Source organism: Zalophus californianus, chromosome 2 (genome assembly GCF_009762305.2).
Source record: "Zalophus californianus isolate mZalCal1 chromosome 2, mZalCal1.pri.v2, whole genome shotgun sequence".
NCBI lineage: Eukaryota > Metazoa > Chordata > Mammalia > Carnivora > Otariidae > Zalophus > Zalophus californianus.
Genome location: NC_045596.1, coordinates 90,738,490 through 90,877,097, shown reverse-complemented (window position 1 = coordinate 90,877,097; position 138,608 = coordinate 90,738,490). Strand labels below are relative to the sequence as shown.

General features: G+C 37.7%; 1 protein-coding gene across 1 annotated transcript; it reads right to left on the bottom strand.

Annotated features, from left to right (window-relative positions):
- Positions 1 to 28,927: 28,927 nt before the first annotated feature.
- Positions 28,928 to 112,197, bottom strand: LOC113925148 (glutamyl aminopeptidase). The gene is made up of 20 exons (XM_027599716.2): positions 111,065 to 112,197; positions 99,101 to 99,242; positions 96,912 to 97,043; positions 82,939 to 83,059; positions 80,510 to 80,664; positions 79,983 to 80,096; positions 77,146 to 77,280; positions 75,194 to 75,259; positions 69,671 to 69,736; positions 69,394 to 69,545; positions 59,918 to 59,997; positions 50,231 to 50,367; positions 50,047 to 50,102; positions 42,803 to 42,953; positions 41,724 to 41,797; positions 41,509 to 41,613; positions 41,253 to 41,423; positions 39,295 to 39,435; positions 30,735 to 30,813; positions 28,928 to 29,719 (listed from the first exon to the last, which is right to left on the bottom strand). Exons 1-20 carry the CDS (start codon positions 111,679 to 111,681, stop codon positions 29,576 to 29,578), a joined length of 2,838 nt encoding a protein of 945 aa, XP_027455517.1. The 5' UTR covers positions 111,682 to 112,197; the 3' UTR covers positions 28,928 to 29,575.
- Between the last annotated feature and the right edge of the window lie 26,411 nt (positions 112,198 to 138,608).

The following is a 138,608-nucleotide window of genomic DNA, read 5'->3' as shown; positions in this document are numbered from 1 at the left end:
TTGGCCATGGGGAGCTCTTCCAGTGGCTCTTGTGTCCCTCTGACATTCCTCATGATTGTCAGGTTTTTTGTTCTGTTTTGTTTTTGAACATTTCCTTGCTTTATGGCACTGTAGGATGCTCCAGGCCAATCTTGTATATTTCTTGCCCTAGTCCTAAAATCAGCCATTTTCCCAAGGAGCCCTGGTTTCTTTAATTGGAGAATAGTATTAGAAACCAAGATATGGATGCTAATGTGCTCGGTGCTACTGGGGTGTCATTGCATCTAGTCTTTGGCAGCTGACAGATTAAGGAAAGAATGTGTGTATACTGACCTCTCTATATACACATCTATAAATATCTCTATCTGTAACCATCTGTATCTATATTAAGCTAAACATGAGTTCATACTGATGCTTCAAACTCTATTACCACATAGATCATTCCCTTGCTTGTCTGTAACTCCTATTCCAATAGTGCAAAACCTGGCCCCTACCATCTGCCATCCATTTGCTTGTTCATTTACACTGTATGTGTGTGTATAGTGGTATCAGGATTGTTAGCCAAAACTCCTATGGGAAACAACTTTATCAACAAAGCACAGTGCTTATATATAGTTTCTTCTCCCCTTAGTCTTACAGACTTCACTCATTTTCACAGTTACAGAGGTCAGCCCCTTTCCCTCTACTCCATTCAGTAAGGTTGTAAATAAATTTGTAATAAGTTAAAAGTTTTGGTCACATTCTGTACTTGATCTGGGATCCCTTGACCTCATAAATGATTTTTTTCTAATTTGCACACATTAATGCTTATTCTTTGTGCTTTTATGGAGATTAGACTTCAAATATAGATTTTGGAGACATCTTTATGTATATGACAATAAAAGCCAAGCAAACATGGAGCCCTGAGGGATTGCATGTGGAATAAAAGGCAGGAGGAAGGAGTACAGAATGCTGGGAAACACTAACATATAAGGGGCAGCTGGAGGATGAAAAACTAGAAAGAGAGAAAGAGTTGTCAGAGATGTATAAGCGAGAGCTCTGAGGAAGCCAAGGGAGGAAAATGACAAAAAGGAGGAGGTTAAGGGTTGATGTCCTAACCCCAAGGACCTCAGAATGTAACCATATTTGGAGGTAAGGTCTTTATAGAGGTAAACAAGTTAAAATGATATAATTAGGGTGGGCCCTAATCCGATATGACTAGTGCCCTTACAAAAAGGGGAAATTTTGACACAGAGACACAAATACAGGGTGAGTATCATGTGAACATGAAGATAGCCATCTTAGTCATGGAGAGAGGCTTGGAACAGAGCCTTCCTCCATTGCACTCAGAAGTAAACAACCCTGCAGACACCTTGATTTCAGATTTCTAGACTTCAGAACTGTGAGACAATAAATTACTGTTGTTTAAGCCACCCAATTTGAATGTCTGTTTTGACATGTTTTTGTTTGTTTTGTTATGATAGCTTTAGCAAACCAATATAGAAGGAGTAGTCAGTTATCTTGTTTGTTAGTGATTGCTCAGGTAAGATAAGAAATAAAAAAATGCCCATGGACTTAGAAATTGATACATTGATGGTACTTTTTAAAAATTTTTTTATTAACATATAATGTATTATTTGTTTCAGAGGTACAGGTCTGTGATTCATCAGTCTTACACAATTCACAGCATTCACCATAGCACATACCCTCCCCAGTGTCCATCACCCAGCCACCCCATCCCTCCCACCCCCCTCCACTCCAGCAACCCTCAGTTTGTTTCCTGAGATTAAGAGTCTCTTATGGTTTGGGTCCCTCTCTGGTTTTGTCTTGTTTCATTTTTCCCTCCCTTCCCCTATAATCCTCTGCCTTGTTTCTCAAAATCCTCATATCAGTGAGATCATATGATATTTATCTTTTCTCTGATTGACTTATTTTGCTTAGCATAATACCCTCTAGTTCCATCCATGTCGTGGCAAATGGCAAGATTTCATTTTTTGATGGCTGCATAATATTCCAGTGTGTGTGTGTGTGTGTGTGTGTGTGTGTGTGTGCCACATCTTCTTTATCCATTCATCTGTTGATGGACATCTAGGCTTTTTCCATAGTTTGGCTATTGTGGACTTTGCTGCTATAAACATTGGGGTGCACGTGCCCCTTCGGATCACTACATTTATATCTTTGGGGTAAATACCCAGTAGGGCAATTGCTGGGTTGTAGGGTAGCTCTATTTTCAACTTTTTGAGGAACCTCCATACTGTTTTCCAGAGTGGCTGCCCCAGCTTGCATTCCACCAACACTGTAGGAGGGTCCCCTTTCTCTGCATCCTCGCCAACATCTGTAGTTTCCTGACATGCTAATTTTAGCTATTCTGACTGGTGTGAGGTAGTATCTCATTGAGGTTTTGATTTGGATTTCTCTGATGCTGAGTGATGTTGAGCACTTTTTCATGTGTCTGTTGGCCATTTGGATGTCTTCTTTGCAGAAATGTCTGTTCATGTCTTCTGCCCATTTCTTGATTGGATCATTTGTTCTTTGGGTGTTGAGTTTGATAAGTTCTTTATAGATTTTGGATACCAGCCCTTTATCTGATATGTATTTGCAAATATCTTCTCCCATTCTGCCGGTTGTCTTTTGGATTTGTTGACTGTTTCCTTTGCTGTGCAAAAGCTTTTTATCTTGATGAAGTCCCAATAGTTCATTTTTGCCCTTGCTTCCCTTGCCTTTGGCGATGTTTCTGGGAAGAAGTTGCTGTGGCTGAGGTCAAAGAGGTTGCTGCCTGTGTTTGCCTCAAGGATTTTGATGGACTCCTGTCTCACATTTAGGTCTTTCAACCATTTGGAGTCTATTTTTGTGTGTGGTGTAAGGAAATGGTCCAGTTTCATTCTTCTGCATGTAGCTGTCCAATTTTGCCAACACCATTTGTTGAAGAGACTGTCTTTTCCATTGGACATTGTTTCCTGCTTTGTCGAAGATTAGTTGACCCTAGAGTTAAGGGTCCATTTCTGGGCTCTCTATTCTGTTCCATTGATCTTTGTGTCTGGTTTTGTGCCAGTACCATGCTGTCTTGATGATTACAGCTTTGTAATAGAGCTTGAAGTCCGGAATTGTGATGCCACCAGCTTTGCTTTTCTTTTTCAACATTCCTCTGGCTATTCGGGGTCTCTTCTGGTTCCATACAAATTTTAGGATTATTTGTTCCACTTCTTTGAAAAAAGTTGATGGTATTTTGATAGGGATTGCACTAAATGTGTAGATTGCTCTAGGTAGCATAGACATTTTCACAATATTTGTTCTTCCTGTCCATGAGCATGGAACATTTTTCCATTTCTTTGTGTCTTCCTCAATTTCTTTCATGAGTATTCTATAGTTTTCTGAGTACAGATTCTTTGCCTCTTTGGTTAGATTTATTCCTAGGTATTATATGGTTTCAGGTGCAATGGTAAATGGGATCGACTCCTTAATTTCTCTTTCTTTTGTCTTGTTGTTGGTGTATAGAAATGCCACTGATTTCTGTGCATTGATTTTATATCCTGTCACTTTACTGAATTCCTGTATGAGTTCTAGCAGTTTTGGGGTGGAGTCTTTTGGGTTTTCCACATGAAGTATCACATCAACATTGATGGTCCTTTAGCAAGAACCATTTTCAATGCAGAAATCATTGTGGTTGGTTGAGGGATGAATAGTAGGTGACCAAGGGAAGAGTAATCATAGCTTTTGCTTTCAATAAACTTGGTGATGCAGAGAAGGAAGAAAGTTTGTTGAGGTTCTAGCCATTTCAAACATCCTACTAAATTGTACTTGATTCTCTTGCTAATTCTATCCACCTTGTATTTAAAAAAATCAAATTAGAATTTCTAATTCTTTATTTTCAGGATACTTTTTCTCTAGTCAAAAGTATTTAGTGGTTCTGTTATGACTTGTTAAGTTAACCTCGTTAAGTGGAGTACAGGATGCTAGATGGTGAGTTGTGGCTCAAAAAAGCCCTGAGAAACATGCTTTCATTATGTCTGCGAGTGGAGAGCTTTTGGGTTCCTAGTGCTAAAGGCTAATTGGTTGATTTAAACAAAAAGACACCCATGGTAAGCTTCATGGGTGTCTTATCTAGGGAACACACAAGGGGGAGGGTTTGGGAGGAAGGGGGGACTTTTGATCACAAGGGCAGTTGGGGAAGTCATATCGGGAACTTATATTTGTGTGTGACTCTCTGAGCTGTTATCTAGGGCATGTGCTGCATGTCTCAGTTTAAGGTCACTGGAAGCCCCCTGGCCAAACAAAATGGATGCTGAGGCAGCAATACCATGGAGTAGCTTGACTTAACTTGACAGCTGCCAACTTCTGTTATTAAAATGTCAATTGAAAGCTAAGAATGTACTTTTATTTACCAATAAACATTTAAAGATGTAATTTCAGAGGCAAATAGTGGAAAATTGGGAGTATTTCTAAACAATACTAGTTAACTGATGTGGCTGAGCAAAGAGTTTTGTGAAGCTCTGGGAGGAAACTTGGTGTCAAGTTTCAGTGCATCAGTAAATTGTGTGCCTCCTTCCTCCTAGCTGAATTATCAGCTAACTGAGAGGTAAATAAGGAGTTATTACAGATAAAAACTTGATTGGGGGACATAGTTTAGGTGTGCAGTAATAGTAATGAACCCAAAGAATTAGGTATATCCACCACTGTGTCCAGCACCCTGAGTAATTTCATGTCCACTTGCCCTACCTCATAGGAAACCTTTATTGTTAAGTTTGTTTTATTGATCAGAATATATGCTTTCTGAACAAGTAGCCTCCTGGAAGAAGAAAGAAAGGGAGGATTGATCCATGTGTGTCCAGTTCCTGCTCCTAAATATAAGGGGAGAAGTCAGTAAGGGGCAGAGCAAGGCCAGTATTTTTGCTCTGTTGGAAGGTACCTCCACAGTGAAGGACACATTAGGAATTGGAAAGAAATTCACTCTTAACTTTTGAGAAGGAAGACAAGGAAGGATTTTTGCAAGAGAATCCTAGACACTTAGAGCACTTGCATCAATATTTTGGAAAACTTCAAGAAAGAGTGTTCCTCCTCTACCATCTCTGAAATAACCCCCAAATTACCCTAATTCTTGAGTTTACTATGTGGAGAGCTATACCCTTGACTTAGTATTCATAATTTCCTGTTATTGACAGTGTCTCTTTTGAAAGGGACTGGCAGTTAACAAAATAAGGCACAACTAAACCTATGGCCGTATCTGTGAGGTATCATGTGAAATCAAAGCATCCACATTGGACCTTGGATAGTTAAATCTTATTCCTTATTGCCTTGAAATAAAGACCTTCCCTTCCCCAATACCAACATGAAATATGAAAATAAAAATATCCATGTAAGAAAATCTAAGTATGGCAGGCAGAACCAGAATTTAAGGTAGATTCTGGGGCATAGTTACATGAAGCATGAATTTGGTGAATACAAGTAGAAGATCAGATACCAGTTGACCACTGAGACTCTTTTCAGTTTTGTAATCAAGACCAATTGCTCTAAATCTACATTTCATGTTCCTCTGTTCTACTCTCATTTTATGATTACACACTTGATTTAAAACTTTAAAATGTGATACTTTATGTACAACCATTGACTAATCCTACCTGGATCCAGAGTATAGTCTATCATTTTATATTTAAAAGAAAGGGGGGGGGGAAACACAGCTCTTTATTTACCCCCAATTAAGCATTTGTTAGTTCACCAGGCATTTTGTTCAATTTTTTTTATAGCTTTCTTCTTGATAAACTTTACATTTAGACTTTTCTGAAAACTCAGAGCATAGATTCTCTTCATTATTATGTTGTGGATAAATCTTTTAGGAAGAGCATACATTTATTTGAGCTTTTATTGCTCCTTAGACCTAGACCTTTAATTCCTTAGACAGGAATCAGTTACAATACTCACGGATAATCTTCATTATAATGTTGACATATATCCTTCCAATTATAATACATCTGCAATTTACCTTAAAGTGTTGATTGCAAAGATATATCAATTAAAATTATAGATTTTATGATACTTTATCAAGAGTTTTTTTTTTTTCTCCCTAAAAGGAGATGGCTGAGAAGGAAGCTTGCCAATATTTTCTTTAAATCTTTTACAGGCTTGAACAACTGGAGCTATATTCTATATCTTGTAGTTTGGGGACCTTAATAATCAGCCTATGTATACAGTAGATAGGTACAAAATCACTTATCTGGGAAAGTCTTACCTTTGCGCAGTGGTTCTACTTTTGGAGTAGACGTCAATACAGGCAGCTGCTTCTCAACTTTCATAAGAATATGTCAACATTTCCCTCGGTTCGTCTGACTATTAAAGTAGCAAAAGAGAAAAATCTGTACTCAGACTCACTACTATTTTGATAACACATCAAAACTCTGTTGAAAACACTGTTTCTTGAGATTATCTGAAGAATATGGTCCATTTCATTTGTCTAGAAATTCTAAAATTTCACTCCAGATTAAGCCAGTTATCAATTAGCTGTATACTTGGACTCTATTATTTCTGCTTTCTGTAGAATTGTTTTAATTGAGAATTGACTTTTGAATTTAGCAAGGTGACCTCAACAAGTGCAGTTTCCGTGGAATAGTGGGGATGAAGCACCACTGGAATGGGCTCAAGGGAGAAATTTTAAATGAGCCTAAATAACTCTTTCTTTTCTTTTATTTTTGTCTTTTATTCTCTGATAAGAGAAACTGTGCCAATTTTTAGCACAGTCCTTGGACATAATAAGTGTTTTATAATATTGGTTGAAAAAAATAAAAGATTATCTCTAGGTAAACATGTATAAGGATTTATCTAAAAGGGATCCTAATAGTAGAATTGCTAGCTCGAATGGCCTAGCCACTTAAAATCCAATAATTTCTGCTAAACTCTCTAAAATGGACATAGACAACTCTTTAAAGAAATTTTGCTGTAAATAGGAGGGATCTGGAAATAGAAATTGGGTCAATAGATATATATTTTAATTTTGGGGGAAATAATAGCATGTTTCTCTGCTAATGTAAAGAACCCATTAGAGAAGAAAACACTATTGATGTGAGAGAGAAAACAGAGGTTTATCAGTGCATTGCTTTGTGAAGTTGAATAAAGATGAAACCTAGTGCTTTGGTCTTAGCTAGGAGGTCACCCATAATAGGAGAGAAGATAGAACATATGGGTGGGTATGAATGCAGGTGTCTTATTCCAGTGTATGGAAACATAATTTATTTAACAAGTTTAGTGACTGGCATGTTTTTACTTTCAGGAGCTAAGCGGTGAAAATCTTTTCATCTTTGTATACTAAGAATGTCTTTGTGCAGGATCTATAGGATAAATCTCTAAAAATTGGATTGCTGGGTCAAAGGAAAAGCATATTTAAAATTGTAAAATGTGTGGACAAATTCCCATTCCAAAGACTCTTCTAATCCACACTGACACCAGCCATTTCTCCACCCCCTTACCAACAGTGAATTTTATCTATCTCTAATTTTGGTTGATCTGATAGGTAAAAAATGGCGTCTCTTTATTTTGATTTTGTGTGTTTAGGAATATTCTTTCTCTTTCCAATTCTTAGGTGATTATAAACATTTTATTTGGACATAATTCACATACCATAAAAATTCACCTATTTAAAGTGTACAATTCAATGATTTTTCAAGATATATGTTGTAGCATGTGTCAGAACTTCAATCCTGAGGGAGGAGTTAAGATAGCAGAGGATTAGGGGTACCCTAAGCTTGTCTCCTCCCTCAATTACAGCTAGATAGTTATCAAATCACTCTGAACACCCGAGAAATCAATTGGAGGTCTGAGAGAACAAAAACTGGAGGTCTACAAGTAGAAAAATGACCACCTTTTGGAAGGTAGGAGGTGTGGAGACTTGAATTTGGGGGAGATATAGCTGTGGATATGGTGGTGGGGAGGGAGCCTGCTTATAGGGGCTACTGCAAAGTATTGTAAGCCATGGAGCACAAAATCAGAACTTATAGAATTCTGCTACAGTGGAGGATGTGCCTGGCTTAAAGGAGCTCAAGTAGAGACGAAGAACAGAATCCCAGGTGTGACACCATGGTCTGAGGATACCCTGGGTTGCAAGAAGAACAGATGGTGCCTAAATGCTGCACTGTTCCCAGGCATAGACGTGTGGAAGCTGGCTGAGAACAGTGAGTCTAGGTGTTGACTTTCTGCTCTGTGTTACCATAAACTGCGAACCACTGCACAGTCATCTGACTGCCTTCCTGGGATGGGTCCAGCAAAGGGCAGAAGTGGGGTGAGACCCTCCCTGGGAGGAACAGCATGGATCCATGCTGCCAGAGTACATAAAATTTGGATTTTTGAAACTTAGTCATTTGCCTGTGATAAAAAAGCTCAGACACAGGTTTCTGACAGAAACAGGGGAGACAAAAGTAATTGACAGCTCTTCTGTGAGGGCTTATTGAAAAGTGGTGGGGGGCATGAATTTTCAGCTCTGGGGCTAGAGGGCTGGGCACAGCCATATTCATCCCATCCATCAGTGCTGAATGCCTTCAGGGAGTAAAATAGCACCACCTAATGGAGTCTGGAGCCACTTATACCAAGCCCTACCTCCCTCACCCTGGAGTCACACTTCCACTAGGGCAAGTCCACTTGAGAATCAGTGCTACAGGCCCGTCCCCCAAAAGACCAGCACATACAACTCTTTTACACAGTTTACTGATCATAGAATCTAGTTTCCTTTGTATTTTTATTTTTTATTGTTTTTTTATTTTCTCATTTTTTCAAATATTTTTTTTACTAATTTTTAAATTTCTATTTATATATATATATACTTTATTTATTTAATTATCTTTGTTTACTTTCATTGTTTTTTTTTTCTTTCTTATCTTGGGATCTAGATTCTTTTAACAAGCTAACCAAACACACCCAAGTCTGTTTTTTTTAATTGTTGTTATTGTTGGGTTTGTTTGTTTGTTTGTTTGTTTGTTTTTTGGTGTGTTTCTTCTTTTTCTTTCTTCTTCTTCTTCTTTTTTTCTTGGCAAAATAATGAGACAGAGAAATTCACCCCAAAGGAAAGAACAGGAGGTAGTACTCACAGCCCAGTGTTTAATTAATACAGATATAAGTAAGATGTCTGAAACAGAATTTAAAACAATGATTATAAGGATATCAGCTAGGCTTGAAAAAAGCATAGAACACCCTAGAGAATCCCTCACTGAAGAGATTAAAGAACTAAAATTTAGTCAGACCAAAATTAAAAATGCTATAACTGAGATGCAGTCCCAAGTGGAGACCATAAAAATGAGGATGGACAGAGCAGAGGAGTGAATCAGTGATATGGAAGATAAACCTATGGAAAATAATGAAGCTGAAAAGAGGGAAAGAAAGGTAATGTACTGCAACTTATTAAAACATAATAACATTTGTATCATAGAAGTCCCAGAAAATGAAGAGAAGAAAAAAAAAGGGGGGCAAAAGGCTTATTTGAACAAATTATAGCTGAAAACTTCCCTAATCTGGGGAAGGACACAGACATCAAAATCCGAGAAGCACAAAGAACTCCCATTAAAGTCAACAAAAGCCAACCATCACCTCGGCCTATCATAGTCAAATTCACAAAATACACAGAAAAGGAAAGAATCCTGAAAGCAGCAAGGGGGAAAAAAAGTCCTTAACGTACATGGGAAAACAGATCAGGTTCACAGCAGATCTGTCCACTGAAACCTGGCAGGCCAGAAAAGAGTGGAAAGAAATATTCAACATGCTGAATGGGAAAAATATGCAACCAAGAATTCTTTATCCAGCAAGGCTGTCATTTAGAATAGAAGGAGGAATAAAGAGTTTCCCACACAAACAAAAACTAAAGGAGTTCATGGCCTCTAAACTAGCCCTGCAAGAAATTTTAAGGGGGACTCTGACTGGAGGGAAAAAAAAAGACCAAAAGCAACAAAGACTAGAAAGGACCAGAGAACATCACGAGAAACACCAACTCTATAGGTAACATAACACAATGGGACTAAATTCATATCTTTCAATAATCATTCTGAACGTAAATGGACTAAATGCTCCAATCAAAAGACATAGGGTACCAGAGTGGATTAAAAAACAAGATCCATCTATATGTTGCCTGCAAGAGACTCATTTTACACCTAAAGACACTTCCAGATCGAAAGTGAGGGAGAACCATCTATCATAATGGATGTCAAAAGAAAGCTGGAGTAGCCATACTTATATCAGACAAACTAGATTTTAAAACAAAGACTGTAACAAGACATGAAGAAAGGCATTATATTAGGGGCACCTGGGTGGCTCAGTCATTAAGCATCTGCCTTCAGCTCAGGTCATGATCCAGGGGTCCTGGGATAGAGCCCCACATCAGGCTCCCTGCTCAGTGGGAAGCCTGCTTCTCCCACTCCTGCTTTCCCTGCTTGTGTTCCCCCCCACCCTTCTGTCAAATAAATAAATAAAATCTTTTTTTAAAAGGCACTATATTATAATTAAAGAGTCTATTCATCAAGAATATTTAGCAATTGTAAATATTTATGCCCCAAACTTGGAGCACCCAAATATATAAATCAACTAATAATAAACATAAAGAAACTCACTGATAATAATACAATAATAGTAGGTGACCTTAACAGCCCAATTCATAGCAATGGACAGATCATCTAAGCAGAAAATCAACAAAGAAACAATGGCTTTGAATCACACATTGGAGTAGTTGTACTTAATAGATATATTCAGGACATTTCATCCTAAAGCAGTGGAATACACATTCTTCTTGAGTGCACATGGAACATTCCCCAGAATAGATCACATACTGGATCACAAATCAACCCTCAACAATTACAAAAGATTGAGATCATACCATGCATATTTTCAGACCATAACACTGTGAAACTTGAAGTCAACCATAAGAAAAAATTGGAAAGACCACAAATACATCGAGCTTAAAAGACATCCTATTAAAGAATGAATGGGTTAACCAGGAAATTAAAGAAGAAAGGGAAAAAAAAAAACGTGAAAATGAAAACATGACAGACCAAAACCTTTGGAATGCAGCAAAGGCAGTCATAAGAGGGAAGTATAATGCAACACAGGTCCATCTCAAGAAGCAAGAAAAGTCTCAAACACACGACCTAACCTTACACCAAAAGGAACTAGAAAAGGAATAGCAAATACACCAATGAAGTAGCAGAAAGAAAAAAAAAGATCGAGGAATTGGTCCCATTTGCAACTGTATGAAAACCAATAAGATACTTAGGAATAAACCTCACTAAAGAGGTAAAAGATCTGTACTCTGAAAACTATAGACACTTGTGAAAGAAATTGAGGAGAACACAAAGAAATGGAAAAGCATTCCGTGCTTATGGATTATAACAAACATTGTTAAAATGCCTATACTACCCAAAGCAATCTACACATTTAATGCAATCCTATCAATATATCACCAGGATTTTTCACAGAGCTAGAACAAACAGTCTTAAAATTTTAATGGAACCACAAAAGACTCTGAGTAGCCAAATCAATTCTGAAAAAGAAAAATAAAACTGGAGGCATCATGATTCCAGATTTCAAGCTCTATTACAAAGCTGTAGTCATCAGGACAGTATGGTACTGGCACAAAAACAGACACATAGATCAATGGAACAGAATAGAGAACACAGAAATGGACCCACAAACTATATGGCCAACAAATCTTTGACAAAGCAGGAAAGAATACCCAATGGAAAAAAGACAGTCTTCAACAAATGGTGTTAGGAAAACTGGACAGCAACATGCAAAAGAATGAAGCTGGACCACTTTCTTACAACATGCACAAAAATAAATTCAAAATGGATGAAACACCGAATTGTGAGACAGGAAACTGTCAAAATCCTAGAGAAGAACACAGGTAGAAACTTCTTTGACCTCAGCTGTAGCAACTTCTTATTAGACACATTGCCGGAAGCAAGGGAAACAAAAGCAAAAATGAACTATTGGGACTTCATCAAGATAAAAAGCCTCTGCACCGCAAAAGAAACAATCCACAGGCAGTCTATGGAGTGGGAGAAAATATTTGCAAATGACATATCAGGTAAAGAACTAGTATTTAAAATCTATAAAGAGCTTACAAACTCAACACCCAAAAAACAAATAACCCAGTTAAGAAATGGTCAGAAGACATGAATAGACATTTTTCCAAAGAAGACATCCAGATGGCTAACAGACACATGAAAAGGTACTCAACATCACTCATCATCAGAGAAATACAAATCCAGGGAAATACAAAATGTGGATACCACCTCACACCTGTCAAAATGGCTAAAATTAACAACACAAGAAACAACATGTGCTGGCGAGGATGTAGAGAAAGGGGAACTGTCTTACACTGTTGGTGGGAATGAAAACTGGTGCAGCCACTCTGGAGAACAGTTTGGAGGTTCCTCAAAATGTTAAAAATACCCTATGATCCAACAGTTGCATTAATAGATACTTACCCAAAGAATACAAAAATATAGATTTGAAGGGACACATGCACCTGGACATTTATAGTAGCATTATCAACAATAGCTAACTATGGAGAAAGTCCAAATGTCCATCAACTTATGAATGGATAAAGAAGATGTTGTATATACATACAATGAAGTTCTACTCAGTCATCAAAAAGAATGATGAAATCTTGCCATTTGCAATGACATGGATGCAGCTAGAGTGTATTATGCTAAGTGACATAAGTCAGTCAGAGAAAGACAAATACCATATGATCTCACTCATATATGGAATTTAAGAAAGAAAACAGATGAACATATGTGAAGGGGGAAAAGGAAAAAAGGAGAGAGGGAAACAAGCCCTAAGTGGCTCTTAATGATAGAGGACAAACTGAGGGTTGATGGAGGGAGGTGGATGGCTAGATGGGTGATGGCTATTCCAGAGAGCACTTATTATGATGAGCACTGGGTGTCGTATGTAAGTGATGAATCACTGAATTCTACTCTAGAAACCAATATTGCACTGTATGTTAACGAACAAAATTTAAAGAAAGAAAGAAAGAGAAGGAAGAAGGAAAGGAAAGAAAGAGAAATAAAGAACCTCATTTCTTTTCAGTGATATTCCACTATACAGATATACTGTATTTATTTTCTTTGGCTTTTTTTTTAAGGTTTCATTTTAATTACAATTGTTAACATACAGTATTATATTAGTTTCAGGTGCACAACATAGTGATTCAACACTTCCATACCACACCTGGTGCTCATTTACAATAATTGCATTCCTTAATTCACCTACTTAACCCATGGATATACTATATTTTAAATCCATTCATCATTTGGGTTGTTTCCATTTTTCACTATTATGAATAATACTGCTATCAACATTTGTGTACAAGTTTTTGTGTGGACATTCGTTTTCATTTCTCTTGGATATATACCTAGGAGTAAAATTGCTGGGTCATATAATAACTCTATGTCTAATATTTTGAAGAACTGCCAAACTGCTTTCCAAAGCAGCTGCAACATTTTACATTCCCACTAGCAATGTATGAAGGTTCCAATTTCTCCATATGCTTGCCAACAGTTGTTATTGCCTGTCTTTTTTTATTATTGCCATCCTAGTGGGTGTGAAGTGGTATCTCATCGTGGTTTTAATTTGCATTTCACTAATGGCTTATGATGTTGAATTTCTTTTCATGTGCTTTTTGGATATTTTTATATCTTTAGAGAAACGTCTATTCAAATCTTTTGCCCATTTTTTATTGGGTTATTTTTATTTTTATTTTTGAGTTGTAAGAGTTGTTTATACTGTATGCCAATCCCTAATCAGATGTATAATTTGCAGATATTTTCTTCTATACTGTGGGTTGTCTTTTCACTTTCTTGATAGTATCATTCGCAGCAGGAAATTTTTGAATTTTGATGTATTCTAATTTATTTTTTCTTTTGTTGCTTGTGCTTTTAGTATCATATCTAAGAAACCATTGTTTAATCCCAAATCACAAAGATTTTACTCCTATGTGTTCTAGCCGTTCTGTAGTTTTAGTGCTTAGATTTGTGATGCTTTTTGAGTTCGTTTTTGTGTATGGTGGAAGAGGTCCAACCTTATTGTTTTTGCATATGTATATCCAGTTATCCCACTACCATTTGTTGAGAAGACTGTTGTTTTCCCCATTGAAGTGTCTTGACACCCTTCTCAAAAATCCAATGACTGTAAATGATTTATTTCTGGACTGTCAATTCTATTCTACTGACATATTTCTGTCCTTATGGAGGTACATTATATTGATACTCTAGCTGTATAGTAAGTTTTAAAATTGAGAAATGTGAGTTCTTCAACTTTGTTCTTATTTTTGAAAATTCCTTTGGCTATTTTGTGTCCTTCACATTTCCATATGAAATTTATGATCATGTTGTCAATTTCTACAAAAAAGTAAGCTCCAATTTCACTGAGATCATGTTGAATTTGTAGATCAATTTGGGGAGTATTGCCATTTTAACAAATAAGTCTTCCAATTTATGAGCCTGAGATGTCTTTCCATTTATTTAGATCTTTAATTTTTCAACAGTGTTTTATAGTTTTAGGTGTATGAGTCTTAGACTTCTGTTATTAAATTTATTCTTAAGTATTTTATCCTTTTAGATGGTCTTAGAATGAAGTTGATTTTAATTTCATTTTCAGATTTTTATTGCTAGTATATAAAAATACATATATATTGACCTATTCTGCAATCTTGCTGAACTCATTTAGTAGTACTTATGTGTGTGTGTGTGTGTGTGTGTGTGTGTGTGCGAGCATGTGAGTGTGTGTGGTGTGTGTGTTACAATTTTCTCTATATAAGAAATGTTGTGATAATGATGTGATATGATGTGATAATGGACATCATTTTATTTTTCCAATGTGGATGCTTTTTTTCCCCTTAATTATCCTTGCTAGAACCTCTACTGCAATGTTAAGTGTCAAGAGTGAACATTTTGGTCCTGTTACTGATCTTAGGGGGAAAGCATTCAGTCTTTTACCTGAGTGTGATGTTAGCTGTTGGTGTTTCATAGATGCCCTTTATCAGGTTGAGGAAGTTCCTTTTAATTACTGGCTTGTTGAATATCTTATCATGAAGGGGTACTGGATTTTGTTAAATGTTTCTTCTGCATCTATGGGAATGATCACGTGTATTTTGTCTCTTATGTCAACATGGTATATTATTGATTGATTTTCGTAAGTCAGAACAACCTTACTTTCCTGGATAAATTCCAGTTGGCACTGGTCCTGGTCTTTAATTTTTTTTTTATGTTGCTAGATTTTGTTCACTAGTAGTTTGTTGAGGATCTTTGTGTCTGGATTCAAAAGAGATACTGGTCTGTAGTTTTGGGGTTTCTTTTTGTGAGCTCTTTGCCTGGTTTTAATATCAGAGTAAAAATGACCTCATAGAATGACTTGAGAAGTACTCCCTCCTCTTCTATTTTTTGCAAGAGTTTGTGAAGGATTGATGCTAATCTTTCTTTAAACGTTTGGTAGAATTCACGAGGGAAGCCATCTTATCTTAGCCTTTTTTTTGTGGAAAGTGTTTTTTTTTTTCCTTAAATACAGATTCTCAGGTCACACTCTAGACCTATAGAATCAGAATCTGCATTTTTTTAAAGATTTATTTATCTATTTTAGAGAAAGCAAGGGTGGGGGGAGGGGCAAAAGGAGAGGGAGAGAGGATCTCAAGCAGATTCCACGCTGAGCGTGGAACCCTCGTGGGTCTTGATCTCATAGCCCTGAGATCATGACACCAGCTGAAACCAAGAGTCTGAGACTCAACTGACTCTGCCACGCAGATGCCCCTTTTGTGCAAAGTGCTTTATTACTAAATCAATCTCTTTACTTGTTATAGGTCTATTCAGATTATCTGTTTCTTCTTGAGACAGTTTCATAGTTTGTGTTTTTCTAGGAATTTGTTCATTTCACCTAATTTATCTAATATGTTGACATACAGTTGTGTATGGTCTTCTCTTTAATCCTTTTTATCTCTCTGAAGTTGGTAGTGATGGCTCCTCTTTCATTCCTGATTTTGGTAATATGAGTGTTCTCACTTTTTTTCTTGGTCGGTCTAGCCAAAGATTTGTCAATTTTGTTGTTCTTTTCAAAGGACCAATTCTTTGTTTCATTGATTTCTTCTATTATTTTCTATTCTTTGTTTGGTCAAAAGTTCAGAAATAGCTGAAGTAAAACCAGCGAATCACCAAAGTACTAATTGATTAAAATTTATTGTGCACCCACCAAAAGACAGTTTGCAAACTGAGAGCACTCAAACCAAAGCATGGAATGAGGTTCAGGGGTATATTGTTATAAAGCAGCTTATATAGTGAGAGAACAGTGGCTGTTTATTCTTCACAGTGATTGGTTATAATATTAGAATTTCTTCAAATGATGGGGAGCTGGTCAGTCATTACCTCATATCAACCTTGGGAAACAATTTAAATTTTGCTTATGATTTTCAGAGGCATAGGCAAGAACTGGCTCAGGTCAAGTTAGTCTTTTAAAATAAGCTAAATTATCATGGAACACTACATCAAAAACTAATGATGTAATGTATGGTGATTAACATAACAATAAAAAATTAAAGAAAAAATAAAATAAAATAAGCTAAATTAATCTTTGTACAACTTAACTGGTTTTGTCTGTTCAGGGAATATTCAAGGCTATTCTTGGTTTTTTATTTTAACAAATCTCCCATTTTGGTCATTCTATCAGCAAGCTGAGAGTATGACCAAGCAATACAATGTTATTCTCAGTTACCACTGCTGATGTGGTCAGGTTGAAGAATCACATGTCCACTGTTTTTATTAGTTGCATGGTTAGGCTGGAGAGCCATGTAGTTTTCATTTTGTGTGGTTGTTGTTGATTTCATCCAGTTGTCTGATCCTAATGGATACCATTTGGCAAGTGAGGGGCCACTGACACACTTTTAAAAACCTCAAGAACACACTAGAGAAGTTAAAATGATGAGTACACAGAGAATAATAGCCAAGGACTGAAAAATTTCCTGGAGCACAGATTCCCAGGACTCAAGATTTAACCAATTAAATAACTCGTGGGTAATAATTTTTTAAGTTGGCATATCTATGGAAACAAAAGAAAAACAAAGTTAATAGTATGAGCAAATTAAAAATTCAGTCTCTAAGTTTAGAGAGCGGTCAGTTGAGAAAATTTCTAGGTGTCAGTTTCTCTACGCATCTTCAGATGGGGTGAGGTGGCAATCTGACAGATTTTCCTGGTTTGCAGTTTGAATTGCCCTGGTGATCTTTCTGAGTGCTATTAGCAGCAGACATGAAGTTTGTCCACACATGGGCTATTGTGATGGTTTCTCTGAAGGTTGTATCAAGTTGTCCAGCATTAGCTTGCATGACTTTGAGAAAAGGACAGTTTTAGTTCCCCGGTGATTCCAAGTGGAAAGAGTGGGAGAAAATTGGAAATGTTAGTTTGGAGAGTACTAACTTAATATTGGAGAAAACCAGAAGAATTCAGGATCCAGTCCAGTTTTCCAGGTGGAAAACAAAACCTCAAAGATAGTTAGCAGGACTAGAATCTGATATCAACAAAGGTGTATGATGAAAGCATAATTTTTCTATAATCACTCCCATTTCTGTCAAAGATAACTGTAGTAAGACTGATTTGTTTGCAAATTAAGTCTGCTTTCAATAAACTTGGACTCATTATTTACATAAGTTCAGCAAGAAGAGTGATAAACTATATACCTCTTTTAAATCTGCATTGCTGGAATTTTCTTTTTCTTTTTTAAAGATTTTATTTATTTATTTATTTATTTATTTATTTATTTATTTATTTGACAGAAAAAGAGAGCACAAGCCAGGGGAGCAGTGGGCAGAGGGAGGGGGAGACCCTGACTCGACTCAAGGCTTGATCCCAAGACCCCAGGATCATGACCTGAGCCACCCATGCACCCCTGCATTGCTGGAATTTTTATAAGGAACTTCAGATTCAATTTTCAAAAGCTTCCTGAGGCTAGGAACTCAAGCCAAGGACTTGTCTAATTGTGTCCTGTTACAAGGAGAACAAATTCTTTTTTTTTAAGATTTTATTTATTTGACACAGAGAGAGAGGGAGAGAGTACAAGTAGGGGGAGCAGCAGGGAGCCCAATGTGGGTCTCCATCCCAGGACTCTGGGATCATGACGTGAACTGAAGGCAGGCGCTTAACCAACTGAGCCTTCCAGGCACCCCAGGAGAACAAATTCTTACTGAACTTACACAAATACATGTATTGTCATGAAAAATAAGAATATTTAATAAGAGTTTCTTAATACTGGAGGGATCAGGTAATGAGAAAAGGATAAATATTTCAACCTTCATTGCAAAGATCCACTTTACCAAATCGCTATAAATTATGCATAGCTTGAAAGAGAGGAGAAAAGGGAGTCCTTTAAATCTGAAAAAGAAAGCATTAAAGAATTAGTGATGTTTTAAATAAAGTCATAAAAATTATAATTATCTTTATCAGTTCATTTGGTGTTATTGTTTTGTTTGATCTTGGGTTAGCATCTTTATGAATCAATTGGTTTTCCATTAAAGTTTTAGAAATTCTTACCCAGGGGCGCCTGGGTGGTGCCTGGCCGGTTAAACGTCTGCCTTTGGCTCAGGTCCTGATCTGGGGGTCCTGGGATACAGCCCCACGGGGAGTTCCCTGGTCAGTGGGGAGTCTGCCTCTCCCTCTGCCCTTCCCCTCCCTCAATCTCCTGCTCATGCACTAGCTTGAGTGCTCTCTCTCTCTGTCTCTCAAGTGAATAAATAAAAATAGCTTAAAAAAAATTCTTACCCAGTTTCAGTGTACAATCTTTAAGTTATCAGAAACCTGCATTTTAGAGTACCTGTCAGTGTCTTTTCTGTGAATCTCTTTGAAGATAAGGCACTTTTGCAGGAACACTTTTGCATAAACATCAGTGTAAAACAATAATTGTCTGTAAATGACAAAAGACTTAAAAATGGCCACGGTTAAAGATCTGGTGAGAGTTCACATACATATACACACAAAAAATGATGCAATTGATAAGTAAATTTGGTTATTTTTGTGACATACAATATACTTTAAGATAATTATTAGAATTATGACTAACATACCAAGTGGGAAAGGAAGCTACTAGAAATAATAAAGGTGAAAGAAAGTAACCATATAAAGAAAGTGAGTATTAACTGTGAACTGGAAAATTTATAAATATATTTCATAATTTCTAAAAGTATATTCTTCCTCATAGTAAATTTTTCAGTGTGGTACAAAACATGTTTATTAATAGACCCAAATATCTTTTGTCTCCCTGAAAAAATTTAAAAGCCAGAAATAGATAAACTTATGTTTAGCCTTTAATGTTTATCTTATTTGAAATGATTTAAATATGCAATGAGTATCCATTATTTAGTTTGACTTAATATAAATTTTTTATCTTATTTACATTTATTTAAATTACTTGTTTTAACAATTATGCTTGGATTAGACATTAAACAGTTAACTTTTATCTTATTTTTCTTGTTGACAAACTTTGAAGGTATAGAAGTAGGATGAGCTTATTTGATTCCTAAACACAGGCAGAAAAGTTGCATGTTTGCATTACATTTTAATATTGACAACTCTGAACACATGCTTGTTTTTATTAAACCAACAAACTTAAACTAGCTTTTATTTATCAAAGATTATCCCAGATCATGTGAACTTGAAAAACGTTTGGGTTAGTTTCTATGTTTCTGAGAGTGTACATGATTTGTATAAATGCTTAATTTTCTTTAAGCCAATTAAATGGAGCTCTTTACAAATTAATTTTGGCAATACTATTCAGAAGTAGAAAAATATCACATATCTGTAACGTACATACATAGACATACATAAACATATAGATGGACACAGATATAACTTTTGTTTGAAAAATTTTAGCCATGTCTCACATACAAAACTCAACAGTTGGATCCAAATTGTGTTTCTGGAAGATGGACTAAATTAAGGTTATGCTCAGATGGCCAAGAGTTTTTACTAAAGATTTTTTATTTTCATGCTATAAGGATCCTTTTAGAGCTGTTTTTTGAAATTTGTCTTTTAGAAATTTCTGCATACTAATCAAAGAATGCATTCCATTGTCTCTGAGAGGTTTGGAATTCTCTCTTTTAAGGGTGCCCCTTAAGGTGGACTTCCCTAAGTTAAAGATTCCCCAAAGTGGCCCCTACAATTCCAAAAGTTCACCCTTTTTCCAAAAAGGCACAAGATCCTGGTCCGTAGACTAGGTGGAAGCCAACTTTGCCTTTGGATTCCCTAAGACCTTTTAACTAAGAGCAGCTCTGTTTTCTAACAACTGTTCTAAAACACATGGAATCACATGTTTTAAACACCTTTTTGAACAAATTGGACGTACCAAGAAGCTTCAATAAACAAAATATAGGTATGCACAATAAAGTTGGAGAGCTCAAAATGCCGAGAGAACAGAGCTCAGAACCAAGACAGATCCTCAAATTCCAGGGTTGGTGAGAAAGCAGTGAAAGCTCAGTGGCCTCTGTGAATACCAGCACCTGTTTGCTCACTGGCCTTGGAGTCATTCGGGATCTTCTTTGGATCCCACTTCTGATGCCATGAAATGTCCAAAATTCATAAACAACAGAAGTAAAACCAGTGAATTACCAAAGTAGTAATTAGTAAAATGTGCACACATCAAAAAGACAGTTTGCAAACCAGAAGCACTCAAACCAAAACATGGAGCAAGACTCAAGAGCATAGCAGCTTACATAGTGAGCCCACAGTGACTGTTGATTCTTCACCGTCATTGATTATATTAGAATTTTCTTAAGTGACAGGGAATTGGTCAGGGGTTACCTCATATCAACTTTGGGAGGCAATTGACATTTTGCTTTTCATGATTTTCAGAGGTATACATAAGAAATGACCCAGGTCAAGTTAGTCTGGCAAAATAAACTAAGCTAAGCTTTGTATGAGTAAACTGGTTTTGTCTGCTCAGGGAATTTTCAGGGCTGGTCTTCGTTTTTCTAATTTTTTTTTATTTTAACACTTTCATTTATTACTACTGTAATTTTTACTATTTCCTTTCCTCCAGTGGCTTTAATTTACTCCTCTTTTTCTAGTTTCTCAAAGTGGAAGCTTAGGTTATTGATTTGAAAGCTTTCTTGGCTTTAATATAAATGTTCACAGCTATGAATTTCTCTCTGAGACTGCTTTTGCTGCATCCCATAACTTTTAGTGTGTTGTGATCTTGCTTTCATTCATCTCAAGCTATTTTTTGATTTCTTTTGTGATTTCTCCTTTGATCCATTGGTTAGTTAGGAGTGTGTTGTTTAATTTCTGTGTACTTATGAATTTCCCAAATTTCCTTTTGTTTTTGACTTTCTGTTGGAGGCCACACTTTGTATGATTTCAATTCTCCTAAATTTATTGAAGCTTGTTTTCTGTCCTAACACATGGTCAGTCCTGGAGATTGTTGCGGGTGCACTTATCAAGAATGTGTACTAAATAGTTGTTGGGTGGAATGTTCTATGCATGTCTGTTAGGAGCATTCCCTTTTAGTAGTTATCATTTTTGATGTAGGAAAGTAAGTCTTAGACTGACAAAAATATAGACAGTAACTCTTTGGTTGAGAGGAACACTGACTATGTACATTAAATGTATAGAAAATTTAAATAAAAGCATTATGAGGTATTCTCCAAAAATATGTTGCCCTCATTTCCACTTCTGGACTTTATCCTTTCTTAGATTATAAGATCACATTCTTTTAACTAGACAAGTATGTATCATTACAGAAAAGGGCAAGGATTCAAAGACACAGAATGAAGCTTTGCAATTGACCGCCGTTTTCCTTCTCATAGAAAAGTAACATACTTAAAACTTAAAAAAATAAATTGATATCTATCATAAAAACTAAAATTCTCCGTAGGCATTTTAAAACACATAATACAATATGACACATGCTTGAATTAACAAACATGTATCTTATAGGTTATGTGTTTTATCCTGCTTCTTTAAACAAGTTTTTTTCTTCTTCATGTGGTTTAGCTTCTTTTCTCAGTATCTCTTCTCAGTTTATTTGCAGGGAGGAGAGGTGGTTCTTTTACTTGTTCTCCCCATGGCGTTGGATGTTTAATGATGGATTTCTTTTGTTTTCATGATAATGAATATAACATTGATCTCAGTTATTAGGGTTATTATTTTATTTTTCTATCTCAGTTTTCAAATGGAGGGGAAAATGCTATGGGAATATTAGAAAACAAATTAGAAGAGTTCTTCCATTTACATGCAGATATGTCATAGTAATTATGACCACTTTCTTACTTTTCCTTCCTTTCCGACTAAAGTGCTCCCTTCCTCTCTCTATCCTTCCCTTCTTCCTTTCTTTTCTCTCTCTCTCCCTTCCTTCCTTTCTTCCATCCAGTAAAAATTGTTGACCCTTTCTATTAGCCTTAACAATGTATCCTCCATAGCATTCTCCTCTAGCTATATAATTTTTCTGGGAGAATGTGAGGGAACATAGTATTGGGGTTCTTTTCATTGAAAGTGACAGAAACTCAATTTAAACTAGTTTAAATATAGGGAAAATTTATAGGTTCATTTTTTTCAAAGATCTAAGGGATGCCTACATACAGACAGATTCAGGGGCTCAAGTAATGTCATCAGGATTCTGTGTCTTTCCTCTCGTAGCTCTGCAATTTTCACTTGGCTTCTCTCCATGTGGTAGTAAGATGACCAAGAATGGCCCAGGAATCTTCTATCTCAGCAACCCCAGGAGAAAGAGGACTTCTCTAATATCCATATATCATAACCCCAGAATACATTAATTTGGTCTGCTTGGGTCAAGTGGTCACTCCTGAGCATCATGGCGATGGGGCACCATAGTGGGAAGGGTGGGAGATGTGGGAAATGAGGCACTGTGATTTTTAGTTCTGTCAAGATCACATGGAATCCTAATGATGAAAAATGCAATTTAAAAAAACAGCTTAATCTGTGAATAAAAATATAAGGGTCTTTTAGAATTAATAATGCAAATTCTTGAATCGGGAAGTAGAAACAATTTTAAAGAGACAAACTTCATAAGCACTTGGTGCTTATGCCACTAAATTTCCACTATCTATTGCAGAGAATATAAGGCTTTCTCATGAGCCAGTACTACTGTGTGACTTAGTTTAGTGAGACTCCAAAAAGGGAAGACAACTTTTTTTGTAACAGCTTTATTGAGATATAATTAATATACCATAAAATTCAACCTTTTAAAGTAGTATTACAATTCAGTGGTTTTCAGTATATTTAGACTTGTGCAACCATAACCCTTATCTTATTTTATTTTATTTTTTAATTTTAAGTAGGCCCCACCCCCAACATGGTTTTTTTTTTTTAACATGGGGTTTGAACTCACGACCCTGAAAGTAAGAGTTGCATATGCTCTACTGAGTGAGTCAGCCAGGTGCCTCACCATTATCTGATTTTAGAACATTCTCATCATCTGAAAAAGAAAGCATTAGCAATCACTTCCCATATGCTCTTCCTGAGCCCTTGGCAACCACTTAATCTACTTTCTGTCTCTACAGATTTGCCTATTTAGGACATTTCATAAAAATAGAAATATACTTATTGTGACTAGCTTCTCTCACTTAGCATAATGTTTTCAAATTTCACCCATGTTAAGGTATATATCATACTACTTCATTCCTCTTTAGAGTATGGCTATACCACCTTTTGTTTATCCATTCATCAGTTGATGGACATTTGGATTATTTCCACTTTTTGGTTATTATGAGTGATTCTTTGAATAGTCATGTATCAGTTTTTGTGTGGACTTACATTTTCAACTCTCTTGGGTATATTGTAAGTAGTGGAATTGCCACATCATTTGGTAACTCTATGTTTAACATTGGAGGAATTGGGGAAGTCAAATTTGATGGTTTATCAGTGATGCATTCTAGCGTTCCTATATATCCCAACGCAAAAGGGAAACATACCGCTCCAGATTTTTTCCCTTGATTACAGATATCAGTCTGTCTCAAATGCTGCCTATCATAATTTCTCCTATATTCTAAAACTCATTGAGACTGGAATGGACTCTCTGAGGGTCAATCCAGTCCATCAGTCTGTGCCAAGCAACGGACCCAGTGTGGAGCTTTTTATATGCTAAGGACAATGGCAGGAAAGGAGCACAGGGTAAAATGGAAACATAAACCCAAACAAAATCTGTAGTTACACTTTGTATCACTCAAGGGTCAGTTCAGAAAATACTGTATATATACCAAGCAGAAAAAGATCAAATACAAGGCAGTAGGCACTTATACATCATTAAAAGTGCAGGAGGAATAGAAGAAGAGGGTTAGTGCCAGGCTTCTGGTTTCAAGGTTGCATATCACCACCATTCTTCTCCAGAGATCAGACACTGCTAGTATCACCCAGAAGTGAGTAAACTATGAGTGTCTCATCAGAGCTTCCCTGCACCATAGAGATAGCAAATACACATGAGTTCAGAAGCTGTCAACTCACATCTACCCCAGAAACTGCTTTCCCCTGCACTCTCCTGAAGAGGAAGAACAGCCTCTTTTCTTTCAAGTCTCATAGAAGTGCTTATCATTGGCAGAACTTAAATCATGTGGAAGCCAGGGAAGTGTCATTTTTGGCATTCCAGCTTGGCAATACAGGAGGATGGGAATAGAGAACATGGGAGAAATGGAAGCGCAGTTATAATAGACAACGTCTAGTACTTTGTCAGATACAATTCAAATCAGACAACCTAAATTGCCATTAGGAAAGAAACATTTTATTCAGGTAAGTAGCAAAGTAGCAAAGGCTTTCCAGGGGAGTATCAGGTCAAGGTATTGTCATTTGCTGAAGTTAGTCAATGACGTCCACATTCTCCTTGCCCCATGTGTTTCACCCCACTCCATTAATCCCCTGACTCAATTTTTCTTCCAGTTGTCTTCTATTTTTTCTTTTTTTTAAAGTAGGCTCCATGCCCAGCATGGAACCCAACATGGAGCTTGATCTCACAACACTGAGAGCAAGACCAGAGCTGAGATCAAGAGTCAGAGGCTGAACTGACTGGGCCACCCAGTCTCCCCCCTTCCATCTATCTTCTAAGTCCATTCCTGAATCTAGGCCAACCGGTACCTAAAACAATATAATAGATATAATATAATAGATATTTTTTCTTTTTTTTTGAAAGGGAAAGAGAGAGAGAAAAAGGGAGAGGGAGAGAGAGAGAAAGAGAAAGAGAAAAAGAGGGAGAGGGAGAGGGTGGGGAGGGGCAGATGGAGAGGGAGAGAAAATCTTAAGCAGGCTCCATGCCCAGCACAAAGCCCCACATGGCGCTTGATCTCATGAACCTGAGATCATGACATGAGCCAAAATCAAGAGTTGGACATTTAACTGACTAAGCCACCCAGGCACCCCTATCATAGATATTTTTTAATATTAGTAGTTCCTTTCCCCAAACTTCTTTCTCCTTTCAAGAGTCTTCAAATTTCTACACCCTCCTCGCCTGTCATTTACTTTGGCTAAATAATGCCCACAACATTATTCACAAGTTTAAGGTTAGGCAGTGATCCTCAACGGAGGAGATTTGGCCTCCTACAGGACACTTGGCCATGTCTAGAGACATGTGGCGATGGGGGAAGACTACTGGCAAATAGAGGATAAAGGCCAGGGATGCTGCTAAACGTTCTAGCATGTATAGGACTGCCCCCCACAACAAAGGATTCACAGGCCCCACAAGTCAAAAGTGCCAATGTTGAGAAACTTTGGGTTGGAGTATGGAAGAAGGGGGGAAAAGGCAAAAGAATTGAATGCTAAAGGAGGGAAGAAGTAAAGATAATAAGATCCAGCAGGGTCAGCAAACTTTTTCTGGAAAGGACCCAGAAGGTAACTATTTTAGGCTTTGGGGACCATAAGCTCTCTGGTGGCAACCACACAGCACAGCCATAATTAATATGTAAATGAATGCCTGTACCCATGTTTCAATAAAACTTTATTTAAGGGCACTGACATTTAAATTTCATATAATTTAAAGTGAGAGAACTGGACAAAAATAACTATGGTAGAATACCACATTAGTTTGGTGTTCATACTAGACAGATTAGGCTAGATTATGCTGAGGGACAGACAACCTCAAAATCTCAGTGGTTTACAATAACAAAGGGCATTTCTCACTCACAGTGCAGGTGCACTGTGTGCTGGCTACATTCTGCTCCATGCTGTTTTCATTCTGGAATTCAGACGAATAGAGGCACCCTTATCTGGAACATTGCTGGATCTAATGGCAGAAGAAAAACGGAGGGCATGGCAAACATGTGCTGACTTTGGACATTTTTTACTCAAATCAGCATACATCACTTTTACTCATCTTTCACCAGCCACAGTAAGTCACATACCCATGCTAGACTTCAGTGGGGTGAGATAATGGGATCCTTCCCAGGGAAGGGCAGGAACGATTTGTGAACTATACCACAGTCAGACACACTGCCTCTCCTTAGTGCCTTCACTTGCTGAGGTTTGGTTATTCTTGAACCCAAGTTTACTGTGTTATCCAAACTAGTGTCATAAGTGGGGACTAGGAGCCATAATAATGACAATAAAAGCACCTACTGTGTATTCGGTAATTATTTCCCATACATTAAGGCTTTACCTGCATTCTTGCATTTCATTCTCACAGCAACCCATTAAGGTAGTTATTATTTTTATCCCCACTTTATAGATGAGGACACTGAGCAACAGAGAGATTAAGGTAGTTGACTACCAAGGAGTTGAGATTCAAATCCAGATCACTCCAATTTATTTTTTTTATTTTTTATTTTATTTATTTAAATTTAATTAATTAACATATAGTGTATTATTAGTTTCAGAGGTAGAGTTCAGTGATTCATCAGTTGTATAAAACACCCAGTACTCATTACATCAGGTGGCCTCCTTAATGCCCATCACCCAGTTACCCCATCAGATCACTCCAATTTTAAAGCACATGTTTCTATTCTAACACTGTGGTTAAGAACATAGATTCTGGTGATAAACTGCCTAGGTTCGAAATCCGGGCTGGTGCCAGACACTACTTTATGGCTCAAGCCATACAACTTCTCTGTCTCAGTTTCTCCGTCTGTAAAATAAGATATTAAAGTACCTACTTCATGGGGTTTTTGTAAATGTAAATATAGAAATTAAGGTATGTGGAGTGCTAGTGTTTAGAACAGTGCTTGGTTTAAAAAAAGTTTGCTATTATTATTATTTGCTAATGTTTTAGAAAGCTCCACTGGTAATTTTATTCCCCTACTTTCTGTTCCCTCCTTGTTCTCAATTTCCTTTTAAGAATTACTGTTCTAGATTTTTGTTCCCACCTTACATTTACCTATTTTGGGACTAACACTTTATCAACAGAGAGGATGAACTATAGGAATACTGTTGCCTTCAACCCAACTGTATGTGTCTGCTTCCCAGACCTTCCCGTCACTTTTATGTTCTTGGTTTATTATTTGAACTCCTAGTTTATATTTATGTGCATGGCAATGATCTGGAATACAGGAGTAGACTGCCTAGGTCCAAGGCAATAACACTGGCCCTGCTCCTTGCTACATGACCTTGCTGATCATTTCTTCCAGTTAATTTTTTAAAGTTGATGGCTTACTACAGTTGAATTTTGGAAACAATATACTAATTTTCCTCCCTTGTGGAAATCAGGACAAACCAAGCAAGCAGAGTAGTAAATTGTTTTTGGCATAGGTCTATCGGTCATCAGCCTTTTAAAAAGCAGATGCTGTTTGAGAAGGGCCTAATGGACTAGTGAAGTTATTATGACAGAGTGTGCACAGTTCTTTTGCGTGGTGCAAAGAGAACTAAACAATTCATTTTCCATGTTAGTGCTTAAAATGGAATGAAACAGAATGACTTGGAGGCAAGTTGGAATTGTTTTATTTACCATCCCCCTCAAACTTATATTTTTCTTTAAAAAATGTGTTTATTACATAAAGCAGGACAAACCCCTCTTATTTGTTGACTTGAAACAATACATAGACTTCAAGTGCTGGTTTTGATTGTGATTAATTTGAAGTTAGGGTGTTAAACCTCATGAGGATAGTAGGGCTTTCCTGATGCTTTATGGTGTCAATGTGTTTTTTCTTCTGAAGTCATTTAAAATAATATTTTTAAAAGTCCTGGTCTGGAAATTTCTTTTTTTTTTAATCCTCCCCCCTCCCGAGTCTGCTTTGAATTTGTCAGTTTAGCTGTGTAGATTAAGAAGCAATAATTAAAAAAATAGCAGTAGGAAAGTTTACAAAGAATGAGAACATTTAATTAAGGTACATTATTATGTAGATAAAGTCAAAGCTAAGATTTTGATTGTTTTCATGTGCTTCAATTATCATCAAATCAATCTTAAATTATTTTATACTTCTGTAAGTTCCAAATAAATTTAGATTTTCTAGATATAGCAGACTGAAATATAGTCATTTACCTTCTTTGCTGTCTAGTGGACTTAAATTGTGGATCTACTAGGCATCAAGTGCCATATTGAACATATTCTTGCCACTGGCTTCTACAAAACTGATGTCTTTAATCAAGTCACGAATATAAATTTGATCAGTGCTATTCTGTATGGATTAGGATCTAAGGGCTTATACATAAAAGTTATCTATAAGAAGATATATCCTCAGATATGCAGAGTCATGCTGGAGACATACATGGGATTCTTCATTTTCACACTTAGATTGCTAGGTTAGATCAAAGCTAAACTCTAATTCCATTTAGTTTTATAGAATAATCAGCCTTCTCTCTTTCCTGACCAGTCTCCAATTATTTAGCCTTTTTTCTCTAAAATCCACGGAGCAAAGTTAAGCACTATCTTCCCTCTAATGTCATAGCGTATTTGAAGGAGCTTTGTAGGGAATGAAACAGGGCGACAGAGTACCAAGCATGAAAAAGGCCAGGTTCTTGAACTGCATTTGCCTCATGCTCAATTATTTGGGGAATGCTGTAGTCATTATTATTTGAAAGTAAAGTGACACTGGAAAACAACATATTTTCTTCAGGTTAATCATTCAGATTTATTTTAAAAAGGAGAACAGAATCCTCTTGTTGATTTTATAGTGAAGGCAATAGCCATTTCTTTGGCTAATTCATGAGTAAATTTAAACCTGGGTTACTTTGGTAGCATTTAAAGGAGTAAGACACATGTGAATACAATGATATTAAATATGTGTAATTCTGAATAATAAAATAAAAATTAAGATAATAACTTTGGTCCCTCAAGTACTGGTATTTAAGCTTTAAAAATCAATCAAGAGAGAAGATTAAGGGGTGTTTCTTTGGTACTAAAAATGTAAAGCTAAGACCAAATTGTTCTATTTTCACAGATTTAAGATATAAAGAATGATAGTTAGAGACATGAAAATGGCTATTAAATTCTCTGTAGTTTGCAAAGAATCTCCTATGAAGTACACTTAGAAGAAATCCCTGAGTGCATTAACTACTCTATTAGTATCTTCCTTCATAAACAAAGAAGAACAATTTAAAAGCTTTGCAAGACACAGAAACACATTACTTTTCAAAAGCAGTATCTGCGTATAAGGTTCCCTCCACAGTGCTTATAAATTCGGCCACCAAAGATGTAATAGGAGAAACAATAGATTCACAAAATTAAAATGATATTTGGACACATCAACCATTCTTAACGTAAATCCAAAAACCACTGTCTTATGGTGTTTCTATTTTGTCTTAACCACTCAATATTGTTTTTCACTGTTTCCAGCACTTGCACCCTAGGTTTTTCTCCTGCTCCAGCATCTGGGTATTTTTTGAAAAAGCTCTCCATCTAGAAAAGAGAGGGCAATAATTAAGAAAGTCATCTTCAGCCCAATTAGTCTTCAAGGCTTTTATTTACAAGCTAGGTTGCTTTCCTTCTTCCCTGGAAATTCATGATCATCGCACAACACTGAGTTACATGTCCTGGTGCATCAGTTAGACTGAGCCCATCTCTCAGACTGGCAATCGTCGCCCGTGGCTTTTGGACTTTGGGCAGCACGTCAGGTCTAGAGAGGCTCTGCCCTCTTGGGGAAGGAGAGCGGCACACCAGCAGCTGCGTGCCCCTAGGTGTTTCTGCTGCTTCTCTATTTTCTGTGCCTTCCTCAGTATGCTCCCTGGAAAACCCAGTCTGTGGGATGCGGGCTTTGCTTAGGCTTTCACTCCAGGGGTTGGGAATATTTTAATATACTTTCAGCTCCTTTATTAAGGCCTCGTAATAACAGCTCTGTTAATCTTGGTTCTCTCTTTCGTCTTCCTTCCAAAACCTTCCCCCAAACTCAATCATAGTACTGTTTGCCACTTAACAAAAATAAGAATTATTTTGTTCAGAAGAAATGTTAACATTCCAATATGTAATATACAGACATTGAAAATTCACACAATCTCAATTTTCCAATATTAATAAACATTTTTCCCTCTGGGAACTGAGATATTTGAAACCAAAACGTCTTTAAATTCCAAAACTATGAATTTTGAAAGGAATCAAATCTTGACTATCTTATTCCAAGTTACAATTACGAGGGAAGGGGAAACATACTGTCCACGCTTTGGTAAGCCGGAAGGTCTCCAGTGGCCTTCTATGCCTCTCAAGGCCTCAGCTTTCTCAACTTTTACACTTTGTTTCTTGGTTATTTGAACTGTTTTCAGTTTAGAAAAAATAAGTCTACATTTAATTAGAGATAAAAATTATTACTTTCTCCTTGTCCTCTGAGATCTGAATAGAGAAAATGCCATTTCCATTTGAAAAAAAAAAAAAGTTTAATTCTGTTCTTCCTAGACAAGTTTAGAGGGATTTAACTTCATACCTGCCAGAGCTGTAATTCAGTGTTGAAAGGTTCTGCTATGGTGACAATCCTGCCAAGGTTTCTGTCATTGAGTGTATATCTGAAGAGAAATTTAAAGACGGAAGAGAGAATATAAGTGTCAAGAACTTTAAATCCTTTCTCTCGATGCAGACATTTCCTTTTGATTTTGTGGGTTTTTAAAAATGGTACTTTTCAAAGTAAGCAAACACCGTGAGTAAACACATTTAATCTAAAATTTCTATTCAGGAAAAATTCTTAGTACATCCTCCAGCCTTTTTGTAGACAGAGCCATAACACCACCCCAGATGTGTTAGACCACTGGTTGGATTCCCCCGATCTGTCTTTTTGTCCTGCACACAGGAGAACCCAGATGGAGATTACACTTCTCCGCCTCCCTCACAGCTTAGGTGTGGACGGGTGCCTCAGTTCTTGTCAGCGGAACAGGAGTTCAACCTCTGCCTCCTTGCTTAAGTCAAGGAAAATTGCTTGCCCTCGACTTCTTGTTTTTTTTCCCCCTTCTTCCAAGCTTCAGCCACACTGACAGGATAAGGCCCTAAGGCCTTGTGGGGCAGAACCCTTTAATGACTTGGAGTGCTCATTTCAGGAGACTAACATGAGTGAGAAATAATTATGTGTGTCCGTTGCAGCATTTCTGTGTTTCCCACACAGAAAATAGCTCTAGTCCCCTTTACCCTGACAAATCCTCCATGCATCTTCCCACAGGTACAGAAATTTGAATATAAGCTATTTATTCTTCTTTCAAAAAGCTTTATTAGCTACTCGCCTACTATATTAGTCTGTATCAGCCTATATGATCTATATTAGTCAGGCCAGGCAAAGACACTTGAAGCTAAATGTAAAGATAGGATTTTAGAGATGATACTCTATTCCTGTCCTTGTTGCTCTCATAAAGAGCAAGAATCAGAGATTTCCTTACAGAACATAATACAAATGATTGTGATACAGATAAAAATCTCATCACAGACAATCACAGTGTGAGAAAAACAACAAGAATTATGTACTAACTTTGAACCACTGGAATGCTGGGGAAAGATAAAAGAAAACATATCGCTATAGGAGAGGTAAACAAACAGGAGAAGAAATTTTACACTTTAAAATTATCACATAACAAAAGCAGAAGCCATGGAGATAAAAGCTAACAAAGTTTGTTGTACGTATTTTTTAAATTTTTATGCTAAAAAGCTCATAAAATTAAGTCAAAATTCATTTTTTTGTTGTTGTGGAAAGAGCAAATATTTTCACTGTACAAAAAACACTTACAAATTGGTAAAAGGGAGAAATACGCCAATGTGAAATTATCAAAAAATCAGTCAGCAGTTTGCAAAAGAAACATAAAGAGAAAATGTATCAATGGGAAAAAAGAGGAAATGTTCTAATAATTAATAATGATTTTCAGTGAACTAGGTCCAGGGCTCACTCTTATCACAAACATCATTGAATTGAAATCCACCATGTCTTTCATCTCTCATGTCTTAGCAGTCTAACATAAGCAATTTCCCTTTACTTAATGTCATCAGTCATTATCCCAAATAGAAGACTCTGAGGCATCTATTCTCAACACTGCCCCAATAATGTATATGCTGTACTTCCTCGCCCCTGACAGACTCTGCGATCTCCCAATCTCTCGATCCCTTCCACCTAGCCTTCTGGAACTATCCCTTTCCAGGGAATATTTCTTCTTATTTGGAGAATGTTTATTTTCCCCACATCCTTCACAGAAGCAGGTCAGAAATGGACTTGATGTGCTCATGCTCCCCCATTGTGGATTCCAGACCATTATTTCTCTACTCTTTTTAAAAACCTCTGTTCCTTCTAGTTATTCTCCTTCACCTAAATTGTGATACACTTTAGCACCTGACTCCTAGTCTTCCTCTCTATTCCAAGCTGTGATTTCAAGGTCCACATCGATGGTAAATATAACATCCCAGCTCCTTAGTTTCTTGACATTCTCATTCCCAGTGATATTTTCTTTACCTTGGCTGCCAATTCCCATGATCATCATACCTTGCAATCATCAATAAGTACACTATCTCTAAAATTGTTCATTCATGCACCCTCCATGATAAAATTTACCTTTCAGTTTTCACTATGACCATTCTCTGACTTCATCTGGATTTCTGGTCCATTGACCATCCCTAGCCCTACTTTCTCCTGGACCATCAGCTCTTCCTTTTCCTGCACTTGTTTCCTTACATAGTTTAGATTCCATGGTCTACCACTTTCAATAACATTTTTTTTTCCTAAGCCCTAAACTCCCTTACAGTTTAATAACTTGTTTCTAGCAAAACTCCAGCTTTGGATGAAATCAACTGCCCATTTCCTCTGTGTTTGTGCCAGGTGGCTAATCTGCCAAGGGAAGTCACCCAACTTTTTCCAAAATGTTTCACTATAAATTCATGAATATCAATCTTAAATGGACCCTCCACATTGAGAGTCCTCCTACATTACCCTGGTCAATTCATTCTCTTACTCCTTGAATTACTTTTTTGAAGTGTTTTCACTCTCTTCCAACCTCCAGACATTCTCCTCCTTCCCTCCTTCTCCAACAAAGATGACCTTGTCTTCTAATTCACAGAGAAAATACATCGTAACTCTTACATCTTTTAGTTTACAGACATACAAAGACACTTGTTTTTCTTCTATCATCTGTGCATTGGCTCCAACTTCTCCCCACTTTCTTAAAAATTTTATTTTTAAATGAATCTTTTCTGTCTTACATAGTAAGTCTCTCATTCTTCACTGGCTCTTTCTCATCAGCTTTAAAATATATTAAACATATTAAAACTATCTTCCACAAAGAGAAAGAGAAAAAATTCTCTTCCTTGATCTGGCATCTCTCTTAATATCCTTTCTCTCACCTCCCCATTCATAGTCAAACTTTGCAAGAGAGTTCTATACATTTCGTATCTTCAATTCCTCTCCATTGATTGATTAATTAATTGGCTTCAATTTAGGTTCTGCCACAATCACTCCCCTGAAAAATTCTTTCTAGAGTTACCAATAGCTTTTATGCCAGTAAATCTAATGGGCATTTTTCGGTCTGGGATTTACTCAATTCTTAAGTAGCATTTGACAAGGGACTATAACTTCCTTGAAACAATCTCCACTTCAACATCTCAAAAGAGACTCAAAGACATCATAAATAGCAAACTGAACTCATTGTTCTCCTTCTCCTTACCTTTTCTAGAAATCGAAGCATTATCCTTGTCACCTCACTTCTGTCCTATTTCTACTTCACCAAGCTCTAAATGTTGTTCTTATCTCTTCATCTTCATTGTCAGAGTCCAATCTACCACTACCTTGTGCTGGGACTCCTCCAATAGCTCTCTGACTGCTTTCCTCAAATTCACTCTGGCCCCCACCTAGGTCTGTGCTTTACCACCAGAGCTTTCTTTTCAAAGTAAAATCAAGCATTTCACTTTCTTACTTAAAACCCTTTAGTGATTTAGCACTGCTCTTACAACAACAGCCCAGATCTTACATCTGACCCAGCAAAGTGTGGCCCTTATCTTTTCTCTTTTCTGATAGAAGGTATTCAGCCAGGAATGCTTCACCTCCTGTTCACCTAAGTAACTCTTACTCTTCCTTTAGAATTCAGCTCAACCATCACTTCCTTAGGGAAACACTTAATGTCCAAATTCTCTTGATTTGGTCAGTTCCCCTTTTACACTCTTTCAGTGTGACCAGAACTTCTTTTTTTTGTAGTTATTACAGTCTTAATTGTACATGCATTTGTGTGATTCTTTAATTAATATTGGTCTCCATTACCAGATCCTAAGCTCCATGAGGACAGAGATCCAGGTCTGTTTCTACTATTGTATCTTCAATGCCAAGCGCAGTGCCTAGCTCACAGTAGATGTTATACAGTATTTACTGGATAAAAGGATTATAATTTAAAATGAGATATCAGTTTTTATATACTCAGCAAGGGTATTTCTTTTTTTCTTTAATTTAAATTCTAGCTATTTGACATACAGTTCAGTATTGGTTCAGGAGGAGAACTCACTGGTTCATCATTTGCACATAACACCCATTGCTCATCATAGCAAGTGCCCTCCTTAATATGCATCACTCATCTGTCCCATTGCCCTCCCATCTCCTTCCAGCAGCCCTCAGTTTGTTCTCTATAGTTAAGAGCTTCATAATTTGTTTCCCCCGGCTCTCTTTCTCCCCTCCTGAATGCTCATCCGTTTTGTTTCTTAAATTCCACATAGGAGTGAAATCCTATGGTTCTTGTCTTTCTCTGACTGACTTATTTTGCTTAGCATAATATACTCTAGCCCCACCCAAGTCATTGCAAACAGCAAGATTTCATTCTTTTTGATGGCTGAGTAGTATCCCATTGTATATATACACAGCCTCTTCTTTATCCATTCATCAGTTGATGGACATTTGGGCCCTCTCCATAGTTTGGTTATTGTTGATAATGCTGCTATAGACATTGAGGTGCATGTACTCCTTCAAATGTGTATTTTTGTATCCTTTGAGTAAATACCTAGTAGTGCAATTGCTGGATCATTGGGTAGTTCTATTTTTAGCTTTTTGAGGAACTGCCATACTATTCTCCAGAGTGGCTGCACCAGCTTGCATTCCCACCTACAGTACAAGAGGGTTCCCTTTTCTCTGCATCTTGCCAACATCTGTTGTTTCCTGTGTTGTTAATTTTAGCCATTCTGACAGGTGTGAGGTTGTATCTCATCATCGTTTTGATTCGTATTTCCCTGATGATGAGTGATGCTGATCACCTTTTCATGTGTCTGTTAGCCACCTGGATGTCTTCTTTGGAAAAATGTTTATTCATATTTTCTGCCTATTTCTTAACTGGATTATTTGTTTTTTGGGTGTTGAGTTTGATAAGTTATTTATGGATTTTGGATACTACCCCTTTATCAGACATTATTTGAAAATACCTTCTCCCATTCAGTAGGCTGCCTTTTAGTTTTGTTGATTGTTTCCTTCGCTGTGCAGAATATTTTTATCTTGATAAGTCCCAATAGTTCATTTTTGCTTTTGTTTCGCCTGCCCCTGGTGACGTCTAGTAAGAAATTGCTGTTGCCAAGGTCAAAGACCTTGCTGCCTGTGTTCTCCTCTAAGATTTTGATGGTTTCCTATCTCACATTTAGGTCTTTCATTAGCAAATATATTTCTAAAGACAGCCGTCAGTGTTAGCAAGGGTTGGAAAAATGGGCAAAGTTAATAGCAAATTTTTTTCTGGGTGGCCATTCTGCAACATTCATCAGAAAGTTTGGAACAGTTTTATTATCCAACAGACAAAGACTGGCTAAGTAAACTAAGATATATCTATACATTGAAATATGATTGAGCATCAAAAATAACATTGAGGAAGCATACTTAAAGACATGAAAAGACATCCACGATAGAGGATGATGCAGGGGGAGAAGCAGGTTATAAAACCATATGTATCATATGATTCCATTTCTGTAAATAAACTGCCATAGAAAAATGTCTCAAGGAAAACAGTAGTGTGACAAGGGTTATTTCTTTTTAAAGATTTTATTATTTATTTATTTATTTATTTATTTATTTATTTGACAGAGAGAGAGACAGCGAGAGAGGGAACACAAAGAGAGGGAGTGGAGGAGGGAGAAGCAGGCTTCCCGCTGAGCATGGAGCCTGATGTGGGGCTCGATCCCAGGACCGGAGCCTAAGGCCGATGCTTAACGACTGAGCCACTGAGGCGCTTCTGACAAGGGTTATTTCTAGGTGGTGGAATCACAGGTGATTTTCATATCCCTATATTTGCTTATCTGTATTTTGTGCAAAAAAATACCTACCCATTTTATAATAAGAAAATGGGGGATGTAAAAAAGGAAATCACACTAAGTTGCTATAATGATATTTTGTAGATTCAAAGAAAGTTTGTTAATTAGAGGTAAGAAAACAATTTTTCTCAGTGACCTTCTATAACTCTATAATATTCCTTTTCTGTTTTGTTCCTAGTAACCACAAATTAGAGGATATTTGGGGGAACTAGCAATGAATAGATTGAATAAAGACTGCAACTCCTTGTATAAATAATAAAAATGTAAGAACAAAATATGTTTGTCCCAATAAACCAATATCATATAGAGTGTAACATTTAAAGGGAAACATGCTGTATATTTATCATGTTAATTACTTTTAAAACTAAAATAAGGATTTATCTTAAATATTAAAAAATAATATTATGTAACAATCATCTTCTTGGACTTAATATTTACATAAGTATTATTATATTACCCGAAAGAAATTATTTCAATGCACATAAAACTTTTAATTAAATTCTTACTAAATTTTTTTGTCTCTGAGGGAGTCTTTAAATGGTTTCAGTCATGTCCCATTGACTTAATTTTCAACCATAGTCATAAATTAAAATCAAACCTTAGCACACCACGCTACTGACTTATTGAGTTCATTCAACTTCAGTTTCACCTAAGACCTTACTGGAATAAACAAAAGCAAAGAGTAATTGCAGAAGTATCTTTGGAACTTTCTGATTAAGTCTCAAACTAGAAAGGGCATTAGTGGTGTGGCCATCAGTTGTCATAAAAATTACATGACAAAACCCTTTGTAAAAAAGCAGCTTATTTATTTTAGGATGACAATAAATTGTTCAGGAACCTAGGCAGGAAAATCACTCATCCTGAATTCTGGAAAATATTTAAGAGTTTGGAAATATTTGTATAAAGCTTGCTCATTTTTGTTTAATTCATCCTATCCAATTTTAGCAGGGAAGTTCTATTTATTCAAACTAACCATAATTAATATTGGGCGTTATTTTTGTGTCCAACATGTGGTTGTAATATACTTTTATGTTTGAGGCAATGTGAAATAATACCTCATGAGAATTAGATCATTAGACTATGAAGAAATATTAAAAGCCTTGAGCAAGGGCTTTTGGAACTAGCACTGGGAATAGTATATCAATTTATTATTTTTTTTTAAATTCAGGATTAGGTTTAATAAATTTATTTTAGGGTCAGATGTTTATGACATTTATGACAAAATACCTGCTTTTTTCTAGTTATTAATTATTAAGAGGTATGACAATGAACTAATTTTTTCAAATGAAAAATATCTTATTTGAAATAAATCACACCAAAACTACCCAAATAGGCCTTGAAGATTACTTTATATTTAATAAACAACAAGGGAATCGCCATTTTATTATGCAAAATGGAACATTATTTACTTATCTTTTTACAATAATTCGAAAGTAAGCATTCTTCTTCATCTGCATAGGTTTCCTGCATCAGGTACCAAAAAAATGAAAGACTTATAGTCTTTCTGATTAAAACAAAATACTCAGTACATGTCAGTAGGCATATATTAAGCAAATGCAGTGTACTGGCTTGCATAACATGAAGGGTTACCTTCAGATAACATGTTCTCAATAGGAAGATTTATTAATTCTAAGTCATGCATTTCACTGAAACAGTTATAAACAGATGGACAAAGCATCATACACAGACACACACACACATACATGCCAGTTAATTTTTATAGAGATGGATGAGCAGTTACACTCCATCACTGCAAGAACAGAAAAGGCAAAACTTCATCACAAATAGGCACAAGCAATGTAGGGTATCCTAGCTGAAAGGTACAGATACAATCTGGATCTCAGAACGATGAGAAATGTGAATGAACCTAATGGCAGCCTGGTGAATTGTGGGGTAGAAAAGAGAACGGAAATAAAAGTTATCTTCATAGTCAGTATTTCTGATAAGGCAGTCATTATCAATGAGGCAGTGCTGATGGGAAAACAGGAGAGATTGGGAGAGGATAACACGACCTGTTTCCCAGTGTGGGGATTACAGACAGTAAAGGTCTTTTGGTCTATTTATTTGAGATATATAATCTAGATTCTATTTTATAGCCTGTAAAAATTTTTTTTAATAGGAATAACCACTAAATTTAGAGGATTAGGACCAAGAATAGCAACATTTCTTCTAAATGGGGCTGAAGAAATAAGCCATTTGGGAAAGCATCTCTTTAGTTCGATTTACTCCTCTCTTGTCCTTTGTACTTCCCATTTTAAAATTGCTATTGCCTGGGAAATATAGGTCCCTTTAATACCTAAAGTCTAATTATCTGGTCAAGGGAGATAAAAGTTATCATCCATATAAGCTCAGTAAGATATAAGGCTCCAATTTGAACCCAAGTCCAGAAACTCGCTTCATTTTCATTAAATCTTGAGAATTAAATATGTGCCTGGCATTATACTATGTGCTACACAACAGAGAGAGTTATATTAACTTGTTTTAACCAAACTAAAAATAATGCAATTTAGGCATCTCTCCAGATTTCAGAACTCTGTAGATCAGTTGGAAACAATAATTTCCAGAAAAGGAATTAGGCCTAAAATTAACTAGTTTATTGCTTCCCTAGAAGGAAAATACCATGATCCTTTACTTCTAATTATATGCCATTCCAGATATTGTATAGATGTCAGAGAAAGTACAACAAAGAAAAAAAGAAAGAACTTGTTGATGGTGTCAAACAAAGAGAACAACAAGCCATTATCTGATTATCCCACCTGTCGACAAGATATTCCCAGTTGAGCTGAATCCAATTCCAGGCCATGTTCTTCCCATAGCTGTTGTATGAGATATATCGGATGACTGTAAACACATCCTGAGTTTTAATAAGGTTTGGGTCCTTGAGCAAATCTAAATATCTAAGAAAACACAAATAGAAAAACAATTCAAAATGTTAACTATTAACTTTTAAAAAATTAATTGAATTTATTGTATATAAGCACTTCACCCAATTACCTATTATCTCCCTGAACTAAAAAAAAAAAAAAAAAAGGAGCCAGTAAATTAAGGGAAAGTATTTATTCTTTTATTTTCTAATGAATAAGTTACATCTTATTTGTTCTTCCCTAGATTGTAAGAAACAACTAAAGTAACCTCTATGGTTAGATTAATTAGCTATAAGTATAGTCTAATGCAAAGAAGTCCAAGATAAATTAAGTGACCAGATCAATAGATTTTTTCTTTTTTTTTATTATGTTATGTTAATCACCATACATGACATCATTAGTTTTCGATGTAGGGTTCCATGATTCATTGTTTGCGTATAACACCCAGTGCTCCATTCAGTACGTGCCCTCTTTAATACCCATCACCAGGCTAAACCATCCCCCCCCTCCCCTCTAGAACCCTCAGTTTGTTTCTCAGAGTCCATAGTCTCTCATGGTTTTATTAACTCTATGCCATAGCTGTACCTAGAGGGAATATCTTGACATACTCTAGACCATTGAACTTCCAGAAACTGCACTTTAGTGGTAGTCCTGAACTTTTGTGGAACTTACCACTCATCCTCTAATTCACAAGAGTCTTAGTAAGGCATGTAAGCACTTGCTAATTTTCTCATCAGATAATCAGCACAGTGCCATCAAAATAATGGATCAATATGATGTTTTATGGAATGGCAAAATGATCAAGTTCTTGATTGACTATTTTAGGGCCAAGAGCAGGAGAATTGATATCTACCCCAAAGCAAGATGATGATGGAGTATTGTTGGCTTTCCTTCCTGTTATTCTTACAAACTGTTTATTGCATCATAATTTCCTATCTATATTCTGCCTCTCTCATGAGCTATGTTTCTCAAGGATAGATATCATGTCTTATTCATTTGTATTCCCACAATTTGTATACCTACACATAGAAAGGACATCATAAGTGTTGGTTAAGTGAAGGCAATAAATAATTCAGAAACCTTAGCTAAGCAACAAATGAATTAAGGCAGATGCTAGTTGATTTGGGACATATGTGTAATGGCAGAAGATTCATAGATGCGCTTCAAGCAGCCTTTCTGAGTGGAATATAAATATATTTTGTGTGTATGTATGCATATTGTGGCACATACTTCTTCTCTGATGATAGAAACCAATTTTGTTCTGGGCTTGGATCAAAGTATCCTTGAGATGGTAGGGAAGTAGTTAGGCTCTTACCCAGCCTCAGAGTGTGGTGATGGCTCAAATCAGTCAAAGCAAGTTCATCCTAGGTGGCAAATGATCAAGTGCTAGACCTAAAGTATAGCCCAGAATGATCAAGTGTGATCCAGTTCTGGTTATGAGGGGAAGCAGAGATAACTCACCTTTAGCATAAAAGACAAAGCCTTGTGAGGAGGAACTCTTTTGTTCTTGTTCTTCTTTCACTGAACATATTTGTGTGAAGAAAAACATTTAGAGCTTTAGAGGTTATGAGACATCTAACATGTTGAGTATGGCAGAACAGAAAGAGAAATACCCCAGGTCCTGAATGAAAATGTTGAACCACTGCTCACAACTAGAAACTGCCTACTCCCAGAATGTTTTCATATGAGATCACATTTCTTTATTCCATTCTTACATGGATACTTTGTTTCTTGCCAGGAAAATAAGTTTTAATAGATGTTCTTGGAAATGTATCATACTTTAATTCGCATCTTAAAGTGACCGTGACACATAAACCATCAAATGCCACTCATATGAAAAAAAAATTTACCTTGACAAAAGAGTAACATTGTTCACCGATGCTAATCCATACAACAGTTTTTCTTTTTCCTGAGCTAACGAAGTTTTCTGGTATTGATCAAGAGTATAGTTCCATGAAGTCTCGTTACCAGAGTTCTGCATTCCATACCGATATACCAGAAGCCTGAGATTTGTAGGAAGCCTAGAAGAAGAAACAGTGTTTCAGGGATTTTAATTCTTCATTTTTAAGTTTGAAATCCTCTAGAAATGAACACATGAACAGTCACCTTACAGTCCCACTTAGCCACTGCTGAAATAATTGGGTAGCATTGTCCAAGGCTTCTTGATCTCTCATTTTGCACGCAAGCCCTAACACAGATGCACGGAGTAACCTTAAAAAACAAACACACACAAAGCTGGGGCTGTGAGCACTTTTTAACATGTTTTAACATACACAAACAGATGTTAAATGAAAATTAGTTTTAAAAATGTAAGAAATAACTTTTGAAGGTGGTCTCCGGCATCATTCCATTTTAGTAAATCTGCGATGGGCTTCACTCGACTTTGGAAGTATTTCTGAAATAAAAGCACCAGGTACAATGAGTAATAATTTACTATTTATCAACAGGTTCTCATTTATTATAATCTACAGCCCCCTGTTGTAATCTTCTTTCCTACTAGTTCAGAGGACTTTGGGCCTCTCCTTAGGAAAGGGATGTTTTTAGTTCTTACCACATGGCAAATTTGCTTCGATTCTGAAGATAAGAACATCCTGGAATCCTCTAAAGTTTCATAAAATTCGGGTAAGCCCCTTTTAACCTCTACTTTTCAGTTAACATTTCTAAGAAATGGAGTAACACTTGACATACTTACTGCACTAAGAAGATTAATAAAGTATTGATGAAATAAAAATGGTGATAACTGATATATGTATACTACCTTTGGCTCTACAAAGGATGTTTATTTTATATGATCTATACTATCCCATTGCCATAGGCAGGGAAGTGCCAACATTCCTATTGTACAAAGGAAATGAAGACTCACAAATATTAAATCGTTTGTCCAAGTTCTTTCATTTAGTAGGTAGAAGAGCTAGAGCTTTGAACCGGGAATTTCCTTAAAATTACAAGTGTCCTACCAAAGTGCTGCTGAAACCCCAAAGCAAAATATTTAGAATGACTATCCTATAATAAAATCTCAATGTGGAAATAACAGCAGCAAGAATAAGGAAACATAATGTTATATTTTAGTAAGAATAAATTCATTTTAACATAGATAAATCCATTGAAAATAGGATCTAGTTAGTATCTTGTCTATTGTAACTAAAATATTAATTCTTGTGTTCTTTCTAACACCAAAATATATATTTTAGTATACTGAACCAGAAATACTGATACATTTCAAGTTGAAAAAAAATAGAGATGGTATCTCTGGTTTGACTAGTCATGTCATTGTACTTTCCTTTAATTTCACTTGGCATGCGGATGTGCTTTTGTGTCTCAGAAGCTCTTTGTCTCAGAAATCTCCCTATTCTGCTAATTGCTGCACATTTACGGTCATAAGATATAGCATTAACATCACCTCAATCACAGGGTATATCTCTTTATCATCTTCAAACATGCTAATGATATAGGTTATGGCTGAAATTACTCTCTGCCATGGTAAAAAATCTTCTTCCCTTGTGAGATACTTGGTCAAGTTTAGAGCCATCTTATAATCTAGAAGTTGAGCTCTAAGGAAGAGAAAAAAACACATTAATTAAAAACCATAGACTAAAAACAAAACAAAAAAAATCCAACCATAGACTAGTACTCATTTGACTAAAAGTACTAATATGGAAATCATAGAATTCAATGTTAATGAGAACCCTTCTATTAAGCAATTAAGAAAATGTGTTTATTTTGGGGGACCCAATCACAGAAGTTTGTTCACAATGATGTCTTAGTGCTTTCTTATATTCAATAGTAAAGAGGAAGGCAGAACTTTAAAAAGTACATTTGAAAAATCACTGAGGCAAAATTCTGGATAAAACAAAAGCCATTTAGCTATGGTTAATATTGATGAATAGACACAAGCCGATTATAATATATAAATGTGGGGCGCCTGGGTGTCTCAGTTGGTTAGGTGAAAGACTCTTGATTTCAGCTCAGGTCATGATCTCAGGGTTGTAGGATCGAGCCCCACATTGGGCTCCATGCTGAGCAAGGTGTTTGTTTGAGATTTTCTCTCTTCCTCTCCTTCTGCATCCCCCCACTCTCTAAATATATAAATAAATAAATCTTTAAAAAAATACTTCATAAGAAAATAATATACAAATGCACCATGATAATTATATCTTACTGAAATTATTTACCTTTGATATGAAGACGAAACATAATACTCGTGAATTATGAATGTTTAAAACATTCCAACTGCACTTGTTTTTCCCATTAAAACATTTCCTTTTTCATACATTTTCAAACAATATTGATAAATAAAAATGGATTTTGTTCCTTCACAAAATTTGAAGTTTCTATTGACATTTCAAAGTTTAAAGAATTAAATTTTTTCTTCCTTAAAAGAGATTCTAGAATCTTTTGAAATACTGTTTTCAGAAATCTGTTATGTCTCAAATTTTAGCCTAGGTTTTAAAAAGAACCTTAGATGGTAATTCTGTCTTTTCAAATTACACTTTGAAAGTTTAAATTAAATAATAAATTTTGAATTATTGAATTAGTAATACTGATGCATTGAATGCTATTTACATTGGAAAGTATTTTGTGAATGAAGAATATAATTTTATCTTGACATCTCTCCAAGAGTTTGATTAGAGGATGAACTAGTAGTATTGGACAGGTAGGTAAGAATGAAAATCTTTGGCATCATTTGATTTGTACTAATGAGATATGAAACAGTTTGTTTTCAGTTCAGAGAGCTGATTTCTTCTATTTTCTCAGTTCCTGATCTTATTTAGAAAGAATTATATTTTGGAGCATGCAGCCTCCCTTAATAAAAGCACAAATAATACTGAGAAATGGAGTGATTTATTGAGAATGTCTGTCTGTTATAGAATTTTGTGTTGATATTTGAAACTTGAGAATTCTCTTAATTTTAATGATTCTCTATTTTCCCTGGTGGATAGAGCAAAACTATGTCCAGCGGGTGGTTTTCAAGGTGTTTATGAATAATAGTTGTTGCTCTGAGGATCAATTTAGCAAAGAGAATAATGAAAGTTTAGGAAGAATGACCATTTGGTCAGAAACCAAGTGGTCTGTATATTTTAGGTAAGTGAAAAGATTAGAAGGAATGGGTCTCAGTTACCAGGGCCAGATGAATAGGCTAATTAGGTAGCATAAGTAGAAGTAAGAAGGGAATCCAATTATCCAAAGGTTAGAGGTTCTGAGAAAATACTATGTATTCAAATGTTGAAAATCAATATCCTATCCTATTGCCTTATTTTTCCAACATGCTTGATAATTATGCAATAGTTCCATTTTGGTATCACTTATTTTCTTTAAGTTGGAGTCATATGGTCAGAACATTGGACTGGGAGTGAATTTTTGCTGGTTATTATAGGGATAACATTTTGAGAATATAGCTGATGTACTTTTCTTTTCCCACAAATTATGTTACTCTGTAGCTCCTACTGCTATTTGATTCTCAGAGGAAGAGCAGTATCATTTAGAATTATGATTCTCAAATTTGAGCAACTATTAACAACACCTGGAAAGTTCATATACTCTCGGACCGCCCCCTCCCCGCCCACCGAGTTTCTGATTTAGCAGGTTTGGAGTAAAGCCTAAGAATTTGCATTTCTCACAAGCTCCTAGGCAGCGTTGATACTGATGGGACCACATGTGAAGACCTGGTTTTGAGAACAAAGACATCTATAGTGCCCTTCTCAGATCCCCTTACAGTGCTCTATTGGCTCACAACTGCCACCTTCTTCAGAGAAGAGCCCTTGGCCAAATATATCCATCTTGCCTAAGAGGTAATGCAATCCCTCCACCCCAGGCCATTCATTTTCTGATTCAGGAAGGCAACAAGCCAGCCTGCTTCCCTCAAATTGGACCTACTCTACAACACAATTTATAGCTTTCTAGTGGATTCTGGCAAAGCTAGACTCCATCTGAGACCATATCATGGCTCAGCTTTTTATCCCTGCCCCATCCTGCTTTTCATACTTCCTATTTCATGAGAGTACTCTCTCAATAAACTACATGTACATAACCCTGCATTTCATACTCTGCTTCTAGGGAGCTCAACCCAAGACAGCATTCTTATGCAACTTTGAGTCTCAAACTCCATTTGTTAAATCCATAGGCATACAACAGTTCTGAGAGCCAGATATGGTTAAGAATTTTCTTTTCTTTTATTTTTTTTTAAGATTTTTTGGGCACCTGGGTGGCTCAGTTGGTTAAGCATCTGATTTTGGCTCAAGTCATGATCCCAGGATCCTGGGATGGAGTCCTGCGTCAGGCTCCCTGCTCAGTGGAGAGTCTGCTTCTCCTTTTCTTTCTACTCCTCTCCCTTGCTTGTGTTCTCTCCCTCACTCTCTCTCTCTCAAATAAATAAATAAAATCTTTTTAATTTTTTTTTATTTGAGAGAGTGAGTGAGAGAGAGAAAGAGAGCATGAGCAGAGGGGGAGAGGGAGAAGCAGACTCCCCACTGAGCAGGGAGCCTGATGTGGGGCTTGATCCCAGGACTTTGTGATCATGACCTGAGCTGAAATCAGACACTTAATGGACTAAGCCACCCAGGCGTTCCAATAATTTTCTTCATTTAAAAATCTTCCATCCATCTAGTAAAAGCCATGCCTGATGGACTTAAATCATAGAAGTTCCTATCATCTGGAGAAAATGGAGGCTATACTTAACAAAAGTTCCCACCAAACTCGATGGAAAAGAGGACGAATGGATCTAATGAGAGAATTCTTGCCTTCCTATCTTGGGCTGAGGCACCCAGGAAGTTTGGGGGATCCTATAACAAAAGGTTTCTTTTTGCTTCCCTGGGTGTGACCTGGAAGTATAGTACAATCCTCAGAGAAGCTGAGTTAAGCATAGTGTCTCATCAAATGTCGCTCTTCACTGGGACATTAGAAACGGTTCAGAGAGGTGCCTAGGTGGATGCAGCTGACCCAATGTGCTCATGTTCTTTCCCAGCAAAGCCTTTGGTGGTATGGAGAATTTCAAAATGTCCCCATTGTGCCTGATCTCTCAGTGTTCACTTGCCAATTAAATTCAGATTTCTGGCTTATAACAGTCTTTTTGCAAACAACTAGGTCCTTTTTGGAGTCTTTCTGATTACCCTACTTCTCCTTTCTTTAAAAGGCAGCCTGAGGGTGGGGGGTAGGAGGGTGAAGTGGCTTATCCAATTCTGTGTTGTGCTCTGGTTACCTCGACAAACACCTGTAAAATGGTAAAACCAGTGACCCTAGAGGTCTGTAACCTTGGTGTGGCTGATGTTCACTTGGTGGCCTTTATTTGCTAACTTGCTCCTCACCTTGGATATCATTGGGACCCCGCTGTGTGAAGCCAGGCTGAAATTCTGTTTGAATCATTAGCTTTGGTGACCTTTTAAGCCATTCTTTCTGCCATTCTTTCCTCACCTAGAGACTCCTGCTTCCACCCACTGGCTTGTTAGCTACTGCTCTCTTCTTTCCCTTATGTTATTCCTCACCCTCTTCCTGGCTTTAGCACACAGTGGGTTACAAAGCACAATGGAAGCTATTGAAAAGGAAAACCCTACTGTAACAGGGGGACAAAAAAGGATTCTTTCTCTCTCCGTTTTGGCAAGACCCCTTGCCTAACCCCCAAACCAGGCCGGTTGGCCTAAACCCCAAAGTAAGACGCAGGCCCACCAAATCATAACTAACACGGTCAGGAGAGATTTTTGTGACCCTTAGCTAATAACCCATCACCAGCCTATTAAGGGCATTGGAGAAGCTAGGGGCAGAATGAGACATTTTAACAGAGGGCTTCGGCGGGGAGAGCTGTCAGGGTACTATGAATGCTGTCCTCCCACAGGGGAGAGGGGGTTGCAGGAGGCTTTTCCCCTCACATAATGCCTAGGAAAAAGGGCTTTGATGAAACCACTTGAAGAGTTTTACTCCTTTATCTTGGAGTTTGGGGGCACAGTGGCCTGGTGTCTGACACCCTGAGAAATCTAAAGGATAAGAGACTATGGTTGACACCACTCTAACCTCAGAGTGAAGAGAGAAGACTGTGTGGGGTGGCCCATCCTCCCAGATTTTGTTGGGGGAAAAGTTGTGTGGATACTTCCTATGGGCCAGATGTGGTTCAGAGGTTTTCACTTACCTATCTCAAGGAACTGCAAGAGAAAGACTCTTAGCAATAAAAATGAGTATGGACGGCAAATACCCCATGAAAACAGCACACAATAAAATGAGTCAGTATTAAACATCTTCAAAGTCCAGAGAGGGCCAAACACAGACAGCATGTCAGGATCTTTTTCTCCCTTCACCTGCTCTCGCTCCAAGCTCTCCTTGCCTTAGCTCTGGAGGAATCAGAGGCAGCCTGGTGAGTGAGGAGTGGAAGTTCCAGGCAACAAAATGGTGAAGACATCAAGCACCTGGTTCCACTGCAGGTGGCTGGCCAGACACCAGCCTGAGTTGGGGGCAGGGAGGAACTTTAAATGCAGTTGGTAACTTTGATCGTTTTACTGAACTGGGCTCAAACTCAAAGTAAGCCTGTCTGGGGGACTTGAAGTGGTTGGGAGAATTTTTGTTCCTTGTCTTGAACAAATGAGCCCATCTGGGTATTCATCTGGGGCAGTAAGAGTACTAGCTCCTCAAATTTGGGGACAGGGGAATCAAGAATACATTTATATTTAGAGGCGCTTTTTTAGCCCTGCTTATGAAACATGATAGTTACATTTCTTTTTGAACACACAAGTAGAACTGTATAACTTCTCATCCTACCACAGGCACTTACTGTTTAACTACATGTTTCTCCTTTTTCTCCCTAAAGTTTCTGAGTGAACTCACTTAGCTGTAGCTAACACTGGTGGACGCCATTTCCCTGAGTCCTGTTTCCCCTCACGTGTTACAGAAGGAATTTGGGTGATAACTGAATAGCTCAGGTGATTGCTCAGGTATTTTCCAGACCCGTTGCTGTGTGATTCTACATATTTTTTTTGGTTTTCAAATGAGTTTCACGTTCCTCCTTCCCATACCTTTCCCAAAATTTTATGGGGCTATGGCCAAGGAGCTGAGCAAATGTGAGGAAAGTCTTTCAATTGTGTGAATTATTTGCTTTATACACAGTTCCCCACAGAGACATGTTCAAGAGGCTTTCACTTCTTAAAGCAAAAAGAACTGTCTGCATTGTGTTTTGATGGGAATTAAATTACAAAGATATTGTAGTTCTGTGTGATTGCTAAAAGCCAAGATGCCAAGCTTTGGAAAAGGTCATGATGTATTCCTAGGAGAGTTTTCCCCCAAAAGAATTCTTAAGGGTTCTATTGTATTTTATAATATTGATTATCTTCCCTTACCACTTAATTTCCCAGGCCTATGCAGTGTCTGGTATAGTCAAGTGGTACACTTTATTAAGCACTTGCTGTAGGCCAGACACTATTTGGGGTGCTTTATGTGCATTATTTCATTTATTTCTCACAAGAATCTTTTAAGGTCATCTCCATTTTTCTCATAAGGAAATCAAGTCAGAGAGTGGTTAAGAAATTTACTCAAGGTTTTACAGAACCAAGATCTTAACCGTTCCAGAGCCTGTTTTCTAACCCTATCCATTCCCTCCTTAAAAAATGTCAAGGTTTTCTGACTTCCAGTACCTCATCTAGGAAGTCTGTGGAAAATAGTTCTCCCAGGCCTTTAGAGTGCTGGTATACTATCTTTCAGACATGTGTTTGGCTCATATTTAATGAGCTTCTGCCTTGGGCCAGTCACAGTTAGAAGCCGGGAATAAAATAAACAGGAACATGATCTGGGTGCCTACCCTCACATAACTTACAGTTAGGTAGGTGAGATGGACTGTTAATAGGAAATGACAGTATAATATTGTGGCGAAACACAGGGGCCTGCGAAAGGGACACCCAACCTAGACAAAGGGGCCAGTGAAGGCTTTTTGAGGAAGTAGCATCTCATTCTCAGTACACTCAGTACACTGCTTATATCTAGGATGAGGCCACTAAAAGCCAGCCCTAGCTCCTACAGAAGTACCAGAAACTCAACAAACACTTGCTGAATTAGTAGTGTCGGACTCCTTGAAAACAAAACAAAACAGAAAATCTCAAAAATACTGTGGTGACTACTTCTTCATTTCCCTAATCTGTGTTGATTGTTTTTTTTTCTAAGTGTAGGTCACCTTCAAACCATGAAAACCAAAAAAGTCAAATTTCTTCAGCAGTACCTTAATTCTGATCAATCCTAGAGCACCATGTCTCATTCTTCTTTCCCTGATGACCTGAACAAGAGTTGACAACTCTAGCCATAAACTCATACAGTGGGCTTAGGCTCATAGAAGTAAGTTAATGAAATACATTGTCGTTTTATTAAATCAAATTATGAAGGTGTACTTTTGAGCATTTGCAAATGTTACTCCTAATTAGCTCAAGGGCTCTGATATAGATGAACCCTACTCAAAGTCAAAAGGGTAGGTGAGCTTTTGTGTGTCTGCTAAGAGCAAATTCAGTATTTTGGCGATGAGGCTTATGTGAGTTTTAAAAAAGAGAGTTAAGGAAAATAATAATGTTATAAATAGTGACTTTGGATATTTTAAGCTATAATTAATACTTAAACTTCATTGCAATTCATCAAGAAAAGAGATTTATGACAAAATCCACAGTCCAATCTCATTCCAACACTCACCTTGCCAAGGCAAAAGCATCATCAATAAGACTTGCACGGTCAGCAGAAGAAAAGTTCTGAAAAGAAGAAGAAAAAGAGGTAAGTAGCACAATTCCTAAAGCAAAGCATGTTGAAAAAATTAATATCATCAAGACACTGTTCTTAGAACAAAAATAAAACAATTCACAACCACTGCTACTCTTACCTTGTGGTTGGTGGAAAGATTGGTAGCTATATATTCCCAAGTTTCTACTTCATAATTTACACGGTAAAACCCAATATGATCTGGGTTTATTTTGAGAAAAACATTTCCAGCAGGATTAGAAGAGTTCAAAGTGATTCCTGTGGTAGTAAATAAACACTAATGAGAAACATATTTGCATATACTGTAAACACAGAGAAATTAGGCCCAGAGGGTCAGAAGAAAAGAAAAGAAATATCAGCTCAAGGAGTCAAGTTTGATTTGGATCCAAAGCCCCAAAGCTTAATTCTTATTTAGTTGCCTAATTTTAGAATGTCACTGTAGTGCGTGAGCTGAAAAAGAATAACCAATGTAAATAAGTGTCCTGTGACTTGTGACTTGTACTTCTTACTGGTAGAAGCTTGCCAAGTGAGTGAAATAATTCTGTGCTTGTCAATTCTCCAATAAAAGAAAACAATTCCAAAAGACAGAGAGGTCCCTGCTTTTGGGGGTAGTCCATATATTGCTAATCATGATGGATTAATTACACAAAGAATATTCATTGGGCAGCCTGGGGAGGGGATAAAAATGTAAACATCTAAAAGAATACTTTATTTATTAAAATCAACTTTCAAAATGATGGCAATGGTTATTGCCTAGCAAAATAATGATTTGAGAATCAGTAATGCTTTTAAAATGTCAAGAAGGCCTGCAATAGAACTGCAATTCAAATACAACATTCTTGATTTTGTAATCCGTGTCATGCTTGCTCTTCTAATTTTATTTATCTTTGTAAAGTCTTCTGTTTCCTTATTTCAATTAATTACATCAATGCTTTTCATCAATGGATTTGCCAAATTAATTCTCTTTCTAAAGTAGCCTCCAGTATTTACATACGGCTCTAGTATATAGATTTTAGAAGCTCAACATTGAAGGAATAGAGACTTACGTTTGAGGTAAAAAATATTCACTTAAAATAATAGCTGTGCTCCAACATGACCAGTATCCATTTGTTAGCATTGCTTCTATACTTTTTAATTCATACACTCTTTTGTTTGCAAGGACAATATACAATTTAAATAATAGTGTGGGAATACTTCATATATTCAAGAAATTTCAAATAGGTTAATGTAGTGACAATGTAAGGATGTGATACTGGAAAATGAAGATGAGGCTGAAAATAAAGTCTAGAGCTTTGGAGTGCAAGAGCCACATGCCATGTGAAGGAATCCATCTTCTGAGAGATGATTAGATAGAGAAGATTTTTAAGCAGGGAAATAACATGCTCAAGTCTGCTTTCTAGAAAGATAATTTTGATGGTGGTACGAGTGATATATTGGAAGGAGATTTTAGAGTCTCCTGTAATCATCGAAGGCAAAAGAGAATGAGGGCTTATTCCAATGTGGAGGTAATGAAAAAAGAAAAAAGGTGATGTTTTCAAGACAGACACGTCACGGGTAAAATCAACAGTCGGTTTTCTTACTTGATGTGGATGGTCAGAGGAGGGGGGAAATGGCTTGCATGGTCAGATAAATAATGATGCTGCCATTACAGAATAGAGGCAGATGAGTTAGTTTGGGAGGAAAGAAGATTTAAATTTTGGAAGTGTTCACAAGGTTTGGAAGATATCCAGGACACAGTAGTTTTTCATAATATATGAGTAAGCTCTCCAACAAGACAATACTTTTTTTTTAGGAATGTTCAGAGTAGGTACTTGACAAATTATAAACCTTTACCTCACTCATGTAGTATTTATCTTTCTTTGTCATTCTCCCATGGACAAGTTGTTGAAAGGAAGCTAATCTTTTGGCAACCATACACTTTGAATATTTGTATCTGGAGGAGGGCCTCTTGCTAAGCACAGAGCCATATGTTATAGGAAAAAGAGCATGAACTTTCGAGTCTGACAGATCTAGGATAAAACCCTTGTTCTGTGACTAACTAGCTGTGTGATCTTGGCCAAATCACTTGACCTCTCTGTGTCCCTGTTCACCATAAGGGAAATAGGGATAAAAATCCCTCACAGAGCTGTTGTGAAGATTAAATAAGATAACGTCGTAAAGTGTTGGTTACAGAGTTATTTGTCCAACAGATGGTAGCTATCCTCATTATTATGAAAGGGGATATGCCACAGTTCTATAAATAGCGAAGCAAATATAAATAACCTTGAGAAGTTCCTGGCAATCCATCTAAATACTGCAGTATTTCAGTGTGCTTTATATATACCTAGTTAAGTCTGGCTGGAGTTACTGTGATTTTTCTCACTTTATAGATGCGGAAGCTGAGATCCAGGAAGTCAGTAGTTATGGACTTTCCAAGTTCATGCTACTTTCCCAGCAGTTGTTAACAGCAACGTACTGTTGGTTTGTTTAGTTACATAGCGAAGTAAGTAGGGCTAGAATACTGGTGCCCACTCCCGGCGGCACATGGGAGTCAGCGCGTATTATGTTTCGTTTCTCCACTTACTATTCATTGTTTTTCTGATTGTAACAGGCTTATGTGTTCCTTACAGTTCCAAATATGTATTAGGAAAATACAAAAAAAAAAGTATAATGAAGAATATAAAAAATGATCCACCACTAGTTAACATATTGTTCTTGTCTTCTTCGTGCGTAAATGTGCATATACACACACCCAATACACAGAATAGGACTTTACTGTTTTTATGATTCACAATCCTTTTCATTTGAAAGTATATTGTAAACACCTTGCAATTTTGCTTTCTATTTGAAAGTAGAGCTTCCCTGTGAAACGCTTCTTAAGCTGAAGTAGCAGAAAGAGAGGAGTATCTCCCACTTTCTAAAAGTCTGGGTTAATTCCACTTTGTTTTTTACAGAAGACCTATATTAGTACCTGTTTTTGCTAACTGAAAGAAATCCAAAGAGCATTTTCATTTTTATGAAAAAAGTCATTACCATACTAATGTAGGTCTTTTGTAAAAATGAGGTGGCAGAACGTGAACATTCAGAAAACGGGGGATATGTGCATGTGAAAATGTAAACTGAACGGCCACATAACACCCTATCGTTCAATTAATAAATCATCTTGTTCTGTTTCTTGCTAGTTTTATACATAAACGAGATGAATGAATTCTTTCTGGGTGGCAGCTCTTTCTAGAAAATTCCTTTTTTTTTTCTTTTATTTGTCTAGATGGTGGAGAAGATAGGTAATTACTTTTTCAAAATTTCATCCAGGGGCTATTTAATTTCAACCTAGATAGATTTCAGTAACAGAACTCTCATAACAGTTCTTTACTACAGGCATACCTCACTTTATTGCAACTTGCTTTATTGCACTTTGTAGATACTGCAGTTTTTACAGATTGAAGGTTTGTGGCAACCCTGCATTGAGCAAGTCCATTGGCATCATTTTTTCAACAGCATTTGCTCACTTTGTGTCTCTGTGTCACGTTTTGCTAAATTCTTGCCAAAACATTTCAAACTTCTCATTATTATTATATTTGGTATGGTGATCTGTGCTCAGTGATCATGACTGAAAGCTTAGGTGATGGTTAGCATTTTTAGCAATAAAGTATTTTTGGATTAAGGTATGTCCGTTGTTTTTTAGACATCATGCTATTGCACACTTAACAGACTATAGTATAGTGTAAACATAACTTTTATGTTATGCACTGGGAAGCCAAAAACTTCATTTGACTTACTTTATTGCAATATTCACTCTATTGTGGTAGTCTAGAAGCAAACCCACAATACCTCTGAGGTATGCCTGTATACTATTTTATATAAATAATTATAACAAACTTTAGACAACTAGACAGCTCTTGTGATAGCTTGATAATTCTAGAGAAAGAAACATTTTTCTTTAGTGATGTAGATGCTTTGTTGCATTGATGCTTTAAGCAAATTATTTTTCAGTGTAAAATGACAGTTTATATCTTATTAAATTTTATCCATCACTTATTAGTACAACAGCTGAAAAATACAAGACTAGTACTTTTTTTTACTAATGACACACTATTTATACTTGAGGAACTAAAACTTTCTAGTAGGATGCACTATCGGAATTTAGGGTCAAGGAAGAAAATTTTAATTTCTGAAACTAAGAGTAACATGATCTATTGTAAAATGGATTGGTTATACATTTGTAGTAATATTTTCAACAAATCATTTAAGAAAGTATTTAAGAAAGTATTAATGATTATGTTAGTAATAATTACAGAGTCCCTCCTAAATCTCAGCAAGGTTTTATGAGAATCTCCCTAAAAAGAAAGGTGTAGTATTAATATGCAATATATAATAAGCAGGAATCTGGAAGAATGCAACCTGGCTACCATGATGAACAATTATGACTGGTGATGGTTTTGGTGATTGGGAAGAAATAATTGCAAAGAAGAGTTAGATAGTGAAGATCTGTCAGTGTGTCTCAGTCTGCCGAGGGAAGTAGGTGCACAGCTGAGCTGGTATGTGTATTCCAGATCATTTTTTTTTTAATTTAAAGATTTTATTTATTTATTTATTTACTTGACAGAGAGAGAGCAGGAGAGCACAGGCAGGGGAACGGCAGAGGGAGAGGGAGAAGCAGGCCCCCCGCTGAGCAGAGAGCCTGATGTGGGGCTCGATCCCAGGACCCTGGGATCATGACCTGAGCCGAAGGCAGTCACTTAACTGACTGAGCCACTCAGGCACCCCTGTATTCCAGATCTTTTAACAGATTTCCTCCTATAGAGAACAGTGTATATGGTAGAGATCTGTTATTTACCACACTATTCTCTCTTCCTCCCTGGGTATACAGCTAGACTATATTTATTAGCCTCCCTTGCAGTTAGGTAGCAACATGAGATTGACAGCTGGACACAGATTGTGGGCAGAAGTAATAGATGCACTTCTAGACCTGCTCCCTCCATTATCTTCCTCTGTCTTCTGGTCAGGTGCAAAGATCTAGCAGAGGAATCGAAGGTCTAGGAAGCAGTAGAGCCATAAAAAGGAGGACATTATTATTTAGGAGTGAACCACCCAGGAAAGATGGCAGGTCAGGAATACCTCCATTGGTCTGTTGCATGAATAAGAAACTTTCATTGCATCAAAATAGCCTCTAAATGCAATAATTAGACTCCCCCGGTTAATGCAATATATGAGGCTATCACAGCTTGATGAAATCTCTAAAATAATTGATCTACCTTAACTATCTCTTTACTCTTATTAAGTAAACTTTCTTCTTGGAAAGAGATTCCTAATTACCTGACATGAGTATTCTGGTTCACCTTGCCAGTATATTTTTATTTGTATAAATTAACAAATTAGCATTCTTATATGTTTGCTTTGTGTGAATAAATCTTCCAAGCCTTGGTTGACCAGGGCTGAATTGATGAAACTGAGCTTTTGAATCTGCAAAACTGAATTCATAATGATTCAATCAAAATTCAAACATTCCGTGAGGCTCAGCTTGAAAGAATGAAGAAAGTCTCTCTTTCTCTTTGTTGTTAAATTTAAAAATATATGCCCATAATTATTTTGACATGAAATATTTAAATATAACTACCATTAAATTCTAGTAATATTCTATTTATATGTAGTCAGAACTTGGTTATCTAAATCATCCAGAATGTATCCTCAAATCTGCAAGAGTTATGAAAATAGTCATCACAAAGTCTATATCATTTCCTACCTAGGCCCTCTCTTAGACACTATACACTTAGAAATACCTATTTTAAAATATTATGTTTTAGTAAGATTAGTTATCTGACATCATGTGATAACCTTCAAGTCTTCTAAATGTTAGAAAGCAGCAGATTAAAAAGCAAAAAGTTGATATACTACTAAATGTAGATGCACTGACAAAGTAGTAGCTGGTACTAAAGATAGAGGCATAACTAAAGGATCTGCAGGCATTCTCGAACAGCACAGCAGGCTGAGGGCAAACCAGCCTCCAGTAAGCAAGGACTTACTAAACTCTTAGTAAGTCTTAAGATATGCACAGAACCTCATTGGCAATAGGGTGGTATTCCTGACCTGCCATCAAGGAGTATGATGTAGAGGTTGTATCTTCAAGGAGTTTGTCATTTAGTTAAAAAAGAAAAGACAGAGCAAATGAAGATTAAATAACAATGATGATATTCAAAATATAAAGTAGTAATACTAGGAATAAGGAAGGACTGATTAAACCGATAGCATAAAATATACTATAAACAGCGAGAAGAGAGATTACACAAGGCAGGTTGGAATAGCCTGAGAAGGGTCTGTGATAGAGGTCCTCTTCTTTTGTTATAAATTACATGTTTAATTTTTTTAATGTTTAAAAGATCATGTACAACACAAATGTAAATAAAAGGCCTTGGGGGAAGTCCCAACATCGCCTGGGAAATTTCTGGCTGATGAATCATCAAAGAAACGAAGAAGAGGGAGGTAGGGCTGGTAACCTGAGCTGATTGCCCATTCAGTGCACTTGGGATGTGTTTGTCATCCGTGCTCTGAACTGAGAGCTGAAGATGTCCCCAAACAGGAAACAGGAACTTATTGCATAGCCTAAAAATGGAGCAGGCACTTTGAAGTAGGAAGAGACGTCTAGTTTGTTTCTGGCTAAGTGAGCAGTCATGATTCTGAAATTTCAGATAAAGACAGGTCTGTCATCAAAGCTCTGTGAACATTGGAGCCTCTTCATTCATTCTTTCACTCATTTATTCAATAAACAATTACTGGGTAACTGCTGAAGACATAGAACAACCACAACCAAAATAAATAAGCTCCATTTCCTCAAGAAATATCTATGGGGAGGGGAAAGACAGCTAAGTCAATAGTTAGAGCCAAAAAAAAAAAAAATGTGTTCAATGTAAAGACAGAGGGATGCAGTTGCTGGGAGAGCTTTCTCCCCTTTCCTACTAGCATTCTCTGTCCAGAGCGTAGTTCCTGTCTACACTTGGTCAATCCTATCATCCATTTAAACACTACCTTTACCCCCTAGCTCTCAGACTAGACATCCTTTTCTTTAGTAACCTTTCCTGAACCCCCAAATCTGGGCTGGTGCTTCTTCAGCGAGCCCCCTTGGCTATTACCACACCAGGTACTTCTGACACATATTTACCTGCTGACTCGTCTGAATCCTCACCAGACAGTAAGCGCCAAGAGGGTAAGGATTTTTTCCCTCAGCATTATCTCCATGCCTACCTCTGTGTCTGGCACATAAGTCAGCTCTCAATAAATACTTCCTTGAAAGAACCAATTGATTGATTAATAAGTATTAAATTTATTATTCAAATATTCTCTCCAATAAGTACATAATCCATATAAGAAAAATGTTTATTGTTAACTCTTAAACTTTATTTTATAAAACACTTGAGTAAGCTCTAGTTATCTAGAAAATGCACTTTTTGGAAACCTCATTCCATGAAAATGCTGTTAGCATAGACTAATTATTCATACTTTTAAATTTGTTAACAGGAAATCAAGCAGCTGCCAAGATTCCTCTAACTTTCAGTTAACCAATGGCAACCAATGGCGAAAAGATGTAGTAATATGTTAAACCAAATTCACTGAACTTCCAATGGAATGAATGGTAGCCTCATTATACACTTTATCATTGGTATTGCACATTTTTTTAGGGGAGTGGTAGGGCAGAGGGAGAGGGAGAGAGAATCTTAAGCAGGCTCCACCTTGACATGGGGCTCAATCTCACAATCCTGAGATCATGACCTGAGCCGAAATCAAGAATTAAGACACTTTAACTGACTGAGCCACCCAGGGGCCCCAGTGGTATTGCACATTTTAGAAAGTCTTTTTTTTTTTTTTTGTCTTCTACATTTTCCATTGGCAAACATGCTTATAAGTAAAAAAAAAAAAAAAAAGGTCATAAGGCAGATCACGAAAGATAGAGCTCAGTATTCAAAACTACAATCATATATAAAAGAGTAAGACAAAATGGCATTGATCTGGGAATTCTAGAAGAATTCAGGAGAAGCGTTGACCATAACAATCAAAGTAATTGTTAGTATAAATGATCAAGAGAAAGTTTTACCACAAAGCAACAGAACGAGTTCTTGCCTTGACAGTAGCAAAGCTGGTCAAGTTTATGGTAAAAATAAACACATACATACACACAAAAGAACTTATAATAAAAGTAAAAAACCCCAAAGGTGAAAAAAACCTTACTGGATTCACAGAAAAATTTGTACACAAATGTTTTTGCAGCATTAACAGTCAAAAAGTAGAAATAATCCAAATACTCATCAACTGATAAATAGATGAACGGGAGGTGGCATATCAATATGATATGAATATAATTTGTCAATAAAAAGGAATGAAGTACTGATACACGCTACGACATGGATGAACCTTGAAAACATTATTCTAAGTGAAAGAAGCCAGTCATAAAATACTACACATATCATTCTACTTATATGAAATGTCTCAAATAGGCAAATCTATGCAGACAGAAATTAGATTAGCAGCTGCTTAGGGCTGGGGGTAATGGGAGGAGAGAGGGATTGATAGCTAAAGGGTATGGAATTTCTTTTTGAGGTGATTAAAATGCTTCACATTTGACTATGGTGATGGTAACACATATCTGCAAATATAATAAATTTGGATTTATTATATTTGGATTCTACACTTTAAATGGGTGAATTGCAAAACCATGTGAATTTTATCTCAAAAAAGCGATTTAAAAATCAACCAATAGGATAAAAATTTACTTGCCAGGGAAAATCATACCTAATTAATATTTTAGAATATTTTGCAGGAGCAAATAGGCATATGTAAATAAAGGATAAATGATTTACTCTACTTTTATCCCTAAGAAGCCACAGGTGAAGAGTGCATGCCAAATGCTTTTCTGAAACCAACACTGCATGGGATGGGGTGAAGAGGAGGGTCATTTGTCTTAGAAAAGAAATGATTTGGAAACATAAAACAAACACAAGGGTAAACGTATAAAAAGGAGGAATCTTCTGGGATGGATGCTAAAACCTGCCCTATTTGTTATTTTTTTCAGCCATCTGGAGGAGAGAACATGTGATAAGTCCTCCTTGTTTTTATATAACTGAATTTTTCAACAAAGGAAAAGACAAACCAAGGGAGATAAAATACAGAAATATATTTCCAGTTGATTTAAGTAAGCAGTGCAGTCACAGCTGAATTTTAACACAGGCACGTGCCAAGTAATTCATTTAGGGAGATTGATGGATGGACAGACGGATGAATGGATGGATGGAAATATAGATAGTGCCTTAGCTACTGGTGACAATTTACAACTTAGAAAAGATAATTTGGAGTCATTAAGGATTCTAATGTCATACTGAATTGGAAAAATGATAGGTCTAATGTAATGACAGCATTTTAAGAAACCAGCATTGTCACATAAACTTTTAAGAAATTCCATGACTTACTTCTCTGATATAAAGAAAAAAAAAGCAAAGAAAGAAAGGAAGAAGGAAGGAAAGGAGGGAAGAAACGAGGAAGGGGGAAAGAAAAAAAGAAAACATATATTGATCATCCAGTGGTTGGGTGTGTGACCCTTCTTTGGATATGGGTATTTGTTATTCTGTCAGTCACGGTAAATCATCAAAAAAAAAAAATATCTCAAGGTAGTAGAAAATTTCTCATTATTGTAGATAAAGGCTTGAATTCATTGATAAATTACTTAAGAGGGCTCTTTTAGCTGTAATAAGTTCCAGCTTTATTGTTGTTTCTTTACACTTACATTAGTTTAATGTGGCACATTAATTTCAAAAGAAGAAATACATCAATTGATGACATTTACCTTCTGTTTCTGACCTGTTGTAGATTGTAATACTTGATACATTATCTTCAGTCCATTTAATTGGAATATTCCATGTGTAACTAAATTTTTTTAAAAAGAAAAATTTAATTTTTATTACTAAAAAATAAAAACATTTCCAAAATAAAAATACTTAAAAAGCAATAGACAAGCATGTTTTCCTCATAAATGATCATCCAGTGTATAGGATACAATTAATGCAGTTAATATAAAACACTCTTTGGTGATGAGGATAAGCCATATAACTGCTTTCAATTTCTATAAATCTCTAAGATTTGGAACTTTGTATCAACAAATTAGCTAATCATGAAGATTATTTCAATAAAATGCCTTGAGGATTTGAAATAATGATACTGCATAAATATAATACATTATATGATAACATTGAGCTTTCACACACATACTTGCACATATTCTAGTATGCTTAGTTTCTGTCAAGGAACACAAAGCATTTTTCAAATTCAAAAGTCAATCTTAAAACACCGTGTAGGGAATACCACATTTTAGAAATTAGGTTGACACTCTAATTACACCACCACCATCCAGCCCTTAAAGATTCTCATGTTCCTTCAATATCTCCTATTTTGCATCATGTGAGTCAGGTGTGCTGAAAAGGAAAAATCATCAGACAAGCATGTTTTGGGACGTTTTAGTGTTCTCAGTAGCTACTTAGTATTTTCTTGTGGAGCAAGGGGAGGAGGTTAGCTTTGTACTTTGGTATGATATATACTTAACATTTTAGTCTTGAAATCTCATAAAAGAGGTCTTAAATTGTTTTGTTTGTTCTCATGCCATGTACTATCAGAAAATACAAGAGACCTAGAAAGAAGGTGAATCTGTGTTTGAATTTGGGTTCCAACTCAAAGTTTGCCTTGTTTTTCTTCATCTGTGATCATTCAGGTCCCTGACAGAGAATGGAGAATGATTATTTCTCCTTTTCAAGATATAATAAAACTTATGTAATTCAGGGAGAATACATCTTTTAAGATTTATTTATTTATTTCAGAAAGAGAGCGTGCGTGAGTGGAGAGAGGCGCAGAGGGAGAGGGAGACAAGCAGACTCCCCGCTGAGCAGGAAGCCTGCAGCTGGCTCCATCCCAGGACCCTGAGATCAGGACCTGAGCCAAAATCAAGAATCGGAGGCTCAACAGACTGAGCCATCCAGGCGCCCCATGGGGAGAATACATTTTGCCATCTACACGAAAGAAGTAATTCTTTGTTTTATAACTGTTGAAACGTTTTATAGGATTGAGTTGTTAGTACTTTCTTTGAGGATTTTATTGCTGTGGAATGTTTTTAGCTCCAAGTTCCATAGGACCAATACATACATTGTTTCTTGGGTCATGTTGCAAGCATTGTCAGTGCTCTACCCTTATCCCCTTGAATCTCTTTGTCATTTTAGTACCCCCCCAGATCCCAAAGTGCTCTCCTTGCCAACAGCCAAGCGCCTGGGTCTCTCTGTCAGAGGACTGCCCTCTAGCGGACTGAGCAAGGAAAAGCCAGAAGTTCCTTGGAATTTAGTCTTGGCTGCCGTCCTCAGCCAGTGATGGATGGGCGTTGAGACTCTTCCTTGCCCCATCTGTCAGGACCACTCTACAGCACTATCCCCGCTGGATAGTTATCCTCCATAGCATCTGCTCGATATTGCACTCGGCTACTTGATTACCCACGACCCACTCCCCTTCCAGGCTTTCTTAGAAACACTTCCTGGTGAGTAGCTTTCACTTGAATCATCACCTCAGCATCCACTTTCAGGGAAGCCGACCTAAGAGCGATCCCTTGCAGCTTCTCAACAGATAGACAAACAAGCACCTTTTAAAGGTCACATCCTATCTACATATTTCACTCTTTCACTGTTCTTCCGTTTTGGTCCTGCCACATAAAAGAACATTTCTTCCCCTGTCTACATTTCCCCAATGCCGCCCTGACTGCAAGGATGGAGCACGCAAGCGTCTGGATGCCCAAGTGCACAGTCAGGATTTCATAACTTGACTCTTCCCCCGTAAAACATGGTCTCTGGGACTACACTGTGCCTAAAAGTAGACATGAGATATACTACTTAGTTATGAAAAAAAAAATTGCTCTGAAGTCTGAGGGGATCACAAGACTAAAAACATAGGGGGTTGAGGCTATATAATTTTCTAGTTTTAGAATCCCTTACAGGATCTAATCTAATTTGAGTAAAAAAAATAGATTTGGGTACAAAATATCAAGAAATGGAAATTATGTAAATGGAATGAGAGAGTCTTCTATATGTTGCCTACAATTTAGGAGGATCAGATTTCATTTTTAAAGGTATGAGTCACTTTTTTGTATCTAGCACTCTAACAAACTCTGGTAGTATTAAACACGGTCAACCTAATTTTCACTAAAGAAATTGACTTTGATTGTCCCCAAATAACATGCCTACTCCCCTTCTCCCCCTATTTACATTGAGTGGACTGCCGAAGACATGTTCCTGATAGAGAACTCCCCCTAATGGAGACAGGAAATATGTTTGTTTCTAAGAGATGGTTGAGACCATAGTGTTAAAACAATAACTTATACACCTGTGGGCCATTTGCATTGTACAAAGTTTCTGGTCAGTAAGAATTCCCTAATCTTGGAATATTTAAGCAGTGAGAAAAGGGAGGGGGCCATTGAGTTTAACCACGTTTCCCACCAGACAGAAATATATCTGGACAGACAGTAGGTGAACACTAGGGTTGGAGAAAGGCCAATTCCTTTCTGGTGTCATGAGGGCATATGTTATGATCTAGGTTTTTCAGTCAAGTAAAAAATCATGAAGGATCACTTTTGATGTAATGTTTTCTTTCTTATTTGTTCAGGAGCTGCTATAGATTTTTAACAAATGTTCTCAACAAGATAGCACATGTTTTCTGGGTTTATTTTCCTTTCCTTTATTATTTTTTTTACAAAAATTGAGCAAGTAGATTCACTTTCTGATAAGTGATCACTAAAAAATCATGTATCTATGAATCTAAATAAAATAAAAATAGTAACTGAAGGTAAAAACTAAAGAAAATATTAGAGAAAAGTATAAATGTTAATATAGTTCCATGTTCTGAATCTTAATGAATACAATTTAAAGATTTGTTATAACTGAAAAAGTGAAGACCTGATAATACACTTCATTTGCGGGGTAATAAATTTTTTTATTTGTGTGGAGAGGAATGCATAACCAAGGAGTAATTCAAACAATGCAATCCCACCAGTTTAAAAACAGTGTTCAGGGGTGACTGGGTGGCTCAGTCATTGGGTGTCTGCCTTCGGCTCAGGTCATGATCCCAGAGTCCAGGGTTCGAGCCCCACATCAGGCTCCCTCCTCAACGGGAAGCCTGCTTCTCCCTCCCCTATTCCCCACGCTTGTGTTCCTGCTCTCACTATCTCTCTGTCAAATAAATAAATAAATTAAAAAAAAATAAAATTAAAATAAAAACAGTGTTCGGTATGTCTTTGGCTTAACAAATCAGTGGATACATATGACAGAAGGGAACAATTACTACAAAGCTTTCCTAGTGGAAGTTTGTTTCTCAAGAGAGAAATCTTTTTAATTTTAATACCCAAAGGCTATTAAATAGCAGTATTAAATATGGCCAATCTAATTTGCTAGAACATAAAACAGTAACTATAAAATAAACAGTTTATAGTTAACAGTACAATAGCACAAATTATTATGTGGATTTTTATAACTGAATTATCACCTACGTCAGATCGACTCATTCATATATTACGAAGAGGAAAGAGTGGAAACAAAGCTCTTCTATCATAATCTTTCTTTTCCAAAATAAAGAGAAGATAAAGTAGTATAAATAGACACTCCCTGACTGATCTCATTTGGTCTAGGAACTCAAATTTCCTTTGTTTTGGTGTGAGCTATTAATTTTCAGAATTTGCATACAGCAAGATACCCAGTTCCTTTGAATGTCATTTACTGTGCTGGAGCTGAGTGTCTGATGTTTCCAGAAGAGGCTGATCACCGGCCTCAACAAGGTGAGCACCACTGGCTTTCTTGATGTTCTTCCAGTTCACATGCCAACTAGTATCTTGAAAGTAGCTAATTCAGTAATTCTGAGTGCTCTTCATTCTCTGATGCCTTGGACAGGAAGTCCAATTTGAATTTTGGCAATTTGGAATTGTTGGAAACACTCGAGTGTGCTATTAGCGTGATTTAATTTTCAAAGCCCTGAATCGGAAGCCAAGAAACAGGGTCTAGAGTACATATGATAAGTGGGTCTCTAAAGATCTTTCAGTTCTCTAGAAATTTGGCTATGACCACTATAGAACAAGATGAGAACAGTATTCTAAAATGAGATGGTTATCTGAAAATTCATCCAATGCAGTTCCCTGCATATCGTTTGTTCTCTAATGAGAAATTTGAGCTCAACCTCATCTTCAGCCTCAACCTCAACCTCATTACACCTGCCACACCCCTCCTCACAGCCACTCTCCTTGTGCAGACCCATCCTCTGGCTCATCTCTCATGTGAGTTACTCATTACAGTTACCATAGAAACTGACCTCCCTGCTCCCACTCTTGTCCCACTCTGACCTACTCTCTATAATGCAGCCAGAGGGGAACTTTGAAAAATGTAAAGGTGAGACTGCTAATTCTTTCTCTTTGAAGTCCTTGAGTTTGCACACTGTTGTTCAAAATCTTGAACAGGATGTGTGTGCCTGGCCCCTGCCTTCCTCCCTCACCGCTGTGCCCAGTGCCTCTCTGCTGTTCAGCTTCTTGGACCCAGACTGCCAGTGTTCAGCTCGAAGTGCCATCATTTACACTTTGGGTAACCCTGAATAAGTTATTTCATCATTTTCAGTTATTTCTCCCACCCGTTATAATAAAATGCTCTAAAGTGCTCAAAGTAGTGACAGCTACTTAGTACATGCTCAGTAAGTGTTGCATATTATATGGGTAATGCCACTTTTTAAACTCCAGAGCCTTCATACATGGAGTTTCTGTTTTGAACACCCCCCCCCACCCGCCATGGGCATCCCCTCATATGAACCTACACAGCTTAAATCTCACTTCTTCAAGGAAGAAAGTCTTCCATGGCCCTCCCTCCTCAAGCGCACCTCCTGACCCACCTGTTAATTCAGGCTCAGTGTATCAGTGGGCACATATGACTGGAGAGCGTAATCATTGTGCAACTCCCCCAAGGAAAGCTTGTTTCACAAGAGAGAAACATTTTTAAGTTTTAATATCTAAAGGCTCCAGCAGTATTAAATTTGGCCAATCTTAATTCGCTAAACCATAAAACAGTAACTACAAAAGAACCAGCTTATAGATATTCTGGGACGCCTTTGTCACACCCTATAATTCTCCTTCCTCGTGTTATCTTAATTGCTACCAGATCATTGATCTTGTGATGATTTATATATAAGTAACTATATAATAAGAGCAATGAGACTATTAAAAAGGAGATAAAGAGGGCAAAGGGCCTTTTCAGTGGAAAATGGGCAGTGGAGATTAGAGATCACCAGAAGTGGCAGTGGGTGCAAAAGTCTCTCTACCAAACTGAATATTCAGAAGTTGAAAGAAGAGACCATCAAAATTGTCATGCGTGATGGGTGTTAGTTGAACCTATGGTGGGAATTATTTCACGATATACCTAAATCAAACCATCATGTTTTACGCCTTAAACTATACATGACACAATTATTTCTCAATGAAACTGGAAAAAAAAAATTGGCAAGGGTGAAATTAGAACACTGTCCAGGCCACCAGGGCCGCACGTGCTATGTTGTTGCCATTTAGCCAGGATTCTGTCTAGGCGGGGGCTCATCTGGGTAATGGGTGGCTGAGATGATATCCCCAATTGTGATATACCCAGGTTTTTGTGGCCAGCCCCGTACCAGAGGTCCTGAGATCCTGATTTTTTTTCTCTTCTGTTGGCAGCAATTGGTACCCCAGAAGTGTATACAAAAATATCGAGTCATACAGAAATGGATATACTATTAAGACTTTCTGTACAAGCTATATTCACACAAGTGTGATCAGTGTGAAATCACGGGCTGTGTTGCACATGTTTTGTCAGCTTTTAAAATATTTGCAACACTTTCAAAAATCTGGGAAATTTATATGCAACTAATGAATCATTGAACCAAAAACTAATGATGTACTATATGTTGGCTAATTGAATTTAAATTTAAAAAAAGGAAAAAAAAATCTGGCAAATTAGAGGGAAATGACATTGTATTTATAATTTTAACTGAAATTGTTAGGACACCTTAACTCAGTAGTCCTGTTTAAATGTCTAGAAAAGTTTTGAGTTTGTGAAGTCAAAGGTTTGATTCTCAATATGCTGAAAATGCCCAAGAAATTTGATATACTCTATGAATTTTAATTTGTTAAATTCATAAAAACATATAGGAAGTTCTTTTAAATTCAGTTTATAAATCTGTGTCTTTAGCTGTTTGTATTTTGAAATTATAAATGGGATTTAATAAAATTTTATGTGGTGATGTTCAGAAGTTTCTTATAAATGATATTAGCAAAAGAATTTGAGTGATCAAGTTTATAATTGCTCTTTAATATTCAGGAGATTTTCATCTGTGCAATTTATAAATAGAAACATCCTCATCAAAAACTAGAAAGACTGCCATTGAAAAGCCAGTCTCCTTTTCCACCCTTCCCACAGGCTGGCCCCTCTCTCAGAAGTATCTTCTTTTAAAAAAGTACTTCTGGATTTAATTCTCCTGATGGCTAATTCTGTAACTCTAAATAGCTCTCTCTCTCTCTTTTTTTTGCCCCAGATAGTATTTGTTAACTCATCCATGAGACGGGGTGATTTAGTTTACTTATACTAATTTATCTTCCATTCCCCCATTAAGAGTCAAAATTTAAGAAAGTAAAATTATTATTAGATTTCTATAGGTTGTAATTGTTCCTTTCAATAATGTACTCAAGCTGTCATTTCCTGTCTCATAAATTTTAGTATTGCTACTCTCTCCTAACTGTAAAATAGGAGATTTTACCCCTACCTACCTTAGTGAAGAGAAACTGTAGGATATCCTATGAAGTGCTGGTAAATACTTAACAACTGGCTCTTGGGGGCGGAGGGGCGGGGAACTGAACACAGTATTTGCTGGTTTCCATTAACTCACCACATGATCTATTTCAAGCTACCAGCATGATGGCACTGAGTTGGGATTAACGTCAGCACCAGCACACCACTGAATTAGGACCCAACGCTTCCTTCCACCTCTCCTCCCTATTTTACCTCCTTCCTTCCGCCAGCTTTTTTCCTTGTTACAATGTTAAGACTGCTTATATTAACAATCTTCTCTGCCACTGTAACAAAATCGTTCCGTTATTCATCCCTGATTATAAAAGTTAAAAGCCAATAAGTAACATTTATGTAATCATACTATTGTAGACATGTTGTTGGCCAAGAAGTGTGTTAGAGTTACATTTCCTTCTCTATAGGCTGATTTCATGGCCCCCTGAGTCATTTAAATAAAAATTTACCTTAATACCCTAACATAAGGGTCAAATGGACTCCTTTTGCTTGTATTTATCAATGGCATAAAATTGTTCTACCTTGTTTATATTTTTGGATCACAATTTTTACATACAGCCTTGATTTGGTTTCTCTAGTTTTCTTCTTTATAGTTGACTTAACTGATGGGCCTTCACCAGCTCCTCAGGTTTTTTCATTCTCTCAACCATACTTGCTTTTTCCTGGTGCTCACCAACCTGAGCCCAGTCATCGGGTCTTATGCATGGCACCGTGAGCCCACTGGCTCACTAATGGCCGGCATTTCCTGTCATGGTTTTCCTTGGTTGGACGCATTGTTTCCTGGAACCACGTCTTCTTCTTCTTCTTCTTTTTTTTTAATTTATCCATATTTTTCCTCTTCTTCCTCCCCTAGTAACTTTCTAGGAAGGGCTGTGTGGAAAGCATTTTCTGGGGCTCCATATTTGAAAATGTCTTCACTGTGCTTTTGCATTTGGTTTAGTTTGGGTGGAGAACTGGAGGCTGAAAATATTTTTTGCTTCACCCATTTTAGATGATTGTTCCATTCATGCAGATATAGCTAGGTATATATATATATATTTTCCTTTTTTGTACTGTGTAGTCAATGGACTTTTTAATCAGAATCCCTGTGTCCTTTATTATTTCTTTGATATGATTTGCCTCTTAAGTTTCTCTGTTTTCTTTTTTGAGAGACATCTATTAGTTGGGTGCTGGACATTGCATATTTGTCTTCTCTTTCATATTTGTCAGTTCTGTGTGTGTGCCCTATAACTTGAGACAGTTCCCCAAATTTATTTCTACTTGCTTGATTAATTCTTTGACAACCAAAAATTTAATCTTCCAGAGCAATTCTGTATTCTAAGTTTGTTTTGTCAAAGACATTCTACTCTTAGTAAATGGGTGTTAATAGCTTCTTTGATCTCCGAATGTATTTCATAAATTTATTTTCTATTTCCTCAATTATGTTTCTTATAGAGACTATTTTTTGTTTGCTCAAGTGAGATTTTACCTTTTATGCTTTTAGGGTTTTTTTTTTATGTGTCGTGTGATCTTAATGGTTCACCCATATTTTAGAAAGAAGGACTAAATTAATTATTCTTGGCATCTTGCTTGTAATCCCTCTGCTGTTGAGAGGGGAGGTGTCTTTTGGAAACATGCTTTTCCTCTGAACAGGATGTCTGACTGGGAGCTCTGTGTATGTATAAGGGGAGCTGGCAGCTCTAGCCCATCCATCCCACAAATGCCATAGGAGGAAAGCTTTACTCTGGGCTTCCTAACCAAATGGAAATCCTTAGCTCTCCTCCACTGCTTTATTCAATTTACTTGGCGGGGGCGGGGGGGGGGCGGGTGAAGAGCCTTTGGATTTTTGCCTTGGGTCATTGCCAGGCTTCTGGCAGACTTCTGAGAGCTCTGAACAGAGAACAGAATGGTAGTAGATGCAGGGAAAATGGAATGGGGGTGTGTCTGACTGGCACAATTGTCCCGAGTCTAGACTTCAAATTAATTGCCCTATTTTCAGCCTCTCTTCTCACTCCTGCGCTCCACTTTTCATGCTGACAGTGAGCCCAGAGCCCACCTAGGGATAGGGAAGATATTTCTACCTCTACCTTTTTATCTGGCTGCATCTTCCTTAGCTTGTTTTCTACCAATATTTCTCCTTCTGGCTTGTCTTCTAGAATTCCATGATGTATATTGCCCCTCCTCTTTATTTTCTTTCCATTGTGAGTTTATTTCTTTTAGCACTTCTGTTCCTTTATTCAGTGATTTCTGGGAAGAACAGGACTTGGGTGCATGTGCTCAGTCCACCATTTTGAACCTGGAGACCACGGAGCTCTCTTTGAGTGCTTTTGTTTCCCTAAAGACACTGTGTTTTTATATTATCACCCATCAGTCATGTACTGAAGAGCAAATCCAAGCAAATGGCCAATATTTCCATCAAATTTCTGCTTTTCTCTTGAAATGCATTATAGATCCTTACCCAAGAGGTGAATGTGGCTCAGAAGGATTAGCTCTTGAATCCAACAGAAAGCGTTTCTGTGTGATGTTCCTCTTATCTTTCACATTAAGTACAGGATAACCCATCTGTTTGGTCCACGTATCCATTACTTCTTTCACTGGTAGATTACTTGCCTGATATTTAAAAAACATGAGGAATAATTAACAAATTAGATGAATAAAAAGAAGAGTCAGATAAAGAAATGATTGATAAATCATTTGTTAATCAGACAAAGAAATACTTGGGGATATACTCTTACCTCTTCAAGTGCTCCCCAAAAATCTTCAGTTTTTGCATTCTTAAATTTGTATTTTTCCAAGTAAGTCTGTATGTGAACAAGAACAAGTATTTTAGAAGTCAATGTATGGGGGCACCTGGGTGGTTCAGTCAGTTAAACGTCTGCTTTCAGCTCAGGTCATGATCCCAGGGTCCTGGGATCAAGCCCTGAGTCGGGCTCCTTGCTCAGTGGGGGGAGTGTGCTTGTCCCTCTCACTCTCCCTCTGTGTTCGCTCTCTCTCTCAAATAAATAAATTTTTTTAAAAAATTAAAAAAAGAAGTCAATGTATGCTATGCTTATACTTCTACAACATGAGCTGAACCCTTAGACATATCTCATTCTAATGTATAATATGGCGAGTGTATAATATGGCAACATAATCTTAATGTATATTATGGCAATAATATGGCCAGAATAAAATAAAATGATACATTGTATACAAAATATTTTGTAACCCATAAAAACATTGTACAAATAATTTATTTGTAAAGCACAATTGTTTTTCCTTAATGATACAGCTTGTTCTTTTTTATAGTCTAATGGAATTGTGGGCAGGAGAGGAAAAGCTTAATTTTTTCAGGAGAAGTATAAGATACTTAAGGGCAGCCAAGTGTTCAGCCAACAGTCAACAGTCCACAACATTTGTGATCCAATATGATGAGAGATCCTTAATTCTATGATCTTCACTTAGTGGTGCTAACCTGTCACTACCGGCTATATCCCCTACCGTCATTTGCAGGGGTGTTTTCTCATTTCAGACACTACATGACCCATTACCCATAAGTAATTGAGGCAACATGCAAAGATAAAACAGGTGAGCTTGGCTCTAAGCCAGGGCTCAGCAAACTTTTTCTGTAGAAAGCTACATCGTGAAGATTTTCAGTTTGGGGGGCTCTCTAGTGTCTGTCGCATCTACTCAACTCCATAGCACAAAAGCATCTGTAGATACTATGTAAATGAATGACCACGACTGTCTTCCAATAAAACATCATTTATGCACTCTGATATTTGAATTTCATACAATTTTCACATGTCATGGAAATAGTCTTCTTTCGAGTTTCAAGCATTCCAAATTGTAAAAGTGATTTTGTTTGCAGACCTTACAAAAATGGGTGGTGGGCCAGACTTGGCCCAGGTCCACAGTTAGTAGACCCCTGCTTTAAAGAAATGGATATATGATGTTTTGAATAATAAGAATGATGATCATGATCATGGGTAAATTGGGGAAATTATTCTCTTTAAGGAGTGTCTTCACTCTTCAATTATTTTTCAAATATGAATTTTTAAACTACAAGACTCTCCCCTTTGGCAATTCTGTTCACAAAGTCTCTGTATATGAGTTTTCAGATATAATGTGGTGTGTCCATAAAGAAAATTCCCAATTTTCTCCGACTCTCATAATTGTGGTTCTCCAGGAAACCGTCCACAGTTCCTGCCATATCATGACTTTGTTGCTGTCAAGAATTGTCCCTTAAAATATGGACATCTTTGATAGAAATAAACCTCCTTAAGTATTCCTTGAGCTTCAAAGAATATAACCAACGGTTGACTTTGCACTTGACATCTTCACTCTAAGTTGCTATAATTTTCAGGAGGCACTGTGCCTAAGTCACATTATCTTCTAAATTCCTTTCATTTCAGGCACAGAGAGATAAAACATTGTTAGCAGTACAGCTCCAAGAAGCCTGGGTGACAGTTGAGACCAGTTTGGAGTGCTCCCTTCATATTTGTTCTTTCGATGAGGTCACTGCTCAGCACTCCCACTGAGGGCAGGCAGAGGAAGGGAGAAGACATGAAAGGCACTACTTGATATTCAATTTTAGGTATTTGTTCCAGAGCTTTGCACAAATCATTCATTCTAAATAAAATAATGGGATACTTGGAATGGTAATGATTAATTATGACCATAGTTACCTGTTAATGACACTTTCTAGTGAGTAGTAGCATCTTAAAATTAATGTAGAGGAGTTTATTTGTATATTCACAATGCCTTGAGCTTAGAACGTGCAATCTTGGAACTAGAAGGGATTTTAAATATTATCTAACACAACTCACATTTTTAGGGGGTGTCGGAAACTGGCGCCCATAGAGGGGAGAGAGTTTCCTGTGGTAACCTTGAAAGAATTCCGACTCCTGGGCCAGTTTGTGTGGGTTTTCAGTGGTGGTGGTATTATTATTGCTTTTTAACTGCAGGTTTCTTGCTTTTCCTGAACTACAGGCTCCACGGACATTTATATAAACAGTCTATTAAAAGACATCATTTTAATTTTGTCTAGATTAGTGCACTTCTGAATAGTCTATATTAAGAAATTTCTTTCTTGGGTCGCCTGGGTGGCTCAGTCGTTGGGCATCTGCCTTTGGCTCAGGTCATGATCCCAGGGTCCTGGGATCGAGCCCCGCATCGGGCTCCCTGCTCCGCAGGAAGCCTGCTTCTCCCTCTCCCACTCCCTGTGCTTGTGTTCCCTCTCTCGCTGTGTCTCTCTGTCAAATAAATAAACAAAATTAAAAAAAATTTCTCTTTCTTCACCTTGAATAATCACAATGCAGTCATTCCACTCAAAATTTTATGGTGACCTAGGTCCCCCAATAATAGTCCCTCACTAGTTGGTATTGATGTGATAAGCACAAAAGGAAAGGAGCCTTGTTTCTGTAACTAGTATCCCAGGAAGGAAAAGGGCCATGTTCCAACTGAGCCATCCCTGTCCTATCAAGGATACTGCTGATACTGAGATAAAAGAAAGGATGGATACATTTCTCAGCTTGATTTCATGACCATGTACTGTTACGAATGCCCCATTATCTATTGTGATTTTTTAGGCACAAGCACAGCCTTAAAGATTTTCCAGGTGATGGTTTTGCCCTTATTTCCCTGCACTCTGCACCTCCTTTGATGTCTGAGATGGGGGTTGGGGGAAGGTGATGAGCACGAAGGAGAGCAGACAGCTGGCCATCCCCAGATGGGGATGCCCACATCAGGTTAGCTAATGAAGAGTCACTTTGGACAGAAAAATTAGTATTTTCAAAGGAAAAATTTTTGAACGGTATCATGGAGTGTGGGATTTAGGGGTAGCGATCATAGTGTGATGATAACTCAAGGAGAGATACTATTCAGATACTTGAATGAAGGAAAGGAATGTTCCAATTGGTTTGAGAGCTATTGAGTGTGGTCTATAACTGATCATATACCATTTTCAGATATGAGCTAGTGTTTGAAGATTGTGGGGAAAAAGTGAGTGTTTTAGTGGGGGTTTTTTTTTTTTGGTAAATTTATTCCACAGCACTATGAGGGCATGAAAAAATTAATACTTATTCATTCTAGTTCAGTTTCTAGATCCATCTATAGTCACAGAGTGGAGGAAGACAGTTTTCACTTGAGAAATATTAGTTTTAGACAGGGAGACTGGCTTTTTAATTAATTATACCATAGATACCGGGCTAAAGGAAATACGAGAGTATTTCTGAATTATTAGAATAGCTATTCACTTTTAAAGACTCTTTAGGTCCATCTCTAGAAATTACCATAAAAATCATTTAATTTGAAGTCAGCTTTGAAGATTCCAAGAATGTGTTACTGATCAGTTTAATTTAGAATGAAAGCTCTGCAAGTGGAATTTTCACTGAGTTTTTTAAAAGAATTGTCTTTATTTTTTTCTCTATTTTATACTATTTATTATAGACCACTCACTGACTCAAGAAGCATTTTTTGGATTGCCTAACATGTGTAATACATTCTCCTAGGCCCTGGAGTATACGCAAAGATATAGAAGACCAAGCTCCTCACTGAAGGTGCTCACAGTGAGAGAAGATACGAAGAAATGTGAGTTTGAAGCCAACGGAAAAGTTACAAGATATTCTAATGTGCACATAAGAACAAGCACATAGCTTTTCCCTTCCCACCAGTGTCCACACAGAATATTTTATGAATGGACAAAAGAAGTAAAATGTATGGATATACTCCCCGAATATTTCCCAAGTCCTGGTTCTATTTCTTACTTTAGTAGTCACCTAGAAATTTTAGCATTGGGTAGAAGGAGGGAGGGAGCATAGAGAGTTTACTTTTTACTTTTGAGGGAGCATAGAGAGTGCCGGATGCCATACAAGAAGACTTAGTGGTAGCGAGAGCTGAAGGAATGGGGAGCAGGCATTGTCCTGGGGAATCACATCGAAAAGACATACTAGTACTCTTTAGAAAAGCTGGCCGGGGGCTACTCTGACCTGTTCTCTGCTTTCTGGACTGACCACCATCACCACTGCTCTGCTGAGCAACCTGGGGCATCACAGCAGGGAGGAGGCAGATGAGAGGGGAAAGTAGGAAGCCAATTCCATCTCTAGGCTGCAGTGGGGCCAACCTGCAGACGGCACAGTTGCAGAGACAGACTGTAGCAACACTGACAATATAAAACCCTGAGAGACTTGGCTTAGGTTTTGCTAGAAAAATAAAGATGAAACTGAAATATCCCCTGGAGTAATCACCTTAAGTTGGATATGTGAGATGCTCTTGAAAATGTGTCATTTCTGTTTCCAAAAGGAAGCAGGCCCTCTTCAGTCATTGACTCCATCATAATGGGAATGTGTATATTTGCCATTTTTTAAATCCAGTAACAGGGGATGGGGCGCCTGGGTGGCTCAGTCCTTAAGCGTCTGCCCTCGGCTCAGGTCATGATCCCAGGGTCCTGAGATCGAGCCCCGCCTCGGGATCCCTGCTCCGCGGGAAGCCTGCTTCTCCCTCTCCCACTCCCCCTGCTTGTGTTTGTGTTCCCTCTCTCGCTGTCTCTCTGTCAAATAAGTAAATAAAATCTTTAAAAAAAAATCCAATAACAGGGGAAAAGTCCTTTTACAGACTGGAAGGGAAGACTTTTATAGATACGTTTCCGTTTTTACGTCACGTTGCTATGGACTGAATTGTGTTCCCCGAAATTCAGACACTGAAGCCCTACTCTCTAATGTGATGGTGTTTGCAGATGAGGCCTATGGGGGGTACTTAGGTTTAGATGAAGTCATGAGGGTGGGACCCTCAGGGCGGGGTCGATGTCTGTCTGATAAGAGGCACCAGAGAGCTCTCTCTCTTGCTCTGCCACTCGAGGACACAGCAAAGAAGCAGCCATCTGCCGGCCAGGGAGACAGCCCTCTCCAACCCATGAATCTGCCATGCCATGGTCATAGACTTCTCAGCCCTCGGAACCATGAGAAGATACATTTCCGTTGTTTAAATGACCCAGCCAATGGTATTTATTATGGTAGACTGAGCTAATACACATATAAAGGACATCCAAAATACCTAAGGAGTCCATTCACCTTCTCCATGAAATTTCAGCTAAATGGCAATTGGTGTAGGCACTCAGCTGGCTGTGAAGTCGCCTTTTCATGTTTTGCTATTTAATCTATCCTCGAGTAAGGAGAGAGAAAGTAAAAAGGGAGTTGTCCTTAATTAATCACATATGGACATCCATCAAACACGGATTAGTGTAGCTTACGTTTAATGCTATTAAAAGTAATAAATCATACCTGACATCCCTTTTGAAATTTCTCTGGTGTTATCCAGTCTTCAAGCATCCTCAGAATGGATGATCCCTATGGTGGAAAAAAATGACAAATTGAACCTAGTAAAGGACAGGCCGGAAACGAACACCAGGGATCACTATTGTGATCAGTATTTTAATATCGTATTTGTGAGATTATGCCTTCAAGATGACCCCACTAAATTACTTGGCCATAACTCAGTAGTTTTAGGATGAAAATGTCATTTGGCACACCCCCTGTATCTACGCTTCTAAAATAGCTAAAATGTAAAGAGAAATTGAAAAAGTGGCCATCATTTCAGTGACTTGGGGTTTAAATAATTATTGCACTTCACCAAATGAACCAGCAGATGGGGCTTTTCTAATGAAGGAGAAACGTTAGAAACACTTTCAGAAAACTTACTTTTCAGTGAATAAAGTAATTCCATGATAAAATTCTGCTTACTTCTCAAAGTATATTTCAATACTTTAAAAAGATTACATTTAGTGGAAATAGATAGTTGAGGAATTGTCTGGTCAAATAGTTTAATATAGTTAGATATATCATTTAGGCATAAAATCCTCTTCAAAATAGTTTATCTCATTTGGTTTTATTTTATCTGACGAATCTGATTAATACCTCTGCTCTCTACTTTCTCTGCACATGTTATAAGATTAATACTAAAATTCACTATTTACACATTTTTAAATCATTTTTCAAGTAACTTGCCAGAAAAACGTGTGCCTCCCCACGAAGTTAGCAATTTTTGCTGTCATTTTATTATTTTTATAAATAATATAAATTACTTTTATACCTAGAAGAAGGCTAAAGGTTTAGAACATTTATTTATTTTTGACCTAATATCTTAAACCCATGGAATATCTAGGATTCAGAAAGAAGCTGATTTAATAAAATATAAACATCTCCATGTGAGTTATTAAACCATATCATAAGTGGATTGGAAATGTCCATTTTAAGAGAAAGAGAAAAGACTCATTGGCAGATGTGAAAGAAAAATGAATAAAGGAAGACTAAAAAGATGCCATAGGAATAATGACAGGGAAAGCCAAAAATATGATACTATAACTTTGAAATAGTAATATATAGAAGGCTTTTTTCACTCAAGCCATTTTATCTAGTATTCATTTTAATAATTATAATATTTCATTTTAAATAAAACTTTACATATTATCCAGAATAACAAAATGTATTCATTTGCAATGGCTTTTGAACAACTTAGCATAGTGGGTAAACCATGAGCAGCAAAAGGGAAATGACTAAATTATACTGCATGCAGGCATGAAGACGTTTGGAGGAGGAGCTATAGGAAAGTCTGTGGGAGAAAATGGGTCACTGTAGATCTACAGTAGCTTTGCAAACCATGTTAATGGATAAAAATCACCCATCTACAACATATTAATAAAGTCATTTTTATATATCATATAAAAATGAATAAAAGTCATTCTTTCAAAATGAGTTGGATTTAAATTCTTACTGGCTGAACTAAAGGATTCTATTGGAAAAGGTGTCCACATATATGACATCAAAGACCACAGATCAGAAAAAGAAGATTTACTGTCTTTTAAAAAATCAAATCACATCAAAAACTAATGATGTAATGTATGGTGATTTATGTAACATAATAAAATTTAAAAAATCAAATCAAACAATTTTAAATTTGAAGCTTGAAGTGTAAATATTCAGTTAGAGTGAAAGAAGTTATAAACAAAAGTGAAAGGAGAAAATTTTTAAAAATCTGATTCAAAATCCTATGACAATGACCAGCATTGATCAGTTTGACAGGAAAATATAAACTATTGAATATTCAGCGCCCAGAATAAGCTCTACACTGTTTCCTAAAGCCCATTAGCATAGTCTCACCATTCTTTCCATTTTTTAGCATTTACTAAAAGTCACTAAACAAGAAGATGTTCACAACAATGTCAGATTTTCCCTACCTTGCTATAGGATATCCCATCAAAAACAGATGTTATTTCAGCAGGATTTGTCACGGTGACAACAATTGGGTGTGAAGACATCAAAGAATCATCCTCTTGTACGGGTAAGACATCTTCAAGTAACATCTGCTCTCTCTGAAATGACAGAATGAACCAGAAAAAGATAGCACTTCCTTAATACTGGTTCATATTTCAAAATATCATTTATATATCACTTGGTGGAAAATAAATATAAATGACTCAAATTACTTAAGACAAGGAGTAGGTGTTCAAATTAATCATATTTTGCACTGATTGATCCATACTGATTCCATTCCCTTCTTCTACTGTAATTCCTTTGACTTCACCCCTATATGACGGGCCAAGAAGACAAGCATCGGTGAATTGTTTCTGCTACTTATGCATGACTTTCAGACACATGCCAAAGTTTTCAAGCCCTATTTCCATATCTGTGCAATGGGAATGATACCACCTCACAGATTTGTTCTCAGGATTAAGTGAGGATGCATGTTGATCAAAATTGTTGTTCAGGATTTTTTTTTTTTTTTTGGTCAACTAATCATTAGAATTTGGATGATTCATAATTAATCAAAGAAATATTAGTTTTTGCTTTGGTTCTAATAATCATCTTCTCATTCCAATCCTTCTTTTCTCAGCAAAATAGAGAGGTCTAGCCCTATAGTCAGACTTTCATGGTTCATAGCTCAATTTTTCCGTTTTCCAGATATGTAAGTTTAAGCTCCCTAACCCTTCAAATAGGGAAATAATGGCATATGCTTTTTGGAATTGTTAGAGAATTTAATGATAATGCATGGTATTACATTTTCCACTTTTGCAATTTCCATGTATAATAGGCAAGACACTATTATCAAGTGATGACTGCCAATCCAAGGTAATTTTGAATTGGATTTTAAATTTTGTACACCTAAAAGGCTTAAGTAAGTAGAAAGAATTCAGTTCTTAGTGTCAGGAAATTTGACTCTAGTTTTGGCTGTGCTTCCAATTGTCTGTGTGATATTGGAAAGTTATATTACCTTTCTGGGCATCAGCTTTTTCACCCGTGAAATGAGGCTCTACTGTTGTGGTACTTATCAGGCTCTCTTACAATCTGTCTATATTTATCTGTTCCCCTCCACCCACCAGACCCTTAATTGGGAACTCCTTGAGGGCAAGAAATATATTTTATTCTGTTTTGGATCCTCTGTAGTGTCCACTGAACACAGAAGAGAATGAATGGATAAAGAATGAATGAATGAATGGATAGACGGATGGATGGATGGATGGATGGATGGATTGATGGGTTGGACCATGTGATTAAATTTCGTTTAAGAACTGCATACTAGGAGCGCCTGGGTGGCTCAGTCAGTTGAGCATCTGACTTGATTTCAGCTCAGGTCATGATCTCAGGGTTGTGGAATTGCTCTGTGCTCAGCCTGGAGTCTGCTTGAAATTCTCTCTCTCCTTCTCCCTCTGCCCCGCCCCACCACGCTCTCTCTCTCTCTCAAATAAACAAATCTTAAAAAAAATACTAAATTCTTCTGAAATTTAACTGGTGTTTTAAAATGCTGAAGTGGAATATTAAAATGCAAAATATCTTATATATAATACAACAATATGAAAATGTTATAGTTTCTTATGATAGCTTGCAATAAGGGCCTCAGTTTACTTTATAGAAAATAAAGGACAATATAATATTTCATTTATACAGTTTAATTTCAATAAATTACAAAATCAACAATTTTCAACATATATGAGTGATTCTCAACTAGGGCAAATTTTGTTCCCCAGGGGACATCTGGAAATATCTGGACACATTTTTGGTTTTACAGCTGAGGAGGGAGGGTTACTTGCATCTAGTATATATGGACCAGGGATGCTCATAAATATCCTACAATACACAGGACAAGCCCCACAATTGTCAACCACTCCCAGATTATTTGGCCCAAAATGTCAATAGTTCCATGGTTGAAAAACCCTGATGCAGATTAAAGTTTTAAGCACGAATCATTGTAAATTAACTTTCTCACTTTTTAAAGTAGGTTATGGAAATGGCCAAGGGCTTCAGGCATTTAAGGTTGTCTTTTTATTTTTTCCAGTAGAGGGCAGTAGTCTCTACAGTACACAACCTGTAATTCTCTACTTTTACACATCTACACACTTATACTTTCATATATACAAACAGATAAGAGCACGTACACCATTTAAATATCGATAAAAACAGATTTAGCTTTTCAGAAAAAAATATCTTTATGGTTCTTAGATGCCTTTGTTCCAGGCCCCTCAAGGACATGAGGTAGGATAATGGTAATTACATGTATTTTCAGGAGCCTTTAAGCTTACAAGATAGAGAACAATGTTCTTCTTTCATAGAGGAGAGAAGTGACTCGGGATATGTCACTTGCTCAAGGCCACATCCTCTATAACACTCAATTTATGCTCTTATCTCTTTATCACACTATTTCAGCAGCCTGTGTAAGGTAAGTCCTTTGTAAAATGAGGCTTAGATTTTTCAAAGGATGAACAATGCACACACTTAAATACAGAGCTGTGTTGTCTAAGCTCACTATTTTGTTTTCCTGCTTTGACATGGGTTATTGAGGGACTCTATTGAGGACATCCTCAGATTGGGGTGGTCAGCTGCCCTCCCGGGCCTGGGCATTGGCCCTCAGCGAGGTGTAGTTCAGTGGAACGAACTGACTCCACTCCATGCTCACAAGGAAATTCCCAGTTCACCACCGCGCCAGGCCCCTGACTCGGGGACACTGTCATGGTGTAAAAGTTTCAGTTGCTTTGCATGAGCCAAATAGACATTGAGAGCTAATATGTTCTGGGCTCACCATTTGCCACTCTTTTTCTGCTTGGCCTACTCCCAGGAACTCAAAGAAGGAAGCAAATCCTTCATTTAGCCACAGGTCTTCCCACCATTCCATGGTCACGGTATTTCCAAACCACTGAAATTATAAACAATAAAGAGAGAGTTAATTATTGTGCTTGTGGTAGAGAGGCCTAGAAATTTGCAATATTTATTTGTCCATATAAATGTTGTCACTTGACACAAAAGTGGCCGGCATTGTACTTAATTAGAATTTATTTCCTGCTTTTTTTTTCTATTTCTCCTGATTTTTAAATGATCTTAAATTCTCCTTAGTTTATTGCCTTTATTTAGGCATTACCGGGCCTATGTAAAGTCATAGTGAGGTCTCCTGTGTATTTACTAAAGGCAAAACAATGTGTCTTAAAAGACCGTCAGGCCGGATTTTCTGATTAGCTGTTTTTTATTTGCTAAGTTATTATTAATTTCAATTATTCCTACGGTCTTAAGCCACTTTTAAAAACAAGCTAATTTGATACTAAGATTCTATACCTGATGTACAAGTTCATGGGCAACCACGCTGGCCACCCTCTGCTGGTTTGATGAGGCTGATTCCTCAGGGTCATAAAGCAAGTTTGTTTCTCTGTAAGTGATGAGTCCCCAGTTCTCCATGGCCCCGGTGCCAAAGTCTGGAATAGCGATTTTATCTATGGAGAAAGAAACAGTCCCATGAGAAATACTTCTTTGCATTTGCTTATAACATTTCTTACTAAATTAAGTTCTTTGGATGACTGTTTTTAAAAAGGCTAAAAATAATTTCTTAGAGTAAAACAATAATCTATTTGTGTGAAATTTCGGCCTTCATGCACTCAAACTTTCCATGGAACTTTTCCTGTTGGCCCCAGATATCAGTGTGTCTTTTAGTTTTCAAAGGATACTAATGGCAATGCTCTTTTCAGTCCTCTATAATTTTATGTCTTTTGTTTCTCTCTGTACTTCATTTTTATTAGCTGGTTTTTTTTTCAAGATTTTTACTTAGGTAACAGAAAACATCTGTTTTTGAGGATAAGCTGTGAGGAATAAGGAAGTGAAGTTTTCAAATGAAGACTTAGAAGTACACAGCTTCCAAGTGCACAGAAATATATTTCTATTCAAGGATGCAGAATATTAGAGCATATAAAATTCCACTTTTTCCCTATTTCTGTACAACTTGAGATCAACCCAATTCCTTACTGGTTATCATCCATTTGCATGCATTAAATAAGTTGGATCAACATACAATAGACTGTATTCTTTCTAAACTCTCTTCCAGACCTAAAATATTGGATTCTACCAGGAATTTCTCTTCTTTATTTTTGCTTGGCCCTATAATCTTTGATATAACATCTGACAGGAAGAGGCAGGGCCTATCAGTTCTATGTTAAATCCCAAACAGAAAGTGTTGACCTTGATTAGTGGATAGAACACAGATTCTCCAGCTAAAGAACTATAATAAAAAATATAATTTCTTTATTATTACATATAATTTTTTTTTTAAAGTAGCCTTTACTCCCAGAGTGGAGCCCAATGCAGGGCTGGAACTCACAACCCTGAGAACAAGACTCGAGCTGAGGTCATGAGTCAGATGCTTAATCTTCTGAACCACCCAGGTGCCCCACATTATTACATATAATTTAAATGAGGTACATAAATAAAAATAAATTTAATTTTTATCTAACATATAAACAAAGGTCCTTTCTAGTTAACATAAAGATTCTTAAAGCTTCTTATAAAAGAATGAAAAGTGGATCTATCTTAAATAAAAGTCAAGATTACAGCAGTAGTTCCCTTTCCGTGTTATCTTCATTCTTAGGTTAGGTTATTTTGTCCCAAGAATGCCACTTAAAGGGTGGAGAATTATTCCCCCCAAGGGCCATTGTTTTCTATAATATTATGGAGTATAATTTTTACCTAATCCTTGAATGAAAGGACTTTTTTGTGACCTCATTTCTCTAGTGAGTATTGACATTATAATGAATTAACTCAAGTGAGAAAAAGAGAAAAGAGACTTTTAAATTAGTGTGCTTAACATTTTATTAAATATTATTCTGATGTTGATGAAAAGGTGTTTCTCTTCCTGTCTCTTTCTCTAATAGTGAGGAGCTGATGCCATTGAAGAGAAAATGGAGCATCTACAAAGTTGCCCAGAGCCAAAGCCACTCTTATGTAGAGAATCTGGCATCCCAGTCACTTTGCACTGATAGTTGATTAAAGTAGAGGCATAAACAGAAATAGAGAAATCAATTTTGGGTTGTTTGGTTTCCTTGTTGTCTTCGTTTTATCCCTACGAACATCTATATGGGTGTTTCATTTAAAGTCTTTGCTAACACCACTCAAGCTTACTAACAAAGCACTTCTACTGTTGGTGGAAGTATCATATCCACACCATTTTGATTATAGCCCTAATTTTATTTTAAAAAGAAAACATTCCCCCCAATTAGAAAAATATATTTATGGAAAGACTATCAGTGTTTCATTTTAACTGCCGGGGAATCTAGAATTAGTCTTGTACAATGGAAAGACTAGAAGCACATGGGACTCCGATAGCATCATTTATCCCTACTATTTATCAACTCACTGATGGTAGGGTGGCAATGTAAGCTATTGCGATGGTAACGATTTTGAAATGAACAAATCTAGGTTGCTATTTTTGGCTCCATTGCTACCAACACCTGCAGTTTTGCACATTACTTTAGTCCGTATTTGAAAGTAAAAGTTTATGCATCTACCAGGTAAGAACAGAATAAGTATGGACATTATTCTTGGAGGAATCCAAAGTGCATCTTTCATTATCTAGCAAATATTAGCTACATATTTTAGGCATATAATAAAAATACTAAGGGGTGGCTATTAACTAAGGATGTGAAAACTTGAAGAAATGATTTAATTTAGGTAAAAACAAAGGCAATATTAAAAATAAGAAAATAAAAAATGAGTCTCACCTAATTTAGGAAGAGCATAGTCCATAGCAAAGTATTCTTCAAAATAATCAAACACAATTTTAGTTATGTTTGCAGCATATTCAGCTGTGTGCTTTTGCTGTGGCTGGACATATATAGTGAGCTAGTAAACAAAACACAAAAATTTAGTGAAAATTATTCTTTATTTGATAAAACACAAAAACTATGATATAAAACATAGTGGAAAGAAGGTGAGCTTTGGAGCTAGGTAAAGACTTATTTGAATCCCAGTTTTGGACAAATCACTTCACATCTCTGAGACTCATGTGTAAAAGAAAATAATACTGTATAACTCTCTGAGTGATTTCAAAAACTAGAAATAATGTAAGAACAACAGTTGTGTCCAATATATTTTTTAAATGTTACTTTTTTCTATTTAGAACATAGATTCTTAGTATCTATGTGTCTACCTATCCATCTATCAATTTCTTTCTATCAATTTCTATCATCTCTATCTATCTATCTCTGTGCAATTTGTTTTTGAGGACATGAATCATGTGATTTTTCTCATCTAAAGAGCCCTTGGATATGTTTTTTTCCACTTGTACTATTCTACCCATTACTGTCCAAATTACCCTTTTGATATTTTAACTATTTTACTCCCAGAGTCTAAAATACAGTGATTCAAAATTTTCTGAGAGGGAAGCATCAATTCTCTAAGTCTCTGAGATACTTTGTGTCCCTATGACATGATTTATAAATCAAATCCAAGTATAGACTTTTTACCTCCCAGTTTCAGCATGTATGACCCAGAATAGCCAACATGATATTGAAGGAGAAAAACAAAGTTGGAGGGCTGATACTACCTGACTTAAAGACTTACTATAAAGCTATACTAATCAAGACAGTACAGTATTAGCAATAGACAAGTAAATCAATACAACACAATGGAAGGTCCAGAAATAGACCAAATAAATATAGTCAAATGATCTTTGACAAAGAAGCAAAGGCATTACAATGGAACAAAGATAGTTTTTTAACAAATGGTGCTAGAACAAATGAATATCCACATGCAAAAAAGTGAATCTAGATACAGACTTTACACCCTTCACAAAAATGAACTCAAAATGGGTCAGACTTGAATGTAAAATGCAAAGCTATAAAACTCCTAGAAGACAACATAGGAGAAAACCTAGATGACCTTTGATGTGAAGATGACTTCTTAGGTGCAACACCAAAGGCCTGATCTATGAAAGAAATAACTGATAATTGACTTCATTAAAAACTTCTGCTTTGTGAAGGAAAATGTCAAGAGAATGAGAGGGCAAGCCGAAGACTGGGAGAAAATATTTGCAAGAAACACATCTGATAAAGGACTAAAATATACAAAGAACTCCTACAACTCAACAAGAAGAAAACAACCTGATTAAAGCATGGGCCAAAGACCTTAAGAAACACCTCATCAATGAAGATATAGAGATGGCAAATCTGTATACAAAAAGATGCTCCACATCATATGTCATCAAGGAGATGCAAATTAAAACAGTAATAAGATACACTACACATCTACTAGAATTCCAAAATCCAGAACACCAACAACACCAAATGCTAGCAAGAATGTGGAGTGACAGGAACTCCCATATGTAGCTGGTGGGAATGCAAAATGGCATAGCCATTTTGGAAGACAATTTGGCAGTTTCTTACAAAACTAAATATACTCTTACTATATGATCCAGTAATTGTGCTCCTTTGTATTTACCTAAAAGAGTTTAAAATATGTCCAACAAATACTTGCACACAGATGTTTATAGCAGCTTCACTCACAATTCCCAATGCTTGGAAGAAACCAAGATGTCCTTCAATGGGTAATGGATAAACTGTGGTACATCCAGATAATGGAATATTATTCAGTGCTAAAAAGAATGAGGTATAAAACTATGAAAAGACAGGAAGAAACCTTAAATACATATTACTAACTGCAAGAGCCATTCTGAAAAGACTTCATACTATATCATTCCAATTATATTAGTTTTGGAAGAAGCAAAACTATAGAGACAATAAAGAAATCAGTAGTTGCTAGAGGTTGGGAGGTGGAGGAAGAAGGAAATATGAATAAGTGGAGCATAGAGGATGTTTAGGGCAGTGAAAATACTCTGTATGATATAATAATAAATGTGTATCATCATACATTTGTCCAAATCTACAGAACGTGCAACACCAAGAGCAAACCCTAAGGTAAACTATGGACTTGGAATGATCAATGTACGTTCGTCTTTGGTTAAAAAAAGATGTACTATTTGGCGAAGTGATCGTGATAATGGGGGAGGTTCTGCATATGTGGGGGCAGGGGGCATATGTAAAATCTTACATAAGATCTTCAACTTAACTGTAAACCTGAAACTGCTCTAAAAAAGAAGTCTTTAAAAAAAAGAGTTTGTAAGAGGGCACCTGGGTGGCTCAGTCGGTTAAGTGTCTGCCTTCAGCTCAGGTCATGATCTCATGATTGATTCCCATGTTGAGCTTCCCGCTCAGCTGGGAGTCTGCTTCTCCCTGTCCCTCACCCTCTCCCCCCCACACTCGTGTTCTAGATTGCTCTGTCTGTCTCTCTTTTTAACTCTCTCTCAAATACATAAATAAAATCCTAAAAAAAAAAATTGTGAGGAATTCAAATGAAGCATACTTGCTGAACTTAAGACCTGATTCAAAACCCTCAAGTAAAGCAAAATATGCAGTTATTCAGTAAATCCAAGCCCATCTACCTAACTGAAACAGGTGACTCATCATTTAGAAAAAGGAAAACAGAAAGAGAAATTATCCCTACTTTCTTCCTTTATTATTCTAAAAGGATTGCTAATTTTGGTGTTCACTTAGGCACACATCTCGAGCCATCTTTTCTTAGATGTGAAAAACAGTAGAACGATCCAAGAATTTAAAGGCCAAGTACTGAAAGAGCCTCCCTGAAATTACCAGAGCAGGCTCACTGTTCCCACATCCACTGGGTAGTTGACATTCTTGCTTTATTTGCAAAAGTAAAGATGTGTTCATCTTCACCTCCAAAGGCAACACAACTCACTCAACTACCACCCCAACATGAGGTTTGTTTTGGGTTTGGGTTTGGTTTTGGTTTTTTCAGTTACCAGGATAGGTGATACATTTCCTCACTGTTCTCATTCTCTTTGTGAACAGTGACATGCATTTTCCAAGAAGTTGAGTGAAGCTAAAGATCCCGCTGGTGGCCACTGCACAGAGCAAAGGTAACCGCCTGCTATGAAATCAAACCATCGTGTTCAGACAGGACTGCCACATTGTACACTGAGATTCTCAGAACATTTCCTCTGTGAATTAGAGTCAAAACTCCCTCGGAATTTCTACCACATCTGTTCTCTATCATTAAGAAACTTCAGGGAGGATAGTTCCCCTTGACCTACTCCACTGTTATCCACACACTACTTTTGTGCAGTACATAATGTTTGGAGAATGAAAGGGTTGAGAAAGGGCACCTGGGTGGCTCAGTCGGTTAAGCGACTGCCTTCGGCTCAGGTCATGATCCTGGAGTCCCGGGATCGAGTCCCGCATCGGGCTCCCTGCTCGGCAGGGAGTCTGCTTCTCCCTCTGACCCTCCCCCCTCTCATGCGCTCTCTCTCTGTCTCTCATTCTCTCTCTCAAATAAATAAATAAAAAATAATAATAATAAAGAAAGGGTTGAGAAAGAGGGAGAAAGAGGAAGTAGTGATAATGGTGAGCCCCTAGACTCACCATTGGGAGTTAAGAGGAAGAAGAGATAAGAGTGGGAACCCCAGGCGTACAATGGGGAGGAAAAAGACTCTGCTCTTTGTACCGAAACTTCTTTCCCATGCTATTAGATTGGCCCCCTTCACACAGAATGCTTCTGAGACCACGTAATCTGGTTTTTCTCACTCTCCATATTTCTGTTGTTGGATTGATGTTAATGTAAATTCAATCGAAATGAAAGTAGCCCCTTCCTCTTTGTTTCTGAGAAACTCAACACCACGGAAGTATGTTCTGTCTTTACCGTCTGGCCAGTCTGAAGATCACCTGTGATCTGTGACCTTATTTTGAAGGGACATCGATCATATTTTATGACCATTTCTCTGATCCACTGAGCTAAGCAATCAAGAATATATAGATTCAGCCATTAATCTTGTACCATAATCAGCTGAAGTTTATCTAGAGCATGTCCTATATGCGGTATGTAACAAACTTACTTTAAAGACTCTACCAACATGCCAACATTGTGTGCTAGCTGAAGCTTCAAAATCCTTTATGTGACATCCATTTAATAGCAGATCATCTGTGATGTTCGGATTCGGCGATTTAAGCATCATCCCCTCTGCTCGGCCTTTCCTGCTTTCCAACCTCATCTCCAGCTTATGCTCTATCTGCACCTCCCTCTCCTTTCTGTGGGCTTTAGGAAAGGTGGCTAGCCTTCCTCCGTCACCGTTTAGGCCACAGTACCTCTGTCCGTGACAAAGTTCAGGAAATCACCCCTCCGTTGTCATCACTTTGTAATAATTGTCATCTTTCTAGTTTACAAGCTTGCCTTACTGAGATGACTTTTTTAAGCTTATGACTGACAATATTGAAACAGCATGGAGTGAGGAGGGAGATATGCATGTATATTCTTTCTTCTTCTTGCCTTCTAAAAGAGTCGTATATCCTTTAATATTCGAGGACTTTATTAAAGGTCAAATATGAAGTTTATATTTAAGCTTTATAATCTTATATAGAAGTATAAAGTTTGTAAGCCTTCAAGAACCTATATTTAGTTTTTAGAGGTAGTAAGTTCCCTAAGTAAATCAAATTACCTAGATATGCCATGTTGGATACTATTAGTCATATCTCAAAGCACTGAATCTATGGAGCTGGTGTCAGATCTAAAGTCTGTGCTTTCCAATGCATATATTCGGCTGATAATTCCTTTGGGAGGTGTGATATATCTACCTACTTTATCGTCATTGTTGTTGTTACTTTTCTCTTATCATATGGGAACCGCCTGTAAAGAAGGCTTTCATGGTTCTTCATATTGTCCCTTTCATTCAAGCGTCTCCAGGAATTTGAGAGATGGAATTTATGTCCACGAGAATTAGGAACTTGACCGGTTGCTGGCACTTCCTTCATGTGTCATCATTATGATTAATCATTAATCCTACTGAGTGTTTAAAATTTCCAGGTAATGTGATAAGGGCTTTCCATGCAATGTCTCACTCTACACATCAATTCTACGAATCTGGCACTATTAACAATAATAGGATATAATATTTTTCCTTTGAACTGTAGATCTCCATTTCATGTTTTAGAGGTTGAAGAGTTTTAAAAATAAACTTCCTCATTGTGTACATGAGAAAAATGAAGACTAAGGCAAAACTAACAGTAATCTTCAGTCCAAAGCTGGGTTTTTAGTGTATCATCTTGTCTCTTCTCTCTAAGAGTGAAACCTGACTTTCCCTGGCTGTAAATTTTAGATAACCACAGCCGCTGGCTCATGGAGTGACTGGGAGCATTAAATAAGCTAGTGCATAAAGCAGTGCTTGATATGTAAGAGTTTTATGCGTCCCATCGAGAACACTGGTATCATTGCCGATAATACTCTGAACCATTAACCTCTGTGATTTTCCTTGTCCGCATTTCCTTATATATGAGTGGTAGCCACATTACCATTAGGGACATTAGGACAATACAGGGGGGAAAAAAGTAAAAAGTGTTTGGCTGCCAAAATTGGCTTTTCATGCCCACACAATAAATTTGAAAGCCAAAATCTTTCAATTTGCCAAAGCCTCGTTAGAAAGGCTTTGGGAAATAAAAGCAGAAGGCCAAGAAAAAAGGAAACTGCAGAATTTATGCTGTAACAATCGATTGGAAAGAGAATGGAGGAAGGCCCAGCTCTCCCTCAAAAAACTACCTGAGAATTACCTGCACCAGGGGAGGGGTAATGAGGCTGATGGGTCAAGACTGTGGAAGGGTACATTAGGGTCAGAGGTGAAGACACTGAACACAGAAAGACCCTATGACCAGAGAGGCATTGGCCTGAACAGACTGCCAGCCACCACTGTCACCCTGGTCAGAAGTCGAGCCAATGCCTGCAGGGTTCCCACCGCCACCTGTGAGCACTACAGGTCCTCTGTGCCCTGGCTCCATGTCCTATTGTCCTTGTCTGTTGAGTGTTTTCAATTGATAAAGGTGACCACGCCATCCAGGTTTGCCCAGGGATGGCCCAGAAATGTAAGTCTATTGCTCATCTGTGTACACCTCTTGGCCCAGCATTATTGATTAGAGCTTCTCTATTATTTATATTTTATAAATTACATATACTTGACCTATCGACAACAGGCTGACTTTCCGCGGTCGATCATTTCACAGGTTTAGCACCTGTTCATCTCTTGAGTCTCTAAGTCTTATCTGAAGTGCTCCGAATAAGCACACCCCTTTATAGGACCCAGGACCTTTGCAGGGCCCCCAAAACACAGGGCGAGATCTTCGCCATTGAAAGAGGTAGTATGACCAGCGAAGACATGAAAACCCACTTGGGTGACACTGGACAGTGGTGACCACCTGTTTCACATCTCAAATGAAGCACAGTTATCTTAGCATCTTTCATTCACTTCGGGGCTTACCCTCCTTGTGCTCACGGTCAGGGCTCAAGAAAGGCTATCAAAACAACCTGACCGGTTGTTTTGTTACCATTGGCGGGGTAGCCAGAATGAGAAAGAGAAAATAATTCTATATCGTTTTTAAGTCCAGAAACGTGTACTAAAGGTACATGGTTGGTGTTACTAAATATGCCATCAATGCGTTTAATTGTGTAAGTCCTTATTCCTCCAAATGTTCTTCCAGCAGTGGGCAGAGTTGTGGCGGAGAAAAGAATAGTGATACGTTGTTTTTTTTTTCAAGGTTTGATCCCAGGAATGTGGTGTAGTCTTCCAAAGTTTGAGTTGCCCCTTCCCCACAGACAAATTATCATAAATATGCAAAACCATGGCTCGAAGTGTGGGTGACTATGGACTATTTTTCTGTCGTGGCTTTGCAGGGTCAAATGTGGCCAGAACTGTTGAGTTTAGAACTCAGCTGCTGGGAGGTGCTGTTTGAGAAACAACCCAGCACCGTCACTTGGGTTACACGAAGGGTTTGTTCCAAGCTTACTTTTTATTTGAGTCAAAATTGAAGTTGTTTGAGGCTTGACGATACTATTACCCCAGGAGAATTTTTTTTAGAACAAAAACCAAATATTTAAAAAATCTAACTTACCTCATAGAATTTTATATTATTTTTAATTCATATTATGTTTACATTTTTGTAAATTTAAATGAAGAATACCAATCCTTAGCGATCATCTATGGCTTCCTGAATTGAATACATTCTTTTGGGGAAGATTAAGAGCCATGAATTTAGAATAGCCCTTCCCATAAAGAAATGAATTCTTTTTAAAACGCTCGTAAAATCGTTATTAAAATTAACCTCATTCTGAAACCTTGGCAAAGCCATAGCAAAAATGTCCTTTAAAATAATAAAATAAACCTATGTCAAAAATAGCTCTGGGACAGTAGAAAATTGTCATTAGAACATGACAATAAGAATTGCTGCAGGCGAGATCCATTGATGAATGCGACAATGAGTGGTCAAAACTTTAAGGAGAAATAAGATAGGTACATAACCTTTATTTATCTCTCCCTGTAAGTATTTATTCATCACTGAGGTGGCTATACTATATCTCCATAAATTCTCTGATAGTCCTTCCTCCAGGAAGTGGGGCTTAATCCCTTTCCTCTTGGGGATGGGCTGTACTTAATGATCATTTATAACAGATAGAATATGAAAAAGAAAAATAGTAATTTCTACTACAGGAACCTAGCAGACATCACCTTAACTAAGTGATCAAAGTTAGCCTCACCAGGATTAAGTTCTGTTGATAGCATGTACCCCCTGATATGATCTAATGAGAGGGATACTTTATCTCTGTGGTATTTTTCCTCCAAATCCAAAACCCCACTCCAATCATGAGAAAATGTCAGACAAACTCAACTTGAGGGACATTGCACAAACTATCTGACCAGTACTTTTCAAAAGTATCCAGATCGTTAAAAACAGGGAAGTTCTGAGAAAATGCTACAGACTGGACAAAATTAAGGAGACATCTTGACCAAACACAATGTGGTATCATCTATTGGATCCTGGAACAGAAAAAGCGCATTAGTGGAAAAACTGGTGAAATTCGATGTAGTCTAGTTAATAGTTTGTACAAAACTAATTTCTTAGTTTTGATGAATGGATGATAAATGGTTTTGTAAGATGTTAACTTTGGTGGAAGCTGGGTGAACGTAACATAGGGACTCTGTTATATCTTCTCAATCCCTAATTCTAAAATTATCTCAAAATAAGGAGTTTAAAAACATATCTGAGTATTAAAACAATGAAACTTATTTCTGTTAAGAATATTACCATGTAAGGGAATGCATAAATTAAAATCCATTGCAAAAAACCCAAAACTGCTCTAAAAAAATAAAGCTTATTTAAAAAAAAAAAAACCCACGATACACCTATTTCTTGCCTTCAACCAATCTTTCTAATCCAGACAAATAATGGACTAAGTCAGAAACAAGTAGGCAAGTAGGAAGGATTCATTCAAAGGTGTAACTCCAGTGCAATTCCTTATCAGGAATCATCCTATAAATTTATGGAAGCAGGCACACTATAATCTCTTTTACTGAATTAATCAAATTAATATGGTTATAGTATAAACCTAAATAATGGGTAATACCAGCAGTCTCTTACTGAGCAGTCCCCCTCAACTTCCTCCCCCGATCATGAAAGCCAAGGAAAATATGACTAGAGTTGAAATGATCTCCAGCAAGTTATCTGCTCCTTTTTGCACATCCTTCTTCACAAAAGACAGAGATCAAATGCCGAAAGAAACTCAAGTCCTAATTAGAACTTACTGTTTCTCAGGAACAGGATCACTCTTACCATATAACGTGTCCTGAATTTGATTCCTGGAAGACTAGCGCAAAACTAAAAATTCTGGCAAAGTTACTGAGGTCATAGATCAAATGTACTTCACAAAGCTAATAAATTAGAATGATTTTATACACGGTAATATGGGTGATTTTCCTTTTTCTTACCTGCTTTTTTTGGTCCAAATCTTCAATAATGTATGTGTATTAAACCTATAAATTTTAAAACTTAAAAATATATTCATATATACTGAATGGAGCACTGGGTGTTGTACACAAACAATGACTCCTGGAATACTACATCAAAAACTAATGATGTCATGTATGGTGATTAACATAACATAATAAAATAAAATTAAAAAAATATTCATAATCCATGTTGTTCTGGATTTGAAAATGGAATGCAATATAGTCCAATGGAAAACTCTGAACTAACCTATCAGGTTAATGACATTTTTATCAAGGGCACTGTTTCCCATAATTCGATTTCTATAAAAACAATACAGTGCATTTTATTGATAATTCAGGAGTTAATTCACTTAACTGGAAAGTCATATAATCTCCACATTTTGCACTGATCAGGTTTTTTTAATTTTTGTTTTTCTAGAGTAGAATTCAGTGATTTCATTTATTTTATTTTTTCATCCACATAACTTATTTATTTTCTAACTGGAAGTTTGTACCTTCTGACACCCGTCACCCATTATACCCACCCCCCACCCCTTGCCTCTGGCAACCACCAACATGTTCTCTGTATCTATGAGCCTGTTTTTTTGGTTTATTTTTATTTTTGTTTTGTTTACTTTCTGGTTTCCACATGTAAGTGAAATCATATACTATTTGTCTTTCTCTGTCTGACTTATTTCACTTAGCACTTAAGATGCACCTATGTTGTCACAAATAGCAAGATTTCATTCTTTAATGGCTGAATAATATTCCAGTGTGTGTGTGTGTGTGTGTGTGTGTGTGTGTGTGTGTGTGTGTGTGTGTGTGTGTAAGTATCCATTTATCTATCAATGGACACTTAAGTTGTTTCCATATCTTGGCTACTGTAAATACTGCTGCAGTGAAGTAGGGGTGCACATATCTTTTTGAATTTGTGTTTTCACTTTCTTTGGATAAATACCTGAAGATTTTATTTACTTTAAAACCCTTAAACAATCAACTAAACCTGAAAAAGGCCTCAGGAGATTTCTTACCAACAGAGTTTAAAGTCGTTCCATCAATGGCCTGCCTCAATTGTTGCTAAATTACTTGGAGTAACTCTTCAAGTTATTCTGGTTTTTTTTAGGACTGAATCAAAATGTAATACAAATAATATTCAAAAAAGGAAATATACAGAGTTAAACTTAAAAGTCTTTTGAGCTACATTCCAAACTCAGTTACCCTTCTTTTTAACAATTTTTGGGGATGAGTACTCCAATCTAATTTTTTCTCATGAGTAACAAGGACATTTCAAGCATAATGAATGGTTCATCTACTAATATCCACTATGCAATCTTAAAAGAAGAATATAGGTCTGGATTCTATGTTTACTGATACAAAGGAACTATACCAGAATGGCAAACATACCCAAGAGAGTTTAGTCAGGGTACTACTGATTCTTGATTGCATGGTATAATCTGATTATGAATAGCAAATGATTAATGTACCAGAATAATACTGTCAGAACAAAGTGGATAAGAATGGTCTTTGGGGGCACCTGGGTGGCTCAGTCAGTTAAGTGTCTGCCTTCGGCTCAGCTCCTGATCTCAGGGTCCTGGGATCAAGCCCCACGTTAGACTCCCCACTGGATGGGGAGTCTGCCTGTCTCTCCTTCTCCTTCTGTCCCTCCCTGCTCTGCTATGTGAGCTCTCGCTCTCTCTTTTCCTTCCAAATAAATAAATAAAATCTTTTAAAAAAAAGAATTGTCTTTTGGTTCATGAAATTTCTACTAAAAGTGTTGTATTACACAAAAACTACCTAGTTTGTTTTTTTTTAACTGAAATAGAAATAAAGGGACATTGGGTCAAGATGGTACAGTCACCTGAAGATCTGATGTACCCCCACATACAGGAATGACAGATGCAATGGAAAAATGGAAAACTCACAAGACATATTAGGACTTTAAACAAAATCTCCATGGACTTGATACAAATACAAAGCAGCGGGCAGAACTGAAGCCATAGGCTAATTGGTACTTGGTAACAGGTTCCTGGGGGTCAGGGCCCGGTTATGCTTTGGAAATCATGTTTTTAAAGTCAGGCTACTGATTTCCAATATTTTCTCATAGCTTTCTGTTCTATTTTATGGTGATCATATCTTCTTGAGTCTCTGAGAGCAATAACTGAAGGTTGTATGTATGAGAAAGTTTGATTTTTTTATGGCTTTTTTTGGGAATTCTCTTTACTTTCCCCAATTATTACTACTTGCCCCCACTGTGTTTTTCTGTTTATTTGTCTTGGATTTTCTCTTTTATGTTGTTGTTTTCCCCATATGCTTGTTTATCTTAAGTTGTCTGTTCAGCTCTAAGAATGTAGCACTGAGGCTGGTTTGCATTCCCGCTGATGTCACATTTAGATTGACTTAAGTAGGTTGGTTTCCTTGTGATTCTTCCTGGGGTGGGAAATTGCACTGGGGCATTTGTGCTTGAGTGCCAACTGTTGTATTTCAATTTAGAGGGGGTGGGAAGGAAAAGCCAGGCAGGGAACCTCTGAAATGCCAATGAGGCAGAATTTACCATAAACTGACATTCACACTGGATGCCTTAGAAGTTTTCTTATAAGGTTCTGTTCACCTTTGGTAGAAAACAGCCTTACCAGGTTTTGCAGGAGAGCAAAATCTGGTTGCCTGTCTTCTGTGGATGGGGTGAGGGGAAGAGTTACTTTGCTGAACTCCATGCCTCACTTTCACTGCCTTCTCCTGACCCTGAGTCTCTGGGAAGTGTCCAACAAGATTATGGCTTCCTGTTCCTCTCTTATTAAAATAGATGATCAGAGAGCAATGTATAATGACAATATTCATTTCCCACCCAAGTGTTGAAAACTTCCCCAAATTTACAATAGAATGTTATGCGCTCAGCTCTGATATTTAAGAAACATTTACTGCTTAAAGGTCATTGGGATCTTTTGCCAGATCTTATCTTCCATTATGTAATCCAAATCCTTTATACAAAATCCATCATTCAAGCTCAGCTAACTAACTGGTACAGGCTCTCATGACTCAACCAGCCAGTGTCACCACCTTACAAATAAGTGTCCTTGGTCAGAGGACCAGGTGAGAGAGTCACATTGGCAATGCAAACTCACTGTCGCTGTGGGAAATAACTCCAAGTACATGTTGTTTTGCTGATTGGTTGGTTGCGTGGTCTTCATTTAGGAAATTAAGTCATCATTAGTGAATTGTTCATGCTTTCTGCTTTGCCTTGGCATTTCTACACAAAATAAAAAACTTGCCCCAAACATAATCATCATGTTTAGAAATTGGTGTGGAAAACACCTGCACATGATGAAAGATATTCGTGCAACTGAACTGCAGGGAATGAAGAAAGAACCTTCAGACGAAAATTCTATGACTGCTATGAGACAGGAAGAGAAAAGAAGCTGGACTAATGCTTTCCCCTCTATTTGGTGCAGAAGGAGCACCAGCGGTGACATTCAGCACAGCACAGAAAAACAATTTCCTCTTCCCAGTGTCATTTCTTTTTTACACCTAGTATTATCTGTTAGCCCCCGGCAGTGCTTTTCACCATAACGGAAGGTCACATCAAAGCAGCACATGTGGTATGGGATGACAGAAGTCACCAGGATATACAGCCCCTTTGAATAGGTCTTAGGACACTCTCCCATTTGCTGTAATCTGGATATAGTATAGGCAGCATGCTGGTAACCACACTTGACTCTTACTATCCAACATTAAATTCCCTCTGGAGGTAGTTTCACAGGAAATAGAAGAATTCATCCCTTCCTTCCAGTGATTGGTAAAGAGGTAAAGATATTTTTAGAATATCATATTTCAGAAGGTTTAGCAGGGTACTGTATTTGGAAAGAATCTGAGTCTCCATGACTTGCCATCTGGGTGATCTTGAGCAAATTACTTGAACATATTAAATTTCAATTCTCTCCTCTGTAAAATAGGAGCGATGATTTTTTTCCTTAGAAAGTTATATTGCAAAGAGTATGAGGTTTTATGTATATAATATGTAGCACAGAGGTAGACTAACCAAAAGACAGATAAAGCAAGTGTTTAGGGCAGAAGCAAAATAGGGGACTCCAAAATGAGAAGACAAATTAGGTACAATATTTGTGTTTTTAAAAGAAAATTATTGAATTGGTCATCTTAATTTTATTTATTTTATTTTCAAGATTTTCTTTATTTGAGAGAAAGAGAGAGAGAGCATGAACAGGGGAAGGGGCAGAGGGAGAAGCAGTCTCCCCACTGAGCAGGGAGCCTGACTCGGACTCAGGGCTCCATCCCAGGACCCTGGGATCAGGACCTGAGCCGAAGGCAGATGCTTAACCGACTGAACCACCACCCAGGCACCCTGGTCGTTTTGATTTTAAAAAGCTTATTTATCTCTTACACCTTTAAAAATCTTTTTTTTGACACTCTGTTGTTGTCTTATTTTGAATTACATATAGGAATGGCATCATAGCAAACTCTGAAGGGTATTCATCTTCCTGTGGTCGCCTCTTCCCTCTCTGATCTCCATCCAGGACCCCACCCAAACACACATACTCAGTTGCTTCACTAAATTGGGAATGCTCAAACATTTTAATACAATTGTGCCAATGTACTTAGGAGCTCGCTTTGTTTTTATAGTGAGCTTTCCTTTTAAAATAATCCAAACCTAGTCATTCCTATGCTGGTCATGTTTGTTTATTTCTCACATGTGTCCTTTCGGCTTATGATGTTCTGTATTGCTCAGCGTATCTATCGTCAAGCTCACGGACCCTGAGAACTAGCGGGCTTTCCCAGTCTGTTATGTGAGGAGAAAAACTATTCAAAAAACATAGAAAATTCATCACAATTGCATAGGTAGGAAATTTTTAAAAATATAATGGAACTCACAGGTATTCCCCGATTTGATTTTCTCTCAACGCGGTCAAATTGATGTACAGCAAAGCACACCAGGTAGGTGCTCATAGGGACAGACTTCCTGAAAGTTGTTCTATTCCACTTATTGTCCAACGACTCTTCTTTCTATTGAAAACAAAAGAAAACATTTTGTTGATCAAAAGATGAATCATGTACAAGACAGACAAATGATTTCTCCAAACCTGGCTTCTCAGTCCGGTTCGTCAGAGCTTAGGTATAACATTTCTTTTTACCCCTGAATGGTGATGTAAGAAAAAGACTGAAGGAAAAGGCATTTATTTTTAGTCCTGTGAAAGAGTGATTCAACTTTGCACTGTATGAGGTTTCCCAGGGAAAAAAATACAACTTTGACTGTGATGTAGGAGTTGGTCTTTCTCCATTAAATACACCATCCCGACCATAACATTGGAGGGGAGACCAGCTCCATCAATGACGAGAAGGCTGGTGCTCCGTGCCTGGCACTCAGGAAGAGAGGAGCCGATAGGGATGCGGAAGGGCAGTCGCTGTACCAGGCATAGCAGGGTTCTGGGTTCTCTTTCCCATCGCTGGGGTCTCCCATCAAAGAGCCAAGGTATTATCACTAAAGTCACTGCCTTGGTTACCATGGACAGAGAGAAGGATTTCATTCTTTGCTGTCGCTATGGATTCTATCTGTCCGGTTTGCTGTCCATGCGAGCTTTGTCTTCCTAACTGCCAATCAGCAGTCCTACTCCATCCATGGATACTTGCCCAACTCCTGCTACCATTGTTTAAATACTTCCACATGCCCTGCAGCCACACAGTAGATCACCACTGGGGGAAGCTGGGAAGCTCTCACGGGGGGTTAAGGGAGGCAGGCTGGACTAGAATCGATCCTCCTTGACAAGCAAGCCTGCGAGTCCAAGTGCTGGGAGAGAAGTGTCTGAGCGCTGGCACAGTTACTCTACAGTGAGAACTAGCAGTGTCAGTTTTGACCACTTAACGACCCAGAATATTCTCCCTCTTCCGGGACTATTGCCTGGAACAAGTGACAGGGGAGGAAATATACTCTGCAAAATGCAAAGGTCATCTGGGAGGTCTAAAGCCAGAGGCTGGTAAGGTTTGCATCCACTTTCCTCCCACCTGCCCTCCTCCTTCCAGATGCAACATTCAAAGGGCCTTTTACCCTGACCCAGTCTCCTAAAGTAGTGGGTCAGACTTTAAGCGTGTCCTCTCCTCTTTCTTCTCTAGTCAAAACACAATGGGTCGGGTGACCAACACCAGAAGAAAACAAATTGATAAACGAGGCACAGACGGCTGACAACAATTTACTTTTTAACTCTCCTAAAGCTTTTGTTTGCTTTATTTTGTTCTTCTTTTTTTGAGGAGTATTTATCATTAAAAGGGATGAATTTCAATGATGCCATTTCAGATAGTGATTCAGAAAGATGGGAGATATAATTTAGGCCGGGTGTTTTTCTGGTATTAGGTAGGTGACAATTATATCTAAGGATGAGCCCGACCTTTTTACATGTCAATATATGTGCATTTATTGTATGTATAAGGTACAATACCCCCAACTTTAGGTAATGACGCTTTAGTTAGCTGCATTACCCGTTCTGTGGTTGAGGAGTGGTAACAGGGGAAAAAACTCCTAAGCCAATAATTATATAGACAGAACTTACTGGAGCCTATTTTTTGTTAACGTTTCATGAGGACTACTTGTTTACTAGAAAATCTATGGGCATGGGTTTTCTTGGACTTGGCTTCTATACTCCAATAGTTAAGTGATGGGTTTTTGCAGTAGCTCTGTCTTAAACACTGGGCTTATAGTCAACTGAAAACCAAGAACAGTGACCAGGCCCAGGAATATTTTGAAGTCTCTAATTCCGTGAGTTTGTCATTAGTCTGTCAGAACCAGGGGGTTCTTTCAGTTAGGCAGAGCCCAGCTGAGGAGTGTCTACTGTAGTCATTCTTGTTTGGAGCCCAACCATGGTTTTTTGACCTATGATATGTTAGGTTAAAGATTTTTAGGACTCAAAGAAAAGATATTGCCAAAATGTGTTTTCAAGCCTCTAAATGAACTATGGGAGCACATTTAATTTGAGAATTCCATGGGTTCTCTCATAGCAAAAGAAGATAACTTACCTGATATTATAAATTGACGATCTGCATAAACAAAAAAAATTTTTTTAAGTACTTACCTCCACTGGCATATTTGAAACTGCCTTATATTCTTTGGGGTGGATGATGGATATTGTATAAGTTGCTTTTTTGTTGGGCTCATCAAAACAAGGGAAGGATTTTCTGGCATCTGTTGGTTCATGATCAGTGGCTGCTATGCTCCTTAGAAGCAAACACACAAACAGAATACATGTCACCTTTTCTGACAACCCCTGTGTTTCTAGTCTTATACAAAAAGTCAACTGTGTGATTACAATTGCGTATGATTATAACTACTATATAATTATACTGCATTTCTTAAAATGATCTTCTATCCAGAAAACAATCAAATAGTTGTCAAAGTCTTTTTGGATTTTTCAGGTTAACAAATAAATAAGTATCTGGAAACTGCTTCAGATTTTTTATACGCACCACTTGATATTTTGGTGCCATAACTAAAAATCTGTGAACTGTAGATAAGCAGAAATAAACCCAATTATGAGCTATCACTCTTTCCACCTGAAAGCCATCGAGTAACCAGTAGATAAACACAAAGCCAAACTCAAGGACTTGTTTCTAATTGTCTTTGTGAGAGGGAGCAGCTGTGCCCTGTCCCGGAGCAGAGGAGTATCTTCCAGAATCCCCAGCTCCTGTCCCTCATGACACATTCTTTCTTATTTATGTTGTACGAGGGACAGACTCCAATTTCATTTCCACGCAAACGCAGTGCTCTGAGTAATCTCCCAGGTGAAACAACCCTTGGCCAGGCTGAAAGCCTGCTTTGGAAAAGAGACAGCATTTTTTATATTGCTCTAACTAGGCCAATGCCTGTGTAAATTAAAATGTTAATTTAAATGTTTCCAACATTTCAAAGTGGAAGTAGTATTTCAAAACACCAAAATATATACATATATATATATTTTACACATAGTTATATCCACAGTAAGACATTGTATATTTGCTCATTAGAAGAGTAAGCAAAGTAAAAATTAGAAAAGAAAGGAGGAGTTTGCAGCAGCAAGCAAAGAAAGCAATGTTGACATGTTCATTAACAATTTGGGTAAGGACAGTATTTTGTCCTTCAGGTACATGAAAAAGAATACCAAGCTAAATCATTAGATCTTTCCTTCATCCAATATTTATTGAACCCTTTCCTTCCATACCCCTCCCCTGCCCCCACGCCACACACACAAACACATTTGCCAGGGATTATTCTAGGGGCTGAGGGAATAACAAAGACTAAATAAACAAAAACTAAAATAAACAGGAGAGTGATGAAAGATATGTGGAAAATAAAACAGGGGAAGTGACAGAGAAGAACCCAGGAAAAATTGTGAGCACCATTAGGTAAAATAGTCAGGGGCAATCTCTTGGAGTAGGTAATGGTTTGCTGAGATCTGAATGATGAGAAAAAGCCAGACAGAGTAAGTGTAAGAAAAGTGTATTCTAGCAGAGGGAACAGCAAGGGCCCAGTTGCCAGAAAAGAACTTAATGTGGTTGAGGACCTGAAAGGTGTCCAGTGTGGCTGAAGTCCAGTGAACCAGAGGGACTGGGGCCAAAAAAGAGTTTGGCTGGTCAGCAGGGGCCATGGTAAGAGTCTGCATTTCATTTTGGTTCAAAGATGTATTATATACATTAATGGATCTAAGAAATAATATGCCATAGGTCAACACCCTTCTACAAGAAATTAAAATATTTTTTAATTTATTAAAAAAACTCTCTAGATATAAAAGTTACTTGCTCAAAGCTCAGCTAAGAAACCTCATCTGTAAAAATTAAAACCCGAAAAGTGGCTGTCTTTTTGAGACAATTGACTGAGGGAGAGAACTTGCTGGGATGATTGAAAAAAATCTATCTTATAAGGGACATGAGTGACAAAGATGTATGCATTTGTCAAAATTCATTGAATTGTGCCCATTAGGTTTGTGTGTGGTTAAACAAACAAATATATATAAATTTTACCGAAAAATAATTGTAAATGAGCAGTAAGTTCTAGCAAATAGTTGTATTTTGCGGTAGTATAGTTAGCAATTCAGAAACAACCTTTTCTGTATTCTAGGCTTCAGCAAATGAAAAAAAAAAAATGAGGATAATGGAAGGCAGGCTTCTCACTGTTGGGGAAGAGAGTTACAGATCTGTAAAGGAGAAAGACTAGAATGTATCCTTGATATTGAACTGTAATTGTGGGTTTGGTGTAAATTCAACGATTTTTTGTGTAGATGTAAGTAGATGGCTATAAAAATCCAAACTGAGACATATATTTCTGAATTCTGTGTGCCGAACAGAACTAGGAGCACTGACAAGCTTGGAGCAAATGAGCACAGCTAGTTCCCAGATGATGATTTCTAAACACCACCCCCCACTCAAAGGAACCAGCCTCCTTAGAGAAATCGCCAGTTCCAGTGAGGAGTCAGGAAAAGTCCAAGATGATCCCGGAACATCTTGCTTTGCCCCAAAGTAAGGAAGTTCTCAAAGGATCATGGGAACAAGTCAAAGGACACAGAAGCCCGCTTGAGTGGACTACCACTGGTCAAATCTGGGGAATTAGAATGTCAAAGTAAATAATGAAATTATAACCCACTGACTAAAATAAGAATCCACGAATCCTTATTCTGATATATATATGGGGGGAGGGGAAGCTGGTTTTTTTTTTACAGTAGATTGCCTATTAATGATTTTAGGAGGAATGATGGCTTTAGAAAAATCATCAGTGGATACCAAAACAAGGGGGAGACAGTTTGGTGAAGAAAGGGGTATTTGAGTGGTTTCAAAGAATCTCTCTGAAAATTACTTACAACTGTAACTTTACAGTGGGGAAACTGTCGGGCACCACCTTAAGCAAGTGATCAAGGACCGCATCGCAAATCACCGGACAAACAAACATAATCTGTCTCCTGATAGGATTTCCTGAGAGGGACATGGCACCGCTTCTGTGAAATTCCTGACAAAAACTGCTTGACTTGCATTTTTAAATCATGAGGAGAGTCAGATAAACTGAAGTTGAGGAACCTTCTCAAAATAACTGGCCTGTACTCTTCAAAAATATCAAGGTTATGAAAGACAGAGAAAGCCAAAGGGACCGTTCCAGTGTGAAGGAATCTAAAAAAGGCATATGCAATGCATGAATCCAGACTGGATCCTGGACTGAGAAAAAATAGCTCAGAAGGGCATTTTTGGGTTAATTGATGAAATTTGATTATGACTATGGATTAGATAATTATATGGTATCAATGTTAAATTTTCTGATTTTGATAACTGCACTGGGCTAACGGTGGAGAATGTCCCTGTACTTAAGAAACATATACTGAATATAAAGATGTAAAGGGAAATAATGTGTCAAATACTGTAAGAGAGAGAGACAGAGACAGAGGCAGGGGGTTGGAGGGGAAATAGGACAAAATGTTAACAATTGGTGAATCTGAGTAAAATGTTTCTAGGACTTCTTTGTACTATTTTTGTAATTTTTCTGTAAGTTTGAAATTCTGTCAAGATAATTTATCCAAAAAAGCCTCAAGAATTTATTCTTCTGTAGAGTCATTACTGATTAGTTTTTGTGATGGTAGCAGCTTAGTCAGCTGAAGTTTCTAACACTGTGCAGACTGTAGAGAATTGCAAACACATCAGGTTATAAAGAAACCTGCCCACTTTCCCAGGGTACTAAGGTTTTACAATAAGCTCCACCAAGCTCCAGCCCCATGTTTAGTCAGCTGCCTTTTCTTCTGAATTCTTCTGGCTTCTGATTTCTTCCAGAGGCAGAAGAAAGGGAAAAATCACTCTCTGCAAGAATGTTTCAGCTTAGTCACACTTCAGAAATAAGCCAGCTAACTAATTTGGGAATAGGAGTGTATGTGTGTGTGTGTGTGTGTGTGTGTGTGTGTGTGTGTGTGTGTGTGTGTGTGTGTGTGTTTGTATGCTTGCTCACGCACGAGAGAGGGAGAGAGAGAGGGTAGGGGGTCAGGGTGAGGAGGAAGTGGGATTCCGCTTTTCAAAGCAATAGCCATTGGTAGGTTTCCAAATGCTCTGTTTCAGTCTCTGCTCTGTGCTAAAGTTCATACCCTCAAGTACCCAACAGAGAGAACTTTCAGTCGTTCCTCACCTTCTCTCTTTAAAAGAGGTTGTGCTTGATTATACACAAAAGTTGCCTCCCTAAATTAGAGTATCTCGGAACCTGCCTTTGGAGATGGAACAGAACGGTGTTGGTGATGTCTCTGTGTCATGTGTTTGGTTCATCTCAGGGGTCCTGTCAGTGAACATTAATCTCACCAAGTCCATCTCAATTATAGTGTTTGATGTAGGTAAAGTGATGTAGGTAAAGTTGCATTCAACAACCAGAATGGCTACCAAATACGTATTGTTTTATTTTTTAAGAGTGCAGAGCCAATGTGATTTCAGGGGGGAAAACCCTCTTCTTTTTTCTTTTTTCTTTTTTTTAAGATTTTATTCATTTATCTGAGAGTGCACGAGGGGGCGGCAAAGAGGCAGTGGCAGAAACAGATTCCCCACTGAGCAGGGAGCATAATGTGGGGCTCCATCCTGGGACCCCCGAGATCATGACCTGAGCCAAGATCATGACCTGAGCCGAAATCAAGAGTTGGATGCTTAACTGACTCTTAACTTCTAAGAATAAAAATTCCTAGATTCCAAGCCTACTTCAGCCCTTTAAAGTGTGATCTTAAAAAAAAAAAAAAAAAAAAAAAGAAGGGTGATCTTGTGCCAGTCACAAAACATACTAATTCTTAGAGTCCTGATCTATCAAACCTGGTTACCAAAGTACATCTGGACTTTTCACAGGGTTATGTGGGGGTGAAGAAGGGGTAGATCACACCGAGTAATATATTTGAAATTCCCTTCACATTTACATGATAGGATTAGGATACACCTCATCTATTTTCTTTAACTCCAGAAGGCTAACTATGCTTTCTGTGAATGCACTTTCCACAATGAACAGACTTCAAAATTCATCCATTGGGGCGCCTGGGTGGCTCAGTCGTTAAGCGTCTGCCTTCGGCTCAGGTCCTGATCCCAGGGTCCTGGGATTGGGTCCCGCATCGGGCTCCCTGCTCAGCGGGGAGTCTGCTTCTCCCTCTCCCGCTCCCCCTGCTTGTGTTCTCTCTCTTGCTGTGTCTCTCTCTGTCAAATAAATAAATAAAATCTTTAAAAAAAATTCATCCATTAAACAGGAGTATCTATACTGGAACAAAAGTACTCAGTGCATAAATACTATAGGCAATATAACGATATCTTTCAATAGTAACTTGTGATTTTTTCTCATGAACTCCCGTAGAACTCAAAAGCCCCTACTTCTCTATGCTAAATTTCATCCAAAGTTACTGAAGTTTCCCAAATATTTGCAAATTTTATTTTATTTTTTTTAAAAGATTTTATTCATTTACTTGACAGAGAGAAACACAGTGAGAGAGGGAACACAAGCAGGGGGAGTGGGAGAGGGAGAAGCAGGCTTCCCGCGGAGCAGGGAGCCCAATGCAGGGCTCGATCCGTCATGACCTGAGCCAAAGGCAGACGCTTAAATGACTGAACCACGCAGGCGCCCCGTATTTGCAAATTTTAAAACAAGGTATATAAGATGCAAAACAACTTTAGATCGTAACTTCTTTGGGGAGGTTTTACTTGGTGATTGAAACTTCCTTTTAGAATCAGCTGCGTTGTGCTGCAAATTAATGGAAAAAAACCTGGCTGAGAGCACAGTACATTCAGGAGTGACTCCTGAGCATGTCCTGAATAATTAGAATCCCAGGCAAATGTGCTGAGCTAAACCATTTTTCCATAGGGGCCTCTCTATGTCATGTTAATAAGTCACTTACTAGACCCGGCACATTAAAAATACAATTCTGTGCAGTTTATAAATTTACAAAAGGGAAGAAATCCTTGTACATCAGTTCAAGGTGACTTTAGAGAAAGCTGGAGAAAGAGGAGGTGAGGATGCAAGTCACAGACCAGTTCACTCTGAATCAACTTTAAAAAGAATTACTTGATTACCTCATAAATCATCTGGCACACTGTTTCCAAAGAAGACTCTTGGGTTATGTTCAGCAATTTAGTAACTTAACCAGCTAAATAAAGGGCAAGGTCAGGGCGAAAACCTTAAACAAAGGCCATCTGATGCAGGGGAGGCAGCCACAATTGCTAAGAGTCTATGCAGACTAAGTAGAGGGTTCCAGAATTAAGTAGGGGAGCTAATTAGTACAAGACAACCCATCTAGATTATTCAGACTCCAACGTATTTTTTTAAAGATTTATTTGAGAGAGAGAGAGAAAGCATGTGCGTGTGAGCACGGGGGAGGGACAGAGGCAGAGGGAGAAGCAGGCTCCCCACCGAGCCAGGAGCCCAACGCGCTGCAGGGCTCGATCCCAGGACCCTGAGATCATGACCTGAGCCCAAATCAAGAGTCGGACGCTTAACCAACTGAGCCACCCAGGCACCCCCCAGACTCCAGCATATTTTTACGGTGGTTTGAATGAACCAGTTAATTATTTAAATTTCTTTTCCAGTTGCTTTTTTTCTATGTAGAAGCCATTCAAGGTCAAGTAAAGTTTCCTGTTGTTTCCCTGCTTCCAAAATAAAAGAAATTACCAGGCCTCCTGCAACAAGTAACAAGACCAAAAAAAAAAGTCTATTCTTTATTGATAATGGGTACACTGATAACTCAACATATCAGTCTGAGAGTATAATGAATAAACTGACATACAACTAAAATTTCAAGACCAAATGCACAAATGAGTATACATATCCCTGCATGTTAGAATTTACCACACACAGATTTAACTAAGATCATCTCACTGCTTTCTCTCCTGCCATGTTTCCACTTAACTCCTAATCTTTCTCAGGAGACCTAACCTTGTGCTTCAGACTTATTTATCCAAATGCTTACTGGACATGTCTTCCTGGATGCCTCACAGGCAACTGACAACAAACTCATGACCTTCCCTCCTAAACTTGGTTCTTCTCTTCTATTTCCAGTATTAGGTAAATGTGTGAGCTATCAGATCTGATAACTGGGGCATTCTCTATCCATAACAAACTCACCCCTTTCCCACAGTCAGTCAGTCTGCAGATCCTGACCATGTTACCGTATCCTATTTTCTCCATTGTGTCTTCTTCTGTCTGCCCTGGAATCACTGTCCTATCAGATCCCCATCTTCTCTTTTCTGGGATCACTGCAATATCTCCCAGATACCCACACACGGATTTAGCTCTCTTCTTCACCATCCACCTGAATAGTCACCAGTTAATATTTCCTACATGCCTGCCATTAGCTATACTTTCTTTCTTTTCCCTGACAGACTTCCCAGAGTTATCTCTAGCTAGCCTCTTCATAGAAACCTCTCCTACAAACTAATTTCTTATCCTCACTCTGTTTTTCTGACTTAGTACCTTTCCTTTTTACCTGTTTTTAGGTTCTTACTTGCCTTTGCCTTTTGCAATCCCACCATTATATCAGAATTCAGCTTCAATCCTAGCAATGCTGTAAACACCAAGAAAACCCAAACTAGAAACCATCTGTCCCTCTTGTAAATTCTTATAATTCCTGTTAATTCCAATGATTCTCAGTCCCTAAAATATGAAGACTGCATTCCCAAGTCCAAAAAAAAAAAAAAGATTTTATCAATTCCTCTTCCATTCAATGAGATGGGGAGAAAAGGAACCAAGGAAAAATGTCCATCCTGACTGAGCGGGAAGATAGAGATGTTATTGGTGGAAATTGGACTCTTTAATGGGAAAAGGGCTGGGGCTCTGCAGCACATCCCAGCATGTACCAGAGGACATTGGTCATGTGAGAGCCTATGTGAAAATGTTTCTATATACCCATTCAGCAATATTTAAGTACTCACGGTGTACTCTTGTTCACTAGCTAGTGAACAAGAGAGGGACAGCCCAACTCCCAGCTGCAGAAGATTCTGCAGCCTCATACCGATGGGAAACTGCATACTCCAGAGATTCATGGCAGTCTCTAGAGGTTCATAGTGGATGTTATTATATAAAAGTGTCTCAGAAGAGATTTAAAAAAAAAAGAAGAAGAAGAAAAACATCATTTTTGTATTTAGGATTATTGTCCAAACTAATTTGGCCACAGAATCCCTCCCCTGCTTTTTTTCTGACAATGGCTATTAATATCCTATGCAACTGGAATTCTGTGGAGCAGCAAGTTGGGAAATGCTGTGTAAAGGTAGTTCAAACGCTGAGAAGGAAATGCTCGCCATTGGAGAGAAGAAAATAGTATACACTTTGGAGATGTGAGTAGAGGGGAACTCTGGGAAGAGAGCAACTGGCAATGCTACATAACACAGTGGCAGTGTGGAGGGTAGTGGTGGTGTGGGCAGAAAAACACTCCAAAGCTCTCAATCCTTTTAAAAGTGGCTTCTTCTGATCAGAAGGAACAGACCAGAGTAGGAAAAGCAACCTCTAAACTCAAACTTTCTTCTCCTAAGCCTCACTACAACTCTGTCCCCAGCAAGATGATATGGCTATCATTGCCAGGGAGCCCTAAACTGGCTCTACCTGCTTGTCCAACTCTCCTCTTGCCTCTGAAGTTTGAGGGAAAGAAGCCCAGAGAGTTGACTCCTCTCTGTGAAGTTCAAGTTCAAGTTCTGGTTGTATTTGCAGAAATCAAGTAATTTTACTTGATTTACTACTATTGAGCACGCTCAAATTTAGTTTGCATTGTGGTTGCAATGAAAATATCCCAATGGTAATATGCAACTGCTAATACTCCATCCTGGAGTTAAATTTTACAATAGGACAGAAGAGTCAGAAAATATAATTTGACTGCATGCTTAAAAATATATTGCTTGATAGCATTTTAAATTGTATCAGCATCAAATATTACACAGCGCACTGTATAATATGAAAGAATAGTGCTGCTCACAGTGGAACTCACTCCTGCATCCTTATGTGGGCGCTGTGGATGAGAACCTCCCATAGGCCTACATTGTCAAAATGTTACTTACAGGCTTGAAAAAAAAAACAAGAACCACGGACTCTCCTTATATGCTTGAAATATTTCATAACAAGAAAAACAAAAAGTGTTCCATTTAACCTAAATGAGGTTACTGAGTATGTGCAGAACTGTTCCAGAACCACGTATACAGGGCCGAACTAGCAGCATCCTGGGTAACGTAAGAGCCTCAACCGCTACCAAGGAGACCAGACGAGCTCAGCGTTACCAGTCCTCCATGAGAACCCACCTGAGCCTGCCTCTGTCACCAGTCTTGCTGTAACTTGGTATTTGCTGGCCAACCATTACGACAGCCAAGTTTCAGGATATGAGCTCTCAAGTATATATTTTATGGTAAAATTTATTGGTACAGTAAGATAATCCAGAGTCAAATGAATAATATATATTTTAGTATATGATGCTTTTGTAATCTTATAGAGTCCATAAAGAAATTTACTAGTGGAATCTTGTTCCATATTTTTTGGCCTTCCTGTAGTGGATAGAATTTTTGTAATATTTTGGTGGCTTTCCTCAGATGCAGTTTCTACTGTTTTCTCAACCCAAGAAACAATTTTAAAGTCTTAACAATAATCACTTGAAAGTTTTGACTTGTTTTCGATTCAACTAGTGAATTTTCAGAATTTCTTGAAGGTGGATATTCCTCCAAATATTATGCCTTTCCTTCCCAAATTGGGAACACTTTAAAAACTCATTTAATCCTTAGTGAAGCTCAGAGAAATAGGCACTTTTATTCATTATCTGTGGACCTGTAATTTGAGATGTATTTTTGAAAGTCAGTTTGGAGACACACACAGGTGCATGCATATGTTATATATATATGTACATGTGTGTGTGCATACACACATACATATGCGTCCATACATATACAGTTGGGGTCAGCTTCCTACGAAATTTCCTATAGAATTATTATAAAATGTTATGTGTGTCATGCATATTTTTATTAGGAGTTTTTTATATTATATTTTTATAGGTGTTTATAAAAAAGGTAAAAGGGTAGGAGAAACTTAATGCCCAAATTTAATGGAAAAGCAGAATAAGGTACATTATATTCATATAATAGACTATCATGTATCCATGAAGTCATCTACCAAACCATGTTAAAGTTTTGATACATTCTAAAAACAGGTTACACAATACAATGTACAACATAATGCCGTCTTTATCTGTATTCAGGAAAAATCCTGGAAGAATGCCTAGATATTAATAATGACTATACTTCAGTGATAAAATTTTCTCTGTTTTCCAAGTTTTCTGGAGTGAATGTGTGTTATTTATGAAGTAAACAAAATAAAGGTGACAAGTTTCTTGATATATTTGTACTCCTTGACCCAGCAATTCTACTTCATTGAATATATCCTAACATAAGGAAATAAACAGATATATACCTAAAGGCTTATTACAACTATGTTCTTTTCTGACGCTTTTATTATAACAAATACTGAAAGCAATTTAAATATCCAGTATTAGGAAACAGGTCTTAAAAACATAACGGTGCATTCATGCACAGCTTTTTAAAATCAGATTCTTGAAAATATGGAAGAATGAGAGGAAGTGCTTACATGAAGTCAAAAAGGTGTATAGATAGATACATAGACATTATATAATTACAATTTGATTGCCTAAAAAAATATTCGTTAACATGTAACCAAAGTTAGCACTGGATGTGAAGTTTCTCTTCATAGTTTCTTCTGATTTTCCTTCTTTATAATTTTCCATGCTTTCATTATTTTTAATTTTTATAAACAGAAAAAATATGTCAACAATAAAGAAGATTGTTTTATTGCTAGTGATAGTAAGATACAGTATATGAGCATGTTCCCTTCAAATATTTTTTCAAACTATCACTTCTATTCAATTTATTAGTGTGTCCCACAGTAATATAGGGATACTTAAACATTTCATTTTAGTCCCTGGGTCTCTCTGACAAACAATAGGAAGAATTTTGACCAAAAGCTTTACTTTGCTCTGTAAGATGCTTAAAACAACATAGGAAGGGGCTATTCAGTGGGCTGGCCCCAGACTCATATTTCTGAACTGTGACACTAAGGTTTCTTAATGATTTGCCTGTCAAGAATCCACAAAAGCAAAGGTCAAAGCACTTTCAACTTCACTGATACCCTCAGTATAGCCTTCCTTCCTGATGCAAGGCCTACACCCACAGAGTGAAGTTTGTTTTTTTTTAATTCATTGAGAGAGTTTATGCCCTTAACATAGTTCTAGTAATAGCATCTGATTGATTGTCAAGGCAAGTAACCATCTTTGCTAAACTCAGAAATGCAAAAATACATATACTAGTTACTTGATATATCTTTATATCCTTAATTACTTAATATATCATTTATGTTGCAAAAAACCATTGCCTATTGAGTGATGGACAATAAGCCCAAAGAGTTATCCATATGCCGCCACTAATGTGTGAACTCAATGAGTATTTATTAAAAGCTTAAGTGTGAAACATGGTTCTGGCCATACAAGATAAAGACAGACAGACTCCTGCCTTCCTTCCTAGATAAAGACGCAAAGACAATTCTGTGGATTTTACATACCCTTCAACATCTCTTCTCCAATAAAACACTCAAAATTATAATTGACATTTATTGACTTCCACTTAAATTTAGTGTAATATATATTTAAAAGTTCACTTTTAAATCATTGTCATATAGCCCAAAACCGTGGCCATGAAATTTACCAAACACATGTATTTTTTAAAAAATCTGGAGGTTGTTTCTGTAAGCAGTTTCTGCATTCGGACAGGATGTGGTACATTATAATTTTTCCTGTTGAAATTAGAGACTTACACTGATTCTTTGGACTCCAGGAAGCTCACTTTGTACTTTCAAGTTTTCTGATAGGCTTGGAAAATACCACAGGGCAAGAGTTTTTGTTTCTCAGGTGAACAGGCAGAATTGAAACCAAGTTTAGATAACAGACCAACAAAACAATTAAAAGGGGATAAGTAAAAAGGAAAGGGAAAGAAGTGGAAAGCAAATATGTGAGCTGAGGGTAAATAAAGCAAAAATGAATATTTACTTGATTTGTCCGTTCTCCTCATACGTCGTTCTGTAAAATCCCACGAGCGAGCCGTTCAGCCAGCCGGCGAAGTTCATGGTCAGGAGGTAGGCACCCTCGCCACTGCTGGGTGCAAGCTCTTTTTCCGCTTCCATCACCACATACTCCTGCTTTTTGTACTCAAAGCACCGCCTGACTTGCACCTGCTCCCCGGAGGACCTCTTCAGCTCGGGGAGCTGGGTGATCTTGGTCTCCCGCAGGTGCAGCCACAGGTACCGGGTGGGCGCGCTCACGTTGATGGAGATGGTCACGCTGCCTGTGTATGTGTCCTCCTCCAGCAGGGGCTTCACCTCCAAGTCATAGTGCACTGGGTTGATGAAGTCCGGCAGCCTGAAGTTTTTCCAGTCTCCACTTTCGTCTTCGCTGGCAGGGCAGACCCCCTGGTCCTCCGGAGAAGGAACTTGGGAAGGGACCGGAGCTGGGCCCTGCCCGGCGTCCCCGGTGGGGCTGCTGGACCTGGTCAAGCCCACGGAAAGTCCTACTATCAATCCTACCCCCACCACCACCGCACAGATGATGGCCACATGTTTCGTTTTAATGCAGTACCTCTTAGCGTCCTCTCCCTCCGCAAAGTTCATTTTTGTTTCCAAAGGCAAATATTACACATAAAAGGATGGTAAATTCAACTAACTCACGAACTCACGTCAGCCGACTTCCTTTTCAAATTGGGAGGAATTCCCTGGCCTGGCAGTCTGTTTTCCTTTTGCCCACACCCCTCTCTGGCTCCCTGCGTGTCTCCTCTCCGCTCCCGTTCCCCACCAGCCGCTCGAGGCTGGACGCGGAAAGGAAAGGGTGGGAGAAGGGCTCCAGAGGGGAGGCTGAGCTGGAGGAAGAGGACTGACGAGAACACTGCCACTGCTCCCGTTATAAACCACGCATCCCTACCCCGCCCCTCCTGCTCCGCAGTGAGTTAAGTTAGCTTATCAGAGAGCCGGAGGACGAGCCTTTGCCCAAGTCCTGTCAGCAGCTTTCGGGGAGAGAGCGTTCCTTCCAGGAGAGAAGTGTGCTTGCCATAGGAAAACTCAACCTTTGCCACTGGGTCTACGGCTTCTTCCTGTTGTGCTCGCAACCTCTCTCTCTTAACCACAGGGCTTCTTGGATTTCAGCTGTTTCCTCCGGTAGCTCGCCAAAGAAGCTAAGTGTTTTCTTTTCGGTCCCCGCCCCCCTCATATTACATAAACACTCAGACTCTGCCTTTACCAAAGTCAGACCCTGGACTGGGATGTGCAAAGGGATTCATAAACTCAAGGACCACTTAGGTACTCAGTAAATAATCGTTGAACTGCTGGACTAGCAAAACACAGCCAAGTGACTCTGAATCCGTTCAGTAAACGCCAGATGGGAGAAGAGAACGTGAAATGAGCCAAAGCGGTCCTGGAGCTGAAGAGCATAAAAAGACAAAAAAAAAAAAAAAAAAAAAAAAAAAAAAAAAGAGGCAGAAACGGAAAGGACTGAAAGGGCAGAACGACAAGGAAGATAAACTCTTTAGGTTAGATAACTAAACTGGGGTCACTAAACATCTCTGCAATGGCCTCCCAGTGAGATCGGCTTCCTTAGACTTTGATGTGTAGATCGTGTTTGCAGCAGATTCCAGATGTGAAAGCTGGCCTTTTGGGAGATCCATTATCTGTGTAAATCGGCTGCCTCTGAATGACAAGGGCAAGATGGAAATCAGCAGCGACCTGAATGTTTATGAGGAGCTAAGGTGTAGACCCCCAAGCCATCTCTAACAGTAACGATTCAATAATAATGATCAGAAATCTGAGAGCTTTCTATGTGCCAGGCACTATGCTAAGTACATTATAGAAGTTATTACTTGAGTCTTCCCAACAACTCTACAAGGTTGGTACTATTTTGATGCCCATCTTAGAGTTGGGAAGACTGACATTTACAGAGGGTAAGGCACTTGAACAAGGTCACACAATCAGCAAATAGCAGAATTGGAGTTTGTACCCAAGTTGTCTGAGTCCAAAGTCCATATATCTAACAACACCGCCTCCATTATCTGCAGAGGAGAAATATTGAAGGGTTAAGTAGTTATGATAAACTTCATCAATATTTCATAAGGTACAAAGTATTAGTAGATATACCTGCAGAGCAGGCAATGCTGGGTTAGCTAAAATTAAGAATGTTCTTTTACTACCATCCATTCTTTCAGAGCCTCCAGATGGTAACATATATTGTGAATCTCCAGAAGAGGATAGACTCTTGAATAATTTCTACACTGAGTTGATGAGAGAACATTTTTGATGAGGTAACTTCCGTGGGACTTCAGAAATGCCACTTTAAAGTGTTCCAAATTACCAACTAAACAAACGGGGGGAGGGGTAACGATTTTAAAAGCAAAAGAGTCCATTTTGTTCTGTACATTTCCATTGTTCTCTCAGAAAATAGTAGTAAGAAAAATAGAATTGAAGGGAGGTGGGATATACTTTTCTCAATGATAGGTTCATCTTGTATCTGTTAATTTCACATTCTGAAGCAATCTTAGACTTTTCAAATCATAACGTTTAATTTTGGCAAATCAAATTCCTGAGTTTGAGCCCTCAAGAAAGCCCCTTTTTTATTGGAAAGATCTCCTGACATTTCACTAAATGAAAGGGAAAATGTGGATCATATTTATCTCAGTATACTGACTAAAATGAAAAATACTTGGAAGAATGTATATAAAATTGTGTTAAACCAGAAGCATTTCTTAAAAAAATCTCAGCTGAGACAAACACACCTGAAACTCTTAAATTGAACCACATCTAGAAAGACAGGATTGTTACTACCAGGCCCTACGCTTGTAGTTAGACTGAACAAAGTAGCTAATAGACCTCTGGGGTAGTGTGCACTCCAGGGGGATTAAGAATGGTCGACTGCCATAAAAGATCTCCCCTCTTCTGCCAAAAGTTCTACCATAAGGGATTCGTTATTTAAATGTAATATTTTTGATAGAAATAAAATACCTTCAATCCATGTATGTAGTGTATGTGTATACACACATGCACACATCCGTGTAAATTTTGAGTCTAAGTCCCAGTTCTAACCACAGCATCTTAGTCCCACCCCATAAGGACTGCCTACACCCAGTGAAGGGCACTATGTCTTATCAGGATCAGTGTGTTAGGGGTCGCCTGATGTTGTAGTGGTAAATCAGCCAGCCAGATAAGTGGGTGTAGCAGAGCCAGTGTGTGCATTAAACACATCTAGGATCAACACATTAGGTTTCACTAAATACAAAGCCCCTAGCTTTCATAATCTGATGACACTACACTCCATGGCAGCATACTTGCTGTCCTTCCTCTCATTGACACTGAAATATTGAGTCCGTGGCAGGAGGCTCTTGATCTTGAAAGCCAAATCGAATCCACAGCAAAGGTCAAGGCAGCTACTGATGGAGAACAGAGAGAGAGAGAGAGAGAGAGAGAGAGAATCTATTCCTAGAAGGAGACCAATGAACCATCAGAGGCACTCACCTAGATTAAACAGTTTATATTGGCTAATCCTGTGTTGAAAAATCTACATTAGATGCAAGTAACTTGAAAAGACTACCTCTGGTCAGTTTCCACTTAGCCAGTTCAAGCCCGTGGAGTGAATGCAAAGCCGTTCATCGTAGACCCTAGACCATGTTCCGCCTGCCCAGAACTTTTGATAATGCGTGTTACCATTTTGTACCTGAGGAACAAAGTCCAATATCTGTTCCACACAGGTCATAAATGTTCATTGATTGCTTAGTGAATAAACAAATGAATGGATAAATAGAAAGGAGGGAAAAGAGCACCAAGAATCCAGAATGGGAATAATATACCAGAAATGTTGAGACAAAACAAACTCAGTTCAAATTTCAAGAGTCACTGGAAAGAAATTCCCTGGAGATGAGGACCTGGAAATCGTACCTGATCTGGAGGAGGTAAGGGACTTCTTGGCTAATTCCTTCCCACAGCAGGTAGATTGGTGCAAGAGACCCACTGTAATACTGAATACACAATGTGGACCTCCCTTTTTCACTTGGAGCTTCAGTTTAAAGCTTTTCTGTCAGGTCCCAGGAATGACATTTACCCCAGAGGCTACTGGGCCTTCTATGGACATGGGGTGCTGCCAGCTCACCTGCGAACTAGGAACATCTCCAAAAGTGTTGTCAGTAATTAATATAATAGTGTGACTATTTGACTGACTCTTTACTCCTATTAGTTGATCAGAGCTGAACTCCGTGGTTCAGCAAAATAACGAACAACAATGGCAAGCTATAGTCATAACAGAAGAAACAGAATCTGCAAACCAGGCTGTTTAATATAGGGAACAAGGAGAATGGGAACCCGTTTGCCTTCACCTTGCCACAGGGTCACCATTATCAAGCATGTCAATTTGATAAACCCAATGGTCAATCCAGGTATTTCTGAACTTTAAAAGTTTAGTTAGAACTGGAAAAGGAGAGTGCCATTGCATTTGACTTGGTAGACCAGGAATTCTAAATCCATACTGGCAATGTTCAGTGTGATCCTGGTCAATTATGTCTTATTTCCTATTCTTCATCTTTTATTTGAACTCAGCAAATGTTTTCAAGGGTCCAGCTGGTTTTAAGTTTAAGTGAACTCAACTAACTTTTTCCAGGAGCTGAAAATATCTGCAGATATCAGGACAGAAAATGTTTAGCGTGCCATATCTAACTTTCGTTGGTTGGTAATAATGAATTTGTCCAATGACTGGCACAATGTGGACAACTACACAGCAAGGAAGATGAGGAAGACTAGAGTGAGAAAGAGGGTCAAGAGGAAAAGAAGAAGGATCTTCAAAGAAGTTGATGAGAAGAAACCTCCAAAACATATCTAAACATAATTCAACAAAAAATAAAAATCAATGAAATGATCGGTTTATGTCTTCTCTATTCTTTATTGTTTCTAGACTGAATTGAGAGTCCTTCCGCAGGGTTTTCTGGGGTACACAGATTGTGTTCATGATGTCCTCCGCCCAGATCACCCACATGCACCAGGGTTTCATAAGTCACAAGCAACAATCATGTTTATTTTTTTTAAAGATTTATTTATTTATTTGAGAGATGGGGGGAGGGGCAGAGGGAAAGGGAGAGAATCCTCAAGCAGACTCCCCGCTGAGCACGGAGCCCGGCTGGGGACTCAATCCCAGGACCCTGAGATCATGACATGAGCTGAAATCACGAGTCAGACGCTCAACTGACTGAGCCACCCAGGCACCCCAACAATCATATTTCTGTTATCCATTTGGATCACCCTGGAAAAAATCAGTAGTTCACTTTACCTACCTCTCAAAAAATGTCTGGGCCACTATTCAGTCATTCATTTTTTCAATCGATCAACGCATATATATTGACTCATTAAATACTTAATTCTTAACAAAAATTTACTGGACAAGGAATTCTAGGATAAACTTTAAAATGTGGATATTAAAAAAAATGTTAGTAAATACTCTTAAAGGCATGTATGTAAACTCTTTGTTCTTAGAATGTAGAGGTTTTGAAAATACTCAGAAAAGCAAAGAAAATAAAACAAAAGGATTTATTATTTCTATAATTTTAAACTGCTTTCCTACTGGGTTCCCTAATGTCACTAATACACTGGGAAACTGTGGCAGGATAGAGAAACAACAGGAGAAAAATAATAGTGGTAATATAGCCCAGATTCCTATTGCTCTCAGAATTTCAAAATTATCTTTATAAATTTTCTCAGTGCACTAAACAATAGCTCTAGATTCTGAGTTTTAAAACTTCCTAATGTGCTGAATTCACTCAACATTTTCTTTCAGTCTTTGTAATGTTAAAATTCTTGGCGATATTTTCTCTCTCTCTCTCTATCTTGTCTCTCCTATCTGCAGAAGTCTGCAAAAATAACAGTGGTGTAGGGAGAATAACTCACCTGATATTCTCTTAAAGGTCTGAGTGAATTATACTAGTAATGATGATTTCAGAGTATGTCTCCCACAAAAATTCTAATAGATCCATTCTTCATCTTCAGGAATATTATTTCTTTCAGAGGAAATAACTGTAATTTTCTAATTTTTATTTATTAACACTAGCTGTTTGGTTTGAAAGTTTTTTTATTACCACATTAATTTTAACAAATAAAGTTGTCTTTCACTGTTGTTTTCTTTGGGAGTAAAGGCTTTAACTTCATTAAAAGGATCAAAGTCATCCATTTGAGTAACAGGAATGTTGTTTCTACGGTTGGTATTCTCTTTTCTTGGCTTCTCACATTTTTAGTGTGCTTTTGTCTTAAGTCTTGCTTTCACTCACAACCATTGGCCAGAACTAATCACATGACTCCTCTTAAAAGCAAAGAGCCTGGGACAGGCAGGCAGCAACAGCTCTACCCTTCAGGAGGGGGGGACCTGTCTTTGGTGGTCAGCTAGCCATGCCTGTCCCACCCTGGCCTCCCCCTCATTGTAGGATTTATCTTGCTGGGACACTGCAGTGACTCAAAAGAAGAAAAAATCCATACATAGAAGAAAAATGCTGTGTCAATTGCTGTTAACATTTGTATAAAGACCTAAGATCATATCCAAGGCAAAGTGCCTTCTAGCTTCACATACTTGTAAAGATTATTCAGCTATATGCTGATAGTTTATGCTCATTTCTTATCACTGCTGCTCTGAGTATTTAACTTGATTTTTATCTGAACAGACCTGTCCTGTGAGGGGGATACATTTCTATTTTATGTTCCAGAGGTCGTTTTATTTGCACTTCAGAATACTCTAGAAACAAATGTAAAGAAAGGTAATGGCATTCAGGTGGAAGCAAAGAAGAAGAAAATGGAATGACACAGAACCAACCTTCATGTACATACTTGCTGCCAGATGTCTTTTATTTGCTGTCTTTTTAATGCATCCGGCAATTCCATGAGTTAGTTATTATGAGCCCCAGCTGCTACTTACCACACCATGCTGCCTCCAAATCTAACAAAAGGAACTTAATACTATTTATGGGTTCATCCAGACTTCTCCATGAATAATTTTGTATTTTGCTTACATTATAGACTGTATAGATCCTGCAGCTAGCCTAGGCAACAAATCACAGTATTGTTTCTAAGGAAAATGTACTACAAGGTCCAACATAGAAGACATGCCTATTCATCACCAAGCCTATCAGCTCGCCTCCTCATCATGCACTGAGCTGAGGTGGGTCTTGCATAACTTTGTGCCCTCCAGTGCCCCGAGGGTGCTCCCCTTGCCTGGGGTGCTGAGAAATTGGATTTGTAGCCTAGGTAGTATAAGTACTGCCTAGCTTATTCGTTAAATGATGACAAATATTAGAATAGTGAAAGAATAAAAAATAAGCATGAGAAGAGTCCTGCACTAATGCTGTTTGATGCAAACTATTCTATTTTTCAAATAAGTCATAGATTTGAGGATCCGAGTGAGCTCTCATGGCAGATGATTTTATTAAATGCTCTTTCGTTTTCTTAATGATGGATGGTTCGCATGTCTCAGCTACAGCATTATAGACGTGAAATAAGTATATGCAGAGTCAGGCATGTTGTTTTCCTGACGTAACTCTAGCTATGAGTTCAAGTTCCCATCCAATCTGTGATTTCAGTCATAACACCTAACATTCTATCCTGCATCTCTCTGAAGGTCAGCAGTGTTCATTTGCGCCAAATGCTTGTAAAATTATTTGCAAAATGAGTGTGTGTCACTCAGCAGAGAAACCCGTATTCGTTTTGTTGCCTTCCTTTAGCAACCGAACTCAAAACTGCCAACTCTAAAGCAGTAGTGTCATACAGGGGCGCCTGGATGGCTCAGTCGGTTTAGCATCTGCCTTTGGCTCAGGTCACGACCTCAGGGTCCTGGATTGAGGCCCATGTGGAGCTCCCTGCTCCTCGGGGAGCTTACTTCTCCCTCTCGCTTTGCCCCTTCCCCCTGCTCATGCTCTCGCTTTCAAATAAATAAATAAAATCTTAAAAAAAAAAAAAAAAACGACCAGTGTCTGCACATGGCAATAAGACATATGGAGACTTAACTAACAATTTTATCAATCCAACTCATGTAGACACTCAAATCTGATAATAAGGACAAAATGACGTTTGAGGTCTAAGGTACTTGTGGCCTTTTGGTAGTGACTGGCTAGTTGTTCATGAAGCACATTTCCCTTTACTGCTGGGTTCACAGTGGGGCAACACTTTTCAGTCTTCTTTACCGTGGAAACGTCATTCTATTTTAGCTAACAGAATGAGGAGAGAAGTGATATATTCTCTTCAGACCTGGTGTATAAATACCACCTGTGTGATCCCACACTCTCTTCCTTGGCCTGCCAGCTAAATGTTGACATCCATGGAAATCCGGAAAGTCATATACTGAAAATGGAAGAGTGACAAGATGCAAGGAGTCTCAGCCTCCCAACGACCACATACCCCTTCCCATCTCTACACGACCAGTGGATCCTTACCTGAAAGAGAAATTAAATTCTATTCATTAAGCTATCAAAAGCTGAAGGACTTATCCTCCAACATGATTTTAGCTAGTTTTCATTATCCAACATATTAGTTTTATTTAATTATTGAATTTTTACTTCAGGCTGGTAGTTGTCAACCATGGACAATATTGCCCTCCCTTCAGGGCGCATCTGGAAATATCTGGCAACATCTTTGAATGTCAAGACTCAGGGAGGGAAGGTGAGGGGATTGCTATTACCCTTTAGTGGGTAGAGGCCCTGGATGATGCTAAACAGCCTACAAAGCATAGGACAGCTTCCTCGTGCCTCACCTAGTCCAACTGTCATTGGCGCTGAGGCTGAGCACCTGCTTTGTGCTATGTCTATATGGCAAAGAGAAATATAACGAAATATTTGATTAACTTCATTATATGCCTTATAGAGGCGTTATGTAATCTTCTAATGCTGTCTTTAATTAATTTATATTCTTGTTTTGGTGCTGCGATACACTGATGGCTTTGGTGACTAAATGTCACTTGTGCAAAGCTTATAATCTCTACATTTGCCATTCCACCGCCACAGGCCTCTCAGCCAGACCTCCCTCTACACAGCACTATTTTCACCACCAGTGTTTCTTGCTATGTCTACAGCAAGTCTCGCAATACCTGGCATAGAGCAGGTGTTTATTAAATGTGTGGTGAATGAAGACTGAACTAATATAAACAAAAGCACAGAGAAAAAAAGAATGAACCATTCCTTGCCCTCAACCTCTTCCCTCAGCTTCAATGACACTCCATTGCTTTGGTTCTTCTCTCCCCATTCTGTCTTCTTAATGTCTTCTCTTTTCCTCTAAATGTAGTTCTTCCACAAGTCAGACATTTTCCCTTCTTTCTCTTCCCCCACCCTTGGATAATGCAACCATTACATCTTTCAGAAAAGGCCCGTTTCATCACTAATCCGAATTTTCTCCTGAGACTCAAGGTCACAATGATGCCAGTCTGTGTCCACTAGCATATCCCACCATCACCTGCAATTCAAGTTTGTCTAAAGCTGAGTATCATCACTCCCCACAAAAACATTGTATCTCCTCATTCCTTTCCATGTTTGATTTTTAAATGAGAATTGCAATTCTTTATTGGCATCAGCCAACACTCGTCCCTCCCCCTCACAAATTGCTGGATGGATCGTAAGTGCTTGACCATCTCAGCTTCTCTTTCCTATCTCCCTGTACTTTGTAGAGGTTGTCTTGTATGGCTTTAATTTGTTATTTTCTTGTTCAGATTTTTAAAATCCAGAGCAGCACTGATAAATAGAAGTATAATGTGAGCCATATATGTAACTTTCAATTCTCTGGTAGCCACATTAAAAAATGAAAAAGAAACAGGTGAAACTAATTTTAGTAATATATTTTATTTAACACAATATGCCCAAAACATTATCACTTCATGCAAAGTTTTAAAAATGTACTCAATACAAAAATTAATAACATATTTTACATTTTGTCCATACTACCAAAATCTGGTGTGTTTTATGCGTACAACACATCTCAATTTGGACTGGCCACATTTCAGGTGCTCTACACCTAGCTAGTGGTTACTCTAGTGGACAGCATGGCTCTAGAGCTTCAGGATTTTATCTCTTGCTTGTTTGTGTTCGTAGTATTTGGTGCAATGTTTGGCACACAAATGTGTTTGACTAAAGACACGAACTCTACTTTCATGGAATTGGCTTTTCTTTGTTCCAAAGTGCTGCAGAATGTGTGTTGCACACTGTCTTATACTTATTTATTTGCTGTTTTGAGTTGTTTTTACATACTTGACATATTTATGCCTTTTTCCCCATACAATATATTGAGGTTAGGTCATTCACTATGTTTTCTAATCTCTTTGTATTCCCCAAACTATACCTCATGGTGCCAAATTCACAGAAGATATACACATAGAATGAGTGGATAAAATGATGATCACATAAAATTTAAGTTGAAGGAAAAACTAATTTCCTTTTTAAATTATAAATTTAGGGGCGCTGGGTGGTTCAAGCGCCTGACTCTTGATTTTGGCTCAGGTCATGATCTCAGGGCGGTGAGATGGAGCCCAGCATCGGGGTCCATGCTGAGCATGGAGACTGCTTAAGATTCTCTCTCTCTCTCTCTCTCTCCCTCTCCCTCTACCCCTGCTCCCCGTAAAAATTACAAATTTAAAAATTGGACTAAGTCTATACAACAGCATTTTACCAGTTTTTCTCTCTAAAATACTAACCAATTTTTATTGTAATGTTGTATTTAAGTGTTTTAATAACGAATATAGACATTGTAAAAAAAGAAAATGCAAAAAATGTGATCTCTGTGTACATACATTAAATGATAAAGACAGACAACAGAATATGTATAATACGAATTTCCTCTTGTAAAAATACATGCATAGAAAAAAGCCTGGAACGCATAAATCAAGGTGTTTAAAAAAAACAATCATTTTCTTTGGTTTTCCCATATAAGATTATCAGAAAATTCTTTTGCAGTTTTTTGTGTTGTTATTCTTACTTTGTTCTGTGCGTTTTCCTAAAAATATGTTACTTAGTATTTAGTGAAAAATAAACACACACATATTAGTATACTGGCTCTAGTCCTTCATGAAAAGGCTAGATGTTTATTAGCACCTCTTACTTCCCTGGACTGTAATAACTGGCCCCTCCAAATCTTGATCTGTTAAGTTAAGCAAACTCAGAAAAGACGTTATACTGTCTCTAGAAAATACAAATCCATTTCCTGTTATCCTTCCACATTTACAGTTTATTAGGATAAGATTAACTATTTATCTGAGTTCCTTCTTTTTGCATCTTGCCATAAATCATATTTTTGATCACTGATCTTTACTTTGTGCTGAGATTTCCTTCCGTGGGCTATCCATTCCTTCCCAATCTTCTCTCCCGCATGCCCTGACCCTGCCCATCCTGCGCCATCTTTTGGGCATTACTTATTGTCACTCCTACCCTTGGAGATTGTTTTTACAACATGGGTCACAGGACAGTCAAATAAGAAATAGACCCTATCCAGCTTTTACTGAAGACATGTGACATGCAGAGACACATGCAGATAGAGCAAATGTTTTAAATCTGATTTTATTTTTTATTAAAGAAAAGTTTTATGAAATTTTTCTATATAAAGTTTACTTTTCCCTTCTCAATCCTACACAATGCAATATACATACACGGGAGCCATAGTCATCTTTTAAAAATGTAAATAGTGTTACTTCCTGCTTAAAACTCTCAGTGGCCTCCCAATGCAATTGAAACAACATGGAAAGTCTTTTCTATGGCCTGCAAGTATTCAAGTTGTCTTTTCTTCTTATTCCCTGGGTTCCATTCACTCGAGCTTTCTTTCTGTTCCTTGAACATTCCAGAGTTCTCTTTCTGGGCTATTCCCTTAAAACACATTTCCCTAACAACCTTGCAAGGCTGCCTTCTTTGTGCCTCTCACGCCCCATCTGTCACTTTCTTAGGAGCCCTTAGCTTCATTATTACTGCCTTCCTCCCTCCCCTCTTGAAATTCCATCCCATTACATTTCTATCCCATTACACAATTGCATAGTTTTCATAGCCTTCTCTGCGCCTGAAGTCATTTCCCTTAGTTACTCATTAATGTGTATTGCCTGTCTTACTAGACTGTAGGCTCCACCAAGCAGGAACTTCTGGTATCCCCATTGCTAGAAGTGTGCCCAGTACATAGAAGGCACAGAATAAATATCTCTTGTTGGGGGATCTAAACAAAAACTGGCTTTGAATAATACACAGTGCGTGTGCCTTGGGTTCACCCCAAACTGGCTACGAGATCTGCTGCTCAGGACATAGGAGCGCACCATCCATCTTTAAATAAAGGAAGTCCTTTCTCCTGGTTTCTTCAGCTTCCCAATGTCACCATCCTCAAACCGTCAGTGCCTTTTCAAGGCAGCCACCAAAAGGGCAATTGTCCTGGTTCCACTTCCACTTTCTGCCTTTTACCAAGTTCCTGGAGAGATTTCCTAGTAGTTTCTATAATGGAAAATCAACCAGAATCTATGAATCTCAGTGTTGTCCTTCGGTCTACAAAGGTGAGATTACGGTGTTATCTTCATAGGGCTTGGGCTTGCAGTTGAATTGCCACTTATCTATCACACCCACGCCCTAACCTTGAATCAGAACTCTGCAAAGCTGGTCAGTAGCACCTGGTATGATACTGTTGTAGAACTTAGGTCAAAATGGAAATTATGAGCATGGTTTCATTAGCATCAAAGCCTAACCAATATTTCTAACTTGTCCTAAGATTTTATTCAACCATAACTTATTTAAAAATAAACACAAATTGTTTTTCATAAAAACATGGCAATTTATAGCTACAAAGAAATTTTAGATATAATCTAGTTTACAGATAAGGAAACTATAACCTAGGGTGAGATTAAGTAACCTTCCAAATGTCGCTAGGCCAGATGAGGGAAGAGCCACATTTAGACATCCAGTCCAAGGCTCTTTCCACTACACTTAATGAAATCCACTGTTTATTAGCTATAAGATTGACTATTTTGCAATATTTAATAATTTCTTTTCTGTCACAGCACCTGGCACATAGAAGGCAGTCAATTAATTTGGTAATACATGAATGCACAGTTAACATGAAGTTTTTCAAAACATTTTTGAGTTTAGGAATTGGCTTCAATTTGGAATAGTGGTTATAATTTCTTGGTGCTTTCCATTTATCTCTTTCTTTTGAGGATATAACCATAAGCTGTTATACACATTTTTTTAAATTAATTAATTATTTTAATTTAAATTTTAGGTAGTTAATATACAGTGCAATATGATTTCTGGAGTAGAATTCAGTGATTCATCACTTACAAACAACACCCAGTGCTCATCATAACAAGTGTCCTCCTTAATCTCCATCACCCATCCAGCCCATCCCACACCCACCTCCCTCCATCAACCCTCAGTTTGTTCTCTATCATTAAGAGTCTCTTATGGCTTGTTTCCCTCTCTCCTTTTTATATTTTCTTCCTTCCCATATGTTCATCTGTTTTCTTTCTTAAATTCCACATATGAGTGAGATCATATAGTATTTTTCTTTCTCCGACTGACTTACTTATTTCACTTAGCATAATACACTCTAGCTCCATCCACAAGTCGTTCCAAATGACAAGATTTCATTTTTGATGGCTGAGTAATATTCTATTATATATATATATATATATATATTATATATATATATATAATATATATATATCACATCTTCTTTATCCCTTTATCCATTTATCAGTCACTGGACATTTGGGTTCTCTCAATAGTTTAGCTATTGTTGATAATGTTGCCATAGACACCAGGGTTCAGGTATCCATTCAAATCTGTATTTTTGTATCCTTTGAGTAATACCTAGTAGTACAATTGCTGGATCATAGTGTAGTTCTATTTTTAACTTTTTGAGGAACCTCCATACTGTTCTCCAGAGTGTCTGCACCAGCTTGCATTCCCACCAGCAGTGCAAGAGAATCCCCCTTTCTCTGCATCCTTGCCACACCTGTTTTTTCTTGTGTTGTTAATTTGAGCCATTAGGACAGGTATGAGGTGGTATCTCATCGTGGTTTTGATTTGTATTTCCCTGATGATGAGTGATGTTGAACATCTTTTCATGTGTCTGTTAGCCATCCGGATGTCTTCTTTGGAAAGATGTCTATTCATGTCTTCTGCCCATTTCTTAACTGGGTTATTTGTTTTTGGGGTGTTGAGTTTGATAAGTTTTTTATAGATCTTGGATAGTAACCCTTTATCAGATATGTCCTTTGCAAATATCTTCTCCCATTCCATAGGTTGCCTTTTAGTTTTGTTGATTGTTCCTTTGTTGTGCAGAAACTTTATCTTGATGAAGTCCCCAATAGTTCATTTGTGTTTTTGTTTCCCTGGCCTGTGGTGACATGTCTAGTAAGAAATTTTTACAGCTGAGGTCAAAAGTTTCTGCCTGTGTTCTCCTCTAGGATTCTGAAGGTTTCCTGTCTCACATTAAGATCTTTCATCCATTTTGAATTTATTTTTTGTGTATGGTGTAAGAAAGTGGTCCAGTTTCATTCTTCTGCTTGTGGTTGTCCAGTTTTCCCAACACCATTTGTATACACAATAATTTGAACAATATTCATTTATATGATTATGTGGCTTCCACATGCTTACCTCTATCTGATGAACACACTCTGGAATGTGTATCCATCTTGGTATTCATAATGCAATTTATATAATTCCACTTCTGATGAGAATAATGTTCTGATACACAGTAATGTTATTTCATTTACTTATTGGTAGTTATTTCTAAAAGGAAAATAAATTACAATGGAATTGCTGGATTTAATTATCAATATTTTTCACATAGAAATGGTTTTAAAATATTCGGCACTGGAATAATAAAAACAAAGACTTGGCATTTTATCTTTGAATGCTCTCTTTGCGCACTCATAATATTTGAAAAGTTACATGACAAATTCTTAGCAAGATGAGAAAAAAGTTCAATTTGACATCTCCAAACTATGGAGAGAGCCCAAATGTCCATCAACTGATGCATGGATAAAGAAGATATTATGTGTATATATATATATATATATATATATATATATATATATATATATATAATGGACTATTACTCAGCCATCAAAACGAATGAAATCTTGCCATTTGCAAGATTGACATGTTGTAGGAAGTGGGAAATGAAGTAACGAAGACTTCCTGAAATTTCAATCTGAAGAGTAATTATAAAGGTGATGATAATTTTATGGAATAAAGTGCCAACCTTTGTCTAAGATGTTTTGAAATTATGTTTTATATCTTGAGTGACACAACTGAGCCAAGTCCAGAAACAGTCTCATAATTTGATCACTTAGAGGCCATACTGTGGGGGGTGACTCCTTCCTGCTCCATTCAGAATGCACCCGCCCACCCCACCCCCAACCCCACCCCCACCCCTGCACTCCTCACTGGCTTCATGCACCCTTCTCCTACTTGCCCCAATTCACCTTTGCACGCAGCATTGCCCTTTTCTTCTTCACAGGTTTGTTTTTATTTGTCCAATTCCATTAGTCTTCACTTTCACTAGCTCTATTTAGCATTCCTCTTGGTATATGCAGATCATGTTTGCTCTTCCATATCCGGTGGCGAGAGAGGAGTAAGCAGCATATTCTCTTTGCTTCATTGGCAAGCAGTTCCACCTTCAGCAGTTTTCTTAGCATCCAGTCTATGAGATACTTCTACAGACAGCAGAAAAATGATGCTACCAGTCTTGCATGAACATACACAGCAGTCTAGAACAGCTTTGTCTCTTGTCCATCAGTCATGTTCACTGACTCAGGTAATGATCAGAATGATGCGTAATTCCTCGTGCTATTTTGTACTCAATGAAATGGTACCTACCTAATGAAAGATGTCTCCCCCTCCCTGCCTTGGTGAGGTCAGAGTCTGGAGGCAGTTTTGTGGGATTGCCACAGCTTGAGAACCAGCAGCAGTTGGGATTAAGCATCTCTAGGGTATAATGTGTTAGACTTTCAGTGGTGAGAAATGCAGAATTTCATAATTGTTGCCATTTTCCGTTTCTTAAAACTTTCCTTTACCCTGGAAGGTGATCCTATAAAATGCAAGTTCTATGGAAATGAGTAAGAATGAATCTTGCAGGGGGAAAAAAAAGATTCAAAACAGATTCAAAATCTGTTCACTAAAATCCTCTCAAGCTCAGCCTTTAAGCCCCACTTTTTCCATGAGACTTTTTGAAGCCATTCCAGCTAGTTATTGCTCACCCTTCTAAACTGAAAAATATTATTATTAAAAATAATATTATTCTATAGCACTTATAGGTAACCTTTGACATTTCTTCTGTTGACACTTGATATTGTTATTGACCTCTCCTTCCCTTGTGCTACTTTTAATAAATACATGACTTATTTCCTTACTAGATCACAGGTACTTCCATGTCAGACATTTCTATATTTCCTGCAACATCTAAAGCAGCCTTTTTTGTGAAGTTCTTTTAAAATTTTAAAGAGGACTTTAGTTCTATGTGGGTAACTGTAGGTTCTTGCAAAATATGATGTCTGCTTTAGAGGTGCCAGAAACCGTAGTCTCCATAAGAACTCAGGTGGAGGGCTGGTGTTTCTTAGATCAGTGCATCCTCATGCACACAAGGGAGAATAACCTCTCTGTCTTTCTCTGATGGTCCCTACAACTCTCCTCTAGAGAATCACCCAGGCTTTGTGAAGGCATGTGCTGGCTGCTTTATATCCTCAAGAAATATGGATAATGCAATAAATCTGGCAAATGTGACCACATACTTTCAGCAGGGGTGTGCTTGTTAGCTTCATCCCACTCCTGTGGTATGTCACACTATGTTCCCTTTTGTACTGCATCCCAGATCCACAACTAAGAAGCCAGACTATGCGAACTTCCAGATCAGAAGGTTCTGCCATGTTTTTTATATTCTACTAGGTATTCCCCTTTCCATAGTTTAAGTTGTTGAGAGGAGGTGGGGACAATTTTAATTTTGTGTGGGCAAAAACTTTTCAAATATGATGTTGGAAACTGCTGTTAAGATTTAGGACAGATCTGTTTAAGAATCCCATGCACTTATTGGAAGCACAGAGATTGAGATGCCAATCCAATGGTAGCACCATGAACAGGTTTAGCTCTTGCCCATTATCTCCCTCATTCTCTGATATAATGTATATTTTTTCACTATGATGTAAAATACTATGCAAACACAGCTTTAAGTCCTTTCTTCTAATAAGATCGCCATCTCTAAATCTCTCTTATTTAGACATTCTTAAAACACCATCTCTTCAAATATTCCAAGATGGGAAATTATTGAAGTGTGCCTGGTATTCAAAATTTGGGTGGATATACACTTTCAGCCAAGACTGAAAAACAGGCACCATATTTATGTTTCCACCTGAAACTACAAAAAAATGGGGGTAAAATAGAATATATGGTTTTCAGGACAGCAGACATCAGGCAACAAAGGAAAGTTCCCCTCACAAGACAGGAAACAAGTTAGATGAACCCTATTTTTGGCCCAGCAAGAGTGAGTTTCCAGGCTGTGGTGAGAGAGGGGAAACACAGGAGAAGCCTAGCAGACTCCCTGAGTTGGAAAGATGGGAGCTAGGAATCCAGGGAGGCCAAGGTGGCTAGAGGTCACAGGGCAGAGGACCAAAGAGGAGAAAGAAACCCAGAGATCTACAGTGTGTCCCCCTGACAATGCAGCACAGTACTTATTAGTGTATCTTTAGGTAAGGAAACTATTAGAGGCAAGGGAAAGAATCATCCAAAAGCATTAGTGGGGACAGTATGAGCACTCACATAAGCTGGGTGTCAGCCACATGGGAAACCTCTACATGCACTGGGCATTGGATAGATTGTTCAGAAGGATTTAGTCCCAGCTGTGGGAAATAATTAGCCAAAGACTAAAGATGTCTCTGTTCTCACCTAATAAATCTTAAAAACAGACCTAAAGGATCAAAGTGTTTTCCTACTATCTTAACTATATCTCAGAACAAAGCTCAAGAATATTGATAGGAATGCAAAAATATCCAGCACTCAACATGATAAAATTTATATCTAGCATCCAATCAAAGGTCACCAGGCATGCAAAGAGGTGGGAAAGTAAGAACCTTAAATAGATGAAAAATCCCTCAATTAAAACCAGAACTGACACACGTATTAGAATTAGCAGACAAAAACATGAAAACAATTCTTATATTCTGTATGTTCAAAAAGTTAAGTCGAGGGGGGAGGAGCAAGATGGTGGAGGAGTAGGAGACCTAAATTTCCTCTGGTCCTAGGAATTCAACTAGATAGGGATCAAACCATTCTGAACACCTAGGAACTCAACAGGAGATCAAAGAAAAGAATAGCAGCAACTCTCTGAACAGAAAGGTGACCACTTTCTGGAAGGTAGGACGTGCGGAGATGTGAATCCGAGGGGATATTCGGGAGGATAGACAGCAGGGCAGGGAGCCTCTGTCAGCTGCTACCTGAAGTGATAGAGCAGCAGAACGCAAAATTGAAACTTTCTTTCTTTAAAATTTTGGGAGGCAGTTTCTTCTAAACAGACCAAAATACACCCAAAATCTAGTGTGTAGCACTGATCTATTCACCAGCCTGATCATATTTGATCATATTCTTTTTTTTTTTCTTCTTTCTTTCTTTCCCTTTCTTTTCCCCTGGTTTCAGGTCTCTTCTGATTTGTTTAGTGTATATTTTTCTGGGGTCGTTGTTATACTGTTAGCATTTTGTTCTCTCATTCATCTGTTCTCCTCTGGACAAAATGACAAGATGGAAAAACTCACCACAACAAAAAGAACAAGAGGCAGTACCGACTGCCAGGGACCTAATCAATACGGACACTAGTAAGATGTCAGAATTAGAGTTCAGAATAACGATTATAAAGATACTAGCTGGGCTTGAAAAAACCATGGAAGATACTAGAGAAACCCTCTCTGGAGAAATAAAAGAACTAAAATCTAACCAAGTCAAAATCAAAAAGGCTATTAATGAGGTGCAATAAAAAATGGAGACTCTAACCACTAGGATAAATGAGGCAGAAGAGAGAATTAGTGATATAGAAGGCCAAATGATGGAGAATAAACAAGCTGAGAAAAAGACATAAACAACTATTCGATCACCAGGGCAGAATTCGAGAGATAAGTGATACCATAAGACAAAACAATACTAGAATAATTGGGATCCCAGAAGAAGAAGAAAGACAGAGGGGCAGAAAGTATATTGGAGCAAATTATAGAAGAGAACTTCCCTAATTTGGGGAAGGAAACAGTCATCAAAATCCAGGATGGAAAAAAGAAACCCCCTCAAAATCAATAAAAATAGGTCAACACCCTAACATCTAATAGTAAAACTTACAAGTCTCAGAGACAAAGAAAAAGTCCTGAAAGCAGCTCAGGACAAGAGGTCTGTAACCTACAATGGTAGAAACATTAGACTGGCAACAGACCTATCCACAGAGACCTAGCAGGCAAGAAAGGACTGGCATAATATATTTAGAGCACTAAATGAGAAAAATATGCAGCCAAGAATACTATATCCAGCTAGACTGTCATTGAAAATAGAAGGAGAGATAAAAAGCTTCTAGGACAAACAAAAACTAAAATAATTTGCAAACACCAAACCAGCCTACAAGAAATAATGAAAGGGGTCCTCTAAGCAAAGAGAGAGCCTAAAAGTAACATAATCCAGAAAGGAACACAGACAATATACAGTAACAGTCACCTTACAGGCAATACAATGGCACTAAATTCATATCTTTCAATAGTTACCCTGAATGTAAATGGGCTAAATGCCCCAATCAAAAGACACAGGGTATCAGATTGGAAAAAAAAAACAGGACCCATCAATATGCTGTCTGCAAGAGACTCATTTTAGACACAAAGACACCTCCAGATTGAAAGTGAGGGGCTGGAAAACCATTTACCATGCTAATGGACACCAAAAGAAAGCTGGGGTGGCAATCCTTATATCAGACAAATTAGAGTTTAAAACCAAAGACTGTAATAAGAGATGAGGAAGGACACTATATCCTACTTAAAGGGTCTATCCAACAAGGAGATCTAACAATTTTAAATATCTATGCCCCAACATGGGAGCAGCCAATTATATAAGCCAATTAATAACAAAATCAGGGGCGTCTGGGTGGCTTAGTCATTAAGCATCTGCCTTTGGCTCAGGTCATGATCCCAGTATCCTTGGGATCAAGCCCCGCATTGGGCGCCCTGCTCATTAGGAAGCCTGCTTCTCCCTCTCCCCCTCCCCCTGCTTGTGTTCTTGCTCTCGCTGTCTCTCTCTGTCAAATAAATAAATAAAATCTTAAAAAAATAATAATAACAAAATCAAAGAAACACATTGACAACAATACAATAATAGTAAGGGTTATTAACATGCCCCTCAGTGAAATGGACAGATCATCTAAGCAAAGATCAACAAGGAAATAAAGACTTTAATGACACACTGGACCAAATGGACTTCACAGATATATTCAGAACATTCCATCCCAAAGCAACAAAATACACATTCTTCTTTAGTGCCCATAGAACATTCTCAGAATAGATCACATCCTGGGTCACAAATCAGGCCTCAACCAGTACCAAAAGATTGAGATCATTCCCTGCCTATTTTCGGACCACAATGCTTTGAAACTAGAACTCAATCACAAGAGGAAAGTCAGAAAGAATTCAAATACATGGAGGCTAAAGACCATCCTTCTAAAGAATGAATGGGTCAACCAGGAAATTAATGAAGACTTAAAAAAATGGAAACAAATGAAAATGAAAACAACTGTTCAGAATCTTTGGGATGCAGCAAAGGTGGTCCTAAGAGGAAAGTATATAGCAATACAAGCCTTTCTCAAAAAACAAGAAAGATCTCAAACACACAACCTAACCCTACACCTAAAGGAGCTGGAGAAGGAACAGCAAATAAAGCCTAAACCCAGCAGGAGAAGAGAAATAATAAAGATCAGAGCAGAAATCAATGAAATAGAAATCAAAAGAACAGTAGAACAGATCAATGAAACTAGGAGCTGGTTCTTTGAAAGAATTAACAAGATTGATAAACCCCTGGCCAGACTTATCAAAAAAAAAAAAAAAAGAGAGAGAGAGAGAGAGAGAGAAAGAACCCAAATAAATAAAATCATGAATGAAAGAGGAGAGATCACAACCAACACCAAAGAAATACCAACAATTATAAGAACATATTATGAGCAACTCTGCCAGCAAATTACACAATCTGGAAGAAATGGATGCATTCCTAGAGACGTATAAACTACCAAAACTGAACCAGGAAGAAATAGAAAACCTGAACAGACCTATAACCACCAAGGAAATTGAAGAAGTCATCAAAATCTCCCAACAAACAAAAGCCCAGGGCCAGATGGCTTCCCAGGGGAATTCTACCAAACATTTCAAGGAGAATTACTACCTATTCTCCTGAAACTGTTCCAAAAAATAGGAATGGAAGGAAAACTTCCAAACTCGTTTTATGAGGCCACCATTACCTTGATCCCCAAACCAGACAAAGACCCCATCAAAAAGGAGAATTACAGACCAATATCCCTGATGAACATGGCTGCAAAAATTCTCACCAAAACACTAGCCAATAGGATCCAACAGTACATTGAAAGGATTATTCACCATGACCAAGTGGGATTTATTCCTGGGCTGCAAGCTTGGTTCAACATCAGCAAATCAATCAATGTGATACAATACATTAATAAAAGAAAGAACAAGAACCATATGATCCTCTCAATAGATGCAGAAAAAGCATTTGACAAAGTCCAGCATCCTTTCTTGTTTAAAACTCTTCAGAGTGTAAGGATAGAGGGTATATACCTCAATATCATAAAGTCATCTATGAAGACCCCACAACGAATATCATTCTCAATGGGGAAACAATGAAAGCTTTCCCCCTAAGGTCAGGAACATGGCAGCGATGTCCACTAGCACCCCTGCTACTCAACATGGTACTAGAAGTCCTAGCCATAGCAATCAGACAACAAAAAGAAATAAAAGGCATCAGAATCGGCAAAAAAGAAGTCAAACTCTCACTCTTTGCAGATGATATGATACTTTATGTGGAAAACCCAAAAGACTCCACCCCAAAACTGCTAGAACTCATATATGGATTCAGTAAAGTGGCAGGATATAAAATCAATGCACAGAAATTAGTTGCATTTATATACACCAACAACAAGACAGAAGAAAGAGAAATTAAGGAGTCAATCTTATTTACAATTGCACCCAAACCCATAAGATACCTAGGATATACCTAAGGAAAGAGGTAAAGAATCTGTACTCAGAAAACTATAGAATACTCATGAAAGAAATTGAGGAAGACACAAAGAAATGGAAAAATGTTCCATGCTCATGGATTGGAAGAACAAATATTGTGAAAATGTCAATGCTACTTAGAGCAATCTACACATTTAATGCAATCCCTATCAAAATACCAACTTTTTTCAAAGAAGTGGAACAAATAATCCTAAAATTTGTATGGAACCAGAAAAGACTCTGAATAGCCAGAGGAATGTTGAAAAAGCAAAGCAAAGCCGGTGGCATCACAATTCCAGACTTCAAGCTCTATTACAAAGCTGTCATCATCAAGACAGTATGATACTGGCACAAAAACAGACACATAGATCAATGGAACAGAATGGAGAGCCCAGAAATGGACCCTTAACTCTATGGTCAACTAAACTTGGACAAAGCAGGAAAGAATATCCAATGGAAAAAGGACAGTCTCTTCAACAAATGGTGTTGGCAAAATTGGACAGCCACATGCAGAAGAAATAAACTGGACCATTTCCTCACACCACACACAAAAATAGACTCAAAATGGATGAAAGACCTCAATGTGAGACAGGAACCCATCAAAATCCTTGAGGAGAACACAGGCAGCAACCTCTTCGACCTCAGCCTCAGCAAGTTCTTACTAGAAACATCAACAAAGGCAAGGGAAGCAAGGGCAAAAATGAACTATTGGGACTTCATCAAGATAAAAAGCTTTTGCACAGCAAAAGAAACAGTCCACAAAACCAAAAAGACAACCGACAGAATGGGAGAAAATATTTGCAAATGACATATCAGATAAAGGGCTAGTATCCAAAATCTATAAAGAACTTATCAAACTCAACACCCAAAGAACAAATGATCCAATCAAGAAATGGGCAGAAGACATGAACAGACATTTCTGCAAAGAGACATCCAAATGGCCAACAGACACATGAAAATGTGCTCAACATCGCTCGGCATCAGGGAAATCCAAATCAAAACCTCAATGAGATACCACCTCACACCAGTCAGAATGGCTAAAATTAACAAGTCAGGAAACGACAGATGTTGGTGGGGATGCGGAGAAAGGGGAACCCTCCTACACTGTTGGTGGGAATGCAAGCTGGTGCAAACACTCTGGAAAACAGTATGGAGGTTCCTCAAAAATTTGAAGATCGAGTTATCATATGCTCCAGCAATTGCCCTACTGGGTATTTACCCCAAAGATATAAATGTAGGGATCTGAAGGGGTATGTGCACCCCCAATATTTATAGCAGTGATGTCCCCAATAGCCAAACTATGGAAAGAGCCAAGATGTCCATCAACAGATGAATGGATAAAGAAGATGTGGTATATATACACAATGGAATATTATGTAGCCATCAAAAAAAAAATGAAATCTTGCCATTTGCAATGACATGGTTGGAACTAGAGGGTATTATGCTGAGGAAAATAAGTCAATCAGAGAAAGACATGTATCATATGATCTCACTGATACGAGGAATTCTTAATCTCAGGAAACAAACTGAGGGTTGCTGGAGTGGTGGGGGTGGGAAGGATGGGGTGGCTGGGTGATAGACATTGGGGAGGGTGTGTGCTATGGTGAGCGCTGTGAATTGTGTAAGACTGATGAATCACAGACTTGTACCTCTGAAACAAATAATACATTATATGTTTTAAAAAAAGATAGTAGGAAGGGAAAAATGAAGAGGGGGAATCGGAGAGGGAGACGAACCATGAGAGACTATGGACTCTGAGAAACAAAGTGAGGGTTCTGGTGGGGGGATGGGTTAGCCTGGTGATGGGTATTAAAGAGGGCACGTATGGAATGGAGCACTGGGTGTTGTATGCAAAAAAATGAATCATGGAACACTACATCAAAAACTAATGATGTAATGTATGGTGATTAACATAATAAAATAAAATTAAAAAAAAAAGTTAAGTAGATGTAGAAGAAGTAAAAATAGCCAAATTGAACTTCTGGAGATGAAAATGACAATGTCTGAGTTGAGAAATACACTGGGTGGGATTAATAAGAGCTTACACATTGCAGAAGAAAAGATTAATGAATTTGAAGGCATGGCAATAGAAACTATCCAAAATTAATGGATCCATGTACTCTTACTAGGTCAGGGAAGTGCATGGAAGGTCCTAGGGAAAAATATTTCCATGAAGGTAGAAAGAGACAGAATTGGTGAGCTGATCTTTGCTCTGAGTGTGTAGTCAGGGGAAACTGTGGGTTTGGGTTTATGGGTGGCAGACCCTACTACCACTCCCAAATTAGTCATCCACCTCTGTGGGGCAGTAGTATGGGACTTTGTACTTATTAGAAGCTCAGATCAATCTGTCCAGCTCTTGATTTCAGCTTTGGTCATGATCTCAGGGTCATGGGATCAAGCCCCACCTAAGGCTTTGTGCTCAGCGGGGAGTCTGCCTGAGATTCTGTCCCTCTGCCCCTCCCCCACTAAAATAAAATAAATAAATCTTTAAAAAAAAAAAGGAAATGTGCAGACCAATCTAAATGCTAACATTTGTGGTTTGGTGATGGCTATCCTTTTGTGCACCTTGAAGAAATACTCTGGTGATTGCAGCAATCATCACCATGAAGGCACCAGCAGCATGATCCGATCCTGGCTATGATTAATGGAGAATTTCCTTGGACTATACAGGCTTTAACTACATTAACATGTAGAAGCAACACAACATGTTCTGGACACCCAGCTTCCCATAGCATTTGTGGAGTCTGTCATTCTCAGAGAGGGAACAATCTGAGTTCTGGTTCCAGCAGCAAGCCAAAAGCAAACATGGCTGATCTTTCATACCAAGTAGGCATTCTGAGAAATTCTGGGACATATCAAGGGAGGAAGAACCCAATGTAGAAAAGAAATGATCTCCCTATTAATGTGGGCATGACTGTTGTGCTTTTGATTACTCCTGGGGGATAGTTATTATATGTGAAATTAACACTTAGACACTCCAATTACAGAGGAGAAGTCAAACGTGTGTTTCTTATTAACAGGGTTTATCTGTTTAACTGCTAAAGCATTATTAGAGATAAGTACCAAAATTAAACAGGAACAGAGAGTCCTGGAATAGAGATTTTGGGGAATTCTGCCCAATTTAAACTTCACCTTCAGATTCCATGAAACTTCACATATTATTTTGCTTTGCTGTGAGTGACAAAGGAGGAAGTACCCAATTCTATACTCCTTCGTTATCTATCACCACCGACACTGAATGGTTATAGCTAATGCACATATAAATTTATTATGTGCCAAATATTGCTTTACACATTGATTTAACTCATTAAATATAGCTCACTTAAGAAGTCTCAAATCTAGCTTTCTCTGTTCATAAAAAACACCCTAAGAATGTGAAGCATCTCCTGTGAGAAAAATACGGGGTAGAGTAAAAATAAGTGCTGTCTGCACAAGACTTTACTTATGTGGAATTAAACTTACCTGCAGATTTCACGTGATGAAACTTTATTTGTACTGTCTTTTGCAAACCTTATCATTCAGACACACAGACATGCTTACACTCGAATGTAATTATTGAGGACCTATTACACAAAGGTCGTGGTAACTATTTAAAGTCATGTAAAGCATTAGACCTGTAAAAATGCTTTCCCCTAATACCCTTAAAAGATATGTAAAATAAATGAGATGAAGAGGGAGTGGTAGGGAGAGAATGCATTAATTTGAACAGTATTGCCCATGCATGCAAATCCCAGGAATTCCAACAGTTTGTTATTTTCAGGTAAAACTCTTTCCTAATATGCAGTCTCTTCTGCCACTTTATATTGGAAATTATTTCCAACCATTTTGTACATTTTTTAAAAATCCATATTCCCTAATTAGGATTTATATAAATATATGTAATCCTATAGTCCAAAGCAAAAAGGTCAACTATACTCTCCTTTTATCTGTTTTAAAAATATCATTCTTCATATTTCTTTTGTATTCAAAGATTAGCTTTCTATATGAATAATTTTAAGAGCATGAGAACTAAAAAGACAATAATTTAGCAAATATACCAGTGTTTGAGAATTCAGGGATCTTGGTTCTTTGTGGGTTGTATTTTTAAAAGAAACATCTCACGCACCTGGGTGGCTCAGCTGTTAAGCATCTGCCTTCGGCTCAGGTCATGATCCCGGGATCCTGGGATCGAGCCCCACATCGGGCTCCCTGCTCATTGGGAAGCCTGCTTCTCCCTCTCCCACCCCCCCTGCTTGTGTTCCTGCTCTCACTCTCTCTCTGTCAAATAAATAAATAAAATCTTTAAAAAAAAATAAAAGAAACACCTCTTCAGGGACACCCGAGATGCTCAGTTAGTTAAGATTCTGACTTTTGATTTTGGCTCAGGTTATGATCTCAGAGTTGTGAGATTGAGATAGAGCCCCATGTGGGGCTTCCACACTCAGCATGGAGTCTGCTTAAGATTATATCCCTTTCGGGTCGCCTGGGTGGCTCAGTCATTAAGCGGCTGCCTTCGGCTCAGGCCATGATCCCAGGGTCCCGGGATGGAGCCCCGCATCGGACTCCCCGCTCCGCGGGAAGCCTGCTTCTCCCTCTCCCACTCCCGCTGCTTGCGTTCCTGCTCTCGCTGTGTCTCTCTCTGTCAGATAAATAAATAAAATCTTTAAAAAAAAAAAGATTATAACCCTTTCCCTCGGCGCCTACCCCCTACCACCCCTGCTTGCACTCTCTCGCTCTCTCTCCCTAAAAAAAAAAAAAACTCTTCAGTGGGTGTCCTTGAATTATTACACTTTCAAATCAAGTGAGTTTTATTATCATGAAACAATGCGGAATTGGAAGTAACTTTTTAAAATATGTTAATTCAAAAAATCAAATTCTCGGGCAATTATATATTTTACCTATTGCTAGCATTTCCACATATACAGATTATGTTTTAAAAATCAGACAATGAGTATTTCCACTTTAAGGGAAAACTATGTATTCAATTCTCCATGCTTTTCTTATCATCCTCAGTAGAGTGAGAACCTACTCGCTAGGTAAATTTCTTAATGAGTAAAAATAAATCATGATATGAGGTATATTTATGCTTTTCAGCCACTTACTAAGAGCCAACCCTAATGTGCTAAGAGAAGCTTTCTTTGCCTAAGAAGTGTATGTAATGTTAGGGAAAATAAAAATAAAATGTTAAGAGAAATAGCTTTGCTTCATTCATGGGAATATGACCAAGAAACCAAAACAAAAATCATAATTATACTTGTTAATCTTCTTTACTTTAAAATGTTAATACAACCTATTCCAAGAGATTATGCCTTTATGCTCT

Bases quoted from the DNA above. Each gene is read 5' to 3' on its own strand.
- LOC113925148 (XM_027599716.2), bottom strand. From the start codon at position 111,681: ATGAACTTTGCGGAGGGAGAGGACGCTAAGAGGTACTGCATTAAAACG. The intron at 80,665-82,938 runs GTGAGACTCATT...CTTTCTCCATAG, and splicing joins CTATGCTCTTCCTAAATTAG to ATAAAATCGCTATTCCAGAC. The intron at 41,614-41,723 runs GTTATTTCTTAC...TTGTTTTTTAAG, and splicing joins GCCGGAGACCACCTTCAAAA to GTTACTCCGTGCATCTGTGT.